Raw genomic sequence first — 115897 nt, 5'->3', positions numbered from 1 at the left:
CTGCAACAAAAAACCACAAACAAAACACGAAACCGGCACGGAGCCGACCAAAACACGAACAGCAATTGACCCAAATCTTGAGATCTGAAAGCAGTCTGAGCTAAGCTACCGCTACCTAACCCCAAAAACTACAGAGCCAGCATGCAGGTGAACAAGCCAGTGTGTATTTCTATGTGTGTGTGTGTGTGTGTGTGTGTGTGTGTGTGTATATGTGTATGCGTACGTGTGTGTGTACATGTCTTTGTGACAATGTGTGTGTATATGTATATGTTTGTGTGGCTGTGTATGTGTGTGTATATGTATGTGACAGTCGTCACCCCTCTCACCCCCCCCCCCCCCCAAAAAAAAAAAAATCACTGGGTTTGTATGTGTATATTTATGTATGTGTATGCATATGTATGCGTATATATGTATATATATTAAATATAGTAATAATGCACATTTATATACCTTTGGTTTCTACCTTCATGGTATCAATCATTAATATGTGTGCAGACAAGGTAAAAAAAAAAAGAAAATTGCAGGCGTAACTAAAAAAAATCTGATGCTGCTGGGGTCTGGTGGTGGAAGCTCCTGGGGTCTGGTGGTGATGTGTTGGGTCCAAATCAACATTACATAAATTCATAATGAGGAAAGACACAAAGACTACCTTGGAATGGGTTTTTAGCGCACTCCTGCAGGAGGGGGGAGAGCAACAGGAGTGCAGAGCAACGTAGCCCTCATTGAGAACTCCTGAGCTTTCCCCAAAGATCCTCCCTCTAGAAGATGCTTTTATTAAGAAACTTTGACAGGAATTGATCATATAAGGACAATGCATAGTAAACAGTAGACAGTAGACATTGGGTAGTGGACAATGGGTGGAAGTGATAACGTATGATTGAGTCCTGACATTACAGTGGTCACCTGTCACCAGTACAGTCCAAAACCTGAGTAGATCAGGAAGTGGCTGCTGTGACTTCTGTTGACCAAGCATGTGACAGTTTCACAATGACAAAACAAGTTCAAAGGTTGATTTACCTCACATTTCCCTCCTCTTTAACCTTTGGAAACTTCAACTAATATCCGTCCATTATGTAGACCCTCCAGGAATCCGCAATTCCGTGATCGCGGAACTTTTCGCGGATTTCACGGCTGTCCGTGGATTTACAGACCTTCCGTGGATTTCAATGTCTGGTGCAGAAAAATCACTTTTACTGGGGTTAATATTGCATATGTCCGCGCTGAATATGCAAATTATGCGGGGCTCGCTTGATTTCATCATCATTTTCATCATCGCCGCATTTTCGCATAAAGTTTGGAAAAAGGGGGGAGTGTTGTGAGTGACATGTCGGGAACCCCGGTCGCGACGTGCGGGACCCGCCCGGGGACCTCTGCACCCCTCGCAGAAACCGCCACCCCCCAAACAGCAGCTCTCACCCGCGGGGATGAGAGGAAAAAGAGAGCCGTCTCCGTCCAGCCCCCCGCTTGCGCGGTGGGCGCGGCTGCAGGGGGACTCTGGATCCACGCTGACCGCGCACCACTGCGCCTGCGGAGGCCGGCGGAGTCGGAGCTCCCATCCACTTGGGGGATCTTGGCGGACGCGTGGTGTGACGGAGCTCTGTCTCGTCCCCCTCGTCGCGCCGGTGTGCCCGGCAATCACCCGAGCACTGAGCTGCAGGCTGGAGGGAGAGAGACGGCCGGCAACCGGGCTGCGACCGCCCCTCTCCTCTCCACCTGCGCTCTCCTTTTTTTTTTCTCTTACGACCTCAGATCAGACGAGACAACCTGCTGAATTTAAGAGGGAAGAGCTCAGCGCCGAATCCGCAACTTCCTGCATATTTTGCAACTTTCCGCATATTCCACGAGTTCCCGCATATTCCGCAACTTCCAGCATATTCCGCAATTTCACCGCATAAAAGCACATAAAAAACCCGCACATTTAATCGCATAATCAATGATTTTAGCCCGCAAAGTCAAGGATTTTAGCCCGCGGAATCAAGGATTTTAGCCCGCAGAATCAATTATTTTAGCCCGCAAAATCAAGGATTTTAGCCCGCTGAATCAAGGATTTTAGCCCGCGGAATCAAGGATTTTAGCCCGCGGAATCAAGGAATTTTGCCCGCGTTTTTCTGGAGGGTCTAATAAGGCTTAGAATAGTAGCCTCATAAACATTTAAGGTCAAACATTTAAGAAATAACTAGGGCTTATCGCGTAATTATATGTCAAGGGAGAGGCGAAAACCCGATTATATGGGGCAAAATTCCTCTCCGACCCTCCTAGTGAGCGATTACTTTGGCCAAGACACATAAAAGCTTAAAACATTTCACAGTAAACAAAATGAAACAATCTATACTCCAGTGTTATCATAAACAGGTTGTCCTCATTTAGAGTTTGATGGAGTTGTCGGCAATACTGGACTAACTTCCTTAGTCCAGTGGATGGTTGGATGGTTCTTTGGATCATTGCACTTAGACACAGAATGATACACACAGAACAGTACAAGGACAGTAATAATCGAAATCATAATTTTAGCCATTATGTCAGTCCAGGGACCGGAAGTCAGCCTGGACCCAAAAGTGGTCTCCTGCTGAGCGTCTGTCTTCTGACACAACTTTGGCTAACTGACATAATTCGGCTATAGCTTTGGTAACATTCAGCTTCAGCACCAGTCTATGAACGTACATCAGTGTAATCATAATTACAACACAGCAATGTAAGTAAAAGCGTTTAAGGAACAATTCCTAACATGTCAGCATGAGTCATTAGTGGAAAAGTTTCTTCCATCTCTCGGACTCCTCTCAAGTCTGTTGTCGCAAGTCAGTTTGGGCTAGTCATCTTCAGGCCAGCTTTCACTGCAACTGGTGGACGCATGTAGATCGTTCAGCCATCTTTACTGCTGTCGGTGTCCTGATCTAGACCACGAAGGGGCCATCCTGACGGGATGATGACCATGTTTTTCGTCTCACCAATCAGGGTCTGGATCTGGTTTCAGCAGTTCCTGCTTAGGAGAGAGAGAGAACAGAAACCAGCAGCCCACAAGAAGACGATTCTCATGTACAGTTCGACTAATGGCCGTCATTCAGGCCATGGCTTTCCTGAGCCTTAATTTAACAGGCCATTAGTTCACTCCAAGAACGAAATCCATATGAACAACTTCAAATGGATAGGTCCTTTCGCGACACTGACCTCTCTTAGGCCTCATATTGCCTTGCATATTGTATCTGCAACATGTCGGAAAGCCCCTACAAAAAATTTTTAAAGGGTATTTAGTATTTAATTCTTTGTGTACTATACTCTTCATCCCTCCTGTTTGAGCCATGGGACTTCCCATGGCTCAATTTAACCACCAGGGGGAACAGATTCTTTGGAAGCACCGGTCTGCTTCGCACCACACAGAGGCCTTCTGAAGTTACAGTAGCACCTTCATTTAGCCAAATGCTTTTCTCTCTTTGCAAGAGCATTGTTTCGAATGTCAACAGGGGATAGAGGGGGGTCAGGGCTGTCTGAGTCCTGACTCCTCCCCAGATAAGTGGTTGTCCCACTTCTTGACCTATGCACCCTGGCAAGTCGGCAAGTCTGACTTAATGATTCTCTAGGGTCGGTTATCTCTACGTCCCAGAGAGATCCCCCAGATCCCCCCTCCCATCACCTTAGATTAGAAGGGGGCAAAACCTGTTAAATTCTGTCTCCTATCTCAAGGACAACAGAACTCTCCTATTTCAAAATTTTCGTATTTCAACCCAAGTGTGTTATGGTTTTATGAAAGTAACACCACACAAGTTAACAACATAACGGTCCAGTGACCAAACGGTTAGTCACATAACGGTCCTGGCCGTTCAGACTCGGATGCCTCACAGACACAACTGTCTGTGCAGCAACTTTCCTGCAACGTTAAACACTAGTCCTCAGTGAACTTTATATATATATAAACAATCAATAACTCATTGTCACAAAACCCTCTCCACACTGATCGCATCTGGTGTGTACTCAGTTCCTTCGTGTCTAAAAGAACTGCTCAACGGGTTTGTTTCTTCTCCACACATTCCTTTCCTGTGTAAAATGTCACTGACTGACATGCAAATGACAATAGGCTCATGAACACGCCTCACTCCACTGTATCCAAAACACAGCGGCGCCCATTTTACGGGACGAAACTAGGGCTGAAACGATTCCTCCAATAATTCGAGTAATTCGATTACAAAAAATGATCGAGGAATTTTCTCTGCCTCGAGGAATCGTTTAATTTCTTTTTTTTCCGTTTAATTTCACCATCTCAAAGCCTCGTATTAGATGGCACTGATGCACCAGACTGATACCGAGGGCCTTCACCATCAGCCGAACCTGACAATTTACCCTCTTGAATTAAGCTTAGCTTTCTATGCTGCAATTCCAACTTATCCCTCTCAGTCTTTTGCCTCATCTCTTCCAAAGCCAGTTCTAGCTGCCATTCATGTTTTTGCTTTAACAACAAAAAGTTCCTTTTGTTGCTCAAAACTCAAAACAGTATCTGCAGAAACTGAAGAACGAGTCCCCACACCAGGTTTAAGAATTCCTTTCTCCAACAAACCTGCCTTCACACTGACTTTAACAGACTCCTTTAATTTTCTATCTGCTACCTCAAGCTCATACTTCTCAGCAATTAGCAGCAACTGGTCCTTAGTACACTGATCTAATAGTGCTGCTGACGGCGAATCAACAAATTCATCCACTACAGATGCCATGTTACACTGTCTACACAAAGTGACAAAGAAAAAAATAAATAAATCAATACTTTAAGTGTTGGAACCACAAAAACAAAGCCTGGGGGAAAAAATAAACAAGGAAAAAAGGTAAACCCAAAAGTAAAGTACCAAAAGGAGATGGAGATCCCGGCCAAAAAGAACAAAAGAGGGGTAAGCACAGGGCCAGCCACGCAATGGGCCGTCGGACCATGCACTTTCCCCACTAAAGAAAAACCAGGTAAATCTATAACCTTAAACAAAACCGACAAAACAGGACTACCGGCAATCTCCAACTCAAACTAAAATAAGAAAACTCTGCCAATATGGACAGAGGAAAACACACCTTCCCCAAGACCAGTCTCATAGTTCCAACCCTCACCTTATTCATTGCAACCAAAGCATTACAAACCACAAAAACAAAACTTAAAGACAAATGCTCTCCTACTCCCAAACTCCACCGACCAAAACCTCCTTCAAAACTGAAAATCAGGAAGAGAAGAATCACATGTGGAACTCCCAATACTGGCACCTAACTAATTGGCTTCAACAGGTGCTACCAATAAGCCACTCTGAAACCAAATAACTTCAAATACAACTACGGCCAAACTAAAATTCCTAACAGGAACACAAACCATATGCCAGCATCAAAAACCAATAGTCAGACTAAAGGACGAGCCCCCATTTTGTCACACACCGGGCCAGTTAGTGACCAAGAGGGAGTCCACACATGAGTCACCAAATTCAAAAATGTAATTTATTAAAGTAAAAATTTAATCAAAACAAACCAAAAGTATATGTAGGTTTAAATGTAGAGTGTCAGTCATGTATGCTGTGTGTGGGTGAATGAAGTATGCTGAGTGCTGTGTTGTATGCAGGAGGAAAGAATACTTAGTTCCCCATTGGCAGGTGGAAACCCAGAACCAAGCCCAAGTCTGGGAGCAGCAAGAGCAAGCCAGATCAAGCAAGCCAAAGACTGCAAGGCTAGAGAGCCCCTAAATACCCTGCCTCCCACACACACACACAGGTGAGGCCAATTGGGCTGACGACCTGCCAAAACTTCCATCCAGGAAGCAGAATGGCCAATCAGGAGGGAGAGGGGCAGGCCGTCACACGCCCCGACTACATTTAATGCAACACAACGCGCTGACGCTGCGCCCAAAATAGATCCATGCCTGTGCCTAAATCCATGCTCTGCGCACGTTAAAGGGGGAAGAAAGAGGCGGCGGGTATGTTTGGTTTTTGTAACATGCCATGCTCAGGCAGTCTGCAATGGCCCTGACGGGAGACTCATGTAGCTCAGTGCTCAACTCCCATCCCCAATCCACGCCATATTCCTCCGGTCCGTTCTCCCATGTTCCCCCTCTAAAGCCAAAATCATTGTTCCGCGTTAAATCGACCCAGAGCCTACGCCGCAGCCTACGCCACTCTCTGGCGAGGGCGGAGAGCGCTGGTCGGGCTGGCGGTGCTGCGCTGCCATGCAGGCTCTGTTGCCACGGCTACGCAGCGACGCGCCCCATTCTACGTTGTTGTAACGTGGAACCATAAATCAGCCCTTACCCGGTACATAAACCTCTGTTCCCGCTACAGTTTTAATTAAAAGAAAAGGCAGAAAATGTCAGACAAATAAAAACGTAATAAAGCTAAACTGGGTAGTTTTACAATTTCAGCTCTGTAATCATTCATGGATAAAACAATTAGCGCTGGTGCCTAATGTGCTCCAATACAGCAGGTCTCATAATATTATTTTGAACACTGCCAATACTCTCACTTAAAACTTAACTAGAACTTAAAATTAGCTTGACACAAATGAAAGTTCAATTGAAACACGTAGAAAAAATAAAACACCCAACCTTTTAAGTTATGTGTGACACCAGGTGCAATGGCATTTCTAGGTTAGAAACAAGGACATTTCTTGATAAGATCCACAGCCCTTTGAGTGAAGGCAGTGAACCCGGTCAACGTGTCAAGTTCAGGGTCTTCAAATGCACAGCCATGAACCCACTGTACCACATAACCTAGTCTTAGTGATGTCAACTAACATCTAACATCTTATGTATATAATTTCTCTTTAACTAAACAAAAATATGTTTTATCCGATTACTCGATTAATCAATGGAATTCTCAGTAGAATACTTGATTACTAAAATATTTGATAGCTGCAGCCCTAGACGAAACACATCCTGATGAAGCTGTGAATCATCAGTATGTGACTTCAAGACAGACAAAGTAAAAACAAATTATTGATTTGTTTCACATCCATGTCAGTCAACCCAAGCATGCACAGCTCATACTCTCAAATGGCAAAAATCACCTTTGCATACGATTAAAACATACAAAGACCAAAAACAGTATTACAAAAGTAATCTGCAACCATTCGACAGTGAATTAACCCCATTTGACAATTCTACATCACTACACCTTCATTCAGGGCTTAGAATGATAGAAAACTATATTACTCAATTTCTCTGCCTCCTCAAGAGGGGAGTTTCTCACTTGAAACACTAAACAAAACACCCTCTGAAGCTCTTGTGTTGTCCAGCAGACACAGATCCAAATACAGTTATTTGTATCATTTCAACAAAAACTTCCCCATAGAAAATTTAACACTCACCCCATGGACATCTAGTCCCCAAAATGAGAAGATCACTCCTTCTCAGGATTCCTCCAAGCCTCATCCATGCAGCTTCTCGTAGCAAGACATGGAGCACTTCTTACACAAACAATCTGATCTGCAGCTGATAACCACTCTCTGCTGTAGCCGTTTATACACACAGACACAGAGCTGCAGCTTGCTTCAGCCGTTTACACTCACACACACACACACCCTGCACCATGACTGGCCCTGCCAACTCTGCAGCAGCCTCTCTCCTCTACTTCCCAATTTCCCATCAAATCACATCTCTTATACCATTCTTTTTCACAACTTTCCCATTTCTTTCTTTTTCTCTTGCTGGAACCTTGTCCCATTTTGAACATTTTGATCAGTTTTTGCTTTTAGCCTTAAATGAATTGATTTTCAATCTTTTAAAGTTCCCGTATGGTATTTTGCACAATATTTTGTCACAAGTTTTTATTTCCTAGTTTTTAGGGACGTCTCCCGTAGACTTAAGCATCTTTTAGAAATTATTTTAGGCATAAGTTTCAGTTTAACCACGCATCTGCTATTTTAGCCAGCTATTTTTCTTAACTTTAAGTTTCTTTTAGCTCATAAGTTTCCCTTTTTGACAGTTTGGTTTTTAGCACTGATCTTTTCAGTGAACAATTGAAACTTGACTCCACAATTTTGGAAAACCCCAACATTGTCCATAAACAGTTTCAGTCATGAACATTAGACAAGAACATTAGACAAGACACAAATTGGCCAAAACAAACATACACAAAAAATCTAAAACCCCATTCCAATAGAAACCTCCTCTCGTTTTTCACTTTTTAAGTCCTCGACTTATAACTAACATGTACAAGTACTCACTTTAGTACTTAGTGGGTCCCCAGACCCAGACAGGCTAACCCCAGGCTAGCCCCATAACCCCATCTTTTAAAGGAACACATTTAAATACCCCAGGTATTTATCGAGAGGAGCATTTCTTACCCAGTCCCAGATGCCCTCCCTGGCTCGAGGAACCCCGTCACCGGGCATCGTCCTGACGCCTCAGATGTTGGGGTCCCGGGTTTTGGCACCAAAAATGTTGGGTCCAAATCAACATTACATAAATTCATAATGAGGAAAGACACAAAGACTACCTTGGAATGGGTTTTTAGCGCACTCCTGCAGGAGGGGGGAGAGCAACAGGAGTGCAGAGCAACGTAGCCCTCATTGAGAACTCCTGAGCTTTCCCCAAAGATCCTCCCTCTAGAATATGCTTTTATTAAGACACTTTGACAGGAATTGATCATATAAGGACAATGCATAGTAAACAGTAGACAGTAGACATTGGGTAGTGGACAATGGGTGGAAGTGATAACGTATGATTGAGTCCTGACATTACAGTGGTCACCTGTCACCAGTACAGTCCAAAACAATGACAAATTGTTTCACAATGACAAAACAAGTTCAAAGGTTGATTTACCTCACAGATGCTGCTGGGGTCTGGTGGTGGAAGCTCCTGGGGTCTGGTGGTGATGCTGCTGAGAAAAGTCCTGTAAAAAATCTCTCTAATATGTCTCTTTTTTTCCTATAAAGTTGGACATTTTAAAGTGTAGGTAAATGGAGAATGACTGGCTTTTGGTCAGTTGTGGATCTGCAACGAAATTCATTTCTGCATAAGACCCAAACGAGAAAGAGATGGTCGGACTTCCTGTCCTGAGCACCAAGAAGAGGACTAGAGTGGTGTTCCAAGATCCAAATAATATAATTGCAAAGTCATACATTTTTCCGCCCAGTTTCTAACAGGGGACTTTTTTCCGTGTTAGGCTAACGTGATAACCACTACACTACAGAAACTTGCATGCTTTGAAAATGGCAGGCGTAACGAAAAACAAAATCCTATCTTCAAATCATTCATGTTAGAAATAAATGTATGACTTCATATAAGTTGTCCTGTTGTGGTAAAATTAAAAATCATCCATGGTTATTACCATGCTGGGTAGAAAATACAAAATGTACCACAAGGGAATCCAACTGATTACTTTTGAAAGACAGTACTGGATATGGTTAATAACTGCAAATTAGGCAGTCGTCTTGGACATTCAAACATTACTCGTTGTTGGCAGGATTCGAACCTGCGCGGGGAATCCCCAATGGATTTCTAGTCCATCGCCTTAACCACTCGGCCACAACAACCTGTCAGTTGTGTGTGTGTGTGTGTGTGTGTGTGTGTGTGTGTGTGTGTGTGTGTGAGACATATTTTCATCCTCATTTTTTAAAAACATTTTGATGCAATGCATTTTCATCAACAGTCAGTGCAGTATGTTCATAGATCATACATCCACTTTCTTGTTTGCAAAAAGCTCTGGATAGATTTCAGTTAATCTCTCACAGGAATCTCATGTATGAGAGGAAGTCTTAAGTAGCAGAGGATGGTTTCCATCCATCAACCTCTGGGTTATGGGCCCAGCACGCTTCCGCTGCGCCACTCTGCTGTTTAACCAGGATGTGACTCCGCCACACAGTCCGTGACTTTGGGGGACGGCGTCACTCCTTTCAAACCTTCTGACAGTGTCAAAAATCCTACAACTCTGTCAACTAACTAACCAGCTTAAATGACATCATGTGACCCAGCACAATTCTCTCAGATATGAATGAAGCAGATCTTTTCTAAGACTGATTTCTTTCTGATTATCTCTTAAAATTGATCAGATTTGTTTGGAACTGTGAAGGGAAACAACTGTTGGAAATGATCCTTCGTATTGATCAGTGACCATCATTAGCATCACTAGCTGAAAACGACTGTATAAACATCATTCAAGAACATACTCATGATATTAGATACATTCATCACATATTTAAGGGTTCTTAGGGACATTTTAGGGTAACTCCAGCCCCCTAAAGCAGGTCTAATATGGAGCTAGAACAGTCTCATAATTCACAAATGCACAGGACAAGTTTTACAAATGCACAGACCGATTTGCAAATACACACACCGTTTCACACATGCACAGAACAATTCACACGTGCGTAGGACAAGATATACAAATTTATTTTTGATGCGCACACAAATATAACCTGATTTACAAAGGTTTTTTTGTCTGTGAGCTGCGCTGGATGTGTGTGTGACTTTTGAGACTCCTCTGACGTGACTCGATCCACAAATACGTTTTTTTTTTAACACGGAATGATCTGCAACCAATCAGATGTCTTCATTTGTTCCAGCCAATCATAAGAGCACACCCCATGTGGGGGACACAGAGCAGTGGATAAAACACGATTTACTCTAAAGGTCTATAGCCTTGAAAAGAAATGCAAAGCTCAAGTCTATCAATCGAGGCCAGTTCTTACAAAGCCTTGTGAACAATCTTGAGCAACGCTTGTCTTTGGAAGATGAGACCATCAAGGACCTCAGCATCCTTGATCAGAGTAAATGGCCATCAAACTCCAGTATCCGCCATGGTGAAGAACAAGTTAAGCGACTGTGCAAACGATTTAACTTGTGCACAGACCAAGCACTGAATGGGATGCGGGACCTACTGGAAGAGCCAAACAGTGAGCCCAAAGACATAAAACCACTCATGAACTGTATGAAAACATTCCCTGTCAGCACAGCAGAGTGTGAGAGGAACTTTAACCTTATGAACAATATAGGCACAGACAAGAGGGCTGTCCTACTGGCCTCAAACATATCAAACTTAATGATGATTAACATCAATGGCCACCCTACTTCCAAGTTTGATCCCAGAAAGTATACAAGGACCTGGTTGAAGAGCCACCGTGCTGCCTCTTCTGTGCGTTCTAGACAGTGCAGTGTGAAAACCTCTGCAGAAAGCAAGTCTGTCTGGAATATACTGTAGTACAGGGGTAGACAGGCTGTTAAAAGGTTTAAAAACCTGCACTGACAATAAATCTTGTGTTCAAAATCAGTTATTTGATGTTTACAGTTCATAAGTATATTGAACTACTTACCTAAGTACCTACCTGAAGTGCCTTGAACCAACTGTGAACACTTATTTAGAAACCCAGCATTGGATTGAGAGAGTATTTCACTGTGGTTTTCATGAATATGTTGTAAAATGTATATATTTGTCTTCATTGTTAACTAAATATTGTTATTTTGTAACATTGTTTTGAATATATTGTTGAATTATTTGAATGTTAAGAATAAACTAATATCTGACTGAAACACCATGTTTGCCTCATGTTAAATATATGTTATATTCATGCATTAGGCCGCCTGTGTAGGACCAGTAATATCTGCAAACTGCTCCTTGACAAATAATGTTAATTTTATAATAGTGGCATACTCTGGCCTACACTATCTGTTGCAAATCAGCTGTTCCAAGAGACAGTTTACAAAATAAACTACTTGAAAGGTGAGAGAATAGTTGTCAAATTTTCATGTGTGGATTGACTAAGGAATAAGGAATAGTTCACTCAAAATGCATAATTATGTAGTTGTCTCACCCTATAGTCTGTGGGCCAGTATTGATTGCAAAATCTGCACCTCTTCTGTGGCTAATGTTAATTTCATAATGATCCTTACTCCCTGAAGTGAAGCAGCAGAAATTAAGTGACAATGTTTAAATACTACTGGCCCATTTTTGGGTAAACTAAATATGCAGAAGTAGTCTTACATGTCACTGTTTATAACACAGGGCGTTTATCCTTTGCTGGACAGGCCGTTTAAAAAACAATAAAAAATTGGGGCATAAATTGAGAGTATACCCACTTCTTCAGGGACCACTACACCACTGGGGTCAGGGGGACCCAGGCCGACCCACAGAGACCCGGCCGGACCCCAGCCGGACTAGGGTTACCTAACCCTAACCCTAACCGGGAACTCCTGGACTGCACCCCGGCCACAGGGACCCCCATGACCTCCCAGCACCTCCAGGGACCCCAGACTCACACACATCCCCGGGATACACCACACCCATCCCCCCAACCACCGCACTGCACCCCGGCCAGACCCCCACACCGGGAGCCAAAGCCCTCAACCTGGAGCTCCGGCCGAGCCCGGGGACCCGCACTTAAGCACCCCTCCGACCGGCCACCCCTGAGAGATAGAGCCCAGCCCACGGGCCTGGAGGAGAGGCCCCTGGTACCCACGGGGACCTCGTGCCCGTGGTACCATGGACAGCGCTGTGCAGCCCGTGTATGGACTTTGAACGTGCCTCCTCTCCTCCACTCTGCAGCCCGCGGGCAGCACTCTGCAGGGGACTCTCAACATTTTTCAAACATTTTTAAACACTTTTCATGCCCGTAGTGCCATGGACAGCGCCAGGACCGGCCGACAAAAGCTTGGATCGAGGGCTGACTTTCAATAGATCGCAGCGAGGTAGCTGCTCTGCTACGCACGAAACCCTGACCCAGAATCAGGTCGTCTGCAAGTGATTTAGCACCAGGTTCTCCACAAACATGCTTTGCGCAATGGGAGAGGGGCGACCATCCTTCGGGAAAAAGCTGTAGGATCTGAGTGGTCACTGTTACCACATAAGAACTGTAAGTTTGACTTTGTCCAGATTGCTGTCCCTGACATAAATAAACTATTACTATCTCTGCCAATTGAAAAACCTGCTGGAACAGACAACCTAGATGGTAAACTGCTACGACTTGCTGCAGCTTACATATCAACTCAGATTTGTCACATCTTCAATAGATGTTTTACTAACGGGGTTTGATCAAGAATTTGGAAAGAGGCTAAGATAATTCCAATACCAAAGGACAATAAATCTAACTTCACAGATGCTAATAGCCGTCCAATAAGCATACTTCCTGTCTTAAGCAAATTATTAGAAAAGATAGTTTTTAATCCAATCCAAAATTATTTTATCATAAACAGAGGTGTCAAGTAATGAAGTACAAATACTTCGTTACCTTACTTAAGTAGAAATTTTGGTTATCTATACTTCACTGGAGTAATTATTTTTCCGACGACTTTTTACTTTTACTCCTTACATTTTCACGCAATTATCTGTACTTTTTACTCCTTACATTTAAAAAAAACAGCCTTGTTACTCTATTTCATTTCGGCCTTTAAATAAAAACTATCCAGTTAAATTGCTCCATCCGGATAGAGTGAATTTGGTTGTGGTTGTTTCAGATGTTCTTGTCCAGTTTTGTTCTTACATCCGTTCCCTCAGATTCCTGCAACTAAACTTGGATGTACATTCCAATAAAGGTTAGGATAAATGATAACATGCCTCTGAAGTTTGACTTTTTGCACCATTACAATACTTATAGGCAACTAGTCATCATATCTCCTGCTCTCTGAAACACATGTTAATGCTCAATAGTACACATATATGGTTCTTTAATATATTTGCATTATACTAAGATACATTCATTTTCAATGGCTTTTGTCCTTTATGGCTTTTTTCCCCTTACATTACTTTTACTTTTATACTTTAAGTAGTTTTGAAACCAGTACTTTTATACTTTTACTTGAGTAAAAAACTTGAGTTGATACTTCAACTTCTACAGGAGTATTTTTAAACTCTAGTAGGCTATCTATACTTCTACCTGAGTAATGAATGTGAATACTGAAGACACCTCTGATCATAAATAATCTGATGACAAGTTCACAGCATGCATACAGAGAGTGTCATTCAACCACCACAGCTCTAGCCCAGCTAACTGATTAGTACTGAAAGTACTTGATGGTATATCCATCCATTATCTTTACCCGCTATATTCTTTGCAGGGTCACGGGGGTCTGCTGGAGCCTATCCCAGCTCATTTTCAGGTGAGAGACAGACCCCTGGACAGGTCAAAATACAATTTTTATAATCTGAAACTTTCAACGATAACCTGAGTTTTAGTGGTAAACAGTTTGGCCAGTATGGGGACTGACCCCATGACCTTGGGGTTATTAGCACCAGAATCTGACGTTCTGAGCTAACCGGCCTTCATGGTGAGTGTTTCTTTTTCGTATGTACGTATGTACGTATGTATGTGCATGTTTGATCCAGGCCTGGTTTACAACATCTTGAATTACATGCACAGTCTCCCAAACCAAGTAGAGATCTTTTTAAGTGAGGTCAAACTTGGAAAGTAACTGACTGTCAGACACACCACGTAAAGAAATACACATTTGGTCAAGAAGAATTGGAGGAGTACCCCACCTTGTGGCACGAGTGAAGAACAGCAATGCAGTAAAGTGACTTAAAGGGGACCTATTATGAAAAACAAGTTTTTTCTTGTTTTAACATATATAAAGTGGTCTCCCCTCACCCTGCCAACAAAGAAAAGATGATATACCATGAAAATCTGCAAGGTCTGCTCCCCCCCGCCTTACAGAGTCCCCCAGTGTCATGTGGTTTCTACGGGCCATTTAGATTTGTGCATTTTCTTTACGTAAGCAAAATGCAAACCACGCCCTCGGTCTCCTGCGCTGCTGAAACCACGCCCACAACCAGCTCAGCCGGCCGGAGCGTCCGCCATTTGTTTAGCGGTGGCTGTTTGAACAGCGAGGGAGAGTAGAAATGAGATTTTGCATCGACATTTACCCTCATAAAAGGATCAGATCCCAAAGCACGGACCCGGCAACTACACACGAGTCAGCGGTAAGTTCCTTTTTTATGTTATTTATATTTCTATGATCTTTGCATGGGCTAAGTATTTCGCTTAGCTCCGGAGCCCCGGCGCCGCATACGGACCGGACCGTCGAGGAGCCCCGGGTTCGGAGCTCCGAACCCGGGGCTCCGAACCCGGGGGAGCCGGCCCCCCGCTTCGGAGCTCCAAACCCGGAGCTCCGAGCCCAGAGATCCGAGCCCGGGGGCTCCGGGGGGCCGGCTCGGGGCTCGGGGGAGCCGGCGGCTCAGTACCGTAATACAGGGGTTCTTAACCTTTCTGACCGTGGGGCCCAATTTTTTCAGTACGGAGTGGCCCGGGGCCCATTAAATATTAAAATTGTATAGCAGGGGTATTCAACTAAAACTTTAAGAGGTCCATTTAGAGAAGATTTACTCAAGCGAAGGTCCAGAACATCATTATATATATATTATGTGTGTGTATATATTCAAGTAGCCTCATACTAGTTCAATATCTGCATCTGACTGTTATATTAAAAAAAGTACATTTCAAAAATATTTGCCACTTAACATGTGTAACTTGAATTACACATATTTTTTTCTCTTAAAAATAAAATTGATTTTATTTTATTTTTCAAATGCTATCTTATTTTATTTCTCTACCAGCAGTTTGATTTTCCCCTTTTCTTTGTTAATTGTCTCAACAAATTTTTATAATAAATGAATATAAACACATCTTAACAATTTAACAGTTTTGCAGTTTGTCTTTCTTCCCCTTAATCTTATGTTCCCACTTTCTGTTGTTCAGTGAGAGAACTGAGCTCTAATTTCTCCTGTCAGGACTTTAAATCTGGGCTGGATGGTGTCAGGTTCTCATGTGAAGGTGCTGGTGAACCTGGAACGATATTTAGTTTTAATTATGTTCATTGTGGAGAAAGCTGCCTCACAGCTGTATCTGGACTCAAACATGGGTGTTTTAAGATTTATTTTATTTAAGATATTAAATTAATCAGTTGTCAGGACTCAGCGTGTCGGGCTTCATCCGAGCCTGATCAGCTGCGACGGGCTGCGACGCGCTGCAGCCCAGTCACTTTCCGATGCTTTTGCAACAACAGTCCAGTCCAGCAGACACTTCAGCCCACGCATCTACCATCCTTCAGCAGTAACGACGGAGCCCGCTGCCGCTCTCTCCGCGGCCGCGGGGACGCGTCGGCTCCCGCTCAGTCGGGCGGTTCCTCCGGCTCTCCGGCCCGCCTCTGCGGGGCAGCTCCCCCAGGAGTCTCGTCTCCTTCTCGGCTGCGAGCCCCAGGTCTCCCCATCCGCCCCAGGTGTCCCGCCCAGAGCCGCCGCCGGGCAATCACTGGCAAATCACCACGCCCCCCTTCCCCCTTCTCATGGTGGCTTCAATTACGTCCGCCTTAAGCCTGAATTATGGTTCTGTGTAAATCGACGCAGAGCCTACACCGTAGAATCCCTGATCCTGGTGGATCTAAACCTACTCTGTGAAAAATAAATGATTTTTTCTGTAAATACACACCATTTCTCTTACTATTACACGTAAAGCTAGCTGAGTGTCTTCTCCTCATTTGGTCGGGAGTTGCTATGCAGTCCCGCGGCCCTCGCGGCCCACACTTACAAAACTGAATTTTTTTTGCGGCCCTCTAGAGGGCGCTCGCGGCCCAACGTTGGGCCGCGGCCCTATGGTTAAGAATCACTGCCGTAATACATTTTTCTTCTGTGGTTTCAGATCTTTCAAGCAGCTGGAGCTGTTCACATTCAGAAGACGCGCGGTCCTTCCTGAGCCAGCAATAGTGCATACATTTTATTTATATATTTTAACAATAAAGTTGTCATTTGTGAAAATTCAGGGTTGTGATTTCTTTACAGTTAACATGATTCATTTGTCTTGTAACATAAGAAGTGAAATGATGAGGAATCGGAGTAAATAACCGTGGTGTACCTGTTTAGAATTAAATTCAGTCTTCCTGTGTGAATTAGTGTGAAGACGAGGTGACCCGTTCCCTCTTCAGGGAACTAAAGGCTGATTTATGGTTCCGCGTTACACCAACACAGAGCCTACGGCGTAGGGTACACGTCGATTTAACGCAGAACCGTGGACACGCTTTGCTACGCAGCCGCTGCCCGGAGCAACGCTTTGTCTCCTCCCCTCCTACACGTCATTCAAGCAGCCAATCAGCGCAGAGCCTCATTATCATACCCCCCCCCCTTCCCTTAGAATGGAGCACAGAAAAAGGGGTTAGAAGCGGTAAAACTATAGACACGGCCCACAGGCTGAATTTCTGATTCATGTAGAAAAAACAAGCTTAAAATTGTTTTTAAGACATTCAAAGCCTATTTAAAATATACATTAAATGCCATAATATGTCCCCTTTAAAGGAGAAGAACCAGACATTACCTCCCTCTCAAGCAGTCCACTTCTCTTAGAAGAACTTTAAGACTGGAATGTGTGAATTAACTTTGGTTGAGAAACCTTCAATATGCCTTTCTTTATTTTGAAGCTACATGTCATTTTTCCATTTCACCACCATGGATGAATGAGACGTCTATCATCTTTTTCTCATCCAAAGACAGATGAGTCTAGAGGCTCTGCTGGGATTTGAACCCAGGATCTCCTGTTTACTAGACAGGTGCTTTGACCAACTAAGCCACAGGGCCTCCACAACCTCTCACTTACCTCGTCTCAGACATCAAAACAGTATGGAGCTAGAACGGTCTCATAATTCGCAAATGCACACACCATTTCACAAATGCACAGGACAAAATGCACAAATGCACACACCGATCCGCAAATGCACACACCGTTTCACAAATACACACACCGTTTCACAAATGCACAGGACAATTCACACGTGCGTAAGACAAGATACACAAATGTATTTTTGTCATCGGTTGCTGCATCGGCAGAACGAAGAGCTCTCCCGACGGCTCTGGTTGAACGGCCCGACAAACCATCTCTGATCACGCTGTTTTCTTTACCGAGATCACAAGAAAAGCAGAAGAGTGATCTCCTCTCCATCCTGTTTGCTGTCTTGTTTATTTATCTTTACTCCACCAACTCCATATATTGAATCACTTTTCTAACCGAACGGCGCTAACGCAGTTCAAACGGCAGGTGTATCCGCCCCTTTAATCTGATTGGTTTAGAGTAAGTCGTGTTTTATCCACTGCTCTGCGTCCCCCACGTGGGGTGCGCTCTTATGATTGGCTGAAACAAAGGAAGACATCTGATTGGTTGAAGATCCTTCTGTGTTAAAAAAAAAAACGTATTTTTGGATTGATCACGTCAGGGAAGTCTTAAAAGTCCCACGCAAATCCAGCGCAGCTCACAGACAAAAAAACGTTTGTAAATCAGGTTATATTTGTGTGCGCATAGAAAATACATTTGTATATCTTGTCCTACGCACGTGTGAATTGTTCTGTGTATTTGTGAAACTTGTCCTTGACCTTTTTAAGCGAGGTCAAACTTGGAAAGTAACTGACTGTCAGACACACCACGTAAAGAAATACACATTTGGTCAAGAAGAATTGGAGGAGTACCCCACCTTGTGGCACGAGTGAAGAACAGCAAAGCATTAAAGTGACTAAAAGGAGAAGAACCAGACATTACCTCCCTCTCAAGCAGTCCACATCTCTTAGAAGAACTTGAATGTGCGAATTAACTTTGGGTAAGAAACATTCAATGTGCCTTTATTTTGTTTAAGCTACATGTCATTTTTTCATTTCACCACCATGGTTGAACCATGAATGAATGAGACATCTATAATCTTTTTCTCATCAATACACAGATGAGTCTAGAGGCTCTGCTGGGATTTGAACCCAGGATCTCCTGTTTACTAGACAGGTGCTTTGACCAACTAAGCCACAGGGCCTCCACAACCTCTAGAACAGTGAGTTCTAGTGTCCTACCTCACATTCACTTTTTACAGGTCACTTGAACCAATACAAAACAGGTTCAAGTGACTAAGATCAGGGTTTGTGTTTGTTTTTTGTTTTTTTTTACGTTATTTTTTTTTTCATGATTTATTTTTATGTATTTTTTTCCTTTTTTAAATCATTCATTCAGGATTCCCTCCATCATCTGTTGACCTTCAGCGTCTGCGTCGGACAACTCTCCTGCGTCTGCGGGCGACGCGGGTCCTACGGACTCTCCGGCGCCTGCGGACGGGGCGAGAGGTCTGTCTGCGTCTGCGTGGCATTGTCAAAAGATGTGATGAGAACTAGTAAGAAGTAGTTCTATTTATAAACTCTGTTACAAGCTTGTTGATGGAATGGAATGGTTCATGGAATTGATGACATCATTTCTTCTTCAATGGAATTAATGACATCATAACTTGATGACATCATATATTCTTAAATGGAAATAATGACATCATAACTTGATGACATCATATCTTCTTCAATGGAATTAATGACATCATAACTTGATGACATCATATCTTCTTCAATGGAATTAATGACATCATAACTTGATGACATCATATCTTCTTCAATGGAATTGATGACCATATTATTTGGGGTTTTTGGTTTAGTTTTTACTTCATAACAGTGATGATGTCATAGAAAATAAAGAAAGAGACCCGGAGACGCCCAAGCCACAGCCCCCCGCCCGAGCCCCCCCAGCCACCCCCCCCACCGCCATGAGGCAACCCCCCCCACAGGCCCCCAAGGCCCCCACCGGCCAGGGACAGGGCCCCGCGGCCCCCCCCACCGCCCCGCAGGGGCCACCGGAGGCCCGCGCCCCAGACCCCCCAAGCCGACCCCCAACCCCAAGGGCTACGAGATCACCACCCCCCCGCCCCCACTAGGTAACGAAGCCAATAATAGGGGACCACAGAGAGTGCAATTCAGCCGAATGTTGTTCAGTGGAGGCAGACATTATCTCACTACTAATATGATCTGATAAAAGATTCCTAAAATGGTTGATACATAACCTGGATTTTTGTTTCCAATTTACTAGAATGGTTTTCTTTGCGATACATAAGGCAGTGAGAACCCGGTGTGTCCAATTAGGTTCTATTTGAGTGTCTCCCAGGTGACCTAATATACATACCGTGGGGCACACTGGGATTCTGTGGTTGATCCATGTGGATAAATCCTCACAAATCTCCTTCCAGAACCTCTGTACCGGTGTACAGAACCATAAAGCATGCATATAATTATCAGGAGTGTTCTCTGTGCACTGTGAATATAGATATTAGAGGTGACAAAGCCCATCTGGAACATCCTTTGTCCAGTATAATGTATTCTATGAAGAACTTTGTACTGTATAAGTTGTAGGTTTGGGTTTTTAGTCATAGTAAACGTATTTAAGCATATTTGTGACCAAGAAAACTGGTCGGTATTAAGAGAGAGATCCGCCTCCCACTTGGAGATCGGGAGAGAGACTGAATCGTCCAGTTTAGACACTAACCTGTAGAGTTTTGATAACAACTTTAAAGTGCTTAGATTCAATAAATCTATTATCTTAGCGGGAAGTTGTAAATCTAATTGGCTAATTTTGTATGTTTTATTTATTATGGCCTTAAGTTGTTGATACTCTAAAAATGTATTCCTGCTAACTCCGTATTGAACAATAAGTGTATTGAAAGGTACAAACTGTCCTCCTACAATTACGTGCCGTAAATACCGTATTCCTTGATCTCTCCATTGAACGAAATTAACCATCTTTTTATCATTTTTCACGATGTCTGGGTTGTTCAATATGGGTGTACGGTCACATGGAAAAAGTGAAATTTTAGCTACTTTAAGAAATTCCCACCAAGCTGATAAAGTTGTGCTAATATTAATGCTTTTGAAACATTGATGATGTTTGATACTTTGACTAATGAATGGTAACTCTGAGATTTCTAGTTCGTTACAAAAAACTTGCTCTGAGTCCAGCCATTGACTATCTAAAGGATGATCTTTTGACCATTTTACAATATACTGTAATTTATTGGCTATGAAGTAATACTGAAAATTAGGTAACTCTAAACCTCTATATTCTTTGGATTTTTGCAATGTCTTTAAACTAATACGTGGAGTTTTATTTTTCCACAGAAATTTTGAAACATATGAGTCCAACGATTTAAACCAGGAAAGAGGGGGTTTAAAATTAAATTCAGTCTTCCTGTGTGAATTAGTGTGAGGACGAGGTGACCCGTTCCCTCTTCAGGGAACTAAAGGCTGATTTATGGTTCTGCGTTACACCAACACAGAGCCTACGGCGTAGGGTACACGTCGATTTAACGCAGAACCGTGGACACGCTTTGCTACGCAGCCGCTGCCCGGAGCAACGCTTTGTCTCCTCCCCTCCTACACGTCATTCAAGCAGCCAATCAGCGCAGAGCCTCATTATCATACCCCCCCCTTCCCTTAGGATGGAGCACAGACAAAGGGGTTAGAAGCGGTAAAACTATAGACACGGCCCACAGGCTGAATTTCTGATTTATGTAGAAAAAACAAGCTTAAAATTGTTTTTAAGACATTCAAAGCCTATTTAAAATATACATTAAATGCCATAATATGTCCCCTTTAAAGGAGAAGAACCAGACATTACCTCCCTCTCAAGCAGTCCACTTCTCTTAGAAGAACTTTAAGACTGGAATGTGTGAATTAACTTTGGTTGAGAAACCTTCAATATGCCTTTCTTTATTTTGAAGCTACATGTCATTTTTCCATTTCACCACCATGGATGAATGAGACGTCTATCATCTTTTTCTCATCCAAACACAGATGAGTCTAGAGGCTCTGCTGGGATTTGAACCCAGGATCTCCTGTTTACTAGACAGGTGCTTTGACCAACTAAGCCACAGGGCCTCCACAACCTCTCACTTACCTCGTCTCAGACATCAAAACAGTATGGAGCTAGAACGGTCTCATAATTCGCAAATGCACACACCATTTCACAAATGCACAGGACAAAATGCACAAATGCACACACCGATCCGCAAATGCACACACCATTTCACAAATGCACAGGACAAAATGCACAAATGCACACACCGATCCGCAAATGCACACACCGTTTCACAAATGCACACACCGTTTCACAAATGCACAGGACAATTCACACGTGCGTAAGACAAGATACACAAATGTATTTTTGTCATCGGTTGCTGCATTGGCAGAACGAAGAGCTCTCCCGACGGCTCTGGTTGAACGGCCCGACAAACCATCTCTGATCGCGCTGTTTTCTTTACCGAGATCACAAGAAAAGCAGAAGAGTGATCTCCTCTCCATCCTGTTTGCTGTCTTGTTTATTTATCTTTACTCCACCAACTCCATATATTGAATCACTTTTCTAATCGAACGGCGCTAACGCAGTTCAAACGGCAGGTGTATCCGCCCCTTTAATCTGATTGGTTTAGAGTAAGTCGTGTTTTATCCACTGCTCTGCGTCCCCCACGTGGGGTGCGCTCTTATGATTGGCTGAAACAAAGGAAGACATCTGATTGGTTGAAGATCCTTCTGTGTTAAAAAAAAACGTATTTTTGGATTGATCACGTCAGGGAAGTCTTAAAAGTCCCACGCAAATCCAGCGCAGCTCACAGACAAAAAAACGTTTGTAAATCAGGTTATATTTGTGTGTGCCTCAAAAATACATTTGTATATCTTGTCCTACGCACGTGTGAATTGTTCTGTGTATTTGTGAAACTTGTCCTTGACCTTTTTAAGCGAGGTCAAACTTGGAAAGTAACTGACTGTCAGACACACCACGTAAAGAAATACACATTTGGTCAAGAAGAATTGGAGGAGTACCCCACCTTGTGGCACGAGTGAAGAACAGCAAAGCATTAAAGTGACTAAAAGGAGACGAACCAGACATTACCTCCCTCTCAAGCAGTCCACATCTCTTAGAAGAACTTGAATGTGCGAATTAACTTTGGGTAAGAAACATTCAATGTGCCTTTATTTTGTTTAAGCTACATGTCATTTTTTCATTTCACCACCATGGTTGAACCATGAATGAATGAGACATCTATAATCTTTTTCTCATCAATACACAGATGAGTCTAGAGGCTCTGCTGGGATTTGAACCCAGGATCTCCTGTTTACTAGACAGGTGCTTTGACCAACTAAGCCACAGGGCCTCCACAACCTCTAGAACAGTGAGTTCTAGTGTCCTACCTCACATTCACTTTTTACAGGTCACTTGAACCAATACAAAACAGGTTCAAGTGACTAAGATCAGGGTTTGTGTTTGTTTTTTGTTTTTTTTTACGTTATTTTTTTTTTCATGATTTATTTTTATTTATTTTTTTCCTTTTTTAAATCATTCATTCAGGATTCCCTCCATCATCTGTTGACCTTCAGCGTCTGCGTCGGACAACTCTCCTGCGTCTGCGGGCGACGCGGGTCCTACGGACTCTCCGGCGCCTGCGGACGGGGCGAGAGGTCTGTCTGCGTCTGCGTGGCATTGTCAAAAGATGTGATGAGAACTAGTAAGAAGTAGTTCTATTTATAAACTCTGTTACAAGCTTGTTGATGGAATGGAATGGTTCATGGAATTGATGACATCATTTCTTCTTCAATGGAATTAATGACATCATAACTTGATGACATCATATATTCTTAAATGGAAATAATGACATCATAACTTGATGACATCATATCTTCTTCAATGGAATTAATGACATCATAACTTGATGACATCATATCTTCTTCAATGGAATTAATGACATCATAACTTGATGACATCATATCTTCTTCAATGGAATTGATGACCATATTATTTGGGGTTTTTGGTTTAGTTTTTACTTCATAACAGTGATGATGTCATAGAAAATAAAGAAAGAGACCCGGAGACGCCCAAGCCACAGCCCCCCGCCCGAGCCCCCCCAGCCACCCCCCCCACCGCCATGAGGCAACCCCCCCCACAGGCCCCCAAGGCCCCCACCGGCCAGGGACAGGGCCCCGCGGCCCCCCCCACCGCCCCGCAGGGGCCACCGGAGGCCCGCGCCCCAGACCCCCCAAGCCGACCCCCAACCCCAAGGGCTACGAGATCACCACCCCCCCGCCCCCACTAGGTAACGAAGCCAATAATAGGGGACCACAGAGAGTGCAATTCAGCCGAATGTTGTTCAGTGGAGGCAGACATTATCTCACTACTAATATGATCTGATAAAAGATTCCTAAAATGGTTGATACATAACCTGGATTTTTGTTTCCAATTTACTAGAATGGTTTTCTTTGCGATACATAAGGCAGTGAGAACCCGGTGTGTCCAATTAGGTTCTATTTGAGTGTCTCCCAGGTGACCTAATATACATACCGTGGGGCACACTGGGATTCTGTGGTTGATCCATGTGGATAAATCCTCACAAATCTCCTTCCAGAACCTCTGTACCGGTGTACAGAACCATAAAGCATGCATATAATTATCAGGAGTGTTCTCTGTGCACTGTGAATATAGATATTAGAGGTGACAAAGCCCATCTGGAACATCCTTTGTCCAGTATAATGTATTCTATGAAGAACTTTGTACTGTATAAGTTGTAGGTTTGGGTTTTTAGTCATAGTAAACGTATTTAAGCATATTTGTGACCAAGAAAACTGGTCGGTATTAAGAGAGAGATCCGCCTCCCACTTGGAGATAGGGAGAGAGACTGAATCGTCCAGTTTAGACACTAACCTGTAGAGTTTTGATAACAACTTTAAAGTGCTTAGATTCAATAAATCTATTATCTTAGCGGGAAGTTGTAAATCTAATTGGCTAATTTTGTATGTTTTATTTATTATGGCCTTAAGTTGTTGATACTCTAAAAATGTATTCCTGCTAACTCCGTATTGAACAATAAGTGTATTGAAAGGTACAAACTGTCCTCCTACAATTACGTGCCGTAAATACCGTATTCCTTGATCTCTCCATTGAACGAAATTAACCATCTTTTTATCATTTTTCACGATGTCTGGGTTGTTCAATATGGGTGTACGGTCACATGGAAAAAGTGAAATTTTAGCTACTTTAAGAAATTCCCACCAAGCTGATAAAGTTGTGCTAATATTAATGCTTTTGAAACATTGATGATGTTTGATACTTTGACTAATGAATGGTAACTCTGAGATTTCTAGTTCGTTACAAAAAACTTGCTCTGAGTCCAGCCATTGACTATCTAAAGGATGATCTTTTGACCATTTTACAATATACTGTAATTTATTGGCTATGAAGTAATACTGAAAATTAGGTAACTCTAAACCTCTATATTCTTTGGATTTTTGCAATGTCTTTAAACTAATACGTGGAGTTTTATTTTTCCACAGAAATTTTGAAACATATGAGTCCAACGATTTAAACCAGGAAAGAGGGGGTTTAAAATTAAATTCAGTCTTCCTGTGTGAATTAGTGTGAGGACGAGGTGACCCGTTCCCTCTTCAGGGAACTAAAGGCTGATTTATGGTTCCGCGTTACACCAACACAGAGCCTACGGCGTAGGGTACACGTCGATTTAACGCAGAACCGTGGACACGCTTTGCTACGCAGCCGCTGCCCGGAGCAACGCTTTGTCTCCTCCCCTCCTACACGTCATTCAAGCAGCCAATCAGCGCAGAGCCTCATTATCATACCCCCCCCTTCCCTTAGGATGGAGCACAGACAAAGGGGTTAGAAGCGGTAAAACTATAGACACGGCCCACAGGCTGAATTTCTGATTTATGTAGAAAAAACAAGCTTAAAATTGTTTTTAAGACATTCAAAGCCTATTTAAAATATACATTAAATGCCATAATATGTCCCCTTTAAAGGAGAAGAACCAGACATTACCTCCCTCTCAAGCAGTCCACTTCTCTTAGAAGAACTTTAAGACTGGAATGTGTGAATTAACTTTGGTTGAGAAACCTTCAATATGCCTTTCTTTATTTTGAAGCTACATGTCATTTTTCCATTTCACCACCATGGATGAATGAGACGTCTATCATCTTTTTCTCATCCAAACACAGATGAGTCTAGAGGCTCTGCTGGGATTTGAACCCAGGATCTCCTGTTTACTAGACAGGTGCTTTGACCAACTAAGCCACAGGGCCTCCACAACCTCTCACTTACCTCGTCTCAGACATCAAAACAGTATGGAGCTAGAACGGTCTCATAATTCGCAAATGCACACACCATTTCACAAATGCACAGGACAAAATGCACAAATGCACACACCGATCCGCAAATGCACACACCATTTCACAAATGCACAGGACAAAATGCACAAATGCACACACCGATCCGCAAATGCACACACCGTTTCACAAATGCACACACCGTTTCACAAATGCACAGGACAATTCACACGTGCGTAAGACAAGATACACAAATGTATTTTTGTCATCGGTTGCTGCATTGGCAGAACGAAGAGCTCTCCCGACGGCTCTGGTTGAACGGCCCGACAAACCATCTCTGATCGCGCTGTTTTCTTTACCGAGATCACAAGAAAAGCAGAAGAGTGATCTCCTCTCCATCCTGTTTGCTGTCTTGTTTATTTATCTTTACTCCACCAACTCCATATATTGAATCACTTTTCTAATCGAACGGCGCTAACGCAGTTCAAACGGCAGGTGTATCCGCCCCTTTAATCTGATTGGTTTAGAGTAAGTCGTGTTTTATCCACTGCTCTGCGTCCCCCACGTGGGGTGCGCTCTTATGATTGGCTGAAACAAAGGAAGACATCTGATTGGTTGAAGATCCTTCTGTGTTAAAAAAAAACGTATTTTTGGATTGATCACGTCAGGGAAGTCTTAAAAGTCCCACGCAAATCCAGCGCAGCTCACAGACAAAAAAACGTTTGTAAATCAGGTTATATTTGTGTGTGCCTCAAAAATACATTTGTATATCTTGTCCTACGCACGTGTGAATTGTTCTGTGTATTTGTGAAACTTGTCCTTGACCTTTTTAAGCGAGGTCAAACTTGGAAAGTAACTGACTGTCAGACACACCACGTAAAGAAATACACATTTGGTCAAGAAGAATTGGAGGAGTACCCCACCTTGTGGCACGAGTGAAGAACAGCAAAGCATTAAAGTGACTAAAAGGAGACGAACCAGACATTACCTCCCTCTCAAGCAGTCCACATCTCTTAGAAGAACTTGAATGTGCGAATTAACTTTGGGTAAGAAACATTCAATGTGCCTTTATTTTGTTTAAGCTACATGTCATTTTTTCATTTCACCACCATGGTTGAACCATGAATGAATGAGACATCTATAATCTTTTTCTCATCAATACACAGATGAGTCTAGAGGCTCTGCTGGGATTTGAACCCAGGATCTCCTGTTTACTAGACAGGTGCTTTGACCAACTAAGCCACAGGGCCTCCACAACCTCTAGAACAGTGAGTTCTAGTGTCCTACCTCACATTCACTTTTTACAGGTCACTTGAACCAATACAAAACAGGTTCAAGTGACTAAGATCAGGGTTTGTGTTTGTTTTTTGTTTTTTTTTACGTTATTTTTTTTTTCATGATTTATTTTTATTTATTTTTTTCCTTTTTTAAATCATTCATTCAGGATTCCCTCCATCATCTGTTGACCTTCAGCGTCTGCGTCGGACAACTCTCCTGCGTCTGCGGGCGACGCGGGTCCTACGGACTCTCCGGCGCCTGCGGACGGGGCGAGAGGTCTGTCTGCGTCTGCGTGGCATTGTCAAAAGATGTGATGAGAACTAGTAAGAAGTAGTTCTATTTATAAACTCTGTTACAAGCTTGTTGATGGAATGGAATGGTTCATGGAATTGATGACATCATTTCTTCTTCAATGGAATTAATGACATCATAACTTGATGACATCATATATTCTTAAATGGAAATAATGACATCATAACTTGATGACATCATATCTTCTTCAATGGAATTAATGACATCATAACTTGATGACATCATATCTTCTTCAATGGAATTAATGACATCATAACTTGATGACATCATATCTTCTTCAATGGAATTGATGACCATATTATTTGGGGTTTTTGGTTTAGTTTTTACTTCATAACAGTGATGATGTCATAGAAAATAAAGAAAGAGACCCGGAGACGCCCAAGCCACAGCCCCCCGCCCGAGCCCCCCCAGCCACCCCCCCCACCGCCATGAGGCAACCCCCCCCCACAGGCCCCCAAGGCCCCCACCGGCCAGGGACAGGGCCCCGCGGCCCCCCCCACCGCCCCGCAGGGGCCACCGGAGGCCCGCGCCCCAGACCCCCCAAGCCGACCCCCAACCCCAAGGGCTACGAGATCACCACCCCCCCGCCCCCACTAGGTAACGAAGCCAATAATAGGGGACCACAGAGAGTGCAATTCAGCCGAATGTTGTTCAGTGGAGGCAGACATTATCTCACTACTAATATGATCTGATAAAAGATTCCTAAAATGGTTGATACATAACCTGGATTTTTGTTTCCAATTTACTAGAATGGTTTTCTTTGCGATACATAAGGCAGTGAGAACCCGGTGTGTCCAATTAGGTTCTATTTGAGTGTCTCCCAGGTGACCTAATATACATACCGTGGGGCACACTGGGATTCTGTGGTTGATCCATGTGGATAAATCCTCACAAATCTCCTTCCAGAACCTCTGTACCGGTGTACAGAACCATAAAGCATGCATATAATTATCAGGAGTGTTCTCTGTGCACTGTGAATATAGATATTAGAGGTGACAAAGCCCATCTGGAACATCCTTTGTCCAGTATAATGTATTCTATGAAGAACTTTGTACTGTATAAGTTGTAGGTTTGGGTTTTTAGTCATAGTAAACGTATTTAAGCATATTTGTGACCAAGAAAACTGGTCGGTATTAAGAGAGAGATCCGCCTCCCACTTGGAGATCGGGAGAGAGACTGAATCGTCCAGTTTAGACACTAACCTGTAGAGTTTTGATAACAACTTTAAAGTGCTTAGATTCAATAAATCTATTATCTTAGCGGGAAGTTGTAAATCTAATTGGCTAATTTTGTATGTTTTATTTATTATGGCCTTAAGTTGTTGATACTCTAAAAATGTATTCCTGCTAACTCCGTATTGAACAATAAGTGTATTGAAAGGTACAAACTGTCCTCCTACAATTACGTGCCGTAAATACCGTATTCCTTGATCTCTCCATTGAACGAAATTAACCATCTTTTTATCATTTTTCACGATGTCTGGGTTGTTCAATATGGGTGTACGGTCACATGGAAAAAGTGAAATTTTAGCTACTTTAAGAAATTCCCACCAAGCTGATAAAGTTGTGCTAATATTAATGCTTTTGAAACATTGATGATGTTTGATACTTTGACTAATGAATGGTAACTCTGAGATTTCTAGTTCGTTACAAAAAACTTGCTCTGAGTCCAGCCATTGACTATCTAAAGGATGATCTTTTGACCATTTTACAATATACTGTAATTTATTGGCTATGAAGTAATACTGAAAATTAGGTAACTCTAAACCTCTATATTCTTTGGATTTTTGCAATGTCTTTAAACTAATACGTGGAGTTTTATTTTTCCACAGAAATTTTGAAACATATGAGTCCAACGATTTAAACCAGGAAAGAGGGGGTTTAAAATTAAATTCAGTCTTCCTGTGTGAATTAGTGTGAAGACGAGGTGACCCGTTCCCTCTTCAGGGAACTAAAGGCTGATTTATGGTTCCGCGTTACACCAACACAGAGCCTACGGCGTAGGGTACACGTCGATTTAACGCAGAACCGTGGACACGCTTTGCTACGCAGCCGCTGCCCGGAGCAACGCTTTGTCTCCTCCCCTCCTACACGTCATTCAAGCAGCCAATCAGCGCAGAGCCTCATTATCATACCCCCCCCTTCCCTTAGGATGGAGCACAGACAAAGGGGTTAGAAGCGGTAAAACTATAGACACGGCCCACAGGCTGAATTTCTGATTTATGTAGAAAAAACAAGCTTAAAATTGTTTTTAAGACATTCAAAGCCTATTTAAAATATACATTAAATGCCATAATATGTCCCCTTTAAAGGAGAAGAACCAGACATTACCTCCCTCTCAAGCAGTCCACTTCTCTTAGAAGAACTTTAAGACTGGAATGTGTGAATTAACTTTGGTTGAGAAACCTTCAATATGCCTTTCTTTATTTTGAAGCTACATGTCATTTTTCCATTTCACCACCATGGATGAATGAGACGTCTATCATCTTTTTCTCATCCAAACACAGATGAGTCTAGAGGCTCTGCTGGGATTTGAACCCAGGATCTCCTGTTTACTAGACAGGTGCTTTGACCAACTAAGCCACAGGGCCTCCACAACCTCTCACTTACCTCGTCTCAGACATCAAAACAGTATGGAGCTAGAACGGTCTCATAATTCGCAAATGCACACACCATTTCACAAATGCACAGGACAAAATGCACAAATGCACACACCGATCCGCAAATGCACACACCGTTTCACAAATGCACACACCGTTTCACAAATGCACAGGACAATTCACACGTGCGTAAGACAAGATACACAAATGTATTTTTGTCATCGGTTGCTGCATTGGCAGAACGAAGAGCTCTCCCGACGGCTCTGGTTGAACGGCCCGACAAACCATCTCTGATCGCGCTGTTTTCTTTACCGAGATCACAAGAAAAGCAGAAGAGTGATCTCCTCTCCATCCTGTTTGCGTTCTTGTTTATTTATCTTTACTCCACCAACTCCATATATTGAATCACTTTTCTAACCGAACGGCGCTAACGCAGCTCAAACGGCAGGTGTATCCGCCCCTTTAATCTGATTGGTTTAGAGTAAGTCGTGTTTTATCCACTGCTCTGCGTCCCCCACGTGGGGTGCGCTCTTATGATTGGCTGAAACAAAGGAAGACATCTGATTGGTTGAAGATCCTTCTGTGTTTAAAAAAAACGTATTTTTGGATTGATCACGTCAGGGAAGTCTTAAAAGTCCCACGCAAATCCAGCGCAGCTCACAGACAAAAAAACGTTTGTAAATCAGGTTATATTTGTGTGTGCATCAAAAATACATTTGTATATCTTGTCCTACGCACGTGTGAATTGTTCTGTGTATTTGTGAAACTTGTCCTTGACCTTTTTAAGCGAGGTCAAACTTGGAAAGTAACTGACTGTCAGACACACCACGTAAAGAAATACACATTTGGTCAAGAAGAATTGGAGGAGTACCCCACCTTGTGGCACGAGTGAAGAACAGCAAAGCATTAAAGTGACTAAAAGGAGAAGAACCAGACATTACCTCCCTCTCAAGCAGTCCACATCTCTTAGAAGAACTTGAATGTGCGAATTAACTTTGGGTAAGAAACATTCAATGTGCCTTTATTTTGTTTAAGCTACATGTCATTTTACCACCATGGTTGAACCATGAATGAATGAGACATCTATAATCTTTTTCTCATCAATACACAGATGAGTCTAGAGGCTCTGCTGGGATTTGAACCCAGGATCTCCTGTTTACTAGACAGGTGCTTTGACCAACTAAGCCACAGGGCCTCCACAACCTCTAGAATAGTGAGTTCTAGTGTCCTACCTCACATTCACTTTTTACAGGTCACTTGAACCAATACAAAACAGGTTCAAGTGACTAAGATCAGGGTTTGTGTTTGTTTTTTGTTTTTTTTTACGTTATTTTTTTTTTCATGATTTATTTTTATGTATTTTTTTCCTTTTTTAAATCATTCATTCAGGATTCCCTCCATCATCTGTTGACCTTCAGCGTCTGCGTCGGACAACTCTCCTGCGTCTGCGGGCGACGCGGGTCCTACGGACTCTCCGGCGCCTGCGGACGGGGCGAGAGGTCTGTCTGCGTCTGCGTGGCATTGTCAAAAGATGTGATGAGAACTAGTAAGAAGTAGTTCTATTTATAAACTCTGTTACAAGCTTGTTGATGGAATGGAATGGTTCATGGAATTGATGACATCATTTCTTCTTCAATGGAATTAATGACATCATAACTTGATGACATCATATATTCTTAAATGGAAATAATGACATCATAACTTGATGACATCATATCTTCTTCAATGGAATTAATGACATCATAACTTGATGACATCATATCTTCTTCAATGGAATTAATGACATCATAACTTGATGACATCATATCTTCTTCAATGGAATTGATGACCATATTATTTGGGGTTTTTGGTTTAGTTTTTACTTCATAACAGTGATGATGTCATAGAAAAAAAAGAAAGAGACCCGGAGACGCCCAAGCCACAGCCCCCCGCCCGAGCCCCCCCAGCCACCCCCCCCACCGCCATGAGGCAACCCCCCCCACAGGCCCCCAAGGCCCCCACCGGCCAGGGACAGGGCCCCGCGGCCCCCCCCACCGCCCCGCAGGGGCCACCGGAGGCCCGCGCCCCAGACCCCCCAAGCCGACCCCCAACCCCAAGGGCTACGAGATCACCACCCCCCCGCCCCCACTAGATAACGAAGCCAATAATAGGGGACCACAGAGAGTGCAATTCAGCCGAATGTTGTTCAGTGGAGGCAGACATTATCTCACTACTAATATGATCTGATAAAAGATTCCTAAAATGGTTGATACATAACCTGGATTTTTGTTTCCAATTTACTAGAATGGTTTTCTTTGCGATACATAAGGCAGTGAGAACCCGGTGTGTCCAATTAGGTTCTATTTGAGTGTCTCCCAGGTGACCTAATATACATACCGTGGGGCACACTGGGATTCTGTGGTTGATCCATGTGGATAAATCCTCACAAATCTCCTTCCAGAACCTCTGTACCGGTGTACAGAACCATAAAGCATGCATATAATTATCAGGAGTGTTCTCTGTGCACTGTGAATATAGATATTAGAGGTGACAAAGCCCATCTGGAACATCCTTTGTCCAGTATAATGTATTCTATGAAGAACTTTGTACTGTATAAGTTGTAGGTTTGGGTTTTTAGTCATAGTAAACGTATTTAAGCATATTTGTGACCAAGAAAACTGGTCGGTATTAAGAGAGAGATCCGCCTCCCACTTGGAGATCGGGAGAGAGACTGAATCGTCCAGTTTAGACACTAACCTGTAGAGTTTTGATAACAACTTTAAAGTGCTTAGATTCAATAAATCTATTATCTTAGCGGGAAGTTGTAAATCTAATTGGCTAATTTTGTATGTTTTATTTATTATGGCCTTAAGTTGTTGATACTCTAAAAATGTATTCCTGCTAACTCCGTATTGAACAATAAGTGTATTGAAAGGTACAAACTGTCCTCCTACAATTACGTGCCGTAAATACCGTATTCCTTGATCTCTCCATTGAACGAAATTAACCATCTTTTTATCATTTTTCACGATGTCTGGGTTGTTCAATATGGGTGTACGGTCACATGGAAAAAGTGAAATTTTAGCTACTTTAAGAAATTCCCACCAAGCTGATAAAGTTGTGCTAATATTAATGCTTTTGAAACATTGATGATGTTTGATACTTTGACTAATGAATGGTAACTCTGAGATTTCTAGTTCGTTACAAAAAACTTGCTCTGAGTCCAGCCATTGACTATCTAAAGGATGATCTTTTGACCATTTTACAATATACTGTAATTTATTGGCTATGAAGTAATACTGAAAATTAGGTAACTCTAAACCTCTATATTCTTTGGATTTTTGCAATGTCTTTAAACTAATACGTGGAGTTTTATTTTTCCACAGAAATTTTGAAACATATGAGTCCAACGATTTAAACCAGGAAAGAGGGGGTTTAAAATTAAATTCAGTCTTCCTGTGTGAATTAGTGTGAAGACGAGGTGACCCGTTCCCTCTTCAGGGAACTAAAGGCTGATTTATGGTTCCGCGTTACACCAACACAGAGCCTACGGCGTAGGGTACACGTCGATTTAACGCAGAACCGTGGACACGCTTTGCTACGCAGCCGCTGCCCGGAGCAACGCTTTGTCTCCTCCCCTCCTACACGTCATTCAAGCAGCCAATCAGCGCAGAGCCTCATTATCATACCCCCCCCTTCCCTTAGGATGGAGCACAGACAAAGGGGTTAGAAGCGGTAAAACTATAGACACGGCCCACAGGCTGAATTTCTGATTTATGTAGAAAAAACAAGCTTAAAATTGTTTTTAAGACATTCAAAGCCTATTTAAAATATACATTAAATGCCATAATATGTCCCCTTTAAAGGAGAAGAACCAGACATTACCTCCCTCTCAAGCAGTCCACTTCTCTTAGAAGAACTTTAAGACTGGAATGTGTGAATTAACTTTGGTTGAGAAACCTTCAATATGCCTTTCTTTATTTTGAAGCTACATGTCATTTTTCCATTTCACCACCATGGATGAATGAGACGTCTATCATCTTTTTCTCATCCAAACACAGATGAATCTAGAGGCTCTGCTGGGATTTGAACCCAGGATCTCCTGTTTACTAGACAGGTGCTTTGACCAACTAAGCCAAAGGGCCTCCACAACCTCTCACTTACCTCGTCTCAGACATCAAAACAGTATGGAGCTAGAACGGTCTCATAATTCGCAAATGCACACACCATTTCACAAATGCACAGGACAAAATGCACAAATGCACACACCGATCCGCAAATGCACACACCATTTCACAAATGCACAGGACAAAATGCACAAATGCACACACCGATCCGCAAATGCACACACCGTTTCACAAATGCACACACCGTTTCACAAATGCACAGGACAATTCACACGTGCGTAAGACAAGATACACAAATGTATTTTTGTCATCGGTTGCTGCATTGGCAGAACGAAGAGCTCTCCCGACGGCTCTGGTTGAACGGCCCGACAAACCATCTCTGATCGCGCTGTTTTCTTTACCGAGATCACAAGAAAAGCAGAAGAGTGATCTCCTCTCCATCCTGTTTGCTGTCTTGTTTATTTATCTTTACTCCACCAACTCCATATATTGAATCACTTTTCTAATCGAACGGCGCTAACGCAGTTCAAACGGCAGGTGTATCCGCCCCTTTAATCTGATTGGTTTAGAGTAAGTCGTGTTTTATCCACTGCTCTGCGTCCCCCACGTGGGGTGCGCTCTTATGATTGGCTGAAACAAAGGAAGACATCTGATTGGTTGAAGATCCTTCTGTGTTAAAAAAAAACGTATTTTTGGATTGATCACGTCAGGGAAGTCTTAAAAGTCCCACGCAAATCCAGCGCAGCTCACAGACAAAAAAACGTTTGTAAATCAGGTTATATTTGTGTGCGCATAGAAAATACATTTGTATATCTTGTCCTACGCACGTGTGAATTGTTCTGTGTATTTGTGAAACTTGTCCTTGACCTTTTTAAGCGAGGTAAAACTTGGAAAGTAACTGACTGTCAGAAACACCACGTAAAGAAATACACATTTGGTCAAGAAGAATTGGAGGAGTACCCCACCTTGTGGCACGAGTGAAAAGAAGAGTAATTTAGATCACAGCATTTTTAATAACTACAGACCTGTATCCAACTTACCCTTTTTAAGTAAGATTTTATAAAAGCTGGTTTTTAACCAAGTAAATTATTCAAGTAAAAAAATTCAATGTTCCTTTCTTTTCTTTTAAGCTACATGTCATTTTTCCATTTCACCACCATGGATGAATGAGACGTCTATCATCTTTTTCTCATCCAAACACAGATGAGTCTAGAGGCTCTGCTGGGATTTGAACCCAGGATCTCCTGTTTACTAGACAGGTGCTTTGACCAACTAAGCCACAGGGCCTCCACAACCTCTAGAACAGTAAGTTCTAGTGTCCTACCTCACATTCACTTTTTACAGGTCACTTGAACCAATACAAAACAGGTTCAAGCGACTAAGATCAGGGTTTGTGTTTGTTTTTTTTTACGTTATTTTTTTTTTCATGATTTATTTTTATGTATTTTTTTCCTTTTTTAAATCATTCATTCAGGATTCCCTCCATCATCTGTTGACCTTCAGCGTCTGCGTCGGACAACTCTCCTGCGTCTGCGGGCGACGCGGGTCCTACGGACTCTCCGGCGCCTGCGGACGGGGCGAGAGGTCTGTCTGCGTCTGCGTGGCATTGTCAAAAGATGTGATGAGAACTAGTAAGAAGTAGTTCTATTTATAAACTCTGTTACAAGCTTGTTGATGGAATGGAATGGTTCATGGAATTGATGACATCATTTCTTCTTCAATGGAATTAATGACATCATAACTTGATGACATCATATATTCTTAAATGGAAATAATGACATCATAACTTGATGACATTATATCTTCTTCAATGGAATTAATGACATCATAACTTGATGACATCATATCTTCTTCAATGGAATTAATGACATCATAACTTGATGACATCATATCTTCTTCAATGGAATTGATGACCATATTATTTGGGGTTTTTGGTTTAGTTTTTACTTCATAACAGTGATGATGTCATAGAAAAAAAAGAAAGAGACCCGGAGACGCCCAAGCCACAGCCCCCCGCCCGAGCCCCCCCAGCCACCCCCCCCACCGCCATGAGGCAACCCCCCCCACAGGCCCCCAAGGCCCCCACCGGCCAGGGACAGGGCCCCGCGGCCCCCCCCACCGCCCCGCAGGGGCCACCGGAGGCCCGCGCCCCAGACCCCCCAAGCCGACCCCCAACCCCAAGGGCTACGAGATCACCACCCCCCCCGCCCCCACTAGATAACGAAGCCAATAATAGGGGACCACAGAGAGTGCAATTCAGCCGAATGTTGTTCAGTGGAGGCAGACATTATCTCACTACTAATATGATCTGATAAAAGATTCCTAAAATGGTTGATACATAACCTGGATTTTTGTTTCCAATTTACTAGAATGGTTTTCTTTGCGATACATAAGGCAGTGAGAACCCGGTGTGTCCAATTAGGTTCTATTTGAGTGTCTCCCAGGTGACCTAATATACATACCGTGGGGCACACTGGGATTCTGTGGTTGATCCATGTGGATAAATCCTCACAAATCTCCTTCCAGAACCTCTGTACCGGTGTACAGAACCATAAAGCATGCATATAATTATCAGGAGTGTTCTCTGTGCACTGTGAATATAGATATTAGAGGTGACAAAGCCCATCTGGAACATCCTTTGTCCAGTATAATGTATTCTATGAAGAACTTTGTACTGTATAAGTTGTAGGTTTGGGTTTTTAGTCATAGTAAACGTATTTAAGCATATTTGTGACCAAGAAAACTGGTCGGTATTAAGAGAGAGATCCGCCTCCCACTTGGAGATCGGGAGAGAGACTGAATCGTCCAGTTTAGACACTAACCTGTAGAGTTTTGATAACAACTTTAAAGTGCTTAGATTCAATAAATCTATTATCTTAGCGGGAAGTTGTAAATCTAATTGGCTAATTTTGTATGTTTTATTTATTATGGCCTTAAGTTGTTGATACTCTAAAAATGTATTCCTGCTAACTCCGTATTGAACAATAAGTGTATTGAAAGGTACAAACTGTCCTCCTACAATTACGTGCCGTAAATACCGTATTCCTTGATCTCTCCATTGAACGAAATTAACCATCTTTTTATCATTTTTCACGATGTCTGGGTTGTTCAATATGGGTGTACGGTCACATGGAAAAAGTGAAATTTTAGCTACTTTAAGAAATTCCCACCAAGCTGATAAAGTTGTGCTAATATTAATGCTTTTGAAACATTTATGATGTTTGATACTTTGACTAATGAATGGTAACTCTGAGATTTCTAGTTCGTTACAAAAAACTTGCTCTGAGTCCAGCCATTGACTATCTAAAGGATGATCTTTTGACCATTTTACAATATACTGTAATTTATTGGCTATGAAGTAATACTGAAAATTAGGTAACTCTAAACCTCTATATTCTTTGGATTTTTGCAATGTCTTTAAACTAATACGTGGAGTTTTATTTTTCCACAGAAATTTTGAAACATATGAGTCCAACGATTTAAACCAGGAAAGAGGGGGTTTAAAATTAAATTCAGTCTTCCTGTGTGAATTAGTGTGAAGACGAGGTGACCCGTTCCCTCTTCAGGGAACTAAAGGCTGATTTATGGTTCCGCGTTACACCAACACAGAGCCTACGGCGTAGGGTACACGTCGATTTAACGCAGAACCGTGGACACGCTTTGCTACGCAGCCGCTGCCCGGAGCAACGCTTTGTCTCCTCCCCTCCTACACGTCATTCAAGCAGCCAATCAGCGCAGAGCCTCATTATCATACCCCCCCCTTCCCTTAGGATGGAGCACAGACAAAGGGGTTAGAAGCGGTAAAACTATAGACACGGCCCACAGGCTGAATTTCTGATTTATGTAGAAAAAACAAGCTTAAAATTGTTTTTAAGACATTCAAAGCCTATTTAAAATATACATTAAATGCCATAATATGTCCCCTTTAAAGGAGAAGAACCAGACATTACCTCCCTCTCAAGCAGTCCACTTCTCTTAGAAGAACTTTAAGACTGGAATGTGTGAATTAACTTTGGTTGAGAAACCTTCAATATGCCTTTCTTTATTTTGAAGCCATGTCATTTTTCCATTTCACCACCATGGATGAATGAGACGTCTATCATCTTTTTCTCATCCAAACACAGATGAATCTAGAGGCTCTGCTGGGATTTGAACCCAGGATCTCCTGTTTACTAGACAGGTGCTTTGACCAACTAAGCCAAAGGGCCTCCACAACCTCTCACTTACCTCGTCTCAGACATCAAAACAGTATGGAGCTAGAACGGTCTCATAATTCGCAAATGCACACACCATTTCACAAATGCACAGGACAAAATGCACAAATGCACACACCGATCCGCAAATGCACACACCATTTCACAAATGCACAGGACAAAATGCACAAATGCACACACCGATCCGCAAATGCACACACCGTTTCACAAATGCACACACCGTTTCACAAATGCACAGGACAATTCACACGTGCGTAAGACAAGATACACAAATGTATTTTTGTCATCGGTTGCTGCATTGGCAGAACGAAGAGCTCTCCCGACGGCTCTGGTTGAACGGCCCGACAAACCATCTCTGATCGCGCTGTTTTCTTTACCGAGATCACAAGAAAAGCAGAAGAGTGATCTCCTCTCCATCCTGTTTGCTGTCTTGTTTATTTATCTTTACTCCACCAACTCCATATATTGAATCACTTTTCTAATCGAACGGCGCTAACGCAGTTCAAACGGCAGGTGTATCCGCCCCTTTAATCTGATTGGTTTAGAGTAAGTCGTGTTTTATCCACTGCTCTGCGTCCCCCACGTGGGGTGCGCTCTTATGATTGGCTGAAACAAAGGAAGACATCTGATTGGTTGAAGATCCTTCTGTGTTAAAAAAAAACGTATTTTTGGATTGATCACGTCAGGGAAGTCTTAAAAGTCCCACGCAAATCCAGCGCAGCTCACAGACAAAAAAACGTTTGTAAATCAGGTTATATTTGTGTGCGCATAGAAAATACATTTGTATATCTTGTCCTACGCACGTGTGAATTGTTCTGTGTATTTGTGAAACTTGTCCTTGACCTTTTTAAGCGAGGTAAAACTTGGAAAGTAACTGACTGTCAGAAACACCACGTAAAGAAATACACATTTGGTCAAGAAGAATTGGAGGAGTACCCCACCTTGTGGCACGAGTGAAAAGAAGAGTAATTTAGATCACAGCATTTTTAATAACTACAGACCTGTATCCAACTTACCCTTTTTAAGTAAGATTTTAGAAAAGCTGGTTTTTAACCAAGTAAATTATTCAAGTAAAAAAATTCAATGTTCCTTTCTTTTCTTTTAAGCTACATGTCATTTTTCCATTTCACCACCATGGATGAATGAGACGTCTATCATCTTTTTCTCATCCAAACACAGATGAGTCTAGAGGCTCTGCTGGGATTTGAACCCAGGATCTCCTGTTTACTAGACAGGTGCTTTGACCAACTAAGCCACAGGGCCTCCACAACCTCTAGAACAGTAAGTTCTAGTGTCCTACCTCACATTCACTTTTTACAGGTCACTTGAACCAATACAAAACAGGTTCAAGCGACTAAGATCAGGGTTTGTGTTTGTTTTTTTTTACGTTATTTTTTTTTTCATGATTTATTTTTATGTATTTTTTTCCTTTTTTAAATCATTCATTCAGGATTCCCTCCATCATCTGTTGACCTTCAGCGTCTGCGTCGGACAACTCTCCTGCGTCTGCGGGCGACGCGGGTCCTACGGACTCTCCGGCGCCTGCGGACGGGGCGAGAGCTCTAGGGCTGAACGATATGGACAAAATTTCATATCTCGATATTCATGCCAGATATCTCGATATCGATACGATACGATATGACTTCGGTTCGGTGAAAACCAAGCATTTTTCAGAAAAATAAAAACATCAGAAATCAAAAGAGTGCAGTTTTATTGATTAGAACTCACTGCCAGTCATCAACATTAACATAAAGTCACTCAATAATAAATAATAATCAAAATATTTTACTGTAGCTCCGCTTTAACAATAAATAACCAATGCAGTTAGAGTTAGAGTTCAGTACATGTTATTGATTGGACGCTGCAGCTGAACGGACTGTCACATCACTGCAGTTTCATGAAGGAGTGAAGACAGATTACAGATTAAACTCATGTTTCACTCCCAGGTTTCATATTTGATTTATTTTCTGTTTCAACAATTAAATATCTAAAAATGTTAACTTTCAATCTGATGAACAAAAGAACCAGAAACAATTTTCTTAATTTATTACTGCGCATGTGCAATCCCCCCATTTGTCCAATCCTTGTTTTCAGTAAACGAATAGGAAATAGAGAAAAGAGTTTTCCACTCGCTGTTTTAATTCCCAATTTCGATTTTCAAACACATCAATGAATTTTTTATTATCAAAACAAAAGATGTGGAACGGATTATTTTGGTTTATTTCTCTATTTTTATTTTGTAATTTCAAAACTAAAAAGGGATGGCCGACGTCGCAATTTTCACCAAGCACGACTTGCACAACACCTCGCTCTGGTCGACATTATCCTTTCTAAATCCAAAATACCTACAAGTAATGGAGGATTATTTATGTTTTGGCACAAAATTAGATTCAGCACCGCCACCGGCCGCATTATCCTCCGCAATCATGTCTCTTTTCTTCCGTTTGGATTTCTCCGCTCTTCTCCGCTCTCCTGTGTCGGGCTGTGTGCGTCTCAGTCACGTGTCCCTCCCTCCCACCCTCCTATGTTTGTCATTGGTTGGCTTCAGCTGTCGATCAACAGCAAGCATGAAATAAGCTTTGTGGTTGGCTGGCCGTAGTGGTGCGTTCAAGAGCAATCTTAAAAGTAATGTTTATGGAGACTGCTCGCGCTGTACAAGCAGGGCGAGCGGAAATATATCGTTTATATCGTCGCTTTTCCGTTATTAATGTCTTGAATGTTCATATCTCGATATAGATACGATAACGGTATATCGTTCAGCCCTAGAGAGCTCTGTCTGCGTCTGCGTGGCATTGTCAAAAGATGTGATGAGAACTAGTAAGAAGGAGTTCTATTTATAAACTCTGTTACAAGCTTGTTGATGGAATGGAATGGTTCATGGAATTGATGACATCATATATTCTTAAATGGAATTAATGACATCATAACTTGATGACATCATATCTTCTTCAATGGAATTGATGACCATATTATTTGGGGTTTTTTCTGTCAGGGAGGTCTTCAACTCCCACCTCCGGGAGAGCTTTGACCGGATTCCGAGGGAGGCCGGAGACATTGAGTCCGAATGGACCATGTTCTCCACTTCCATTGTTGACGCGGCCGTCCAGAGCTGCGGCCGTAAGGTCTCCGGCGCCTGTCGCGGCGGCAATCCCCGAACCCGGTGGTGGACACCGGAAGTAAGGGATGCCGTCAAGCTGAAGAAGGAGTCCTACCGAGCCTGGCTAGCTCGGCGGACTCCCGAGGCAGCTGACGGGTACCGGCAGGCCAAGCGGACTGCGGCCCGGGCGGTCGCGGAAGCAAAAACTCGGGTCTGGGAAAAGTTCGGGGAGGCCATGGAGGAGGACTACCGGTCGGCCTCGAGGAAATTCTGGCAAACCATCCGGCGCCTCAGGAGGGGGAAGCAGTGCTCCACCAACACTGTTTACAGTGGAGGAGGGGAGCTGTTGACCTCGACTGGGGACATCGTCGGGCGGTGGAAGGAATACTTCGAGGATCTCCTCAATCCCGCTGACACGCCTTCCGTCGAGGAAGCAGAGGCTGAGGATTCAGAGGTTGATTCATTCATCACCCAAGCTGAAGTCACTGAGGTAGTTCGGAAGCTCCTCAGTGGCAAGGCACCGGGGGTGGATGAGATCCGCCCTGAGTACCTCAAGTCTCTGGATGTTGCAGGGCTGTCGTGGCTGACACGCCTCTGCAGCATCGCGTGGCAGTCGGGGACAGTGCCTCTGGACTGGCAGACCGGGGTGGTGGTCCCTCTCTTCAAAAAGGGGGACCGGAGGGTGTGTTCCAACTACCGGGGAATCACACTCCTCAGCCTCCCGGGGAAAGTCTATTCCAGGGTGCTGGAGAGGAGAATTCGGCCGATAGTCGAACCTCGGATTCAAGAGGAACAATGCGGTTTTCGTCCCGGTCGTGGAACACTGGACCAGCTCTACACCCTCCGCAGGGTGCTCGAGGGCGCATGGGAGTTTGCCCAACCAGTCCACATGTGTTTTGTGGACTTGGAGAAGGCTTTCGACCGTGTCCCACGTGGCATCCTGTGGGGGGTGCTCCGAGAGTATGGGGTCGGAGGCCCTCTGCTGAGGGCTGTACGGTCCCTGTATGACCGGAGCAGGAGCTTGGTTCGCATTGCCGGCAGTAAGTCAGACCTGTTCCCGGTGCGTGTTGGACTCCGGCAGGGCTGCCCTTTGTCACCGGTTCTGTTCATTATTTTTATGGACAGAATTTCTAGGCGCAGCCAGGGGCCGGAGGGGGTACGGTTCGGGAGCCACTTGATTTCATCTCTGCTTTTTGCAGATGATGTGGTCTTGTTGGCTCCCTCGAGCCAGGACCTTCAGCATGCACTGGGGCGGTTTGCAGCCGAGTGTGAAGCAGCTGGGATGAGAATCAGCACCTCTAAGTCTGAGGCCATGGTTCTCGACCGGAAAAAGGTGGCTTGCACCCTCCAGGTCGGGGGAGAGTTCCTGCCTCAGGTGGAGGAGTTCAAGTATCTTGGGGTCTTGTTCACGAGTGAGGGGAGAACGGAGCGCGAGATCGACAGGCGGATCGGTGCGGCGGCCGCAGTAATGCGGTCATTGTATCGGTCCGTCGTGGTGAAGAGGGAGCTGAGCCGAAAGGCAAAGCTCTCAGTTTACCGGTCGATCTACGTTCCCACCCTCACCTATGGTCATGAACTCTGGGTCATGACCGAAAGAACGGGATCCCGGATACAAGCGGCCGAAATGAGTTTCCTCCGCAGGGTGGCGGGGCGCTCCCTTAGAGATAGGGTGAGGAGCTCTGTCACCCGGGAGGAGCTCGGAGTAGAGCCGCTGCTCCTCCACATCGAGAGGAGCCAGCTGAGGTGGCTCGGGCACCTGTATAGGATGCCCCCTGGACGCCTCCCTCGTGAGGTGTTCCGGGCATGTCCCACCGGGAGGAGGCCCCGAGGAAGACCCAGGACACGCTGGAGTGACTACGTCGCTCGGCTGGCCTGGGAACGCCTTGGAGTCCCCCCGGAAGAGCTGGAGGAGGTGTCCAGGGAGAGGGAAGTCTGGGGATCCCTGCTCCGACTGCTGCCCCCGCGACCCGGACTCGGATAATGCGGTGGACAATGGATGGATGGATGGATGGATGGGTTTAGTTTTTACTTCAGAAAAAAAAAAAAAGAAAGAGACCCGGAGACGCCCAAGCCACAGCCCCCCCAGCCACCCCCCCCACCGCCATGAGGCAACCCCCCCCACAGGCCCCCAAGGCCCCCACCGGCCAGGGACAGGGCCCCGCGGCCCCCCCCCACCGCCCCCCAGGGGCCACCGGAGGCCCGCGCCCCAGACCCCCCAAGCCGACCCCCAACCCCAAGGGCTACGAGATCACCACCCCCCCGCCCCCACTAGGTAACAAAGCCAATAATAGGGGACCACAGAGAGTGCAATTCAGCCGTTCAGTGGAGGCAGACATTATCTCACTACTAATATGATCTGATAAAAGATTCCTAAAATGGTTGATACATAACCTGGATTTTTGTTTCCAATTTACTAGAATGGTTTTCTTTGCGATACATAAGGCAGTGAGAAGCCGGTGTGTCCAATTAGGTTCTATTTGAGTGTCTCCCAGGTGACCTAATATACATACCGTGGGGCAAACTGGGATTCTGTGGTTGATCCATGTGGATAAATCCTCACAAATCTCCTTCCAGAACCTCTGTACCGGTGTACAGAACCATAAAGCATGCATATAATTATCTGGGGTGTTCTCTGTGCACTGTGAACAGATATTAGAGGTGACAAAGCCCATCTGGAACATCCTTTGTCCAGTATAATGTATTCTATGAAGAACTTTGTACTGTATAAGTTGTAAGTTTGGGTTTTTAGTCATAGTAAACGTATTTAAGCATATTTGTGACCAAGAAAACTGGTCGGTATTAAGAGAGAGATCCGCCTCCCACTTGGAGGTCGGGAGAGAGACTGAATCGTCCAGTTTAGACACTAACCTGTAGAGTTTTGATAACAACTTTAAAGTGCTTAGATTCAATAAATCTGTTATCTTAGGGGGAAGTTGTAAATCTAATTGGCTAATTTTGTATGTTTTATTTATTATGGCCTTAAGTTGTTGATACTCTAAAAATGTATTCCTGCTAACTCCGTATTGAACAATAAGTGTATTGAAAGGTACAAACTGTCCTCCTACAATTACGTGCTGTAAATACCGTATTCCTTGATCTCTCCATTGAACGAAATTAACCATCTTTTTATCATTTTTCACGATGTCTGGGTTGTTCCATATGGGTGTACGGTCACATGGAAAAAGTGAAATTTTAGCTACTTTAAGAAATTCCCACCAAGCTGATAAAGTTGTGCTAATATTAATGCTTTTGAAACATTGATGATGTTTGATACTTTGACTAATGAATGGTAACTCTGAGATTTCTAGTTCATTACAAAACACTTGCTCTGAGTCCAGCCATTGACTATCTAAAGGATGATCTTTTGACCATTTTACAATATACTGTAATTTATTGGCTATGAAGTAATACTGAAAATTAGGTAACTCTAAACCTCCATATTCTTTGGATTTTTGCAATGTCTTTAAACTAATACGTGGAGTTTTATTTTTCCACAGAAATTTTGAAACATATGAGTCCAACGATTTAAACCAGGAAAGAGGGGGTTTAAAATTAAATTCAGTCTTCCTGTGTGAATTAGTGTGAAGACGAGGTGACCCGTTCCCTCTTCAGGGAACTAAAGGCTGATTTATGGTTCCGCGTTACACCAACACAGAGCCTACGGCGTAGGGTACACGTCGATTTAACGCAGAACCGTGGACACGCTTTGCTACGCAGCCGCTGCCCGGAGCAACGCTTTGTCTCCTCCCCTCCTACACGTCATTCAAGCAGCCAATCAGCGCAGAGCCTCATTATCATACCCCCCCCTTCCCTTAGAATGGAGCACAGACAAAGGGGTTAGAAGCGGTAAAACTATAGACACGGAAATTCAGCCACAGGCTGAATTTCTGATTTATGTAGAAAAAACAAGCTTAAAATTGTTTTTAAGACATTCAAAGCCTATTTAAAATATACATTAAATGCCATAATATGTCCCCTTTAAAGGAGAAGAACCAGACATTACCTCCCTCTCAAGCAGTCCACTTCTCTTAGAAGAACTTTGAGACTGGAATGTGTGAATTAACTTTGGTTAAGAAACCTTCAATATGCCTTTCTTTATTTTGAAGCTACCTGTCATTTTTCCATTTCACCACCATGGATGAATGAGACGTCTATCATCTTTTTCTCATCCAAAGACAGATGAGTCTAGAGGCTCTGCTGGGATTTGAACCCAGGATCTCCTGTTTACTAGACAGGTGCTTTGACCAACTAAGCCACAGGGCCTCCACAACCTCTAGAACAGTAAGTTCTAGTGTCCTACCTCACATTCACTTTTTACAGGTCACTTGAACCAATACAAAACAGGTTCAAGCGACTAAGATCAGGGTTTGTGTTTGTTTTTTTTTACGTTATTTTTTTTTTCATGATTTATTTTTATGTATTTTTTTCCTTTTTTAAATCATTCATTCAGGATTCCCTCCATCATCTGTTGACCTTCAGCGTCTGCGTCGGACAACTCTCCTGCGTCTGCGGGCGACGCGGGTCCTACGGACTCTCCGGCGCCTGCGGACGGGGCGAGAGCTCTGTCTGCGTCTGCGTGGCATTGTCAAAAGATGTGATGAGAACTAGTAAGAAGGAGTTCTATTTATAAACTCTGTTACAAGCTTGTTGATGGAATGGAATGGTTCATGGAATTGATGACATCATATATTCTTAAATGGAATTAATGACATCATAACTTGATGACATCATATCTTCTTCAATGGAATTGATGACCATATTATTTGGGGTTTTTGGTTTAGTTTTTACTTCAGAAAAAAAAAAAAAGAAAGAGACCCGGAGACGCCCAAGCCACAGCCCCCCCAGCCACCCCCCCCACCGCCATGAGGCAACCCCCCCCACAGGCCCCCAAGGCCCCCACCGGCCAGGGACAGGGCCCCGCGGCCCCCCCCACCGCCCCGCAGGGGCCACCGGAGGCTCGCGCCCCAGACCCCCCAAGCCGACCCCCAACCCCAAGGGCTACGAGATCACCACCTCCCCGCCCCCACTAGGTAACGAAGCCAATAATAGGGGACCACAGAGAGTGCAATTCAGCCGAATGTTGTTCAGTGGAGGCAGACATTATCTCACTACTAATATGATCTGATAAAAGATTCCTAAAATGGTTGATACATAACCTGGATTTTTGTTTCCAATTTACTAGAATGGTTTTCTTTGCGATACATAAGGCAGTGAGAAGCCGGTGTGTCCAATTAGGTTCTATTTGAGTGTCTCCCAGGTGACCTAATATACATACCGTGGGGCACACTGGGATTCTGTGGTTGATCCATGTGGATAAATCCTCACAAATCTCCTTCCAGAACCTCTGTACCGGTGTACAGAACCATAAAGCATGCATATAATTATCTGGGGTGTTCTCTGTGCACTGTGAACAGATATTAGAGGTGACAAAGCCCATCTGGAACATCCTTTGTCCAGTATAATGTATTCTATGAAGAACTTTGTACTGTATAAGTTGTAAGTTTGGGTTTTTAGTCATAGTAAACGTATTTAAGCATATTTGTGACCAAGAAAACTGGTCGGTATTAAGAGAGAGATCCGCCTCCCACTTGGAGGTCGGGAGAGAGACTGAATCGTCCAGTTTAGACACTAACCTGTAGAGTTTTGATAACAACTTTAAAGAGCTTAGATTCAATAAATCTGTTATCTTAGGGGGAAGTTGTAAATCTAATTGGCTAATTTTGTATGTTTTATTTATTATGGCCTTAAGTTGTTGATACTCTAAAAATGTATTCCTGCTAACTCCGTATTGAACAATAAGTGTATTGAAAGGTACAAACTGTCCTCCTACAATTACGTGCTGTAAATACCGTATTCCTTGATCTCTCCATTGAACGAAATTAACCATCTTTTTATCATTTTTCACGATGTCTGGGTTGTTCCATATGGGTGTACGGTCACATGGAAAAAGTGAAATTTTAGCTACTTTAAGAAATTCCCACCAAGCTGATAAAGTTGTGCTAATATTAATGCTTTTGAAACATTGATGATGTTTGATACTTTGACTAATGAATGGTAACTCTGAGATTTCTAGTTCATTACAAAACACTTGCTCTGAGTCCAGCCATTGACTATCTAAAGGATGATCTTTTGACCATTTTACAATATACTGTAATTTATTGGCTATGAAGTAATACTGAAAATTAGGTAACTCTAAACCTCCATATTCTTTGGATTTTTGCAATGTCTTTAAACTAATACGTGGAGTTTTATTTTTCCACAGAAATTTTGAAACATATGAGTCCAACGATTTAAACCAGGAAAGAGGGGGTTTAAAATTAAATTCAGTCTTCCTGTGTGAATTAGTGTGAAGACGAGGTGACCCGTTCCCTCTTCAGGGAACTAAAGGCTGATTTATGGTTCCGCGTTACACCAACACAGAGTCTACGGCGTAGGGTACACGTCGATTTAACGCAGAACCGTGGACACGCTTTGCTACGCAGCCGCTGCCCGGAGCAACGCTTTGTCTCCTCCCCTCCTACACGTCATTCAAGCAGCCAATCAGCGCAGAGCCTCATTATCATACCCCCCCCTTCCCTTAGAATGGAGCACAGACAAAGGGGTTAGAAGCGGTAAAACTATAGACACGGCCCACAGGCTGAATTTCTGATTTATGTAGAAAAAACAAGCTTAAAATTGTTTTTAAGACATTCAAAGCCTATTTAAAATATACATTAAATGCCATAATATGTCCCCTTTAAAGGAGAAGAACCAGACATTACCTCCCTCTCAAGCAGTCCACTTCTCTTAGAAGAACTTTGAGACTGGAATGTGTGAATTAACTTTGGTTAAGAAACCTTCAATATGCCTTTCTTTATTTTGAAGCTACATGTCATTTTTCCATTTCACCACCATGGATGAATGAGACGTCTATCATCTTTTTCTCATCCAAACACAGATGAGTCTAGAGGCTCTGCTGGGATTTGAACCCAGGATCTCCTGTTTACTAGACAGGTGCTTTGACCAACTAAGCCACAGGGCCTCCACAACCTCTCACTTACCTCGTCTCAGACATCAAAACAGTATGGAGCTAGAACGGTCTCATAATTCGCAAATGCACACACCATTTCACAAATGCACAGGACAAAATGCACAAATGCACACACCGATCCGCAAATGCACACACCGTTTCACAAATGCACACACCGTTTCACAAATGCACAGGACATTTCACACGTGCGTAAGACAAGATACACAAATGTATTTTTGTCATCGGTTGCTGCATTGGCAGAACGAAGAGCTCTCCCGACGGCTCTGGTTGAACGGCCCGACAAACCATCTCTGATCGCGCTGTTTTCTTTACCGAGATCACAAGAAAAGCAGAAGAGTGATCTCCTCTCCATCCTGTTTGCGTTCTTGTTTATTTATCTTTACTTCACCAACTCCATATATTGAATCACTTTTCTAACCGAACGGCGCTAACGCAGTTCAAACGGCAGGTGTATCCGCCCCTTTAATCTGATTGGTTTAGAGTAAGTCGTGTTTTATCCACTGCTCTGCGTCCCCCACGTGGGCTCTTATGATTGGCTGAAACAAAGGAAGACATCTGATTGGTTGAAGATCCTTCTGTGTTTAAAAAAAACGTATTTTTGGATTGATCACGTCAGGGAAGTCTTAAAAGTCCCACGCAAATCCAGCGCAGCTCACAGACAAAAAAACGTTTGTAAATCCGGTTATATTTGTGTGTGCATCAAAAATACATTTGTATATCTTGTCCTACGCACGTGTGAATTGTTCTGTGTATTTGTGAAACTTGTCCTTGACCTTTTTAAGCGAGGTCAAACTTGGAAAGTAACTGACTGTCAGACACACCACATAAAGAAATACACATTTGGTCAAGAAGAATTGGAGGAGTACCCCACCTTGTGGCACGAGTGAAGAACAGCAAAGCATTAAAGTGACTAAAAGGAGAAGAACCAGACATTACCTCCCTCTCAAGCAGTCCACATCTCTTAGAAGAACTTGAATGTGCGAATTAACTTTGGGTAAGAAACATTCAATGTGCCTTTATTTTGTTTAAGCTACATGTCATTTTTTCATTTCACCACCATGGTTTAACCATGAATGAATGAGACATCTATCATCTTTTTCTCATCCAAAGACAGATGAGTCTAGAGGCTCTGCTGGGATTTGAACCCAGGATCTCCTGTTTACTAGACAGGTGCTTTGACCAACTACAGTTTTTCTCTATTGCTTAAACACATTTCACGATACTGCCCTCACTTTTCACAAAACTCTAAACACAAAACACTTTTCTAAAGCTACGTACACTAAACCTCACAGTTTCTTTTCAAAACCAACCCATCACACCAAAACAGTTGCTCATATGCTCAAAAACCAACCCATCACACCAAAACAGCTGCTCATATGCTCAAAAACCAACCCATCACACCAAAACAGCTGCTCATATGCTCAAAAACCAACCCATCACACCAAAACAGTTCCTCATATGCTCAAAAGCAAACTCTGACACCAAAATACCACTCAAGGCTTGCAGAAATGTAAACACTACTGAGCATCATTAACCACATTACCAAAAAAATTGAAAACACAATGTTCACAGTGTGAGACTGTTCTTTTTACAGTTTCACATGTGCCAGGATGCATTTGAGCAACCCTTATTTATTCTCAAATATGTTTTCAGCATTACAGTAACTATAGATTTGTGCATTTCATGGGAATAGTGACAAAATGCAGAAAATGCAGTAATATCACAACTCAATGCAAAAATGAGTACTGTAAACTCCATAGAGGATCCATTACACACAATAGATACAGTAAAGTAACAATTGAGAACACAATGTTCAGGGTGCGATTTCTTTTACTACAGTACGTTTGAAAATTGACACAGTATGTTGTATGTTGACACCGAAATCATGGGGCGTCATCACGTCGGGCTGGGTCGGGCCACAGGACCTCATCAACGTCACAGGCAATATTGTCCATAGCCAAACAACGTGGGAAGAATGCCCTGGCATGCCACACCCAGCTTTGGAACACCTCCACAGCCACATCATCACAGGCCAGGTCCATAGCCCTGAGAAGGTTCTCTCTGGTGTAAGGTTGGCGGTCATAGACCTTCCACCGCCATGATGAGAAGAACTCCTCTATTGGGTTTAGGAACGGAGAGTAGGGTGGCAGACACACATCCTTCTCCTCTCCATCCTTGGCCTGCTCCTCTTTGGACTGCTTCTTGTCCTCTTTGGCCCACTCCTCGGCCCACTCCTCTCCCTCCTCGACCTGCTCCTCTCCCTCCTTGACCTGCTCCTCTCCCTCCTTGACCTGCTCCTCTCCCTCCTCTGACACGAACTCCTCTTCTTCTGTCTTGATCATCCATTTTTGTTTTTGAGCCTTCAGCAAACTGCACTGACTTATATAGGTGTGGTCACATCATTTGCAATAGGTGTTTTCAATTATGAGTAGTTGTGTTTACTGATTGAAACCAGGTATGTTCATTGTGTTCAAATTTTGCTGATTGTGGGTAGCATTTTGCATCACATGAGCTTCACAATGCATATTGGAGCAGAGTTATATGCAAAATGTGTTTTAGCACGGTAAAATGTGTTTAGAGTTTTGAGAAAAAGGGGATGGGTTTTGTGAACAGTGTCTACAGGTGAATTGTGTTTGTGGTTGTGACAAAAGGGGGGTAGTTTTACTAAATGTGTTTAGGCAACTGGTCATTTGGTTTAGAGTACTGGGTTTTGTGTTTTGGCAATAGAGAAAAACTGTAAGCCACAGGGCCTCCACAACCTCTAGAATAGTGAGTTCTAGTGTCCTACCTCACATTCACTTTTTACAGGTCACTTGAACCAATACAAAACAGGTTCAAGTGACTAAGATCAGGGTTTGTGTTTGTTTTTTGTTTTTTTTTTACGTTATTTTTTTTTTCATGATTTATTTTTATGTATTTTTTCCTTTTTTAAATCATTCATTCAGGATTCCCTCCATCATCTGTTGACCTTCAGCGTCTGCGTCGGACAACTCTCCTGCGTCTGCGGGCGACGCGGGTCCTACGGACTCTCCGGCGCCTGCGGACGGGGCGAGAGCTCTGTCTGCGTCTGCGTGGCATTGTCAAAAGATGTGATGAGAACTAGTAAGAAGTAGTTCTATTTATAAACTCTGTTACAAGCTTGTTGATGGAATGGAATGGTTCATGGAATTGATGACATCATTTCTTCTTCAATGGAATTAATGACATCATAACTTGATGACATCATATATTCTTAAATGGAAATAATGACATCATAACTTGATGACATCATATCTTCTTCAATGGAATTAATGACATCATAACTTGATGACATCATATCTTCTTCAATGGAATTAATGACATCATAACTTGATGACATCATATCTTCTTCAATGGAATTGATGACCATATTATTTGGGGTTTTTGGTTTAGTTTTTACTTCATAACAGTGATGATGTCATAGAAAATAAAGAAAGAGACCCGGAGACGCCCAAGCCACAGCCCCCCGCCCGAGCCCCCCCAGCCACCCCCCCCACCGCCATGAGGCAACCCCCCCCACAGGCCCCCAAGGCCCCCACCGGCCAGGGACAGGGCCCCGCGGCCCCCCCCCACCGCCCCGCAGGGGCCACCGGAGGCCCGCGCCCCAGACCCCCCAAGCCGACCCCCAACCCCAAGGGCTACGAGATCACCACCCCCCCCGCCCCCACTAGGTAACGAAGCCAATAATAGGGGACCACAGAGAGTGCAATTCAGCCGAATGTTGTTCAGTGGAGGCAGACATTATCTCACTACTAATATGATCTGATAAAAGATTCCTAAAATGGTTGATACATAACCTGGATTTTTGTTTCCAATTTACTAGAATGGTTTTCTTTGCGATACATAAGGCAGTGAGAACCCGGTGTGTCCAATTAGGTTCTATTTGAGTGTCTCCCAGGTGACCTAATATACATACCGTGGGGCACACTGGGATTCTGTGGTTGATCCATGTGGATAAATCCTCACAAATCTCCTTCCAGAACCTCTGTACCGGTGTACAGAACCATAAAGCATGCATATAATTATCAGGAGTGTTCTCTGTGCACTGTGAATATAGATATTAGAGGTGACAAAGCCCATCTGGAACATCCTTTGTCCAGTATAATGTATTCTATGAAGAACTTTGTACTGTATAAGTTGTAGGTTTGGGTTTTTAGTCATAGTAAACGTATTTAAGCATATTTGTGACCAAGAAAACTGGTCGGTATTAAGAGAGAGATCCGCCTCCCACTTGGAGATCGGGAGAGAGACTGAATCGTCCAGTTTAGACACTAACCTGTAGAGTTTTGATAACAACTTTAAAGTGCTTAGATTCAATAAATCTATTATCTTAGCGGGAAGTTGTAAATCTAATTGGCTAATTTTGTATGTTTTATTTATTATGGCCTTAAGTTGTTGATACTCTAAAAATGTATTCCTGCTAACTCCGTATTGAACAATAAGTGTATTGAAAGGTACAAACTGTCCTCCTACAATTACGTGCCGTAAATACCGTATTCCTTGATCTCTCCATTGAACGAAATTAACCATCTTTTTATCATTTTTCACGATGTCTGGGTTGTTCAATATGGGTGTACGGTCACATGGAAAAAGTGAAATTTTAGCTACTTTAAGAAATTCCCACCAAGCTGATAAAGTTGTGCTAATATTAATGCTTTTGAAACATTGATGATGTTTGATACTTTGACTAATGAATGGTAACTCTGAGATTTCTAGTTCGTTACAAAAAACTTGCTCTGAGTCCAGCCATTGACTATCTAAAGGATGATCTTTTGACCATTTTACAATATACTGTAATTTATTGGCTATGAAGTAATACTGAAAATTAGGTAACTCTAAACCTCTATATTCTTTGGATTTTTGCAATGTCTTTAAACTAATACGTGGAGTTTTATTTTTCCACAGAAATTTTGAAACATATGAGTCCAACGATTTAAACCAGGAAAGAGGGGGTTTAAAATTAAATTCAGTCTTCCTGTGTGAATTAGTGTGAAGACGAGGTGACCCGATCCCTCTTCAGGGAACTAAAGGCTGATTTATGGTTCCGCGTTACACCAACACAGAGCCTACGGCGTAGGGTACACGTCGATTTAACGCAGAACCGTGGACACGCTTTGCTACGCAGCCGCTGCCCGGAGCAACGCTTTGTCTCCTCCCCTCCTACACGTCATTCAAGCAGCCAATCAGCGCAGAGCCTCATTATCATACCCCCCCCTTCCCTTAGGATGGAGCACAGACAAAGGGGTTAGAAGCGGTAAAACTATAGACACGGCCCACAGGCTGAATTTCTGATTTATGTAGAAAAAACAAGCTTAAAATTGTTTTTAAGACATTCAAAGCCTATTTAAAATATACATTAAATGCCATAATATGTCCCCTTTAAAGGAGAAGAACCAGACATTACCTCCCTCTCAAGCAGTCCACTTCTCTTAGAAGAACTTTAAGACTGGAATGTGTGAATTAACTTTGGTTAAGAAACCTTCAATATGCCTTTCTTTATTTTGAAGCTACCTGTCATTTTTCCATTTCACCACCATGGATGAATGAGACGTCTATCATCTTTTTCTCATCCAAACACAGATGAGTCTAGAGGCTCTGCTGGGATTTGAACCCAGGATCTCCTGTTTACTAGACAGGTGCTTTGACCAACTAAGCCAAAGGGCCTCCACAACCTCTCACTTACCTCGTCTCAGACATCAAAACAGTATGGAGCTAGAACGGTCTCATAATTCGCAAATGCACACACCATTTCACAAATGCACAGGACAAAATGCACAAATGCACACACCGATCCGCAAATGCACACACCGTTTCACAAATGCACACACCGTTTCACAAATGCACAGGACAATTCACACGTGCGTAAGACAAGATACACAAATGTATTTTTGTCATCGGTTGCTGCATCGGCAGAACGAAGAGCTCTCCCGACGGCTCTGGTTGAACGGCCCGACAAACCATCTCTGATCACGCTGTTTTCTTTACCGAGATCACAAGAAAAGCAGAAGAGTGATCTCCTCTCCATCCTGTTTGCTGTCTTGTTTATTTATCTTTACTCCACCAACTCCATATATTGAATCACTTTTCTAACCGAACGGCGCTAACGCAGTTCAAACGGCAGGTGTATCCGCCCCTTTAATCTGATTGGTTTAGAGTAAGTCGTGTTTTATCCACTGCTCTGCGTCCCCCACGTGGGCTCTTATGATTGGCTGAAACAAAGGAAGACATCTGATTGGTTGCAGATCCTTCTGTGTTAAAAAAAAACGTATTTTTGGATTGATCACGTCAGGGAAGTCTTAAAAGTCCCACGCAAATCCAGCGCAGCTCACAGACAAAAAAACATTTGTAAATCAGGTTATATTTGTGTGTGCCTCAAAAATACATTTGTATATCTTGTCCTACGCACGTGTGAATTGTTCTGTGTATTTGTGAAACTTGTCCTTGACCTTTTTAAGCGAGGTCAAACTTGGAAAGTAACTGACTGTCAGACACACCACGTAAAGAAATACACATTTGGTCAAGAAGAATTGGAGGAGTACCCCACCTTGTGGCACGAGTGAAGAACAGCAAAGCATTAAAGTGACTAAAAGGAGAAGAACCAGACATTACCTCCCTCTCAAGCAGTCCACATCTCTTCGAAGAACTTGAATGTGTGAAATAACTTTGGTTAAGAAACATTCAATGTGCCTTTATTTTGTTTAAGCTACATGTCATTTTTCCATTTCACCACCATGGTTGAACCATGGATGAATGAGACATCTATAATCTTTTTCTCATCAATACACAGATGAGTCTAGAGGCTCTGCTGGGATTTGAACCCAGGATCTCCTGTTTACTAGACAGGTGCTTTGACCAACTAAGCCACAGGGCCTCCACAACCTCTAGAACAGTGAGTTCTAGTGTCCTACCTCACATTCACTCTTTACAGGTCACTTGAACCAATACAAAACAGGTTCAAGTGACTACGATCAGGGTTTGGGTTTGTTTTTTGTTTTTTTTTACGTTATTTTTGTTCATTATTTATTTTGATGTATTTTTTCAGGATTCCCTCCATCATCTGTTGACCTTCAGCGTCTGCGTCGGACAGCTCTCCTGCGTATGCGGGCGACGCGGGTCCTACGGACTCTCCGGCGCCTGCGGACGGGGCGAGAGCTCTGTCTGCGTCTGCGTGGCATTGTCAAAAGATGTGATGAGAACTAGTAAGAAGGAGTTCTATTTATAAACTCTGTTACAAGCTTGTTGATGGAATGGAATGTTAATGGAATTGATGACATCATATATTCTTCAATGGAATTAATGACATCATAACTTGATGACATCATATCTTCTTCAATGGAATTAATGACATCATAACTTGATGACATCATATCTTCTTCAATGGAATTAATGACATCATAACTTGATGACATCATATCTTCTTCAATGGAATTGATGACCATATTATTTGGGTTTTTTTGGTTTAGTCATAAATAAGTCATATTTTCATTGCCTGTTGTCATGGAGACGTAATTATCATTTCCATTGACAGGATCCTGAAATTAAGGTAGATGTTGTGTTTCTTTTTTTTATGATGATAAGCAATGGACAATGGACAATCTATCTCTCTCTGCTTTTCTTTCACAAATGTGGGAATGGTCCAAACTTGTGTTAAAATGTACAAAACAGTAAAGTTTATTAGAATCAACCCTGGAACATATTATTACATTTGTATGTACATGTTGTATGTACTTCTACCTTTTTCCTGTTTTTTGTTCCTCCTCTTTTTAAAGGAACGTTTGAGATTTTCCAGTCAAATGTAACATCATGTGATCTAATTGTAACATGTCTAAAGTCTGAACGATCCTACAATATCTGATGATGGAACGAGTGAAAACTGCTGGATTGTTGAATTTTCTCCTGAATAAAGCAGAACTCTGTAATCTGTGTTTGTCTCTGATGTTACAGTCTCGATTTTGAAAAGCTCAATTTTAAGTTGCTTTTAGAGTCAGATAGATTGTTGGTCTTGCAGGGGTTAAAACCTGTATAAATATCAACTCTGTTGACCAGAAATTCATGTTAAATTAACAACTGTGATGGAAATTCTTAGTTGAGAGTAACCAGTCACCAGCAGAACATGTTTTTACTGATAAATCTTTATTCCGTATAAGAGCACACTGGGACTGGAGAGGTCACGATGTTGGGCTTTTGTTTTCCGAGGCGACCTGAAGGCATCACTGAAGCTGCACCGGCCTCTCGGCTCTCTTCCACTTCTCTCCTGCATCCAATCTCTGGATACAACATCCTGAGAAAACCACCTAATCTGCCTCCCGTATTCCTCCTCTGACTCCTGGGATGTATTTCCCCACAGTTTCACCTTGAGCTGATAAACCTTAGATTCTCTAGTGCAGATATAAAACTACTGCATTGAAATTTGCTTTGCCTCCCTCTCGTCCAGATTTTCCATTCTATTTTAACCTTTTAACTTTTAACTTTAACCTCTGGAGGAGAAATAAAGCATTACATTTGAATTGATCTGGGCCCCTCTGGTGGCCAGTGAAACAAATTTAACAAAAATGGATCAAGAGCTTCCCTCTAGTGGAAGACTAAGGGCATTGCATGTTTGACACTGAGATAATAAAGGTGAATGGCCAGGGATCCCATTGAATGAATGTAACATCACAACTAAATACCAAAGGACCAGGTACCATTCAGAATGATATTAATAAACATAAAATAATACATGTATAATATACAATAAAATAATAATTAAATAAATAATAAAAGAGATAATTGTAATAGCAAGGAATAATCACAGCCAAATACCATTAACCCCAAATTAGCTCCCAGATGTTGAAACTAGTTTATCTAAGAATTAAATTCAAAATCAGAGGGTATCACCTGCATCACACTGATCCACAGATAATACCCTGCCAAACACTATCCATGAGGCTAAATTAAACCTTCATTTATAACTCCTTTGTGCTTTGGTTATAATCTTAATTGGACATTTCTCCCTGGATACTGTACATTAATGTTTTTATTTTTAATAACTATGTTTGTTTTTTGTTGCAGTTATTTTCAATAATCATTTCTTAAAACCTACAACAATGGCAGAGGACACATGAATGGAAAACAGAATAAAAAACATCTCACTGTACGACTTGGATCTGCTTCATTCTGGGTGAGATGTCAATAATGTTGTACACCTCATATATGACCTTATACTATATATACTATTATAATACCATATATACTTTTTTCTTTTCATTCATATCCATACATACTGTTTCATTTACCCATATCAACACTCACTGACCACTACACAAGGGCGCAGATGGCACTGGGGACGGGGGGGACACGTCCCCCCCAAATTTATAATGACCCCGATCCATCCCCCCCAGATTTATAGTGGTCCCCGATCCGAGCAGAAAACTGACAATTGCGCCCACGTCAAGCCTGATTTATCATCATTTATACAGCTATCGTCGAAAGCATCCTCACCTCATCCATCACAGTCTGGTTCGGCAGTCTCGACTCACTCTCCCGGAAGAAATTACAGCGCATCATCAACAGAGCATCCAAAATCATTGCCTCACCCCTACCATCCCTTGAATCACTCTACCAAAAAAGGTCACTACGCAGAGCCTGCAAGATCATATCTGATCCCACTCACCCCGCACACTATGCCTTCCAACTACTGGGAGGCGTTACAGGACAATTGCCTCACACACAACCCGCTTCAAAAACAGTTTCATTCCTACTGCAATCAATATCCTGAACTCCAATCGCTGAGGATTATGCATGCCTATAGTATTTTGAAATGTGTGTCTGTATGTATTTATGTTATATGTTTTATGTTTAAATGTAATGTTGGAACCTGTACCAAGAAGCTGTACTGAGACCAAATTCCACCAGCCTGGCTGTGTGGTCATTAATAAATAATAATTATTATTATTAATAAATTATTATTTATGGTTCCGCGTTAAATCGACAGCGTAGCCTACGGCGTAGGGTACGCGGCGACGCGCTAGTACGTTCGCGTATCCGCGTATCCTACGCCGTAAGCTTTGCGTTGGTGCAACGCGGAACCATAAATGTCCGTCACTGATCTGCTTCCAGATTCATTCATATGATCTACAGGACTGTCTCAGAAAATTTGAATATTGTGATAGTCCTTTATTTTCTGGCCTCATCCCAATAAATATTATTATTTTAATATTGCTGATCATGGCTTACGGCTATGGCTAAGATTAAGATTCCCAGAATATTCAAATTTTTTTAGATAGGATATTTGAGTTTTCTTAAGCTGTAAGCCATGATCAGCAATATTAAAATAATAACAGGCTTGCAATATTTCAGTTGATTTTTAATGAATCCAGAATGTATGACATTTTTGCTTTACAGAAAATAAAGGACTTTATCACGATATTCTAATTTTCTGAGACAGTCCTGTATATTTATGGTTATATTTATTTGTGATGCTATGTTTTATTTTCTGTTGCTAGATTGTGTGATGGGTGAGGTAGCCCAGACTAAATGTAGCATTTTCTTTGTTCTGCAGCAATATTGCTGCAATAAAGCATTTGAAATACACTTTAAATATTATTGTTTTGCTACCATCATTACGCTTGAAATTATGGGACAATGCATAATTTAGTGTTGAATAACGTGTCAGGCATGATCTGAGATGCGCCGTAGTCATCATTTTCTAGAACCGGCCCTGCATAAACATTGGGGATCTCATTTCATTTCATTAACTGTCCCTTTCTTTCGAATTGCATGTTCCATTATGTCCCACTTTTTAAACTGGGAAGCTCTCAGTTCTGAGGTTCTGTTGTTCGGAGCAACGAGTTCCGACTTCCAATGTAAATGTAAGGCACCATCTCAGAGCGCAGCTTCAGTGCGTTACGCAGATTAAAAACATGGTTGCGATCAACAATGACTCAAAAAAGGCTCACTGGCACTGCTGTGTGCCATATTCACCAAGACAGACTTGACAAACTGGACAGACAAGATATTGCCCAGCAATATGTTCAGGGAAATGAAAGGAGGAGAGATGTTTTTGGGACCTATTCAGTCTGCTTCTAGTGGGTAAATTTGTTTGTCTGCAGAGGGAATTCTTTTTTTTTTGTTGATCAATTTTGTTTATTACTGGAAAAGTTTCTGTGATAAGATTCTTCATCCTGCTGAGATCAGCAAATGTATAAATAAAACATATGCAGAAAGCATGAAGTTTTGGTGCGTGATTTACATACCAGACAAATAACAGTTTGATCATGTATGGCTAGTGTTGATCAGGTAGGCCTTTGTCTACCAATGTTCATTCAGTTAGAAAACTCACATGTATATTGCAGCTTCAGTACACACACATATATATATATATATGAAATATTGATTGACGAAGAACTGGGAAAATGAAAAGAAACAAGGATTAATGAAGATCTGGAAAAAAAGACCTGAATTGACTACAAACTGGAAAGATGAGATAAAAGCAGGATTCGACACCTGGATTGATGACAAACTGGAACTGGAAGAAAAATATGAAAAGTAAATTGATGAAGAATCTGAAAATCAAAATGAAACCTGGATTCAACTGCTGCCTGGAATAAGAGAAGTGGAAATGAGTAATGAGATGACACCTGGATTGACGCAGAACTGAAAAAGTAATATAAAACCTGCATTGTGAAAATCGGCGAAATTAAACAAAGTGTCGATTCATGGTGAAGTGTAAAAATGACATGAGGCTTGGTTGGACGACAAATTCGGCAAAATAAAATGAAGCGACGATTGATGATAAAGTGGAATAAGCGGCGGTTCTGGACGCGCCGGTTCCTGGTGCGGAGGCGCCTCGGAGGAGGACGTGGACTGATGAATATTCAGAAAGATGAGATGAAACTGGATGGAGGAAAAACTGGAAAAATATATCCAGCCGCTGTTGTTAAATCGACCAGTTACAGTAATTATGCCATGTACTTTTTTAAATGATTATTGACAATAAAGAAGAAAAGAAACAAAAAAAAAAGCTAAATTTACCAGATTTTTAAATAAAACTCAAACACAGGGAGACGGACTGATGTCGAGCTGGACAAACCACCAAATACCAGCAAATAAACAAAAGAAACACGACCAACCTCAATGAGAACTGTTTCCACCACATCCTTAGTGAGAAGATACCAAGCTGAAGGTGAATAACTCACTGACTCGGTCCAGAGGAATATTTACAGATAAATATACTGCTGGTGACGTCATAAAGGATCAAAGGAGGCAAGAATTCCACCGCCATATCAACCTACGTCATATCAAACCTACGTCATATTAGAGACGCCCCACTTCACTCCCACATGTTCACCGGGGGTTGTTGTCACATTGTGAGTGTCTAAAATAAGAGGCTGTGAACGGGTGAATAGGAAAAAGACTAAATCGCTTTGCAGAGCCTATAAGTGGCTGAACTAAAGAAATAAAGTATAGGAGCGCCATCCATTTATTTGAAGGAGTAACTCGGTCGTCAAAGGACAGCATACGGATGTTTGTGTTGTTCAGTTATGATGAAACAAACACAAACGTGACAGTACACTCGGTAAGTGCGTATAGAACAGTGATTCTTAACCATAGGGCCGCGGCCCAACGTTGGGCCGCGAGCGCCCTCTAGAGGGCCGCAAAAAAAATTCAGTTTTGTGTGTGTGGGCCGCGAGGGCCGCGGGACTGCATAGCAACTCCCGACCAAATGAGGAGAAGACACTCAGCTAGCTGTACGTGTAATAGTAAGAGAAATGGTGTGTATTTACAGAAAAAATCATTTATTTTGCACAGAGTACGTTTAGATCCACCAGGAACAGGGATTCTACAGCGTAGGCTCTGCGTCGATTTACGCGGAACCATTATTCAGGCTTAAGGCGGACGTAATTGAAGCCACCATGAGAAAGGGGAAGGGGGGCGTGATTTGCCAGTGATTGCCCGGCGGCAGCTCCGTGGCGGACACCTGGGGCGGACGGCGAGACCTGGGGCTCGCAGCCGAGAAGGAGACGAGACTCCCGGGGGAGCTGCCCGCAGAGGCGGGCCGGAGAGCGGGAGGAGCCGCCCGGCTGAGCGGGAGCCGACGCGTCCCCGCGGCCGCGGAGCCCGCTGCCGCTCGGGCAGCAGCGGGCTCCGTCGTTACTGCTGAAGGATGGTAGATGCGTGGGTGTCTGCTGGACTGGACTGTTGTTGCAAAAGCATCGGAAAGTGACTGGGCTGCAGCGCGGAGAGCTGTGGGCGCAGCTGATCAGGCTCGGATGAAGCCTGACACGCTGAGACAACTGATTAATTTAATATCTTAAATAAATAAAATCTTAAAACACCCATGTTTGAGTCCAGATACAGCTGTGAAGCAGCTTTCTCCACAATGAACATAATTAAAACTAAATATCGTTCCAGGTTCACCAGCACCTTCACATGTGCATGAGAACCTGACACCATCCAGCCCAGATTTAAAGTCCTGGCAGGAGAAATTAGATCAATTCTCTCACTGAACGACAGAAAGTGGGGGCATAAGATTAAGGGGAAGAAAGACAAACTGCAAAACTGTTCAATTGCTAGAATGTGTTTATATTCATTTATTATAAAAATTTGTTGAGACAATTAACAAAGAAAAGGGGAAATTCAAACTGCTGGTAGAGAAATAAAATAAGATAGCATTTGAAAAATAAAATAAAATCAATTTTATTTTTAAGAGAAAAAAATATGTGTAATTCAAGTTACACATGGCAAATATTTTTGAAATGTACTTTTTTTAATATAACAGTCAGGCTCAGATGTTGATACAACTATGAGGCTACTTGAATATATACACACACATAATATATATATATATATATATATATATATATATATATATATATATATATATATATATATATATATATATATATATATATACATACATACATACATACATACATACATACATACATACATACATACATACATACATACATACAAAGTTTTAGTTGAATACCCCCGCTATACAATTTTAATATTTAATGGGCCCCGGGCCACTCTGTACTGAAGAAATTGGGCCCCAAGGTCAGAAAGGTTAAGAACCCCTGGTATAGAAGACAGTTGTGAAGCCGCAGCTGCCGCTTACGACCATACCGCCATGAACCAGCAGAGGGCGCTGTTGCTACGTTTGGGAACATGTGCACATTCATCCTCGTTTGCAGCAAATCAGCTCCAGCTTCAGACGCGTAGCGTTCAAATGCTCTTTCATGGAGCCTTGGAACGTCATCAAAGAATGTGATGTCTTTGATGACGTCACGAAGAATAGTGGAAGAGGAAGCACACGTAATAGCACACATTAGAGTGAAGATGTATTTCTTTTCTTGTTATTATAAACCCCAGAAAACCAGACACACACAGCTGTTTCAAAGCACAGCAGAAGTAGTGAAATTATTTTGCCACAGGACCATGAAAATATTATAACTGTAATGGCAATCTAACAACAAAAAATGCCATGTGAGGGAATTTGAAGACATTTCCAACTCATGCTGGTTCCAAAAAAAGTGGTCCGACAGGGAGCTGCGTTCAACACTTTATTTTACATGTGCAAAGCTTCAAAAAACAACACCTACAATACCCGGGTGCTGAATGAGAGGTTAAAAAACAAGCTTGTGTATTATCAAAAACACATTAGGCTACTGGCGACAGAACAAACCATGCGGACACACTCCATGCACGGTTGAAAAACTGTGTGGCTTCCCAGCTCCTAGCTCCCCTGCACCTGATCACCTGTGTCCAGGGACGGACTGGGACTAAAAAACGGCCTGGGACTTTGACTAGGCCCGGCCCAAAGCAATCGGGGCGCGGAAACTCAACAAGAACAACAACAATAACGCCTGGCATGAGTGTCACAATACTTAATTGTGGCTCATGATACTATACCATCCAAATTATAGCAATAGCACTGATGTTGACCAGATGTGTTAAGAGCATAGTATTCTAGTTTAACTTGAATACTCTCACATAGAAATGAAGGTCTCACTGCAGTCCCTCTGGTTGAACCAAAGCAAAACAGGTATCTGAAATACACAACACTGTATGAGTTATGATAAATCACAATGTAAAGAGGCTGTAAATATACAGTTTAACTTGAATACTCACATAGAAATGAAGGTTGAATACTAACCTAAAAAAACAAACCAGAAATACAATTTTTCTCAATGTTTGGGGATAAGGAGTTCCTTCAACAGGTCACTTTTTTCTGCAACTCTGTCTACGACCAAGTCATTGTCAAGGGACATGAGGATCTTTCTCTGTGGTCATAAGCATGAATGCTTCCAGGTGTTCTTGTGACTGTGTGCTCCCCCTCACAAAAGAAAAATAGAGAAACATATTTGCTCATCAACAAAACATGTTATTTTGTTGCCTGAAAAATGGTTCAAATATGTTATTTTGTTACTTGAAAAATGTAAAATATGTTTTGTTGATGAGAAAATATGTTTCTCTATTTTTCTTATTTTTGTGACGGGGGATATATATTGTTTTTCAGCACTACCTTGTTCTCTATAGCTGATATAACATAAATTACTCCTATGTGGGATCAATAAAGTTCTTATTTTTGCCATCTGAGAAAATTGAATATATATTTGGTGCCTAACTGTTTCCCAAGTATATTAGTGCGTGTGTGAATGAATAAATGAGACGTAAAACATACATTTCTTTGTAGAAAGGCGCTTTATGAAAATAAGTCCATTTACTTACTTACTACATTTACTACTATGGCGGCACCGTTGACGTACGGCTCAGTGCTCCGTAGACTACTACTTCTTCTTCTTCTTCTCCTGGCACGGCCGCGGCAGCATCCAACTTAAAGATGCATTGCTGCCACCTACCGTACCGGAGTGTGAAACAGTAGATTAGCGGGGGCAAAAAACAGACTGCGTGGTGTGTGGCCGGCCGCCGGCCGTCCTGGACTACCGGCCGTTCTGTGATTCTCCAGATCACACAGATGTGTGTATGTATGTGCATGTTTGATCCAGGCCTGGTTTACAACACCTTGAATTACATGCACAGTCTCCCAAACCAAGTAGAGATCTTTTTAAGTGAGGTCAAGCTTGGAAAGTAACTGACTGTCAGACACACCACGTAAAGAAATACACATTTGGTCAAGAAGAATTGGAGGAGTACCCCACCTTGTGGCACGAGTGAAGAACAGCAAAGCATTAAAGTGACTAAAAGGAGAAGAATCAGACATTACCTCCCTCTCAAGCAGTCCACATCTCTTAGAAGAACTTTATGACTGGAATGTGTGAATTCACTTTGGTTAAGAAACATTCAATGTCAACCTTTCTTTTTTTTTAAAGGGAAAGTTCAGTTTTTTTTGGCTTTAAAGGTCTTACTGTTTTGATGTCTGAGACGAGGTAAGTGAGAGGTTGTGGAGGCCCTGTGGCTTAGTTGGTCAAAGCACCTGTCTAGTAAACAGGAGATCCTGGGTTCAAATCCCAGCAGAGCCTCTAGACTCATCTGTCTTTGGATGAGAAAAAGATCATAGATGTCTCATTCATTCATGGTTCAACCATGGTGGTGAAATGGAAAAATGTCATGTAGCTTAAAGGGAAAGTTCAATTTTTTTACAACCTGGACCTTATTTCTGGCATTTTTTATGATCGTATACTCACCCAGAAAAGTTTGGTGTCATTTGGAGTCCTTCGGAAGATATTAGGGGGTTTTTTGCGAGCCGCTTCTCCATATAACGGTAGTGAACGGGGCACAGCGGGACACAGACGATGCAGCGTCTAAATAACACATGATTGCCGCGAAACTCTTCATTTATTTTATGAATCACTAGATCTGCTTCCAGGACCTGTTGTCTACATCCGGCGCTGTCTGTGTAACAAATAAATCAGTTTGTAAACAAGACCTCTGAACTCATGATGTCATCTCTGTGCGCGTATCGCAGACACAGCTCTGTGTACAGCTGGAGTTCGCTACTGTTAGTTTACTGTTAGTTATTTGAAAAATGTCTGAATATTTGTCAAATTCTGAGGTTGTGGACGACGACTTTGAATATGATGGACGTCCTTACCGTTTTGAGCCAGAGTATACGGCTGAAGAGCTCACTGAACGGAGGACGGAGTGCTGCACAGAGATGACGTCATGCAGGTCAGAGGTCTTGTTTACAAACTGATTTATTTGTTACACACACAGCCCCGGATGTAGACAACAGGTCCTGGAAGCAGATCTAGTGATTCATAAAAGAAATGAAGAGTTTCGTGGCAATCATGTGTTATTTAGACGCTGCATCGTCTGTGTCCCGCTGTGCCCCGTTCACTACCGTTATATGGAGAAGCGGCTCGCAAAAAAAACCCTAATATCTTCCGAAGGACTCCAAATGACACCAAACTTTTCTGGGTGAGTATACGACCATAAAAAATGCCAGAAATAAGGTCCAGGTTGTAAAAAATGGAACTTTCCCTTTAAGCTACATGTCATTTTTCCATTTCACCACCATGGTTGAACCATGAATGAATGAGACATCTATCATCTTTAACATCCTCTTGTTGAACCCAGGATCTCCTGTTTACTAGATGTTGGTCAATAATGGGACTAAGATCAGGGATTGTGTTTGTTTTTTGTTTTTTTTTACGTTATTTTTTTTTCATGATTTATTTTTCTGTATTTTTTTCCTTTTTTAAATCATTCATTCAGGATTCCCTCCATCATCTGTTGACCTTCAGCGTCTGCGTCGGACAACTCTCCTGCGTCTGCGGGCGACGCGGGTCCTACGGACTCTCCGGCGCCTGCGGACGGGGCGAGAGCTCTGTCTGCGTCTGCGTGGCATTGTCAAAAGATGTGATGAGAACTAGTAAGAAGGAGTTCTATTTATAAACTCTGTTACAAGCTTGTTGATGGAATGGAATGTTAATGGAATTGATGACATCATATCTTCTTCAATGGAATTAATGACATCATAACTTGATGACATCATATCTTCTTCAATGGAATTAATGACATCATAACTTGATGACATCATATCTTCTTCAATGGAATTGATGACCATATTATTTGGGGTTTTTGGTTTAGTTTTTACTTCATAACAGTGATGATGTCATAGAAAAAAAAGAAAGCAGATTTTTAATTACTTTAAATTACAAAATAGTGAATATGAGAATGATGACTGTAATAAAACACATCTTACAGGGTTTTTAGCTGTGATTTCACCTGATAAGTCTGGAAACCGCCGCAGACAACAGTGATGTCACAGTCATGTATTGATCATTGATGTGTACAGTCATCTGACAATGATGGCAGGATGAAAACGTCCAATCATGTGCTAACAGTGGAATGATGATCTTCATCAGTTTCTATTCTGGCTCAGAGGCCAGGGCTTTATGCTCTTATACACTTTCTAAACCCACGCTGACATTTGTGGAAATGCCTGTAAAACCCTTCGTGAAGCTTCCTTAAAACAAGTCCAGAAAAAGTCATTAAAGGTAAAACAGAGACTTGCTTGGGTAAATGAAATCAGACTTAACTCTAGCAGTTAAATATAAAAACACACCAGCTCAGGAGAGCAGTATTATATATGTAGTGGATATGGGTAAATGAAACAGTATGTATGGATATGAATGAAAAGAAAAAAGTATATATGGTATTATAATAGTATATATAGTATAAGGTCATATATGAGGTGTACAACATTATTGACATCTCACCCAGAATGAAGCAGATCCAAGTCGTACAGTGAGATGTTTTTTATTCTGTTTTCCATTCATGTGTCCTCTGCCATTGTTGTAGGTTTTTAAAAATGATTATTGAAAATAACTGCAACAAAAAACAAACATAGTTATTAAAAATAAAAACATTAATGTACAGTATCCACAGAGAAATGTCCAATTAAGATTATAACCAAAGCACAAAGGAGTTATAAATGAAGGTTTAATTTAGCCTCATGGATAGTGTTTGGCAGGGTATTATCTGTGGATCAGTGTGATGCAGGTGATACCCTCGGATTTTGAATGTAATTCTTAGATAAACTAGTTTCAACATCTGGGAGCTAATTTGGGGTTAATGGTATTTGGCTGTGAATTATTCCTTGCTATTACAATTATATGTTTTATTATTTATTTAATTATTATTTTATTGTATATTATAAATTTATTATTTTATGTTTATTCATATCATTCTGAATGGTACCTGGTCCTTTGGTATTTAGTTGTGATGTTACATTCATTCAATGGGATCCCTGGCCATTCACCTTTATTATCTCAGTGACAAACATGCAATGCCCTTAGTCTTCCACTAGAGGGACGCAATAAATTCAGTTGGGCCACACCTTCAGCCCCTCCACCTACCAGCCGTACGTTGTTGCTCCTGGCTCTGACTCTAAGTATTTGGGGGCCTTTAAACCTTCAGAAACAGGACTCTGGATGAGGCCTGCAGCTGTACAGCCACGTATTCAAAAGACTGAAACCTTCAAGGTGTTAACTCTTGACATTGAAATGATTAATTGAATAAGTCTGCAACCCCTCAGGTCCCCCGGCCCTGCCTGTGATACGTCCTCCCTGTTTCAGGAGACAGGATTTACTCTTTGGTTTTGCACAGAGACAGTTCCAGGGAGGATTATCACTCCATGATTTGTTATAATGCACAGACTTTGCTGTGTGTTCGCTTGCTCATAGTGTCCAGGAGCTATCGCAGGTAATCTCACATGGATAGAAGGAAGAAATCAGGGGAAAATCAGCATAAAATCAATAACATAAGCAAATCAAGCAGAGAGCAAGCAGAGGAAGTGTCTGAACTGTAAAGCAGCAGGAATGAGGAGGAATATAGTTTTATTGTCCGTACCGCCCAGTCATGATCTGAACTTTGAACATCATCTTCTCCCACTTCATCCGTTACCGGGTCGCGGGGGCAGCAGCCTCAGCAGGGATGCCCAGACTTCCCTCACCCCAGACACTTCCTCCAGCTCTTCCGGGGGGAGTCCGAGGCGTTCCCAGGCCAGCCGAGAGACATAGTCTCTCCAGCGTGTCCTGGGTCTTCCCCGGTGTCTCCTCCCGGTGGGACATGCCTGGAACACCTCCCTAGGGAGGCGTCCAGGAGGCATCCGGTACAGATGCCCAAGCCACCTCAGCTGACTCCTCTCAATGTGGAGGAGTAGCGGCTCGACTCCGAGCTCCTCCCGGGTGACCGAACTCCTCACCCTATCTCTAAGGGAGTGTCCAGCCACCCTGCGGAGGAAACTCATCTCGGCCGCTTGTATCCGCGATCTTGTCCTTTCGGTCACTACCCAAAGTTCATGACCATAGGTGAGGGTAGGGGCGTAGATTGACCGGTAAATCGAGAGCTTCGCCTTTCAACTCAGCTCCCTCTTCACCACGACGGTCCAGTACATCGACCGCATTACTGCGGACGCTGCACCGATCCGCCTGTCAATCTCACGCTCCATTGTTCCCTCACTCGTGAACAAGATCCCGAGATACTTGAACTCCTCCACCTGAGGCAGGACTTCTCCACCCACCCGGAGAAGGCATGCCACCCTTTTCCGGTCGAGAACCATGGCCTCGGTCTTGGAGGTGCTGATTCTCATCCCTGCCGCGTCGCACTCGGCCGCAAACCGCCCCAGCACATGCTGGAGGTCCCGGTCTGATGAAGCCAACAGGACAACATCATCTGCAAAAAGCAGAGATGAAATCCTGAGGTTCCCAAACCGGAACCCCTCCGGCCCCTGGCTGCGCCTAGAAATCCTGTCCATAAAAATTATGAACAGGACCGGTGACAAAGGGCAGCCCTGCCAGAGTCCAACATGCACCGGGAACAAGTCTGACTTACTGCCGGCAATGCGAACCAGACTCCTGCTTCGATCATACAGAGACCGGACAGCCCTTAGTAGAGGGCCCCAGACTCCATACTCACTCAGCACCCCCCACAGAATGGCACGAGGGACACGGTCAAATGCCTTCTCCAGATCCACAAAACACATGTAGACTGGTTGGGCAAATTCCCATGAACCCTCGAGCACCCTGCGGAGGGTATAGAGCTGGTCCAGTGTTCCACGACCGGGACGAAAACCGCATTGTTCCTCCTGAATCCGAGGTTCGACTATCGGCCTCTCCAGTACCCTGGCGTAGACTTTCCCCGGGAGGCTGAGAAGTGTGATCCCCCTGTAGTTGGAACACACTCTCCGGTCCCCCTTTTTAAACAGAGGGACCACCACCCCGGTTTGCCACCCCAGCGGTACTGTCCCCTTCCTCCATGCAATGTCGCAGAGGCGTGTCAGCCAAGACAGCCCTACGACATCCAGAGACTTGAGGTACTCAGGGCGAATCTCATCCACCCCCGGTGCCCGGCCACCGAGGAGCTTACGAACCACCTCGGTGAACTCGGCTTGGGTGATGGATGAGCACGCCTCCGAGCCCCAACCCTCTGCTTCCTCAGTGGAAGGCATGTCAGTCGGGTTAAGGAGATCCTCAAAGTATTCCTTCCACCGTCCGACAATGTCCCCAGTCGAGGTCAACAGCTCCCCACCAGCACCATAAACGGTGCCGGCAGAGTACTGCTTCCCCCTTCTGAGGCGCCGAACGGTCCTCCAGAATTTCCTCGAGGCCGACCGAAAGTCCTTCTCCATGGCCTCCCCGAACTCCTCCCAGACCCGAGTTTTTGCCTCCAAGACTGCCCGAGCCGCGGCCCGCTTGGCCTGCCGGTACCTATCTACTGCGTCAGGAGTCCCACCGGCCAACATAGCCCGGTAGGACTCCTTCTTCAGTCTGACGGCATCCTGTACTTCCGGTGTCCACCACCGGGTTCTAGGATTGCCGCCACGACAGGCACCGGAGACCTTGCGTCCACAGCTTCGAGCCGCCGCGTTGACAATGGAGGCAGAGAACATGGTCCACTCGGACTCGATGTCCCCCGCCTCCCCCGGGATCTGAGAGAAGCTCTCCCGGAGGTGGGAGTTGAAGATGTCCATGACAGAGGGCTCAGCCAGACGTTCCCAACAGACCCTCACAATCCGTTTGGGTCTGCCCGGTCTGTCCAACCTCTCCCTCCGCCAGCGCATCCAACTCACCACCAGGTGGTGATCAGTTGACAGCTCAGCCCCTCTCTCCACCGAGTGTCCAAGACATGCGGCCGAAGGTCAGATGAAACGACAACAAAGTCGATCATTGACCTCCGGCCTAGAGTGTCCTGGTGCCACGTGCACTGATGGACACCCTTATGCCTGAACATGGTGTTCGTGATGGACAAACTGTGACTCGCACAGAAGTCCAATAACAGAACACCGCTCGGGTTCAGATCGGGGAGGCCGTTCCTCCCAATCACGCCTCTCCAGGTATCACTGTCATTACCCACGTGAGCGTTGAAGTCCCCCAGTAGAACAATGGAGTCCCCAGTTGGAGCACCATCAAGTACTCCTCCCAGGGACTCCAAGAAGGCCGGGTACTCCGCACTGCTGTTCGGCCCGTAGGCACAAACAACAGTGAGAGACCTTTTCCTGACCCGAAGGCGCAGGGAAGCGACCCTCTCGTTCACCGGGGTGAACTCCAACACATGGCGGCTGAGCTGGGGGGCTATAACCAAGCCCACACCAGCCCGCCGCCTCTCACCCTGGGCAACTCCAGAGTAGTGGAGGGTCCAGCCCCCTTCAAGGAGCTGGGTTCCAGAGCCCAAGCTATGTGTGGAGGTGAGCCCGACTATCTCTAGCCGGTATCTCTCAACCTCACGCACAAGCTCCGGCTCCTTCCCCCCCAGCGAGGTGACATTCCATGTCCCCACTGTGAGGGTTTTGGTCCAGGGATTGGGTCGTCGAGGCACCCCGCCACGACTGCTACCCAGTCCACAATGCACCGGCCTGCCATGGTCCTTCCTGCGGGTGGTGGGCCTACGGGAAGGCGGACCCGCGTCGCCGTTTCGGGCTGAGCCCGGCCGGGTCCCACGGGCAAAGACCCGGCCACCAGGCGCTCGCCTACGAGCCCCAACCCCAGGCCTGGCTCCAGGGCGGGGCCCCGGTGACGCCGATCCGGGCGACGTTACGGTCCTTGATTTAGCTTTATCCATGGTAGGCTTTGTGAACCTTAGTCTGGCCCGTCACCCAGGACCTGTTTGCCATGGGAGTCCCTACCAGGGGCGAAAGTGCCCCCGACAACATAGCTCCTAGGATCACTCGGGCACACAAACCCCTCCACCACAGTAAGGTGGCGGTTCAAGGAGGGGAACTTTGAACATGTTCTAGTTAATTTAAGATAGACAACATTGTAAAGATGAATGTTTGAACAACGAGCTGCAGACGAAGCTTCACTCCGTTTTATTCATCACATCAACTCTGCTGTTTGATAATAATCCTGTAAATCAGAGGAAGAACCAGAGCAGAGGGAGGAAGAAGGAAAGTTCAAGTGTGACGGAGCAGAAATCCAGTCCAGAAGATTCCTGTTCGTCTCTGAAAGAAGGTCCAAGCGAGTCCATCAGGTTTTCCTCCACAACACAGCAGAGTCTCTGAAACACTGGTGAGTCCAGCTCATCACATTTCCTGCTTCAAAAGGAAATGGAAACATGCCCATTTTCCACAATTATTCTGGACAATTTCTGAGTTCCATTCAGGAGCTTCAGGTGTATGAAAGTCTCTTTTTTTCTGGTTCATATCTCAGTTTTAGACATAGAACACAAATATTTTTGTTGACATAACTACCTGGACGCTGCCCAAATACAGTTTATAGTCAGAGATGGTTCAAAAATCTTAAATCTTAAATAAGACCCGACCCAGCTTCTGGATTATGTTTAGTTCCTGCTGACACTTTTGCATAACTAAAATATAAAAACTTCCTGATTAGATCCTAAAAACAGCCAAGAAGAGTTGAGATTCCAGCCCAAACAGAGATGTCGAACAGCTGAAGGTGAAGAGTTTAGTGTTTATCTACAAAAAGTGACTGATGTGAGTTAGTAAAGAGTCTTCAGGAGGATGAAGACGGCAACGACAGATAACATCAGGTAAAACAGGCATAATGAGAGTCATGTGACAGTAATCAGGTGGAAAGATCAGAACTGTAGGAGGAGCAGCAGAACTGGAAATACAGGAAAACTTCAACGTCACATGGTTGAGTAAATCAGAATTTTTGTCAGAGCGACAGAAGAGCTGCAGCAGAGACTAAACCTGTCTGATTCTGGGTTTCTGAGTAAATTCAGACTTCAGAGTTTGTTCTCAACAACTCAGCAGAGAGTCTGGAGACACTGGTGAGTACAGAAGTTTACTAAATGTTATTCTGGAAAACTCAATCTGTCTCTGGTCAAAGAACAGAAACATTTAGAGGAAAATGATTCACATGAAATAGTTCATTATTCTGGAGTCGTGACATTAATAATCTAAACTTGTGTTGATGAAACGTTCCTCCTTTTACTGTCAGACGGGTGTTTTCTCTGAGGATTCGTGACATTCTTTGTTCTGTTTCCTTCTCTCTCGTTGTTTTTCACTTCTTCATTTCATTATTGCAGCTTTGATGTTTCACACTTTCACTTTTGTTTCCAGAGAACCAACATGTCTGCTGGCAGCAACCTGAGATCTGCAGATCAGTTCCTGTGCTCCATCTGTCTGGATGTGTTCACTGATCCAGTCACCACACCATGTGGACACAACTTCTGTAAAACCTGCATCACTCATTTCTGGGATGATAATGTTCTCTACAAGTGTCCCTTATGTCAGGAGACTTTCTACACCAGACCTCAGCTGAAAGTCAACACCTTTATCAGAGAGATGGTTTCTGAGTTCAGACGTGAAGCTCAACAGAAATCCAGCAGCAGCAGCTCAGAGCAACAAGCTGCAGAACCAGGAGAAGTTCCCTGTGACGTCTGCACTGGAACCAGACTGAAGGCCCTGAAGTCCTGCTTGGTGTGTCTGGCCTCCTACTGTGAGACTCACCTGGAGCCTCATCTGACAGCTCCACGTCTGAAAAGACATCAGCTGGTGGAGCCTGTGGAGAACCTGGAGGACAGGATTTGTAGGAAGCACGATAAACCTCTGGAGCTGTTCTGTAAGACCGACCAGACATGTGTCTGCACGCTCTGCCCTGTTTTAGACCACAAGAATCATGAGTTTGTTCCTCTGAGAGAAGAATATGAAGGAAAGAAGGCAGATCTGCAGAAGACAGAGGCTGAGATTCAGCAGATGATCCAGAAGAGACGACTGAAGATTCAGGAGATCAGAGCGTCTCTGAAGATCAGTAACGATGCTGCACACAGAGAGAAAGCAGAAGGTGTTCAGGTCTTCACTGATCTGAAGGAGTCTGTTGAGAGACGTCTGAAGGAGTTCATGAAGGAGATGGAAGACAAACAGAAAACTGCAGAGAAACAGGCTGAAGACTTCATCAAAGATCTGGAACAGGAAATCTGTGAGCTGAAGAAGAGGAGCTCTGAGGTGGAGCAGCTCTCACGCTCTGAAGATCACCTGCACCTCCTCCAAAGATTCTCATCCCTGGAAGATGCTCCACCCACCAAGAACTGGACAGAGGTCAGAGTCCATCCACCTTCATATGAGGGGACTGTGGTGAGAGCTGTGGAGCAGCTGGAGAAAAACCTCAGAGAGAAGATGAAGAAGCTGTTTGAAGCTGAGCTGAGGAGGATCCGGCAGTTTGAAGCTGATGTGACTCTTGATCCTGATACAGCAAATCCTAAACTCATCCTGTCTGAAGATGGAAAACAAGTCTATCATGGTAATGTGACGAAGAATCTCCCAGATAATCCAGAGAGATTCTCTACATCTGCTTGTGTTTTAGGAAAACAGAGTTTCTCTTCAGGCAGATTTTACTTTGAGGTTCAGGTTAAAGGAAAGACTGACTGGACTTTAGGAGTGGCCAGAGAGTCGGTCAACAGGAAGGGAAAGATCACAGCGAGTCCTCAGAATGGTTACTGGACTGTTGGGCTGAGAAATGGAAATGAGTACCTTGCTGCTAAAGATCCTCCAGTCCGTCTCCATCCCAGTTCTCCTCCTGAGAAGTTGGGGGTGTTTGTGGATTATGAGGAGGGTCTGGTCTCCTTTCATGATGTAGATGCTGCAGCACTTCTCTACTCCTTTACTGGCTGCTCCTTCAGGGAGAAACTACACCCGTTCTTCAGTCCCTTTATCAATAATGGAGGTAAAAACTCTGCTCCTCTGATCATCTGTCCTGTCAATCAAACTGTCTGATCTTTGATGTAATGAATCTTCATTCATGTGTGTGTGTGTGTGTGTGTGTGTGTGTGTGTGTGTGTGTGTGTGTGTGTGTGTGTGTGTGTGTGCGTGTGCGTGTGTGTGTGTGTGTGTGTGTGTGTGCGTGTGCGTGTGCGTGTGCGTGTGTGTGTGTGTGGTTCAGGTAGGAGTGTATGATCACATGATGTGACTTCATTTCTCATTGCAACCAAATATTCAATTAGAATGATGTAATTTGGATCAATTTATATCATTTATTGGATATAAATGATTCAATATTTTATATAGATTATTATATTAATATTAATATTTAATAGAGCAGAGAAAGGACTTTTTTAGTATTTTTATTATAATTGTTTAAGTTAATTTAAGGAGACAGAGAAGGATCTTACAGACCACAAATAAGATGCACCTACTTGTGTGGTGTCAAGGGTCATCCACCATGAATTGCACTTCAATTTGATCAAAAACACGCTCTGGTCCAATTATTCTTTGATAATACGTTAATAATAAGTTTTGTTCTTGTAAGTTTCAGTTAAGTTGTATTTTTCTGTCTGTCTGTCTGTCTTTTCTGTCTTTTAACATATTCTGAATAATACACTTGAATTTGGTTTGTTAAATATTGTTAAGTTACCATTTAAGATTTAGACAAATTATTCTTCAGGTTTAAACTGGAAAATAGAAAATGGGTCAATTAACCCCCCGATGCAGATCAACTTACCCTAAACTGGGCAAGTTGAGCCACAAGACAACTTTTGTTGTGAAGTCATATTTTCATTGCCCGTTGTCATGGAGACATTATTATCATTTCCATTGACAGGATCCTGAAATTAAGGTAGATGTTTCTTTTTTTTTTTGATGGTGATAAGCAATGGACAATGAAACGATAACAATTTGAAAAAAAGTTTGTATCTATCTCTCTCTGCTTTTCTTTCACAAATGTGGGAATGATGGTTCAAACTTGTGTTAAAATGTACAAAACAGTGAAGTTTATTTTGCCTCGCCGGCCAGTGAACTCTGAGTGCTCAACACGCCTAAAGCTCTGATCCTAGAACCAACCCTGGATCATATTATTACATTTGTTTGTTGTACTTCTACCTTTTTCCTGTTTTTTATTCCTCCTCTTTTTAAAGGAACGTTTGAGATTTTCCAGTCAAATGTAACATCATGTGATCTAATTGTAACATCTGTCTAAAGTCTGAACGATCCTACAATATCTGATGATGGAACGAGTGAAAACTGCTGGATTGTTGAAGTTTTTCCTGATAAAGCAGAACTCTGTAATCTGTGTTTGTCTCTGATGTTACAGTTTTGATTTTGAAAAGCTCAATTTTAAGTTGCTTTTAGAGTCAGATAGATAGTTGGTCTTGCAGGGGTTAAAACCTGTATAAATATCAACTCTGTTGACCAGAAATTCATGTTAAATTAACAACTGTGATGGAAATTCTTAGCTGAGAGTAACCAGTCACCAGCAGAACATGTTTTTACTGATAAATCTTTATTCCGTATAAGAGCACACTGGGACTGGAGAAGTCACGATGTTGGACTTTTGTTTTCCGAGGCGACCTGAAGGCATCACTGAAGCTGCACCGTAATTACTGATCCCTGTCTGTGGAGCTAGAATAATGTCAATATTCACAAATGTACAGGACGTTTCACTGGTGCAGAGTTTTCTGAATCCATTTATATCAATTTCTGCTGGTGTTAGATTATAATTTAAAGACTTTTAGTCAAATTTAACTGATCTTTTAGTGTAAAGTGTGATATAGATGAATAGATGAATTACTTTGATCATTTTTAAAGACTAGTGACTCAGAATGATTCGTAACAATATACAATGGCAAACATTTGTAATTTAAAAATATGGATTATAAAGGAATGAATACAATAAAATAATAATTAAATAAATATTAAAAGAGATAATTGTAATAGCAAGCAATAATTCACAGCCAAATACCATTAACCCCAAATTAGCTCCCAGATGTTGAAACTAGTTTATCTAAGAATTAAATTCAAAATCAGAGGGTATCACCTGCATCACACTGATCCACAGATAATACCCTGCCAAACACTATCCATGAGGCTAAATTAAACCTTCATTTATAACTCCTTTGTGCTTTGGTTATAATCTTAATTGGACATTTCTCCCTGGATACTGTACATTAATGTTTTTATTTTTAATAACTATGTTTGTTTTTTGTTGCAGTTATTTTCAATAATCATTTTTAAAAACCTACAACAATGGCAGAGGACACATGAATGGAAAACAGAATAAAAAACATCTCACTGTACGACTTGGATCTGCTTCATTCTGGGTGAGATGTCAATAATGTTGTACACCTCATATATGACCTTATACTATTTATACTATTATAATACCATATATACTTTTTTCTTTTCATTCATATCCATACATACTGTTTCATTTACCCATATCCACTACTAGGGCTGGGCGATATGGACCAAAAGTCATATCTCCATATTTTCTAGCTGAATGTTGATACTCGATATATATCTCGATATTTTTTCTGTGCCTTAATTGGGGTTTCCCCCAAAGCATTATAGCATAGCATCTCTGTTAGCATCTCTGTTAGCTTCATTTTTTTCTGAGGCAAACCGTTAAAAAAACCTTCAGTTTTAATACAAAGCCTCGTGCCAAATGTCACACTGGTTCCTTTATTAACAAAAATGCTTCTTGAATAAAATAAAACAAATATCCCTTTCCTGCATAACAATTAAATTAAAACACACTGTGCAATTAATACAATGTAGACAGTAACAGGCAGACTTTTCCACTGAGGTTGACAGTTGTGCAAATCTCAAATAAAACATTCAAGTCAATTTGTCACAAAATAAGCTATATCAAAATCGTTTAAATTTTTTTTTTTTTTTTTTTTTTTTAGAAATCGATATAAACGATATTGTCTCGTACCATATCGCGTTTGAAAATATATCGATATATATTAAAATCTCGATATATCGCCCAGCCCTATCCACTACATATATAATACTGCTCTCCTGAGCTGGTGTGTTTTTATATTTAACTGCTAGAGTTAAGTCTGATTTCATTTACCCAAGCAAGTCTCTGTTTTACCTTTAATGGCTTTTTCTGGACTTGTTTTAAGGAAGATTCACGAAGGGTTTTACAGGCATTTCCACAAATGTCAGCGTGGGTTTAGAAAGTGTATAAGAGCATAAAGCCCTGGCCTCTGAGCCAGAATAGAAACTGCTGAAGATCATCATTCCACTGTTAGCACATGATTGGACGTTTTCATCCTGCCATCATTGTCAGATGACTGTACACATCAATGATCAATACATGACTGTGACATCACTGGTGTCTGCGGCGGTTTCCAGACTTATCAGGTGAAATCACAGCTAAAAACCCTGTAAGACGTGTTTTATTACAGTCATCATTCTCTTATTCACTATTTTGTAATTTAAAGTAATTAAAAGTCTGCTTTCTTTTTTTTCTATGACACCATCATTGTTATGAAGTAAAAACTAAACCAAAAAACCCCAAATAATATGGTCATTAATTCCATTGAAGAAGATATGATGTCATCAAGTTATGATGTCATTAATTCCATTGAAGAAGATATGATGTCATCAATTCCATTAACCATTCCATTCCATCAACAAGCTTGTAACAGAGTTTATAACCAGAACTCCTTCTTACTAGTTCTCATCACATCTAAATCTAATAAAACTACTGCATTGAAATTTGCATCACTGAAGCTGCACCGTAATTAATTGACGCAGAAATGAAAAAGTAATATAAAACCTGGATTGTGAAAATCAGCGAAATTAAACAAAGTGTCGATTGATGGTGAAGTGTAAAAATGACATGAGGCTTGGTTGGACGACAAATTCGGCCAAATAAAATGAAGCGTCGATTGATGATAAAGTGGAATAAGCGGCGGTTCTGGACGCGCCGTTCCTGGTGCGGAGGCGCCTCGGAGGAGGACGTGGACTGACGAATATTCGGAAAAATTAGATGAAACTGGATGGAGGAAAAACTGGAAAAATATATCCAGCCGCTGTTGTTAAATCGACCAGTTACAGTATGCCATGTACTTTTTTAAATTATTATTGACAATAAAGAAGAAAAAGAAACGAAAAAAAAAGCTACATTTACCGGACTTTTACATAAAACTCAAACACAGGGAGACGGACTGATGTTGCGCTGGACAAACCACCAAATACCAGCAAATAACCAAAAGAAACACGAGCAACCTCAATGAGAACTGTTTCCACCACATCCTTAGTGAGAAGATACCAAGCTGAAGGTGAAGAACTAACTGACTCGGTCCAGAGGAATATTTACAGATAAATATACTGCTGGTGACGTCATAAAGGATCAAAGGAGGCAAGAATTCCACCGCCACATCAACCTACGTCATATCAAGCTACGTCATATATCAAATGTACTATTGCAACAGATATAATGAAGTCTTATTTTTTTCTACTGACACTCCAAGAAACAGGTTATAAAGTTTAATTTTCGTTATTTTAAATTGTCGTTTCGGACTACTTTGCATGTGCAACTAAAAAGAAGTTGAAGTTCTTTGGCTGACGGCTGGAGGCTGAATCTAGTAACGTGTCAATATTCACTGACTCACATGTTAAAAATGTCCAACTTTACAGCAGAGATGAAAATATTTACAGTCTGGTCCAAAAAATAGTTTTGGACTCCACAGATAGAGTTCATCTCCATGACATTTGAGAGGTGTGTTGTCTGTTAACTTTGCTCTGTTTAATTTTAAAATGCAAATGTTCCAAATACAACCATTTTCAGATTTGATACCGCTACAGGTTGGAGAGCGGCGGACGATCCGGGGAAATGTCGCCATCTGCTGGACGAACAGGCGCACTGCAACAACAAACGGAGAGGAGGAAACACGTTCCAGTCAGATAAAACCAGAAACCATATTAAATGTGTTTCTCTTTCAGATACGTGGACCCGGAGAACTAGACGACGTACCTGCCAAGAATCTGTCCTCTCTGGATACTTAAAGCCCCAAAAATAAACCAGATCCTGCTTCCACTCAGTCATTCTGCTCATTTGGTTTTGGCTACTTACTCCAGTTCTTCTTGTTATTTATAATTAAAGGTATTCCCTGAGGTTTTTATCAATCTTATCTGTTCTTATCTGTTCCAGTCATATATTTAACAATCATTTCAAGTGGATAATCAAACAATGTATAATTTAACAACGAGACAAAGCTTCAAAGTTGAAAGAGAAACAAGCCACATTTATTCATACAAAAAGACAAACTATACACACATGATAAACAAATATATACATTTATATACAAAATAAAAACAAACTATATACAAATTATAGACTTGCCACTAGAGAATCTAAGGTTTATCAGTGGGGAAATACATCCCAGGAGTCAGAGGAGGAATACGGGAGGCAGATTAGGTGGTTTTCTCAGGATGTTGTATCCAGAGATTGGATGCAGGAGAGAAGTGGAAGAGAGCCGAGAGGCCGGACCAACTGGAGCTCCCAGCAAGGCAAGGCCAGGCAGGTTTACTGGTCAAGCCCATTTCAGTCAGTAAACGTTTGATGTAAAACATTGACATACAAGGTTTGGAACCCACTGAGATCAGGGTTTGGGTAGGAACTAAAATCAATGAAACCAAACATTTAAAGCATTGTTGTTTGTTTTGGGTTGTTTTTTTTACACAAAAATAGATCCTTAAAACTGAAAAATAAGGCCTGAAATATTGATACTTTGCTATTGATCCGTCCATCCTCATAACTTACTAGTAATTCTACAGGTAACTTTCAATATCAAGAAATGACATTAAGTATAACACCAAGCTGGAACAAATCCAGAATAATATCACAGTCTGAAGATTCATGTGATTCTTCTACCTAACACTCCCAATTCATATCAATAATATATCTGGATATCAATATTTCCCCCAGGGTGCCAGAGTTTTTCAATCATAACTTCATGCCCCCTACTTTAGAAAAAAACAAGATGATGTTACATGCTGGACTAACCTTTCACCCGCAACAATTAGACAAAGAACAACAGTTAAAATGCACAAACAAGACTGACTTTCCTGGGAAACTAATTCACAGCTGTCTACGTATGAATGCTGCAGAAGGTTATTATCACAGAGCAAAGAAATTGCTAAGAAAACATTTTGAAATTCAGTAACTTATTGCAGTCACACTCATGAATAACGATCTATAATGACCCTCAATCAGAAGTGAAGATTATGAAAACTCTGATCTCTACTTTCAAGTGAGCCATAAAAAAAAGCACACAGCTAAAGGAGTTAAACAGAAAGACACATCTTCCTGTGATGCCTTGGGCAGTTATTAGCAGTAAATACTTCTGAACAAAAGCATGCAGGTGGCAAATATTCACGTCAAATAATGGCATATATGTGACAATTATGTAACAATGATATACACTACAAAGGTTTTAAGTCAGCGCTTCCAACCTAAAATCACCAAACTAATCTGTCCACAATAACACATTTCATCTTCCACCTGCAAACCACTGCAGCCGAAGCTAAACAAGTGGCTCTTATGGGGGAAACAATACTAAATAATAATTACAAGATTTAATTCATCTAAAATTTAAATCATATTTTAAATGACTTTATAAAAAAAGGAAAAATATATATCCAGCCGCTGTTGTTAAATCTACCAGTTGCAGTAATTATGCCATGTACTTTTTTAAATGACTATTGACAAAAAACAAGAAAAGAAACCAAAAAAAAAAGCTAATTTGACAGAACTTTTACATCAAACTCAAACACAGGGAGACGGACTGATGTTGCGCTGGACAAACCACCAAATACCAGCAAATAACCAAAAGAAACACGACCAACCTCAATGAGAACTGTTTCCACCACATCCTTAGTGAGAAGATACCAAGCTGAAGGTGAATAACTAACTGACTCGGTCCAGAGGAATATTTACAGATAAATATACTGCTGGGGACGTCATAAAGGATCAAAGGAGGCAAGAATTCCACCGCCATATCAACCTACGTCATATCAAACCTACGTCATATTAGAGACGCCCCACTTCACTCCCACATGTTCACCGGGGGTTGTTGTCACATTGTGAGTGTCTAAAATAAGAGGCTGTGAACGGGTGAATAGGAAAAAGACTAAATCGCTTTGCAGAGCCTATAAGTGGCTGAACTAAAGAAATAAACTATAGGAGCGCCATCCATTTATTTGAAGGAGTAACTCGGTCGTCAAAGGACAGCATACGGATGTTTGTGTTGTTCAGTTATGATGAAACAAACACAAACGTGACAGTACACTCGGTAAGTGCGTATAGAAGACAGTTGTGAAGCCGCAGCTGCCGCTTACGACCATACCGCCATGAACCAGCAGAGGGCGCTGTTGCTACGTTTGGGAACATGTGCACATTCATCCTCGTTTGCAGCAAATCAGCTCCAGCTTCAGACGCGTAGCGTTCAAATGCTCTTTCATGGAGCCTTGGAACGTCATCAAAGAATGTGATGTCTTTGATGACGTCACGAAGAATAGTGGAAGAGGAAGCACACGTAATAGCACACATTAGAGTGAAGATGTATTTCTTTTCTTGTTATTATAAACACCAGAAAACCAGACACACACAGCTGTTTAAAAGCACAGCAGAAGTAGTGAAATTATTTTGCCACAGGACCATGAAGATATTATAACTGTAATGGCAATCTAACAACAAAAAATGCCGTGTGAGGGAATTTGAAGACATTTCCAACTCATGCTGGTTCCAAAAAAAACTGAAAAACTTTGGCTTCCCAGCTCCTAATTCCCCTGCACCTGTGCACCTGTGTGTATGTGCATGTTTGATCCAGGCCTGGGGCCGGATTCACCAATATGTTCTTAAGAACGATCTTAAGAAATGTCTTAAGATCTAAAATTAAGAAGTTCATAAGAAAGTTCTTAAGTGCAATTCCTCAATATTTTCTTAAGAACTGTCATTTCTTACGAATTTCTCATTTTTCCTACTTAAGAACTTCTTAAAATATGGCTGTATCCGAAATCACTCAATCAATTCAGTAGCCGCTCCAGCAGACCGTTCACACAGCAGTAGCAGCCAAGTATCCCAGAATGCATTTCGCACCAAAACGACAGCAGAAGCCGAGAGCTAAAAGCTGTTTTAATTTCCGCTGTAGCGCTGTTGTAATATGCCACTTTATTAAGTTTTAATATTTTTTGAGGCGTAAAAGTAACCATTAAGATCCCCAACGTGGGCTCGGTTTATCCAAATAACGCCTGTTAAGAAATTTGCTCCGATGTTTTTGGGGATGAGAAGAGCCGCCGGATCGAGAGCAGCAGCAGCTCAGACCGGAGAACAGACGTGATCGCCGGGTCAACCTGCGCCGTCGTCACGGGGAGAAACTGATCCAATGAACTGACCTGCAGCTCTGTAGAGAGGTACCGCTGGCTGAAATAAATCATTTAGGAAGATAAATGTTGGTTTAATAGATTACAGTTTTTTCTGAATCCTTAAGTACATTTTTTGCAACATTGGCTATTTTTGCTAAACTCTACACACAAATGTGAAAACCTTTCACCAAATTATCAAAACGTTATAGTTCTCTTGTAAAAGCAAACACAGTTTGATTAACTCTACACACCTTAGTAAAAATGGTGTTTTCATATCAGACAGTAAACACATGCCATCATTTACTAAGCACATAATGTGCCAACTACACACTGATGGTATGAATACAAAACACATCTGGCTTTTTTCTTTTTCTGTGCACAAGGTGGCTAGGTCAGTTTGAGGTCATACTTTTGTCATAGTTCTGTAAACACACAGGGATCCAAACTTCAAGTATTGGTGTTTATTCACACTCGTCAAAACGAAGACACAGCACAGAACACAAAATAATACATTCACAAAAAAAAGACAATCAGCCTACATCATGCCGTCTCTCTGGGTCCGGCCACAAAATCTCATCCACATTGCATGCGATGTCCTCCAGTCCAAGGCACCGGGGAAAATAGCTCCTTGCATGCCGTATCCAGGCCTGACATGATGCCTGCTCAATATCTCCACATGCCTCCTCCATTGCCTGTAAAAGGGCTGCGTGTTGATGGGGAAGGCGGTCGTGGACTTTCCAGCGCCGGGCAGAAAAGAACTCTTCAATTGGATTTACAGTAAGAATGGAGAGTATGGGGGGAGGTTGAGTGCCATGAAGAGTGGGTGATCGGTAAACCAGTTGCGGACCAAAGCAGCCCTATGGAAACTAACATTGTCCCATATGATGACATATCGGGTCTGCTCTGGCCCTTCCTCTTCCCCCTCCTCGTCCTCCTCTTGCTCCTCCTTGTCCTCTTCCTCTAACTTCCTCTAAACCTCTCGCTTCTTCACCTCCACGTCCTCTTCCTCCAACTCCTTCACGTCCACGTCCTCTCCCTCTTGCTCCTTCACCTCCACGTCCTCTTCCTCGGCCTCCTCTGATTCTTACTCTTCTTGCTCCTTCCATTGTACTCCACACAGACAGCTTACCTGTGGCTTATTTATACTGCTTAGGCTGATTGCAAAGTGAACTAATTCTCTAAAATTGTTTTCACATGTGAAAGTGTGCCAGACAGTTGGCAAAATAGTGTAAATACTGTAAGGATTCAGAAAAAAATGTAAATCTCTACACTGGCTTCCTGTCTGTCCCAGAACAGATGTTCAGATCCTCCTTCTGGTAAATTCTGAATGTTCTCAGACCAATTTACATCTCTGATTTCCTGGTCCATGATGAACCAATCACAACCTTCAGGTCTTCTACGTTCTGTACCCAGAGTTAGAACCAAACATGTTGAGCAGCGTTCAGCTTTTATGCTCTTCACCTGTGGGAGAAACTCCCAGAATGCATCAGGCTGCTGAAACTCTGAAAACCTCCCATAATGCACTGCAACCTTTATTTCTTGCATTTCATTTGTGAATTATTTTTAATTTCTGTCCGTCTTTAATTATCACTCTTTAACTCTTGTCTAGTTAGGTGAGGGAAGTCTGGGCATCTCTGCTGAGGCTGCTGCCCCCGCCACCCGGGAACGGTACCCGGGAACGGATAAGAGGCTGACGATGGATGGATGGATGGATGGATGGATGGATGGAACTCTTGTCTATGCTGGTACTTTTACATTTGATATGTCACATTTGAAGTCCTGCACTGTTGTTGAATTGGGCGATAAATAAACTTGCCTTCTCTGTTTCTTGGACTGATTTTGGATTCTGGACTGTTTTGGTAGGATCTCTTCTTCCATATTTGGAACATAACCTTATGCTTTTGTGAAGTTGCCCCCAAACCCTGTTCTGGTCTCCTAACAGTCTTTCTTCATTCTCCAGTGGATCTGCTGCTCACTACCAACCACCTGAAGACCCACACTCTGTTTTTCCAGAGACTAAGTCCCCTGAACCTGCGTCTGCTGCCCTCCACGTCCGTTTTTACCAACCTGAATACATTTTTATGTCTCTCTGTAGGTCCAGTTTGCTGATACGTTACAGTAAAAGTGTCAAGATCATCAGTCCCTGAAACATTATCAACACTCTTGTCAGACAAGCGTTTCTTTGATGTTATCTGTAATAAAAATGTCATATGTGAAATCAGACCAAATACGAATGTCAGCTGTTTTAGAAAAAGCTATTATTTAAAATCTATTAGATGAATCCTGCTTGAGGAGTCATTACCTTGGTGGTTTGTAAATGTTCATTTGTATTAATAAATGGAACTTTATGGTAATATCAAATGTGTCCCCTCTCACTGATCCCCACAAATTAACTGCATGGCATTAGTGGTTTTAAGAAGGAAATTAGTTGATACACATATTGAAGTGCGCACAAAGATGAGTGCATGATGGGCCGGTGGTTTGTAACCGCCCCCGGTGATGTGGAGAAGAATCTTCCAGAAGATCCAGAGAGATTCTCTGACTGGGTTTGACAGACGAAGGCAGATTTTACTTAAACACAAGAGCAGATGGATGGAGGAGTGTGAAAATGTACAATGGTTGTCCAATACGACACGTTACCTCGCTAAAAGATGTCCTTGTAATTAGTTTCCAGTTGTGTTTTCCCCAGTGGGACTGAACCTACATAAAACTAAGAGTATTCAGTCGGTGGACCAGTAGATTCCAAGTTCCACATTGACCCAGAGTTGATTGAAGATAAGAGAGATAAGATAAGATAGACCTTTATTACTCCCTCAACGGGGAAACTCACGTGTTAGCAGCAGTACACTTAACACACACACACACACACACACACACACACACACACACACACACACACACACACACACACACACACACACACGGGGAAGGGGGGTAAAAAGGTAAAAAAGTAAAATATATATATAATTACAAAGTATGGACAGTATATACATTGCAGTGGAGATAAAAAGATAAAAAATATAAGATAAAAAAATAGTGCAAAGGAAAGAAAAAATAGTGCAAAAAAAGCAGGCAGAATGAGTGTGAGGTAGACAGGTATTGTATGGATATTACACATGTGTTGCACATCTAGTTATTGTACATGTTATTGTTATTTTCCGTTAGCTACTGAGAGCAGTCCTGGTTATACAGTCTGATGCAGCGGGGAGGAAGGACCTGCGATGCCTCTCGGTGGTGCATCGTGGGTGATGAAGCCGGTCACTGATGGATCTCCAGGGCTCTGACAGTCTCATGAAGGGATGGGAGACATTGTCCATGATGGAGGACAGCTTAGCCACCATCCTCCTCTCCCCCACCACCTCCACCCGGTCCAGACTGCAGCCCAGGACAGAGCCGGCTTTCTTCACCACCTTGTCCAGTCTCTTCCTCTCTGCTGCTGTGATGCTGCTGCTCCAGCAGACCACTCCATAAAAGATGGCCGAAGCCAGAGTCATAGAAGGTCCTCAGGAGGCCGTCCCTCACTCCAAAGGACCTCAGTCTGCGCAGCAGGTGGAGGTGGAGGAACCGACTCACAGCATCTGTTCTGTACATACACAGAAAGGCTTTGTGGGTGCTGAAGTCATGGGGGAAGTAAACATGCACTCAACACCAACAGCATCCTGTGGGTGAGCTGTGGGCTGCACTACCTAGGGAGCCCCCATGACCACGGGAGGATGCAGCCAGGAACCCTACGGTGATAGACCAGGACCCAGCCGAGCACCAGCCACCTGGCATAGGCCGATCACGGGCCCAAGAGGTCCACACCCTCCAGAGTCTGGAGAGCCTGGAGTCCAGACCAAACTTCACTCCAGGACATGAATGCAACAGATGTTTGACATCCATGAATGCAGCACGTTTCTTCACAACTGAAGAAGTAGAGTCAGGAAAAGGGAACAGTCTTTTGTCTTGGAAGAGAAGAGGAGAATCCCTGGAAGCCTCACCGGCACGGCGTGGAATATCATTCCTCATTTGAAAGAAGTGCACATGAGTGAGAAAGGGTCGGGGTGGTTTACCATCACTAGGCTTGGGTCGGAGAGTGAGATGAGCAAATCAGCCAGACTGAGAGAGTCCTTCAGCAGCTTGTAGTAAATTCAGTTGGGCCACACCTTCAGCCCCCTCCACCTACCAGCCGTACGTTGTTGCTCCTGGCTCTGACCTCCAGGTCCTCACATTTAGCGGTCAGCAACATTTTAAAATCAACACGGATCACTGACAGCAGTTCACTGAGGTCATCAAAAAAGTCTGCAAAGTATTTGGGGGCCTCCCTGTTTCAGGAGACAGGATTTACTCTTTGGTTTTGCACAGAGACAGTTCCAGGGAGGATTATCACTCCATGATTTGTTATAATGCACAGACTTTGCTGTGTGTTCGCTTGCTCATAGTGTCCAGAAGCTATCGCAGGTAATCTCACATGGAAAGAAGGAAAAAATCAGGGGAAAATCAGCATAAAATCAATAACATAAGCAAATCAAGCAGAGAGCAAGCAGAGGAAGTGTCTGAACTGTAAATCAGCAGGAATGAGTAGGAATATAGTTTTATTGTCCGTACCGCCCAGTCATGATCTGAACTTTGAACATGTTCCAGTTAATTTAAGATAAACAACATTGTAAAGGTGAATGTTTGAACAACGAGCTGCAGACGAAGCTTCACTTCGTCTTAGTCATCACATCAACTCTGCTGTTTGACAATAATCCTGTAAATCAGAGGAAGAACCAGAGCAGAGGGAGGAAGGAGGAAAGTTCAAGTGTGACGGAGCAGAAATCCAGTCCAGAAGATTCCTGTTCGTCTCTGAAAGAAGGTCCAAGCGAGTCCATCAGGTTTTCCTCCACAACACAGCAGAGTCTCTGAAACACTGGTGAGTCCAGAAGAAAACATTTACTGTGTTTCTGTCAGCGGGACGACAAAACTTCAACTCAGTTTACTAAATGTTATTCTGGAAAACTCCATCTGACTCTGGTCAAAGAACAGGAACGTTTAGAGGAAAATGATTCACATGAAATAGTTCATTATTCTGGAGTCGTGACATTAATAATCTAAACTTGTGTTGAGGAAACGTTCCTCCTTTTATTGTCAGACGGGTGTTGTCTCTGAGGATTCATGACATTGTTTGTTCTGTTTCCTTCTCTCTCGTTGTTTTTCTTTTCTTCATTTCATTATTGCAGCTTTGATGTTTCACACTTTCACTTTTGTTTCCAGAGAACCAACATGTCTGCTGGCAGCAGCCTGAGATCTGCAGATCAGTTCCTGTGCTCCGTCTGTCTGGATGTGTTCACTGATCCAGTCAGCACACCATGTGACGTCTGCACTGGAACCAGACTGAAGGCCCTGAAGTCCTGCTTGGTGTGTCTGGCCTCCTACTGTGAGACTCACCTGGAGCCTCATCTGACAGCTCCACGTCTGAAAAGACATCAGCTGGTGGAGCCTGTGGAGAACCTGGAGGACAGGATTTGTATGAAGCACGATAAACCTCTGGAGCTGTTCTGTAAGACCGACCAGACATGTGTCTGCACTCTCTGCCCTGTTTTAGACCACAAGAATCATGAGTTTGTTCCTCTGAGAGAAGAATATGAAGGAAAGAAGGCAGATCTGCAGAAGACAGAGGCTGAGATTCAGCAGATGATCCAGAAGAGACGACTGAAGATTCAGGAGATCAGAGAGTCTCTGAAGATCAGTAACGATGCTGCAGACAGAGAGAAAGCAGAAGGTGTTCAGGTCTTCACTGATCTGAAGGAGTCTGTTGAGAGACGTCTGAAGGAGTTCATGAAGGAGGTGGAAGACAAACAGAAAACTGCAGAGAAACAGGCTGAAGACTTCATCAAAGATCTGGAACAGGAAATCTGTGAGCTGAAGAAGAGGAGCTCTGAGGTGGAGCAGCTCTCACGCTCTGAAGATCACCTGCACCTCCTCCAAAGATTCTCATCCCTGGAAGATGCTCCACCCACCAAGAACTGGACAGAGGTCAGAGTCCATCCACCTCCATATGAGGGGACTGTGGTGAGAGCTGTGGAGCAGCTGGAGAAGAACCTCAGAGAGAAGATGAAGAAGCTGCTCGCTGAAGTTGAGCTGAGGAGGATCCAGCAGTTTGAAGCTGATGTGACTCTTGATCCTGATACAGCACATCCTAAACTCATCCTGTCTGAAGATGGAAAACAAGTCTATCATGTTGGTGTGAAGAAGAATCTTCCAGATAATCCAGAGAGATTCTGCACATGTGTTGGTGTTTTAGGAAAACAGAGTTTCTCTTCAGGCAGATTTTATTTTGAGGTTCAGGTTAAAGGAAAGACTGAATGGGATGTAGGAGTGGCCAGAGAGTCGATCAACAGGAAGGGACAAATCACACTGAGTCCTCAGAATGGTTACTGGACTGTTTGGCTGAGAGATGGAAATGAGTACGAAGCTCTTAATGATCCTTCAGTCCGTCTCCATCCCAGTTCTCCTCCTGAGAAGGTGGGGGTGTTTGTGGATTATGAGGAGGGTCTGGTCTCCTTTCATGATGTAGATGCTGCAGCACTTCTCTACTCCTTTACTGGCTGCTCCTTCAGGGAGAAACTCCACCCGTTCTTCAGTCCTAGTAACAATAATGGAGGTAAAAACTCTGCTCCTCTGATCATCTGTCCTGTCAATCAAACTGTCTGATCTTTGATGTAATGAATCTTCATCAACTCTGAATGTTCATTGTGTGTGTGTGTGTGTGCGTGCGTGCGTGCGTGCGTGCGTGCGTGCGTGCGTGCGTGCGTGCGTGCGTGCGTGCGTGCGTGCGTGCGTGCGTGCGTGCGTGCGTGCGTGCGTGCGTGTGTGTGGTTCAGGTAGGAGTGTATGATCACATGATGTGACTTCATTTCTCATTGCAACCAAATATTAAATTAGAATGATGTAATTTGGATCAATTTATATCATTTATTGGATATAAATGATTCAATATTTTATATAGATTATTATATTAATAGTACTATTTGATAGAGCAGAGAGAGGACTTTTTTAGTATTTTTATTATAATTTTTATATTAATGTAAGGAGACAGAGAAGGAGCTTAAAGACCACAAATAAGATGCACCTACGTGTGTGATGTCAAGGGTCATCCACCATGAATTGCACTTCAATTTGATCAAAAACACGCTCTGGTCCAATTATTCTTTGATAATACGTATAAGTTTTGTTCTTATAGGTTTCAGTTAAGTTGTATTTTTCTGTCTGTAATGTGTAATGTGGAGTTATTTCACCTTTTCTTTTAACATATTCTGAATAATACACTTGAATTTGGTTAGTTAAATATTGTTAAGTTACCATTTAAGATTTAGACAAATTATTCTTCAGGTTTAAAGGTATTGTGACATAATTTTTAACATGCTTTTAACACTATTAAAAGTCTTGGCCAATATCCCCCAAATGTGTCTAGATGTGTTTTTTGCGCAGTGAAAAACGTGTCCCCTTTTCCTGTCAATCATCAACCCAACCAGATGCGCCGTTTTTGCATAATTATGCAGAAACTCCCAGAAAGCACACAATACACTGAATGTTAAAAGTTCGTTTTTTTTGGGTGTAATTGATGTCAAGACACCCAACAAAACACAAAAAATCAAGAAAAATTTGTTTTTCATGTCACAATCCCTTTAAACTGGAAAATAGAAAATGGGTCAATTTACCCCCAGATGCAGATCAACTTACCCTAAACTGGATCTCTTTCCTTGAGAAGTCATATTTTCATTGCCCGTTGTCATGGAGACGTTATTATCATTTCCATTGACAGGATCCTGAAATTAAGGTAGAAGTTTCTTTTTTTTGATGGTGATAAGCAATAGACAATGAAACGATAATAATTTGAAAAAAAAAGTTTCTGTCTATCTCTCTCTGCTTTTTTTTCCACAAATGTGGGAATGATGGTCCAAACTTGTGTTAAAATACAAAAAAGTACAAAACAGTAAACTCTGAGTGCTCAGCACGTCTAAAGCTCTGATCCTAGAACCAACCCTGGATCATATTATTACATTTGTTTGTTGTACTTCTACCTTTTTCCTGTTTTTTGTTCCTCCTCTTTTTAAAGGAACGTTTGAGATTTTCCAGTCAAATGTAACATCATGTGATCTAATTGTAACATCTGTCTAAAGTCTGAATGATCCTACAATATCTGATGATGGAACGAGTGAAAACTGCTGGATTGTTGAAGTTTTTCCTGAATAAAGCAGAACTCTGTAATCTGTGTTTTTCTCTGATGTTACAGTTTTGATTTTGAAAAGCTCAATTTTAAGTTGCTTTTAGAGTCAGATAGATAGTTGGTCTTGCAGGGGTTAAAACTTGTATAAATATCAACTCTTTTGACTAGAAATTCATGTTAAATTAACAACTTTGATGGAAATTCTTAGCTGAGAGTAACCAGTCACCAGCAGAACATGTTTTTACTGATAAATCTTTATTCCGTATAAGAGCACACTGGGACTGGAGAAGTCACGATGTTGGGCTTTTGTTTTCCGAGGCGACCTGAAGGCATCACTGAAGCTGCACCGTAATTACTGATCCCTGTCTGTGGAGCTAGAATAATGTCAATATTCACAAATGTACAGGACGTTTCACTGGTGCAGAGTTTTCTGAATCCATTTATATCAATCTCTGCTGGTGTTAGATTATCATTTAAATACTTTTTACTACTTTTTTTACTACTTCTACTTAATACTAGGAATTAATACAATAAAATAATAATTAAATAAATATTAAAAGAGATAATTGTAATAGCAAGGACTAATTCACAGCCAAATACCATTAACCCCAAATTAGCTCCCAGATGATGAAACTAGTTTATCTAAGAATTAAATTCAAAATCAGAGGGTATCACCTGCATCACACTGATCCACAGATAATACCCTGCCAAACACTATCCATGAGGCTAAATTAAACCTTCATTTATAACTCCTTTGTGCTTTGGTTATAATCTTAATTGGACATTTCTCCCTGGATACTGTACATTAATGTTTTTATTTTGAATAACTATGTTTGTTTTTTGTTGCAGTTATTTTCAATAATCATTTTTAAAAACCTACAACAATGACAGAGGACACATGAATGGAAAACAGAATAAAAAACATCTCACTGTACGACTTGGATCTGCTTCATTCTGGGTGAGATGTCAATAATGTTGTACACCTCATATATGACCTTATACTATATATACTATTATAATACCATATATACTTTTTTCTTTTCATTCATATCCATACATACTGTTTCATTTACCCATATCCACTACATATATAATACTGCTCTCCTGAGCTGGTGTGTTTTTATATTTAACTGCTAGAGTTAAGTCTGATTTCATTTACCCAAGCAAGTCTCTGTTTTACCTTTAATGGCTTTTTCTGGACTTGTTTTAAGGAAGCTTCACGAAGGCTTTTACAGGCATTTCCACAAATGTCAGCGTGGGTTTAGAAAGTGTATAAGAGCATAAAGCCCTGGCCTCTGAGCCAGAATAGAAACTGCTGAAGATCATCATTCCACTGTTAGCACATGATTGGACGTTTTCATCCTGCCATCATTGTCAGATGACTGTACACATCAATGATCAATACATGACTGTGACATCACTGTTGTCTGCGGCGGTTTCCAGACTTATCAGGTGAAATCACAGCTAAAAACCCTGTAAGATGTGTTTTATTACAGTCATCATTCTCTTATTCACTATTTTGTCATTTAAAGTAATTAAAAATCTGCTTTCTTTTTTCTATGACATCATCACTGTTATGAAGTAAAAACTAAACCAAAAAACACCAAATAATATGGTCATCAATTCCATTGAAGAATATATGATGTCATCAAGTTATGATGTCATTAATTCCATTGAAGAAGATATGATGTCATCAAGTTATGATGTCATTAATTCCATTTAAGAATATATGATGTCATCAATTCCATTAACATTCCATTCCATCAACAAGCTTGTAACAGAGTTTATAAATAGAACTCCTTCTTACTAGTTCTCATCACATCTTTTGACAATGCCACGCAGACGCAGACAGAGCTCTCGCCCCGTCCGCAGGCGCCGGAGAGTCCGTAGGACCCGCGTCGCCCGCAGACGCAGGAGAGTTGTCCGACGCAGACGCTGAAGGTCGTAACGTAAAAAACAAACAAAAAACAAACAAAAAACAAACCCAAACCCTGATCTTAGTCCCATTATTGACTAACATGACCTTCCAGTCAGATGCCTTGTCCTTTAGGACGTGTGGTCCACCAATGGCTTCTGTTTCTCATTCCAGCATGTCACACCTCTAAAGGTCTTACTGTTTTGATGTCTGAGACGAGGTAAGTGAGAGGTTGTGGAGGCCCTGTGGCTTAGTTGGTCAAAGCACCTGTCTAGTAAACAGGAGATCCTGGGTTCAAATCCCAGCAGAGCCTCTAGACTCATCTGTCTTTGGATGAGGAGAAGGTGATAGATGTCTCATTCATTCATGGTTCAACCATGGTGGTGAAATGGAAAAATGACATGTAGCTTAAAAAAAAGAAAGGCACATTGAATGTTTCTTACCCAAAGTTAATTCACACATTCAAGTTCTTCTAAGAGATGTGGACTGCTTGAGAGGGAGGTAATGTCTGGTTCTTCTCCTTTTAGTCACCTTAATACTTTGCTGTTCTTCACTCGTGCCACAAGGTGGGGTACTCCTCCAATTCTTCTTGACCAAATGTGTATTTCTTTACGTGGTGTTTCTAACAGTCAGTTATGGCACTTTTACACCAGGACTTACTGAGCCCGACTCGGCTCGTCACGCCTCTACCCGTTTGTTTTTCCACAGCCAGGTGAGAAGTGGGCAGGTTTGGGTGAAGCTGCTGTAACGTACACGATTGTGCAACCGCTTTGTTCATGTCGGCGCTGATGAGAAATCAGCTGGAGCCGCGAGCGGCTGAGAGTAAAGCAGCCCGTCTACATCCCTTTTTTAATTCTCTCCTCAGCCACCAGGTTTATGAACATCTGCACCCCAGAGTTGGATCACCAAACAGACGTTTTGCGCTTTATAATAAAATCGCCGAGAGCCGTTGGGGATTCCCCGCGCAGGTTCAAATCCTGCCAACAACGAGTAATGTTTGAATGTGCAAGAGGACTGCCTAATCTTCAGTTATTAACCATATCCAGTACTGTCTTTCAAAAGTAATCAGTTGGATTCCCTTGTGGTACATTTTGTATTTTCTACCCAGCATGGCAATACCCATGGATGATTTTTAATTTTACCACAACAGGACAACTTATATGAAGTCATACATTTATTTCTAACATGAATGATTTGAAGATAGGATTTTTTTTTAGTTACGCCCGCCATTTTCAAAGCATGCAAGTTTCCGTAGTGTAGTGGTTATCACGTTCACCTAACACAGAAAAAAGTCCCCTGTTTGAAACTGGGTGGAAACACGTATGACTTTGCAATAATATTATTTGGATCTTGGAAAACCACTCTAGTCCTCTTCCTGGTGCTCAGGACAGGAAGGTCGACCATCTCTTTCTCGCATTGGGTCTTATGCAGAAATGAATTTCATTGCAGTTCCACAACTGACCAAAAGCCAGTCATTCTCCATTTACCTACACTTTAAAATGTCCAACTTTACAGGAAAAAAAGAAACATATTAGAGAGATTTTTTACAGGATTGTTCTCGTCATGCCCGCCGTTTTCAAAACATGTCAGTCACTAGCTCGACCACCAGACCCCACTAGCTCCACCACCAGACCCCAACAACAACTCAACAACCTCAACAACCCAGCTCACCTGGAGCCACCCAAAGACCCGGCTCACCGTCCGAACCCGGGGTCGCTTTTAACTCATGTTCTTTCACTCATGTTCTGCTTTCAGGACCACAATAAAACCACAATAAAAGCTGAACAGGGTTCCATGGTGTAATGGTTAGCACTCTGGACTTTGACTCCAGTAATCTGAGTTCAAATCTCAGTGGAACCTGTCAGTCTTCCACACAACCAGGTACAAAGTTATCAAGGTTTTACCCACATGATGTTGTAGTATCAATCCACGAGGCTCCACCTCAAAAAACAACACGGGGAAATGGAAACATGGACACCATTAGACCTGCTTTAGGGGGCTGGAGTTACCCTAAAATGTCCCTAAGAACCCTTAAATATGTGATGAATGTATCTAATATCATGAGTATGTTCTTGAATGATGTTTATACAGTTGTTTTCAGCTAGTGATGCTAATGATGGTCACTGATCAATACGAAGGATCATTTCCAACAGTTGTTTCCCTTCACAGTTCCAAACAAATCTGATCAATTTTAAGAGATAATCAGAAAGAAATCAGTCTTAGAAGAGATCTGCTTCATTCATATCTGAGAGAATTGTGCTGGGTCACATGATGTACTTTAAGCTGGTTAGTTAGTTGACAGAGTTGTAGGATTTTTGACACTGTCAGAAGGTTTGAAAGGAGTGACGCCGTCCCCCAAAGTCACGGACTGTGTGGCGGAGTCAAATCCTGGTTAAACTGCAGAGTGGAGCAGCGGAAGCGTGCTGGGCCCATAACCCAGAGGTGGATGGATGGAAACCATCCTCTGCTACTTAAGACTTCCTCTCATACATGAGACTCCTGTGAGAGATTAACTGAAATACATCCAGAGCTTTTTGCAAACAAGAAAGTGGATGTAGGATCTATGAACATACTGCATACTGTTGATGAAAATGCATTGCATCAAAATGTTTTTAAAAAATGAGGATATAAATATGTCTCAAACTGATAAAGTAAAACCAACCATTTTAAAATAAAGGCTATAAGTTGTCTTGTTCTGAAGATTCACACACACGCACGCACGCACGCACGCACGCACGCACGCACGCACGCACGCACGCACGCACGCACGCACGCACGCACGCACGCACGCACGCACGCACGCACGCACGCACGCACGCACGCACGCACGCACACACACAGCTGGCAGGTTGTTGTGGCCGAGTGGTTAAGGCCTAGACTAGAAAAACTAGAAATCCATTGGGGATTCCCCACGCAGGTTCAAATCCTGCCAACAACGAGTAATGTTTGAATGTGCAAGAGGACTGCCTAATCTTCAGTTATTACAGTTCTTTCTGAATGCTTACAGTTTTTTCTGAATGCTTAAGTACATTTTTTATAAAATTGGCTATTTTTGCTAAACTCTACACACAAATGAGAAAACCTTTCTCCAAATTATCAAAATGTTATAGTTCTCTTGCAAAATCAAACACAGTTTGATTAACTCTACACACCTTAGTAAAAATGGTGTTTTCATATCAGACAGTAAACACATGCCATCATTTACTAAGCACATAATGTGCCAACTACACACTGATGGTATGAATACAAAACACATCTGGCTTTTTTCTTTTTCTGTGCACAAGGTAGGCTAGGTCAGTTTGAGGTCATACTTTTGTCATAGTTCTGTAAACACACAGGGATCCAAACTTCAAGTATTGGTGTTTATTCACACTCGTCAAAACAAAGACACAGCACAGAACACAAAATAATACATTCACAAAAAAAAGACAATCAGCTCCAACTCCTTCACCTCCACGTCCTCTCCCTCTTGCTTCTTCACCTCCACGTCCTCTTCCTCCAACTCCTTCACCTCCATGTCCTCTTCCTCCAACTCCTTCACCTCCACGTCCTCTTCCTCCAACTCCTTCACCTCCATGTCCTCTTCCTCCAACTCCTTCACCTCCACGTCCTCTCCCTCTTGCTTCTTCACCTCCACGTCCTCTTCCTCGGCCTCCTCTGATTCTTACTCTTCTTGCTCCTTCCATTGTACTCCACACAGACAGCTTACCTGTGGCTTATTTATAGTGCTTAGACTGATTGCAAAGTGAACTAATTCTCTAAAATTGTTTTCACATGTGAAAGTGTGCCAGACAGTTGGCAAAATAGTGTAAATAATAGCCATACATGTGTATAATTTTGCTAGGAGTGTTTTGGAAATTTGGCAATTGAGTGTAAGCAGCGAATTGTGCCTACAGTTTTGTAAAGTGTGTGTTACAAAATTACAAACTGAGTGCAAAGCAGTATTTGTGCTTTTAGTTTGGCTAACTCAGTGAGTGGTTTTGCTATGTGTGTTAATAGTTTTAGAAATTGTGCTACAAGAACATAATTAGCGCCTAAGCTTTCATAAAAAACTGTAAAATGCACAAACAAGACTGACTTTCCTGGGAAACTAATTCACAGCTGTCTACGTATGAATGCTGCAGAAGGTTATTATCACAGAGCAAAGAAATTGCTAAGAAAACATTTAGAAATTCAGTAACTTATTGCAGTCACACTCATGAATAACGATCTATAATGACCCTCAATCAGAAGTGAAGATTATGAAAACTCTGATCTCTACTTTCAAGTGAGCCATAAAAAAAGCACACAGCTAAAGGAGTTAAACAGAAAGACACATCTTCCTGTGATGCCTTGGGCAGTTATTAGCAGTAAATACTTCTGAACAAAAGCATGCAGGTGGCAAATATTCACGTCAAATAATGACATATATGTGCCAATTATGTAACAATGATATACACTACAAAGGTTTTAAGTCAGCGCTTCCAACCTAAAATCACCAAACTAATCTGTCCACAATAACACATTTCATCTTCCACCTGCAAACCACTGCAGCCGAAGCTAAACAAGTGGGTCTTATGGGGGAAACAATACTAAATAATAATTACAAGATTTAATTCATGTACAATTTAAATCATATTTTAAATGACTTTATAAAAAAAGGAAAAATATATATCCAGCCGCTGTTGTTAAATCTACCAGTTGCAGTAATTATGCCATGTACTTTTTTAAATGACTATTGACAAAAAACAAGAAAAGAAACAAAAAAAAAAGCTAATTTGACAGAACTTTTACATAAAACTCAAACACAGGGAGACGGACTGATGTTGCGCTGGACAAACCACCAAATACCAGCAAATAACCAAAAGAAACACGAGCAACCTCAATGAGAACTGTTTCCACCACATCCTTAGTGAGAAGATACCAAGCTGAAGGTGAAGAACTAACTGACTCGGTCCAGAGGAATATTTACAGATAAATATACTGCTGGTGACGTCATAAAGGATCAAAGGAGGCAAGAATTCCACCGCCATATCAACCTACGTCATATCAAACCTACGTCATATTAGAGACGCCCCACTTCACTCCCACATGTTCACCGGGGGTTGTTGTCACATTGTGAGTGTCTAAAATAAGAGGCTGTGAACGGGTGAATAGGAAAAAGACTAAATCGCTTTGCAGAGCCTATAAGTGGCTGAACTAAAGAAATAAACTATAGGAGCGCCATCCATTTATTTGAAGGAGTAACTCGGTCGTCAAAGGACAGCATACGGATGTTTGTGTTGTTCAGTTCTGATGAAACAAACACAAACGTGACAGTACACTCGGTAAGTGCGTATAGAAGACAGTTGTGAAGCCGCAGCTGCCGCTTACGACCATACCGCCATGAACCAGCAGAGGGCGTTGTTGCTACGTTTGGGAACATGTGCACATTCATCCTCGTTTGCAGCAAATCAGCTCCAGCTTCAGACGCGTAGCGTTCAAATGCTCTTTCATGGAGCCTTGGAACGTCATCAAAGAATGTGATGTCTTTGATGACGTCACGAAGAATAGTGGAAGAGGAAGCACACGTAATAGCACACGGAGCGGAGCCAAGATGGCGCTCTGAGCAGTCACTTTTCCCTGAGCTCTGCAAACCCAACTGCTTCTTTTAAATTAAATACGGTGAGCAAAGACGTTATTTGCACATATTTTGACATATTTTGACAGCTACTTTTAATTGAAACTTCTGGTTGTTATCAACGAACCAAAATGAGTAAACCTGAGAAGAGAAAGACTGAAAACAAAAAGTCACTAGCGTTAGCTAACATCGGCGCCGTTAGCAAGCCCGCTAACGTTAGCCGACCAAAACCAAACCAACTTCCGAAACCAACTTCTACTCCTGAGCCTGCTGATACTGAAAATTATTTTATGGACCCCATGCATGACTATATGGAAGCGGTTCCTGAACCATCACAGTTTGCCCTGATGGAGGAGGAATTTCCTCCTCTTCCCTTCACACCAAGTGCTTCTCCTGCTGGTAAGCTGAGAAAAGTTGGGGACACAGAGTCAGCTACTGTTCTCTCCCAGCTCACCTCACTTACTAGACTGATTAACTCGAGGTCAGACACTCTCGAAAAAATGGTCAGTGGCAACTCCCTAGTGATCTCTGAGACGAAAAAGGCAGTCCAAGAGAACACTAAACAAATCACAGCTGTGAAAGATTCATTTGATGCCGTCTGTGTTGAGATAAGTGCTATGAAGGACAGAGTTGTCGCTGCTGAATCACAGTTAGAAAAATACAAGGCAAATGCTGAAATGCAGGAGAAGCGGATCTCCCACCTGGAGAGTTACTCACGCCGCTGGAATCTGAAACTTTACGGATTGGCCGAGAAGGAGAAGCAAGACGTCCGGCAAGAGGTTATCCAGGTCTGCCAGTCTGTTTTACCCGAGGCGAAGGATAAACTACCAGACGTCGTGGATACGGTACACCGCCTCGGTCCCAAGAAATTCGACAACAACCAGCCCAGGGGAATCATCATGCAGTTTACATCCAGGATCTACCGTGATGCTGTTTGGCGTTCCGCCAAGAAGTCAGCATTCTTAAAAGACAACAACCTTAAACTGGCAGAGGATCTGTCAGCTGATGACCGCGACCGGAGAAACCGACTCTGGCCAGCTGTGGAAAAAGCACGCAAGGAAAACAAGTTGGCGTTCTTTGTCGGAGGACGTGCGTTCGTGAATGGAAAGGAAATTTTTCCACCTCATTAATCTGTTCTAAGATAGCAACAGGTACAAGCTGAAGTAATACATGGTTCGAACGTTTTCACCCATCTCTCACACTGACTTTTTTTTTTCCTATGTTAGTTTTTTTTATATATATATATTTTTTTAGTTGCACTCAAAAGCCGATTACAATTAAGCTGGTATATTTTTTTTAGTTGTTATTTCCAATTTGTATATGCACTTTATTTTAAGTACTCTAATGGTGCATTGTTTATTGCTCCTGAGTGATCTGAACAGCAGCTATTTTTTGTTGAACTAGTTATTTAAGAGAGTAAAAAGTTGAATATTTTTTCATTATTTTTTTTCCTTCATAAATCTCACACATGAGATGGGTTAGATGCCACGTTGGCTCTATTTTCTTATTAAATACTCTTTACTATCATTAAAGCTCACAGTTCCCTCATCTAGGGTTTGCAGTTCTCATTTTCTACAATACTCTTAAGTGACCATAGGTTTCCAACTTAACCACTTCTTCACTTATTTGGTCTAAGCTTTCTTTTTTGCGTTTTTTTTATTTTTTTATTTATTTTTTTTTTTATTCTTATGTCTTTGTCTATTATTTCTTTAAATGCGAGAGGTTTAAGAAACAATGTTAAGCGTAAAGCCATATTTTTGTTTTGCAAGCAGTTCAGCACAGATTTTTGCTTTATACAAGAGTCCCACTCCATCGAACAGGATAAGTCTTTCTGGAGGTCGCAGTGGGGAGAGGATTTGTGGATGTCCCATGGCACGGAGCGAGCTGCTGGTGTTTGCATACTGAAAAACAGATTTAATGGAAGAGTTTTGATCTCTGACTGTGATAAAAATGGTCATTATATTTTTTTGATACTTGAGGCTGCACACTCTATCTATATTGTAGTAAATGTGTATGGGTTCAATTGTCAAACAGAGAATAACCTTTATTTAGACAGGTTGGGAGAGCGTTTACTGCACTGGTTATCCAAATATCCAGATTCTTTTATAATCTTTGGTGGAGACTTTAATGTTGTGTTTAATAATTGCATGGATAGGTGGCCTTCTAGAAGTGTAGATTCATCTAACTCGCATATAAGGATGTTTGCACAAAAATTTAATTTAACTGATTCTTGGAGGGACTCTCATCCAGCTCAAAGAGCGTATACATGGTGCAACAAAACTCAGACCAGTCACTCGCGTATAGATTATTGGCTCATTTCAAAAGAGTTAAAAGAAGTTAAAACGGATATTTATCCTTCGCCACTTTCAGATCACCGAACAATTCATTTATCTGTCCCCTTGTCTTCCCCCTCTGGGGCTAAAACTTCGTATTGGAAACTTAACAGTACTATCCTTGAGCATAAGGAAGTGATCACTGAAGTTAATAGCTTGATAAGGCTTCACTGGAACAAGGCTCTAGCCGAAAATATGTTCTGTAACAATTGGGAGCTTTTGAAATATGAACTCGGTAAATTCTTTAGAAAATATAGCATTGATTTGGCAAAGAGAAGAAGAGCTGACGAGAAAGAAGTAATACATAAGATTACATCCTTTACTTCCAAACCAATAGAGGCTCTTAATGAATCTGAAAAAACAGAGCTAACTGATTTGCAGCATAGGTTAGATGAGATCTATAAGCGCAAGGCTGAAGGAGCATTTGTTCGGTCACGTAAAAAGTGGCTTGAAGAAGGAGAACAGAACTCGGCATATTTTTTCAGACTCGAGAAACACCAATCTCGCATTAACGCTATTGTACAACTAAATATTAATGGGAAAGTTTCTAACGATAAGAATGTCATAGCAAATTATTGTGCTGATTTTTATAGCAAACTCTATTCTTCCAAATATTGTCCTCAAGCTACTTCTGCTTTCTTTAATTCCATAAATAATATTACTCAGTTGAGCGAGGCTGATAGTGAATTTTGTGACGGGGAAATTTCTTTGAATGAAGTCACAGATGCAATAAAGTGTCTAAAAGTGAACAAGTCTCCTGGGACAGACGGCCTTACTGCCGAACTGTACAAACAATTCTCTGACAGCTTAGCCCCATTTCTTTTAGAAGTATTCAAGGAAAGCATTGATAGGGGTGCACTCCCTCCTACTTTATGTCAGGGACTAATCACCCTGATTCCCAAACCAAGAAAAGACCCTTTACTTTTAGATAATTGGCGACCAATTTCCTTATTGAATAATGATTATAAGATATTAGCATTGATTCTTGCAAATAGAGTAAAATCTGTTTTAGATACTGTTATTGATGAGAGTCAATCTGGATTCATGCAGAATCGTCATATTTCAAATAACATAAGATTGATTTTAGATATAATGGATTACCCTGAATTTGTGCAGGATGACAGTTTTATTCTTTTTTTAGATTTCTATAAGGCTTTTGACTCCTTGGAACATGATTTTATTATTACTGCTTTGAATAAATTTGGCTTTGGTCAATCCTTTTGCAATGCAGTTCACACATTATATTCTAATAGTAATAGTTCTATAAAACTTGCTAGTGGTACTTCCCCAAGATTTTCTTTGAAACGTGGAGTTAGGCAGGGGTGCCCCCTATCAGTGTATCTTTTTCTACTTTCTGTCCAACTCCTTAATTCACATATCAAACTCAGCTCTTTAAAAGGTATGGTTGTCGCTAACAAAGAAATATTCATAAGTCAACTAGCAGATGACACTGCTCTCTTTCTCAGGGATGCTTCTCAAGTATCAGTAGCAATCAACTGTATTCAGTCCTTTTCAATTGCCTCTGGACTTGCCCTTAATCTTAATAAATGCGAACTTTTGCCTGTTAAAGACTGTCTGGCAGCTTCAATTCATGGAATCCCTGTGAGAAACTGTGTTACTTACCTCGGTATTCAAATCACTAAAAATGAGCAATCCAGATGCTGTGCAAACTTCAATCCTATTATAGAAAAAACCCAAAAAAACCTTAATCAGTGGCTGCAGAGAGACTTGTCCTTGAAGGGAAGAGTTTTGCTTTCGAAGGCTGAAGGAATCTCACGTCTAACCTATGCTGCTCAATCCTTGCATGTTGATAAAGCAACCTGTAAATCGATTGATAAAATTTTACACAATTTTTTATGGAAAAACAAAACCCACTACTTACGAAAATCTGTCAATTTAAGCTCCTATGACAAAGGTGGTTTGAATTTTATTGATTTTGGCGCGCTTAATAATACCTTCAAGATAAATTGGATCAAAAAGTATTTGAAAAACCCCACATCTATTTGGAATTTTATTTCTCACCATGTATTCTCAAATTTAGGTGGCCTTAATTTCCTGCTGCTCTGTAATTATAGCATTCCAAAAATACCACTGAAACTTTCTCACTTCCATCAACAGGTTCTCTTAGCATGGACATTGATTTACAAACACAATTTCTCTCCGCAAAATTGCTTCATTTGGAACAACTGTAATATTGTTTACAAAAACAAAACTTTATTTTTAGATAGATGGTTTGACAATGGAATTGTTTTGGTTAGTCAATTGTTCAAAAAAGATGGGTTGTTGTACAATTACTCCGAATTTCTAATGCGATATAATGTACCAATAACACCTAGAGAGTTTTCAGTCGTATTTGATGCTATTCCTTCTGGTCTGTGCATGTTATTCCGGTGCTCCTACAGTTCTCCTCCTCTATCATGCAGCCCTCCTGATGTGTCACAATCTTCTCTGGGTAGTGTTTGTTTTTCACCTGCTAAGCTTCCGAATGCCAAAGTAAGAGCCATGTTTCAGGACGGTTTAACTTCCATCCCACCAGCCACATTTTATTGGCTCAATTTCGTGACAGATATTGAGTGGACAAAAGTTTGGTCGTTACCACAAAGATTCTTCCTAACGAATAAAGTCAAAGAGATCTCTTTTAAATTGATACACAAATTCTACCCTGTAAAACAATATTTATCTAAATTTAAGAAGGATATAGACGTTAATTGTTCTTTTTGCCAAAAATATCCTGAGACTTATTCCCACTTATTTTGGTCATGTGAATTCAGTTATAAATTTTGGAGGGACTTCCACAAATATATTGTTGATTCTGTCTTTCCTGATTTTCATCTTTATTTTAAGAATGTTATTTTTGGTTTTCAGAATTTTAATCACCAAGATAGGGACGCTTTCTTTTTTATTAATCTGTTTTTATTTTTAGCTAAATTTCACATACACAAGTCCAAATTCATCCGCAGAAAACCTGAACTCCTTGTACTTAAAAAAGAACTTGATCTATATATAAGGACAATTTACTCATCGAAAAACAAAAAGGCACAAAAAACCATCGGCATCTGTAAATTGTTCAATTTGACTACATGAAACCTACTCTCGCACATTATGTTGTTTTTATTTTTTTATTTATGTTTAATTTACATTCAACTGTCTTGTTCTTTATATATTCTTTTGTTTATTTCTTTTCTATATGGTGCTCGAATGTCTGTAATGTCTGTATTTGTATGTTACCCTTGTTCTTAATTTTGCATTGTATTTTGAGATTTAAATAAAAAAAAAAAAAAAAAAAAAAAAAAAAACACGTAATAGCACACATTAGAGTGAAGATGTATTTCTTTTCTTGTTATTATAAACACCAGAAAACCAGACACACACAGCTGTTTAAAAGCACAGCAGAAGTAGTGGAATTATTTTGCCACAGGACCATGAACATATTATAACTGTAATGGCAATCTAACAACAAAAAATGCCATGTGAGGGAATTTGAAGACATTTCCAACTCATGCTGGTTCCAAAAAAAGTGGTCCGACAGGGAGCTGCGTTCAACACTTTATTTTACATGTGCAAAGCTTCAAAAAACAACACCTACAATACCCGGGTGCTGAATGAGAGGTTAAAAAACAAGCTTGTGTATTATCAAAAACAACACATTATGCATTGAGTTGATGTGAAGATGTCTTCCACAGGCTTTTCTCCCACTATGGGAGTTTTTACCTGCCATTGTTTATATAATAATTGCTCGGGGGTTTATGTTTATGTTTATGTTCATGTTCATGTTCTGGATCTCTGGAAAGCGTCTAGAGACAACATCTGTTGTATTAGACGCAATATAAATAAAATTGGTGGACCACACGTCCTAAAGGACAAGGATCTGACTTTGGATAAGAAGGTTGAGAGTTTTAGTCCCTCTGTGGTTAAAGAGACTTGAGACAGTAAGTTCTAGTGTCCTACCTCACATTCACTCTTTACAGGTCACTTCAGTTTAGCTACCGTCTTATATACCTGCTACACATATTTACGTACTGGAAGGTCATGTTAGTCAATAATGGGACTAAGATCAGGGTTTGGGTTTGTTTTTTTTTTACGTTATTTTTTTTTTCATTATTTTTTTAATGTATTTTTTCCTAAACCAAAAAACCCCAAATAATATGGTCATCAATTCCATTGAAGAATATATGATGTCATCAATTTATGATGTCATTAATTCCATTGAAGAAGATATGATGTCATCAAGTTATGATGTCATTAATTCCATTGAAGAAGATATGATGTCATCAAGTTATGATGTCATTAATTCCATTGAAGAAGATATGATGTCATCAAGTTATGATGTCATTAATTCCATTGAAGAATATATGATGTCATCAAGTTATGATGTCATCAATTCCATTGAAGAATATATGATGTCATCAATTCCATTAACATTCCATTCCATCAACAAGCTTGTAACAGAGTTTATAAATAGAACTCCTTCATACTAGTTCTCATCACATCTTTTGACAATGCCACGCAGACGCAGACAGAGCTCTCGCCCCGTCCGCAGGCGCCGGAGAGTCCGTAGGACCCGCGTCGCCCGCAGACGCAGGAGAGTTGTCCGACGCAGACGCTGAAGGTCAACAGATGATGGAGGGAATCCTGAATGAATGATTTAAAAAAGGAAAAAAATACATAAAAATAAATGATGAAAAAAAAATAACGTAAAAAAAACAAGCCCAAACGCTGATCTTAGTGCCATTATTGACATTATTGAGGTAGGACACTAGAACTTACTGTCTCAAGTCTCTTTAACCACAGAGGGACTAAAACTCTCAACCTTCTTATCCAAAGTCAGATGCCTTGTCCTTTAGGACGTGTGGTCCACCAATGGCCTCTGTTTCTCATTCCAGCATGTCACACCTCTAAAGGTCTTACTGTTTTGATGTATGAGACGAGGTAAGTGAGAGGTTGTGGAGGCCCTGTGGCTTAGTTGGTCAAAGCACCTGTCTAGTAAACAGGAGATCCTGGGTTCAAATCCCAGCAGAGCCTCTAGACTCATCTGTCTTTGGATGAGAAAAAGATGATAGACGTCTCATTCATTCATGGTTCAACCATGGTGGTGAAATGGAAAAATGACATGTAGCTTAAAAAAAAGAAAGGCACATTGAATGTTTCTTACCCAAAGTTAATTCACACATTCAAGTTCTTCTAAGAGATGTGGACTGCTTGAGAGGGAGGTAATGTCTGGTTCTTCTCCTTTTAGTCACTTTAATGCTTTGCTGTTCTTCACTTGTACCACAAGGTGGGGTACTCCTCCAATTCTTCTTGACCAAATGTGTATTTCTTTACGTGGTGTTTCTGACAGTCAGTTACTTTCCAAGTTTGACCTCACTTAAAAAGGTCTCTACTTGGTTTGGGAGACTGTGCATGTAATTCAAGATGTTGTAAACCAGGCCTGGATCAAACATGCACATACATACATACGTACATACGTACATGCAAAAAAGAAACACTCACCACGAAGGCCGGTTAGCTCAGAATGTCAGATTCTGGTGCTAATAACCCCAAGGTCATGGGGTCAGTCCCCATACTGGCCAAACTGTTTACCACTAAAACTCGGGTTATCGTTGAAAGTTTCAGATTATAAAAATTGTGTTTTGACCTGTCCAGGGGTCTGTCTCTCACCTGAAAATGAGCTGGGATAGGCTCCAGCAGACCCCTGTGACCCTGCAAAGAATATAGCGGGTAAAGATAATGGATGGATGTACCATCAAGTACTTTCAGTACTAATCAGTTAGCTGGGCTAGAGCTGTGGTGGTTGAATGACACTCTCTGTATGCATGCTGTGAACTTGTGATCAGATTATTTATGATCAAATAATTTTGGATTGGATTAAAAACTATCTTTTCTAATCATTTGCTTAAGACAGGAAGTATGCTTATTGGACGGCTGTTAGCATCTGTGAAGTTAGATTTATTGTCCTTTGGTATTGGAATTATCTTAGCCTCTTTCCAAATCCTTGGGCAAACCCCGTTAGTAAAACATCTATTAAAGATGTGACAAATCAGAGTTGATATGTAAGCTGCAGCAAGTCGTAGCAGTTTACCATCTAGGTTGTCTGTTCCAGCAGGTTTTTCAATTGGCAGAGATAGTAATAGTTTATTTATGTCAGGGACAGCAAACAAAGTCAAACTTACAGTTCTTATGTGGTAACCGTGACCACTCAGATCCTACAGGTTTTTGAACGCGCTTATGGCACTCTAACAAATAAGCGCTTTTACAGTATTGTCATCAACAAATCAATCGCTTGCATTCAACTCTCACGCACAACGTTCTATACCGATTCTACAAATTAAACCTTTTGCAATTTTTCCTTATTGTTTTTTAAATCCAGCAGGTGTGCCTGATGCCTTTTACTCCAACAAAGCCACCTCCCACGCCTGTGCTCCAGGAAGACACTCACTGACACTGAGTCCAGTTGAATAAAGCTTTTGTTGCACATCATCAGCTGTTGTGCCAACGACAGTCCAGTCAGTGATCCAGTCAGATTTCACAGTTTCAAGCTTCCTCCTTCAGACCGGGATGCAATGAAGACGGCAGACATCTGAGAGCACCAGGGCAGATCTTGTAACAGAGTCAGACAGTATGCATCATCTTTTACACTCAGTAGAATTACATGCAGCTCAACAAGCAGTATGCTAGTTATTGCATATTGGGCTGGCAGTGTGAACACAGCTATAGAGACCAATGCATGTGTAAGGGACTCAGAAAATGTGTTTTAATATAAAACAGTTGCCCCCCCCCATTTTTGTTTTTGGTTTTGGTTGTTTTGTTGAGAGCTGAACTGGCTGGACGGACTCGCATATGGCAGGAAGTTACCCTTCCAAGTCAGTAGATGGCGCTCGAGCGCTGCTGTGGGTCATACCGAGAGAAGAATTCCACAAGCCAACGGAGCGCCAGAAATAAAATGGCGTTGGCTTTGTGAAGACGTTAACCCGTTGTTTCTCTCATTATTAATCCACAGGTACGTAAAGTTACAGTTTAGTTGGTTATCTTTCACATTGAATGGTTTATTCATTTGGAAACGGGAGCTTATATTGTTTAAATGTGAGCTTATATGGTTTAAATGTGAGTTTATATTGAAACGTGAGATTATATTGTTTAAATGTGAGCTTATATTCTTTAAATGTGAGTTTATATTGAAACGTGAGATTATATTGTTTAAATGTGAGTTTATATTCTTTAAATGTGAGTTTATATTGAAACGTGAGCTTATATTGTTTAAATGTGAGCTTATATCCTTTAAATGTGAGTTTATATTGTGTAAATGTGAGTTTATATTGTTTAAATGTGAGTTTATATTGTTTAAATGTGAGTTTATATTGTTTAAATATGTGTTTTAGTCATGGGACAAAGCCAGTTTATTACTTTTTGTGAATTATTTATTTTATTTTGCACATTTTCATTTAATTTACTTTTGATGAACATTATTTACTGATTGAATAAGAGAAATAAAATGGCGTTGGCTTTGTGAAGACGTTAACCCGTTGTTTCTCTCATTATTAATCCACAGTGATATCCATCCTGTGAATTACATGAACCGGTCCAGATACCCCTAGATCTGGAGCCGGTTACATTTGGGGGCTCGTCCGGGATTGGATTCTGATACTACATCACTGCGAGTGTGTGCTTATTGTGACAACGTGATTCTGCGCTGAAGGCTTCAGGGAAGGCTGCTGTGAGTGCGTCATCCAGAGAGCAAGAACAGCAGGTGTTACATCACGATGACCACGGTACCTCCACGGCGAGTGCTGATCGTCCAGATCCAAAAAAGACTTTCTGATTTGAGTCTCACCCAGTTGCAGACTGTTGCCAGTTCGATTGATGACGGCACACAGACTGAAAATGTCGAAGACCTAACTGAACCAGAACTTTATGACCTGATAGTCGAGTACATTCGAGGTGACAAGTTGAGAGCGCTCGAAGATCAAGGCTTGAGTCAACTCCTCCATTTGGAAGACCTGCTCACTGACCTGCGATGCAACCCAGATGCTGGTGGAACTGCAGGAGGTGACACAGCGCCTCGTTGGGTAGAGAAATCACCAGCCCAGCAGCTTGAAGACACTTCACCAACTGCCGATTTGGACAAACAATCAACAGCAACCACCCGAGGTAAAGACATTGTTGCCCACCCACACACCACCTACAGTGACCTTTCCACCAAAACTTTCATGGAGGACAGAGACACCTAAGCACCAGCCAACGACCTTACCACATCGATGCCGGCCAAATCCAGCCTCGCGGCCACAGGTGGTGCACCTTCGGGTAGGATGAGTACTTCCTCCACTGATCAAGTGATGAAATTGACTGATGTAGCTGCTCTGTTGCCACGTAGAGAGTTTAAGTTGCATGGAGGTCAAATCTCTGATGTTGGTTCAGATATGTCATACAGTTGTCTTTGTAGACAGATTGATGATGGGTTACAAGAGGGTTACAGTGAATCTGAGGTTATGAGAACAGTACTTAAAATCACTAAACCTGGTACATTCAGGGATATGTTAACGAGTAGAGATGATCTTACAGTTGATGGTTTAAAGAGGTTTCTCCGCTCCCACATTAGGGACAAAAATGCCACTGAGCTCTTCCAAGAGTTGAGCAGCGCCAGACAGCAAGACAGAGAGAGCCCGCAGCAGTTTCTCTACAGAGTTATGGGTTTAAAGCAGAGAGTTCTTTTTGAGTCACAACAATCTGATGCAGGTTTTACTTATGAAAGGAAGCTGGTCCAGGGTACTTTTCTTCACACCCTCTACCAAGGGTTAAATGAAAGAAATAGTCATGTTAGACGCGACCTTAAGCCCTTCCTCGCAGACAAACAGGTCAGTGATGATCTCCTCTTAGAACAGATCACTAAATCCACGAGTGAGGAGGAAGGGAGGTTAAAGCGTCTGAGCACAGGAGTTAAAAGCAGACCAGTAACTGTGAGTGCAGCCCAACATGACGGTACTGACCAGTCTAACCTGACCATACAGACTAAAGTTGACAGTGAGTTACAAGCCAATCGTGCTGCTATTAACGAGCTGACTGCACAAGTGTCCTCGCTAACGAAGCACCTGGCCCAGATGGTAAAACCTAGTGAAAGCACGACAGCTGGAGGTCTTAAGGCGCCCATCACTCATCCCCAGCCACCATCCACTCAGATAAGGGGCAGGTGTAATGACTGTGTACAAAGTGGCAATGTGAATTGCCCCCACTGCTTTAATTGCGGCCAGGCGGGACACAGAGCCATTGGCTGCCTGCAGAAAAAGTTGTCGGGAAACGGGAAGAGGTTACTGGAAAGGGGCAGCCAGTGACCTCCCACAGTGAGAAGCCCTGTGTGAAGACCAAAGCCGTAAAGGACTTTCAGTCCAACACACCACGTCATCCAATTACAAAAACACGGGTGGCCCAGCTTATTGGGAAGCGTTGTATGGTTTCCTGCTCAGTCAATGGCGTTCCGCACCGAATGCTGCTAGATTCAGGGGCAATGGTGACGATGGTGGGTAGAGCGTGGCTTGAGGAAGCACTACCTAATGTTGAAATTCAGCCGCTTGATTCTTTACTTGATCAACGCTTCCTTGAAATATCTGCAGCTAATGGTACTGAAGTCCCGTATGATGGATGGGCTGAATTAGATCTCCAGATCGGTAGCACTAATCAGGGACAGGTGACTATTAAAGTGCCAGCTCTGGTCAGTCAAAGTTGTACTTGTTCTTTACTAGGTAGTAATGTCATTGTAGAGATCATTAAAGAAAATAAAGAACAGGGTGGTTTACATGATATTACTGCAATCTTAAAAGAGGCTTTGAGTGTTTCAGAGAGCACAGTAGAAACACTAGTTTCAGTCCTCACGATAATGTCAGCTGATGAGACATCATCCCAGTGCAAGGTGAAAGTTGGAAAGAAAGGCATAACCATCCCTGCGGGACAAATTTGTGAAGTTAGGTGCATGGTCAGGGGTTGGCCAGGGGGTGGTACATTGTTGTTTGAGCCCAGTCCAGAGAATAAGTGCCCAGAGGGGTTAGAGCTCTTTTCAGCACTTGTAGACGTTCCTAGTGGGTCATCAAAATGTGCTAAAATTCCTATCCAAAACCCCACCAAACATGATATCTATCTAACACAGCGAACAGTTCTTGGCACCGTGGTGGAGGTTATGGAGGTAAAACCAGTTAAGTGTCCTCCTTGGAGACCTGATTCTACGTCCCCACCATCTGCCCAAGCATGCTCAGTTCAGTTAAGTACAGACAAACAGACTGATGCAGAAAAAAGGAAAGATGGGGACACAGAACCACAAACAGCAAAATGTAAATGGCATCCCCCTGTTGACTTATCACATCTCAGTGAAGACGAACAGCAGATAGCCAAAGACATGTTGTTCAGTGAGTCAGAGGTGTTTGCAAAGGATGACACAGACATAGGTTGCATTCCAAACCTGCAACTAAAGATCCACTTAACAGACGAAATACCAGTTCAAAAGTCCTACATTGCCATTCCGAAGCCTCTTTACAGAGAAGTAAAGGAATATGTGCAAAAACTGCTCGACCATGGATGGATCAGAAAATCCACATCACCATATTCGTCCTCTGTGGTCTGTGTTAGAAAAAAAAGACATGAGTTTACGATTATGTGTTGACTTTCGTGGAGTGAACAGTAAAACAGTCCCTGATCGCCACCCCCTTCCCCGCATACAGAACCTGCTGGATAATCTTGGGGGCTACTCATGGTTCTCCATACTCGACCAAGGTAGTGCATACCACCAGGGCTTTGTCGATGAGTCTTCCAGACATCTGACGGCTTTTAGCACTCCTTGGGGGCTGTATGAGTGGAACCGCCTCCCATTTGGCCTGACCAACGCCCCAGCAGCTTTTCAGAGATGCATGGAGGGTGTCCTTGATGGTCTGAGGGATGAATGTTGTTCCCCATATTTGGACGACATACTCTGTTTTTCCAAAACATTCCAGGAACATGTTGCAGATCTTAGAAGGGTTTTCCGTCGCTTGCAGGAGCATGGTGTTAAGCTACGCCCAAAAAAGTGTGAGCTATTCAGGCGTCAAGTTAGATATGTTGGGCGCCTAGTCACAAGTGAGGGGGTTCGGATAGATCCTAAAGATCTAGAGGCAGTGCTCCAGTTGAAGGAGAGACAACCAAAAAATGTTGGGGAGGTTCGTGCTCTTCTAGGGTTCTTGGGGTACTATCGATCGTTCATTCAGGACTTCTCCCGGATAGCCCGACCGTTGTTTAAACTCCAAGAGAGTCCTGTGGCGTGCGATGAAAAACCTATGACACCTCGGACCACCAAAACGACTCAAAAAAACAATAAATCTGGCCAGGTGCCATCTCGGACACCCGTCCAATGGACTCCCGAACATAGTGCTATAGTATCTCGCCTTGTTGACATGTTGACCAACCCACCCATTTTGGCCTACCCTAACTTTAATTTGCCGTTCACATTACACACCGACGCATCTAAAGATGGCCTAGGGGCGGTGCTTTATCAGGAACAGGGGAGTAAGCTACGTGTTATCGCTTACGGTTCGAGGACGCTCACGCCGGCTGAAAAAAATTATCACCTTCATTCAAGCAAGCTTGAATTCCTCGCATTAAAATGGGCAATTTGCGATAAGTTTAGGGATTATCTTTACTATGCGCCCATGTTTACTGTTTATACAGACAATAATCCCTTGACTTATGTTTTGTCCACGGCCAAATTGAATGCAGTCGGCCACCGCTGGGTTGGCGAGTTAGCTGATTTTCATTTCAATATCAGATACCGGCCAGGCAAGGCGAATATTGATGCTGACCACCTGTCGCGTTATCCAATGAGGCTCCATGAGCACATTCAGGAGTATATGGAGGTTATGCCCCCCGATGTTGTCTCCGCCATATGGCAGGGGGACAAGGCGATGAGAGATGAAGATGTGCCATGGTTGGCAGCATTGCAGCTGGGTACCAGTGACGACAACTCACCTTCCATTAGTACACCTCTGTTCACTCCAGAGGACATACAGTCCGCCCAGGAAGGGGATACATCTATCTGTGAGGTGATGAAACTGAAACGGGAGGGATGGAAACCTAATAATAAAGACAAGAGACAAATGGGACCAGAAACACGGAGACTGATACATGAGTGGAGCAGACTCAGGTTGGACAAGGACATTCTGTACAGGCAGACAGGACAACATAAACAACTTGTTCTCCCCAGCACACTTAAGTCGACTGTGCTCAAACATCTGCATAATGACATGGGGCATGTGGGGGCAGATAAAGTAATTCACCTGGCGAGACAGAGGTTTTACTGGCCCTTCATGCAGCGAGAAATTGAAGACTATGTTATTAGTCAGTGCGCGTGCATTAAGCAGAAACGACCCACCATCTCAGAGAAAGCACCAATGGGTTCGATTACAACAAGTGCCCCTTTTGAACTCATCTCTGTGGACTACTTGCACCTCGAACCGAGTAAAGGAGGTTACGAATACATTTTAGTACTTGTAGATCACTTTACTCGTTTCGCGCAAGCTTATCCAACTAAGAACAAATCAGGCAAAACAGCAGCTGAGAAAATTTTCTCTGACTTTATCCCGCGCTTCGGGTACCCCCAAAAATTACATCATGATCAGGGCCAGGAGTTTGAAAACACCTTATTCCAACGACTCCAACAGCTGGCGGGGATTAGCCATTCTCGAACAACCCCCTATCATCCACAGGGGAACCCTGTTGAGCGCCTGAACAGAACCCTTCTCCAGATGCTCCGCACACTGCAGGAGGAGAAGAAAGTAGAATGGAAAGACCACCTTCCCCATATAGTCCATGCTTATAATGTTACCAAACACGAAGCAACAGGCTATTCACCTTTCTTCCTCCTTTTTGGCAGAGCCCCGCGGTTGCCTATCGATTTGTTGTTTAATCTGGAACCTGAGCAGCAGTCGCAGACTGGACAGGAATATGCTAGAAAATGGGCTTCTCGGATGCAGGAGGCATATAAGATTGCCTCAGACAATAGCAAAAACAGCTCCCTGAAAGGAAAAGAACGCTATGATCGAGGTGTTAAGGGGATCGCGTTGCAACCTGGTGATCATGTTCTCATCAGAAACTTGTCTGAGAGGGGTGGCCCGGGAAAACTTCGCGCGTACTGGGAAAACAAGATTCACCGTGTTATCGAGAGACTGGGAGATGGGCCTGTATACAGAGTTCAAGCTGATACAGGAGACCGAACCTTTCGAGTACTGCACCGTAATCTCCTCCTACCTGTGAACGACCTACCATTGGAACATAATGAAAAGACCAGTCATACACACAAGACACGAACTAGACAGAGGAACCCTCACACACACACACAAATGGCTGAACAAGATGCCAGTGACTCTGCTGAGGAGGAGGAGGAGAATTATTCATATAGCTTCCGACACTTACCTGTGTATGGCAGGGGAGCAGTCAAACCGCGACCACCTCCACTGGAGCCACACAGTCGGCTGAGTGCTGTGGCACCTGAATATCAACCCAGGGGTCAAGACCCCAACCAGCAACAAAATGAACCTGTTGTGATGCCAGAATTGGTACATGCACCGACAGAAGCTCAGGTGCCCTCATTGGAGGAATCTCAGGAACTATTACAGCAAAATGATGCTGGGGCTTATGAGAGTATGGAGGAGTGCAGGGCTACTGAACAGATCTCAGAGTCAGAGGAGGAACTGTCGTTGAGACGGTCTACTCGAGCAGCAAAACCCAGAGCTGTGTTCACATATGAACATTTAGGGCAGCCCACTTACCAACCATGGGTCCCGGGAGCACATGGGATGTTTGCATGTGTGCCTTACCCCATCCCGGCTTATCCAGCAACCCCTGGAGCCTGTTACTTCCCCCCCCAAGCAGTGTGGACGCGTTAGGTACATGACATAGACTGGACTGGCCAAACGACTTTTCGAGTTTTTTATGAGGCAGTTCCCAGACTATGTTGCTTTTTCTCATTTGACTATTGGACATTCTGTTAGTTTCGCTGTTGATGTCCGGAGACATCTTTTGAAGCGGGGGAGAGTGTAAGGGACTCAGAAAATGTGTTTTAATATAAAACAGTTGCCCCCCCCCATTTTTGTTTTTGGTTTTGGTTGTTTTGTTGAGAGCTGAACTGGCTGGACGGACTCGCATATGGCGGGAAGTTACCCTTCCAAGTCAGTAGATGGCGCTCGAGCGCTGCTGTGGGTCATACCGAGAGAAGAATTCCACAAGCCAACGGAGCGCCAGAAATAAAATGGCGTTGGCTTTGTGAAGACGTTAACCCGTTGTTTCTCTCATTATTAATCCACAGGTACGTAAAGTTACAGTTTAGTTGGTTATCTTTCACATTGAATGGTTTATTCATTTGGAAACGGGAGCTTATATTGTTTAAATGTGAGCTTATATGGTTTAAATGTGAGTTTATATTGAAACGTGAGATTATATTGTTTAAATGTGAGTTTATATTCTTTAAATGTGAGTTTATATTGAAACGTGAGCTTATATTGTTTAAATGTGAGCTTATATCCTTTAAATGTGAGTTTATATTGTGTAAATGTGAGTTTATATTGTTTAAATGTGAGTTTATATTGTTTAAATATGTGTTTTAGTCATGGGACAAAGCCAGTTTATTACTTTTTGTGAATTATTTATTTTATTTTGCACATTTTCATTTAATTTACTTTTGATGAACATTATTTACTGATTGAATAAGAGAAATAAAATGGCGTTGGCTTTGTGAAGACGTTAACCCGTTGTTTCTCTCATTATTAATCCACAGTGATATCCATCCTGTGAATTACATGAACCGGTCCAGATACCCCTAGATCTGGAG

General features: G+C 42.3%; 2 protein-coding genes and 21 non-coding genes across 23 annotated transcripts; 6 read left to right on the top strand and 17 right to left on the bottom strand.

Moving 5' to 3' along the window:
- Nucleotides 1-9398: 9398 nt before the first annotated feature.
- trnas-aga (transfer RNA serine (anticodon AGA)) lies at nucleotides 9399-9480 on the bottom strand. The gene has a single exon. It is a non-coding gene; the product is annotated as a tRNA-Ser (tRNA).
- Nucleotides 9481-17424: 7944 nt separating this feature from the next.
- Nucleotides 17425-17498, bottom strand: trnat-agu (transfer RNA threonine (anticodon AGU)). The gene has a single exon. It is a non-coding gene; the product is annotated as a tRNA-Thr (tRNA).
- A 1140-nt stretch (nucleotides 17499-18638) lies between these two features.
- On the bottom strand, nucleotides 18639-18712 carry trnat-agu (transfer RNA threonine (anticodon AGU)). Its single transcript has one exon. It is a non-coding gene; the product is annotated as a tRNA-Thr (tRNA).
- Nucleotides 18713-21567: 2855 nt separating this feature from the next.
- On the bottom strand, nucleotides 21568-21641 carry trnat-agu (transfer RNA threonine (anticodon AGU)). Its single transcript has one exon. It is a non-coding gene; the product is annotated as a tRNA-Thr (tRNA).
- Nucleotides 21642-22841: 1200 nt separating this feature from the next.
- Nucleotides 22842-22915, bottom strand: trnat-agu (transfer RNA threonine (anticodon AGU)). Its single transcript has one exon. It is a non-coding gene; the product is annotated as a tRNA-Thr (tRNA).
- A 2855-nt stretch (nucleotides 22916-25770) lies between these two features.
- Nucleotides 25771-25844, bottom strand: trnat-agu (transfer RNA threonine (anticodon AGU)). The gene has a single exon. It is a non-coding gene; the product is annotated as a tRNA-Thr (tRNA).
- A 1200-nt stretch (nucleotides 25845-27044) lies between these two features.
- On the bottom strand, nucleotides 27045-27118 carry trnat-agu (transfer RNA threonine (anticodon AGU)). The gene has a single exon. It is a non-coding gene; the product is annotated as a tRNA-Thr (tRNA).
- A 2856-nt stretch (nucleotides 27119-29974) lies between these two features.
- Nucleotides 29975-30048, bottom strand: trnat-agu (transfer RNA threonine (anticodon AGU)). Its single transcript has one exon. It is a non-coding gene; the product is annotated as a tRNA-Thr (tRNA).
- A 1130-nt stretch (nucleotides 30049-31178) lies between these two features.
- trnat-agu (transfer RNA threonine (anticodon AGU)) lies at nucleotides 31179-31252 on the bottom strand. The gene has a single exon. It is a non-coding gene; the product is annotated as a tRNA-Thr (tRNA).
- Nucleotides 31253-34107: 2855 nt separating this feature from the next.
- Nucleotides 34108-34181, bottom strand: trnat-agu (transfer RNA threonine (anticodon AGU)). Its single transcript has one exon. It is a non-coding gene; the product is annotated as a tRNA-Thr (tRNA).
- Nucleotides 34182-35376: 1195 nt separating this feature from the next.
- On the bottom strand, nucleotides 35377-35450 carry trnat-agu (transfer RNA threonine (anticodon AGU)). The gene has a single exon. It is a non-coding gene; the product is annotated as a tRNA-Thr (tRNA).
- Nucleotides 35451-38297: 2847 nt separating this feature from the next.
- Nucleotides 38298-38371, bottom strand: trnat-agu (transfer RNA threonine (anticodon AGU)). Its single transcript has one exon. It is a non-coding gene; the product is annotated as a tRNA-Thr (tRNA).
- A 1195-nt stretch (nucleotides 38372-39566) lies between these two features.
- On the bottom strand, nucleotides 39567-39640 carry trnat-agu (transfer RNA threonine (anticodon AGU)). The gene has a single exon. It is a non-coding gene; the product is annotated as a tRNA-Thr (tRNA).
- A 6023-nt stretch (nucleotides 39641-45663) lies between these two features.
- Nucleotides 45664-45737, bottom strand: trnat-agu (transfer RNA threonine (anticodon AGU)). Its single transcript has one exon. It is a non-coding gene; the product is annotated as a tRNA-Thr (tRNA).
- A 2684-nt stretch (nucleotides 45738-48421) lies between these two features.
- On the bottom strand, nucleotides 48422-48495 carry trnat-agu (transfer RNA threonine (anticodon AGU)). Its single transcript has one exon. It is a non-coding gene; the product is annotated as a tRNA-Thr (tRNA).
- A 5617-nt stretch (nucleotides 48496-54112) lies between these two features.
- trnat-agu (transfer RNA threonine (anticodon AGU)) lies at nucleotides 54113-54186 on the bottom strand. Its single transcript has one exon. It is a non-coding gene; the product is annotated as a tRNA-Thr (tRNA).
- Nucleotides 54187-55319: 1133 nt separating this feature from the next.
- On the bottom strand, nucleotides 55320-55393 carry trnat-agu (transfer RNA threonine (anticodon AGU)). The gene has a single exon. It is a non-coding gene; the product is annotated as a tRNA-Thr (tRNA).
- A 9521-nt stretch (nucleotides 55394-64914) lies between these two features.
- On the top strand, nucleotides 64915-64988 carry trnat-agu (transfer RNA threonine (anticodon AGU)). The gene has a single exon. It is a non-coding gene; the product is annotated as a tRNA-Thr (tRNA).
- A 7599-nt stretch (nucleotides 64989-72587) lies between these two features.
- LOC133455519 (E3 ubiquitin-protein ligase TRIM39-like) lies at nucleotides 72588-74773 on the top strand. Its single transcript, XM_061734599.1, has 2 exons — nucleotides 72588-72702; nucleotides 72995-74773. The coding sequence occupies exon 2, from the start codon at nucleotides 73004-73006 to the stop codon at nucleotides 74645-74647; it is 1644 nt and encodes a 547-aa protein (XP_061590583.1). The 5' UTR covers nucleotides 72588-72702; nucleotides 72995-73003; the 3' UTR covers nucleotides 74648-74773.
- Nucleotides 74774-87708: 12935 nt separating this feature from the next.
- On the top strand, nucleotides 87709-89805 carry LOC133455520 (E3 ubiquitin-protein ligase TRIM21-like). Its single transcript, XM_061734600.1, has 2 exons — nucleotides 87709-87920; nucleotides 88262-89805. Exon 2 carries the CDS (start codon nucleotides 88271-88273, stop codon nucleotides 89699-89701), a length of 1431 nt encoding a protein of 476 aa, XP_061590584.1. The 5' UTR covers nucleotides 87709-87920; nucleotides 88262-88270; the 3' UTR covers nucleotides 89702-89805.
- Nucleotides 89806-93371: 3566 nt separating this feature from the next.
- trnat-agu (transfer RNA threonine (anticodon AGU)) lies at nucleotides 93372-93445 on the top strand. Its single transcript has one exon. It is a non-coding gene; the product is annotated as a tRNA-Thr (tRNA).
- Nucleotides 93446-94920: 1475 nt separating this feature from the next.
- trnaq-uug (transfer RNA glutamine (anticodon UUG)) lies at nucleotides 94921-94992 on the top strand. The gene has a single exon. It is a non-coding gene; the product is annotated as a tRNA-Gln (tRNA).
- Nucleotides 94993-106012: 11020 nt separating this feature from the next.
- trnat-agu (transfer RNA threonine (anticodon AGU)) lies at nucleotides 106013-106086 on the top strand. Its single transcript has one exon. It is a non-coding gene; the product is annotated as a tRNA-Thr (tRNA).
- The last annotated feature ends 9811 nt before the right edge of the window (nucleotides 106087-115897 follow it).

The sequence above is a fragment of the Cololabis saira genome, chromosome 11 (assembly GCF_033807715.1).
Source record: "Cololabis saira isolate AMF1-May2022 chromosome 11, fColSai1.1, whole genome shotgun sequence".
NCBI classification, from domain to species: Eukaryota; Metazoa; Chordata; class Actinopteri; order Beloniformes; family Belonidae; genus Cololabis; species Cololabis saira.
Note: the sequence above shows the minus strand (reverse complement) of the source record. Positions and strands in the feature narration are given on the sequence as shown.

Excerpts from the sequence above, each read along its gene's own strand:
- LOC133455519 (XM_061734599.1), top strand. The coding sequence starts at position 73,004 with ATGTCTGCTGGCAGCAACCTGAGATCTGCAGATCAGTTCCTGTGCTCC.
- LOC133455520 (XM_061734600.1), top strand. The coding sequence starts at position 88,271 with ATGTCTGCTGGCAGCAGCCTGAGATCTGCAGATCAGTTCCTGTGCTCC.